We start from the raw sequence: 138902 nt of genomic DNA, 5'->3' as shown, positions 1-138902 counted from the left end.
CCACTGCATCTCACCCCTGCTCTGCAGGTCCCAGGAGTTTTTGCTGGTGTCACTTGTGATTCCTTCCTTTGCTCTTTTGTTCTGCCCCTCAATTCTCTACCCTTGCCTGTGGTTAAAGAAATCTTTCCCTTCCCACTGCAGGATATTCTCATAAAGACACAGCCATGCAAGGCACAAACTTGTTTGTGCTAAGTTCACCAAGAGTAAGATCTATGATAAAAATATGCCTTCTTTGATTAGCATCACTGACAGGTCTTACACCAAGCTGCTGAATCTGCCGCACCAGGCCCTGGTCCAGGAGATGCTCTGGGAGGAGTGGACAGGCAGCGGGAGAGGAGGTGGCTTGCTGTCCTCCTCCAGACAAGCCCATGAGGCTCAGCCATCACACTGGTGCCTTGGTGTAGCTCAGACACTTATGTGCCTTCTTGGCTTCCTTCCTCCACTGCTGGGGGTTGCATTCTTCCTGCCTGATCGTCTCAGTAGTTTGCATGAATGAGGATGTGATTCCCACTTTTATTGGCAATAAGGCCAGAAGACAATGCCCTGTGACCCCACTTGGACCCCCAGGTAAGTCACCTGCCCACCTGGAGCAGTACTTTACCCAAATTAGCACAAGTTTCCCATGTGAGGCTGCCTCCTGCTCGCCCCACCAGGATCAGGAGGTCTGAGGTGTACAAACCAGTTCACACTTTCCAGTTTCTTTCCCCCACTCCCAACATCTCCAGGATAGAGATCTTTCATATCAGGGAAGATGCAGTGAAGGGTTCCACCACAGCTGCTGAGCTGCACTAGGGCTGCTGAGGGTGCTGCACTAGAGAGGATGTTTCCAGAGTATCCCAAGTTTCCAGAGTATCCAAAGCAGAATGTGAGCAAGATACCACATATTCTGGCCAGTATTTTTTTTTTTTTTGACCCTCTTAGTCTCTTCAAGAGACCTTAATATACATTAACATATACACTTTAAGTAATTTCATTAACATATACATTTTAAGTACTTTTATTCCTTTACAGGAAGAGGCAATAAAGGGCCTAAAATGCAGCTGATTTTCCAGGGCTGCCTGGTGAGTTAGGAGAGCTGGGAGCCAAGCTGCAGCATCCAGCTCCAGCACACACCAGCCCCCAGGGCAGGAGCCCAGCTGGATGCAAACTGCCCTGGGGTGGAGGAACTGCAGCAGCAAAGCATGGTCTCATGGCAGGAGCCCCTTTCCTAGATCCTGTAAAATCACCAAGGGAAGCCTGGGCATACCCACAAAGTGTTCAAGGCCAGGTTGAGTGAGGCCTGGAACAACCTGGCCTAATAGAAGGTGTCCCTGCCCATGGCAGGGGGTTGGAATGAGACAAGCTTTAAGTTCCCTTCCAACCCAAAGCATTCAATGATTCTGGGGTTTTTGACTTGTGAGACACTGAAATGAAAATGTGAGGAGAGATGTGTTTGTGCCATGGGGGTGTGACTGATGGTACCACATCTGTGGTTCACAACCCTGTACACAGCTGCTTGGAGTCTTACTGGAACAGGATAGAGCTGGGGAAAACAACAGGAGGCTATTTGGAATTCTCTGCTTTGCAGGTGCTTTCTGAGAGGAGATGCACCCTCTCCCCATCAGGCAGCTTCCTGGGCCACAGCTGTGGACAGCTGAAGCACAAGAACAAAATTCCCTGGCTGCAGCAGCCCAAGCTGGACAATGTTGGATGAATGACAGCTGTGGGGCTCGTGGGACATGGTGCTGCCCCAGCCTCATGGCTCAGAATGTCCCACACACAGAGGCAACAGTTGCTGGACAGAAATCATTCTGTCACTGAGGCTGGTGGGGGATTTCAGCTGCCCAAATCACTGAAAGCAAAAGGCCAATGAGAAGGGAAGCACAGACCACCTCCCAGATCTGCAAACCACCTCTTCACCGGCTCTGGGATACTGTCTTGTGACAAAGAGAGTGACAAAGCCCTTTCCCAGCAGTGGGGTGAATGACAGCCCCCTTCCTGGCACTTAGGGAGACAGAGGGTTTGTTAGAGAGCTGCTGGGGCTGCTGGTAAATGCAAAATCCCTGGGACACAGGCTGCTGGAACTGAAGGCTGGCAACTCTTAACAGAAAATTATCAGAGTGAGATGGCTTGTGAAGGACATTAGAGGTGCAGGGTTTGTCCCACTTCTCAGGAGAGGATCAGAGTGGTTTCCAGCTGGGGTTAAATGATGTGCCAAGTGTACCCAAATATTCATGGAGCTGTTCCCAGACCATTAATCCAAGGGGAGTGCTGGAGTGTAATTCCCATAGCTCCTGAGGAGCTTTAAAAATACCCCTGTCCAAGAGCCCAGGCAGCAGAGCCAAACTTACTTTTTCTTAAAAAAAACCCCACCTTTTGTAATCAGGAACTTGGAGGTAAGGATACTGCTGGCTGGTCAAAGGAAATTTCTTGCAGGATTTGGCTGTATCCTTACTGGTTTACCCACAGAGAAGGCCTGGGCTTGGAAACCAGTGATCCCAGGCTGAAAGTCCAAAAAGGAATGGGCTAAAACTGGGCATTGGACTTGTGTTGAGACTTCACCTTCATCCATGTGAGAGAGATTGAGACCCTGCACACTGATCTTCCTGTGATTTTTTTTTTTAATTTTTATTTTTATTTTTTTGGTTAAAAACAAAGAGATTAATAATATGAGGCCACACTGTAGCTTTCCAGGACAGGGCTTTTATATTACATGGTTGAGGAATTTTTGTTACATGGGCTACAGCATGGTGTGAGGGTGGCTGACAGATTTGGGATGTAAATCCTGCTGAGCTCATGTTGGAGGTGTGTAGAGAGTATCTCTGGAGTGATAATGTCCATAGGACACAGTCCATGGAGGGAGGTATCACCTGAACTACTCCTGGGTTTCACCTCGGAGTAAACCAGCTGTGTCCTCCTACATGGGGTCACAGAAGAACCTTTGCCCTGAAGCAGTGTGGGCAGACAGCAAACTGACACCAGAGCAGGGAGCTGCAGCACAGCTGTGCCCTTCAAAACTAGAGAACATGCTTAATGAAAAATACACACCAGCGCTGCTGCTTTTGTGTACAGAACTGTTTCTGGCCTCTTTGCTGATGAGAACATTGCTTGGAGTGGCAGACAACGCTCACCAGTCCACAGGTTTGTCTTCTTCAGTCTAGAGCAGGGCAACACTCCCAGGGAGTGCACAAAAGCACTTAGGAAAACCCAAGGATACCAGAGTAGGCTGTACCTGCTCACTGACACTGTGCCAACTTCAAGTTTATGCACTTTAATCTTTTGAGTGCTCCTTGGCCCTGGCCCAAACCAGCACAAAATTCCCAGGGCAGGAGGCTGCCTAGGCACGGCAGTGCTTTGCTCCAAGGGGTGAGTTCCCCAGTGGAGAAAAGGAATTTGAGGTTTTGGCAGCCTTCCTAAGAAATATCATCTTGGCAGGCAACGTCATAGGGGCAGGCAATGCTGTTTGGGCAGCTGGGCTCAGTGCAGGGAATGTTAAGGATTGGGATGACAAGGGGTCTTCTGCAGGAGGTACAACCACAGGCAACTCCTGCTCTGAGACCAGACTCTTGGAATCACATTGGTCCTGGGAGACCCCAGCTCCAGCCTCCTGCTCCAATAGGCATGGCTATGCAGGGGTTTATCTTGTTGAATTTTGTCTAAGGACTGTGATGCTGCTCCTACTTTGGGCTCCTGTTCCAGCATTTGACTGCCTTCTTAGTGAAAAACAGTGAAAAAAATGCTCAATTTCTCACTACCTCAGGAGATCTGTACAAAGTTTTTGCAGGAGGAAGGTGCTCAGTGAACTGCCACAGCTCGCTGTGCAGACACAGCTCGGTGGAGGGGAAGTGGAGGGTCATGGATCCACACAAAAGTTGTTTTCTGCTGGGGGACAAGGCACACAGTGTGGCCATACCCGCTGGCCGGCACTGGGACAGGAGCTCACAGACAGTGCCCTGGGCTGCTCCCTGTGCCTGGCAAAGTGGCAGGGACTGGCACAGAGGGGACACAACTCCTGCTGGTGAGGGAGAGGTGGCTGACAGGGCAGGGCTGTTAAATGGTGACACTGCTGGCATGGGGGGACAGGGCTGATGGTGTAGGACAGGGGCCCGTGGACTGACACTGCACACTGATCTTCCTGTGATTTTTTTTTTTAATTTTTATTTTTATTTTTTTGGTTAAAAACAAAGAGATTAATAATATGAGGCCACACTGTAGCTTTCCAGGACAGGGCTTTTATATTACATGGTTGAGGAATTTTTGTTACATGGGCTACAGCATGTAGCCATGGCTGTCAGGGGGACAGCACTGACAGTGGGACATGGCTGTCAGGGGGACACCACTGACAAGGGACACCACTGACCGGGGACACTGCTGACAGGGGTCACCGCTGGTCGTGGGGACATGGCTGGCAGGGGGACACCAGTGACAGAAAGGCCACGACTGACAGTGGAACACCACTGGAGAGGGACACACTGGTGACAGGGGGGACACGGTGGGTAGGGTACGTAGCTGCAGGGTGACTTGTCGGATAGGGGGTCACCACTGACATAGGGGACACCACAAACACAGGGGACACGGCTGACAGGGAGTCACCACTGACACGAGACAGCACTGAAACGAGAACACGGCTGACAGGGGGACACCGCTGACAGAAAGGACAAGGCAAACAAGGGGACACCACCGACACAGGGACGCTGCTGGGAGGGTGACACCACTGACAGCGGCACACCAGAGCCGCGGTGACACCAGGACCAGGCTCTGGAACATGGCCGCCGCCCCGCTCCGCCGTGAGGGCGGGCCGTGCCCGCCGTGCCCGCCCCCGGCTCGGCGCGGCGGCGGAGCGGGGCTGGGCGGCCCCCGCCCGCGCACAGCCCCGGTGCCTCGCCATGGTGCTGCCGGGGGAGCAGGCCCGGCTCTACCGGCCGCGGCCCGAGCTGCTGCCCGCGGCCCACGTCCCCTCGCTGTCCCACTACCAGCGCCTGTACCAGCGCTCCGTGGAGGAGCCGCACGGTGAGCGGGGCCGGCGCGGCGGGGCGGCGGCTCCCCGGGCCCTCGGGGGCTGCCGCGGGGCTGTGGGGAGCGCGGGGAGCCCTCCGCGAACCCCCGCGTGTGGGGTGCTCGGGGTGCCCCTCGTGTCCCCACAGATGTTACCTGCCTCATCCCCGTTCCCTCATCCCTGTTTCCCGCTCACGGGCTCCGGTGCCCGTTGCCTTTGCAGAATTTTGGGGAGACATCGCTAAAGAGTTCTACTGGAAGCGTCAGCACACGGGACCCTTCCTGAAGTACAACTTCGATGTGACCAAGGGGAAGATCTTCATCGAGTGGATGAAAGGAGCGACCACCAACATCTGCTACAACCTCCTGGACAGAAATGTCAATGAGAAGAAGCTTGGGGACAAAGTTGCTTTTTACTGGTAAGTTTCTGTTTTTATTGTGGTGGAGAGGATGTGTAAATAGCACCTAAAGTGTACAAACAGTGTCAGTTTCTACTGAGGTGAATGAAAACATAAAACCTGAGAGGGGCTAATCCTTAGATGGGTTTAGCACGTGTTTGCTTGCAGTGTCCTTGGGAAGAGCTGTGCCGGGAAGCTTCTCTGCCCTTCCCGGGAAGCTTCTCTGCCCTTGGGATGCACTGAAGTGCCCGGCATGGCAGTGGGGAGCGCCTGGCTCCCAGCTCTGCCTCTGCAGCTGCACCTGCTGAGAGCTCCGAGCGGTCAGACTGGAGCGAGGCAGGTGCCACAACTGCCCGGTGAAGGAGGTAGATGTGGCTAGAGGCACGGGATGAGAACAGCCAACATCCGACAGCTAAAGGCTAATAAACCCCATTATCTCCCGTGTTTATGTTTTGTGGGCTGGCGAGTTTCCACTCCTGTGGCAGAAAGGTTCTCCTAATACCTGAGTTTATATGTGGATTCCTTGCACTAGAATGTGAGGTGCTTTCAGACAGACTGGCTTCTCTGCCTTTGGGAAGAAAAGTTACTTTCAACCCTATCTGAAGTATGTTTGTGTTTTTTTACCAGAGTAGTTACTAGTGTTAAAATCCATGTAAAATTTACTTTTCATATTGATGCAAAGTAGGTTTCACTTGTGATGTCCAGGCTCCAGAAGTAATGTGCTCCTGCTGAACTAGCTCAGCTGGCAGCACAGCTGTGTCCTCAGACAGAGCTGTGCCTGGCTCTCCTGTGCGTTTGGCTGTTTCCCTTGAGCTTGTGTTCATGTAACCTGGCTATGACTGTATGTGACAGGGCAGAGGCACAATTAGATGTACCCCATGGTAGGCATGCAGAAACTCGTTGGGATATGGTGAGTCCCTTGAGCAGAGCAGATGAAGAAATCTTACTGTCATTGCAATAAAAATATCAGATACTCTAAGTGATTTATTGTGCAGCTGAAGGTCTCCCTGAGTCACCTGGTGTAAAGTTGACTGGGGAGCCTCCCGGCTGCTGAAAGGAACATGGTTATAGCAGTGTGGCCCTGGCTGTGGCTGTAAAATTGGCTTCATAGAGTTTCTGCAGTTTCTATCCATAGCCCTTTTGCTTCAGTGAAAGAATTGCACACGCTGTCTAGTAGATAGTCATATTGACAAGGCACAGGTGAAATGCTGGAAAGTGTTTACTTCCCTGCTAGTTAAATAGATTCTATAGCTGACTCTGATATAAAATGACTGCAGCTTTTGAATGAAAACTCCTTTGTAAACTCCTGCAGGTAAAGGTGTAAAGCAAACAAAGCCATTTGGCAGCCAGTGCTGGCCCTGTGCTGGGGCTTGTTGAGGGACTGGGTTCTTTGTGCACATAAATCTTTGTGTGACAGTGAGGCAGCTGCTCTCAGTTTTAATTTGGGCTTGGTGAACATTTTTCTTGTTGGTTATTCTGGCAGTGTTTGTGGGGGTATTTGTGATGCTGAGAAAGCTTGGGGTGGATATGAAAATGGTGGGTGGCTGTCAGTTGTGGTTTTCACAGTGCTGAAAAATAAAGTCTCTCTTCCTCCTAAGCAGAGAGTTTCCCCTGGCTGTTTTGGGACAAACTCTTCTAGCATGGGTCTGTCACAGGTGACCAGGCAGTGTAGTGTGGAGCTGTCAGCTAGGAATGCTGGTTGGAGCAATGGAAGAGGCACACTGTGACAAACCTGTGGCACTGAGGACTTGGGAAAGTGGGGCTGAGGTTTACAGCTCATAAAATTACTCCTCTCTGGGCATGTGGTTTTCTTCAAAACTAAGCAATAATTAATTTCTCTCATCTTGTCCTCTCACATTTTGTGTTGTAACACTCTGGAATGAGCTTGGCTCCCTAAAACACTTGAGACTTATACTGTATGAAAGGTCAGAAAAAATACTAAAGCACCTGAGCACTAGATTGCATCTAAGAAAGTCTGTAGCCTGCTAGATGGGCAAGGTGCTGAACTTATACCAAGGTCTGATTGACTGCCCAGCCCTGAGAGCTCTGAAAAGATACAGGACCATGGTTTTTGCTTTCAGAGAGGAGGAGATTAGGGAAAAGTTGAACAATGTTTGGAGGCATTGCTAAGTGTCTCTGAGAAGCAACGTGTCCTTACAAAACTCAGAACTGCTGGCTATGGCTGTCTCCAGTCTTGCTTGGATGGGAAGGAGTGAGCAGCTCATCTGGGTTTGTTAGGGCCAAGCTGCACTAAAGGTTCCTGCACCACCAGCAGTCCAGGACTGCCCAAATTGGCTCCACTCAGAGGGTCTAATCCCAAGCCACATGGAATTGCGTTTTCAGCACAAAGAGCAGAACATGGGATTGCCTAATGCTGCAGAACTTGTACATAGGTGGTGTTTGCTGTGGTGGTGTCATCCTCACAGTGCTGTTAGGACTGTGTAGTTCCAAATGGCCATCCTGAGTTGGTAGGAAACATGGATTTTTCCCTATGGCCTGCTTCACTAGGATATCTTGGGCTGCTTGTGAACATTACAAATATTTCTGATTTCCCTGCTTCTCATTCCTTTTTCTCTGCTTGGTATTGCTGATGTGGCCTAAAAAAAGGAACAGAAGTTCCAGGAAATGCTTCTGATAAAGTGCTGCTCTCAAAAGTGAAATATCTTTCATAATGGTGTGTAAAGGCTGCGGCCAGTAACAGTGGTTGCTGTTGATATCTGTGGTGACTCTAGGGGACCTTGTAGGGGAAATGGACTGGACCACCTACTGGGACATTAAGAGGACTTGCAGCAGTGCTGAGGACTTTTTGAGGGATGGTTAATTAGGGCAGGAGCACAGTATTCCTTCACCCTGCTGTAGACATGCCAAAGTCACTTGGACAGTCCTTAGTTCTGTGCTGAAGTGTCTGTTAATAATCTCATACAAGCTTCAGCCTGGGCAGCCTGCAGAGGTAAAAATATAACCATGAGGGAGTTAAAAAAAACCACCACCTATTGCAAAACTCTCTAATTAGACCCTGGGGTGTGAAAGTATTTGGATGAGGCCTGTTTTATTTGTAACCTGTGCCTCTGTTTCTCAAACCAGTTACCCCAGCTGCAATGCTGGTAGTGCCTGGGAGGGACAGGGGCAGGAGGTAGAGCTGTGTTTTTAGAGTCCCTCTAGCCAAGGAGATGGAGCTTGGCCAGTGCTCCTGGCTTCTGCCATCTCTGAGAGAGTGTATTCATCTTCTGCTTTTTTTATATTGGCATATGACATTACACATCTAGAAAGGAGCAATAAAGATAGTAAAGGCTGCCAGAGATAATTGTAACTTTGTTTAACAAATAATAAGTACCCATGGTTCCTCCTTTGGGCCTAGAACAAACAGGACATGCAAATAGAAAATTAGGAGGTGTGGTTTGTTTGGTTTGGGTTTCTTTATATGATTTGACTTTAAAATGTAATCATGCATTTAGGGCCTTGTAGCCTTGAGGTTTCTTCCAATAAAACTTTCTATAAGAAAAAACCAAACAACTATGAGAGCATGTTTAAAAATATATATATAAAAGATGCAAACCAGCCTCACAAATGCTGTGGCAGAGGATGCTGGCTGTTAACATCCAGCCTTTCCAAGGGCTTCTACATGATGCAGTTGACTCTGCTGCTCCCACTGGCTTCAGGATTTTGGGTCATCCTGTGTCAAACTGACCATTCAATTGTTTGGTAAATTCCTGGGCGACTTGTTACCCTTCTAGTGATGCAGCCTCTTTCAATGTCACAGTTTGCTTAAAGAACAAAATTCACCCCTGGGAAGGTTCCTTTTACTGATCCACGTTTGCAGGTGTGTGCATGGTTTGGTTCATGTCCACAGCACTACCCATGCTCAGCACAGCTCCTTTCCTGAAGGGGATTCTCCATGGGAAAAGGGGTGGCCCCCCTCAATCCTTTCTGAGGTGCCTCCCCAGCAATCTGTGTCATTTCCCTGTTGTGTATGGAGAGGGATAGATTGTTGGTTTTGGCAGATATTAATTATTTTGAAAGCACTGCTAAACAGTACGATGCCCTGCTTCTGGAAATCAGGCACATTATGTGCACCTAAAATAGGTAATAAATTACATTGAATGTATTAGTATTTTATGAAGCTATAAATCTTGTACCTTCTTCAAGGGCAATGATAGTTGTAGATTCCATCGCAGAAAGTGTAGCTTTTTTCTGGTGGGCTTTGAAATCTGCCAGTGTGGGAGAGGGTGATAAAACTGGGAGTTTCAGACAGCATTTCTCATCCCTCCAAAAGGGAATATTCCTTCATCATCATGGGGATGACTGAGCTGTGTGGGTAGTGCAGGAGTGGGGGTGGGGGGAGCATCAATAGAAACATGGGATATTAAAATAGGGAGTACAGGGAGTAGTGTAGTAGCTCAGGCATGTCCAAGTCATGTGCTTTCCTGGCTTCTTTGAAATTTTTCCTCTCGCAGTTCTGGGCAGACACTGTATGTATATGAAGTACAGGCTGGGACAGGAGGGACTCACAGCTTCTCCCCAGGTGTAGCTCCCTGACCTTTCTCCATAGGTGGGTGGAGTCTCTAACTTTGGCTGTGGGCTGTTTGGAGCAAGGTCATGATGGGTTTAAAATTAACTGATTTCGTGTAACTGCTCCGAATTCCCTGCTGTAGGGTGCAGATGAGATACAAAGATGATGCTGCTCCAGGGCAGCATGGTGATGCCTGCTTAAGGGTTTGAGGTTGTCAGTTTGGCCTGAGGGGCAGGAAAACACAGAGATCATGGTCTAAAACTTGTTACCAAGGGCTCTGTGTGTGTGTGTGCTGAGACCCATTTTCCCCTGTCATATCTTGAGGTTCTTGTGTCCTGAGTGTTTCTGTTGTACTCATGTGCTTCATCCTCCATCCTGTTCATTACTAGTGAAATCTCCAAGGTAGTTCCCACGTGAGTGGTTGTGCCAAAGGGATGAAGTAAATATCTGAGAACAGCAAACTACCTCCTTCAGGCACGTGTGGGGTGTGCTTTCCTGGATGCTGTGAGTCAGCAGATTGAGCACTGTGGTGCTCAGGCACTTGACATGCTCAGAGTCAGTGGAAGTTGTTTTTCCATTGCAAGGACTGACTTGAAAGCAGAACTTGACTCATCCCTGTCAGGTGCACTTGCTGGTGTGCAGGGAAATGCAGGGAAGGGTGATTAGTTTGATGTTTTGGAGATCTCAAGCCCCATTCCTGCTTTGCAGAGCTTCTTCCATCGCAGGATGCCAGGCAGGGCAGGAGCAGGGAGCTGGCAAGTGCTCTCAGCCTCATGCTCTTCTGCAGTGTAAGGAAGGAAAGGGACAGATATTAAAGGTTGGTGACCACTTGTGATTGCCCAGTGCCTGTGGTCTCCTGTGGTTTTGCCCATTCAGAAGCACCCCTGGATGTGTGCCTCCATGGGAGGGCATTCCACATTATTGAAGATTTTCTCTGGAAGTAGTTTTTACTGAGCTCACATAACACATAATCCTGCTTCTGGAGACAGAGTGGGATTTTTCTTCTGTGTTAACTCAAATCTGTTAAGAGAAAAGGCACTCAGGTAGCACTTGGGTGGTTGCTCCATGGCAAAGCAGTGAGGACAGGGGTTGTTTAACCTCTCCTGCCTGGGAGAGCAGCTCAGCTGCCTTGAATCAGGGGAACAGCTTTCATTTGAATTTTGTTGGATCTGTTTGTTTCCAGCCTTTTGCTCAGAAACCTTTGGTAGCTGCTTCTGGCAGGGATACAGCATCCATCCATATAAATACAAGGGATTATCCAGGAAGTATTGGACCAGATAAACAAGTGGGATGTCCATAAGTGCCCAGGATTAGATGGCATGTGCCCCAGATAGGGGCAGGAACTTGAATGTGGAATTGCAGAGCTGCTGGCCAGGGTATACTGGTGGTATTTACAAAAGGCTGCAGTGCCAAGGGCTGGGAGGTTGCCAGTCCCTCTTTGCCCAGAAAGGGCAATGGAGAGGGTCCTGGGAACCAGTAAATGTGACTTGTATCCCTGGGGGTGCAGTGGAACAGTCACTGGGAGAGGTGGTGGAGCTGCTGGCAGACTGCTGGAGCATGAGGCCGGTGGCACTGAGCGCCAGAGATGGCTCTTTTCAGACCACCTTCGGGAGGTTTCCCACAAAATGTTGTTCAAGAAAAGAATTCAAGTGTCCCTGGAAGAAGGGTGTTTTTGTGGAGCTGCTTTAGCCTTGCTTCCTCACTTTCAGTGGACACTCTTCAGTATCAGCAGCAGGACTGCCAAGGGCAGTGTTGAAACAGAATTGCTGGTGGTGGCCAGGCTGACGTGCTCCAGAAACAGCATCTCCTGCTGCTGTTGCACCTGGAGGCTGAACATCAGCCATGGTTCTGACCCAGCATGGTACTTTAGTTTACTGTGAGAGGCTCTTGGCTGAGCTGCTGACAGCACAAGTGCAATACTGCTGTGTAAATTACACCAGTGGCAGTTTTTATGTTCTTATTTAGTACTTTTTCCTCATCCTTCTCATTGCTTTGACAGCTCTCAAGACTCAGCATGAAGGATTTAATAACTCACGCTGAATCTAGAGCCCTACCTGAAAATGTTGGTGTATACCCTGTGCAGTGCTGCCTTTCTGCATGGTTCTGGTTGTTACAATAACTACCTGAGGCAGTATGAGGGGTGGGTGTGCACAGACAATGGTGCCTGGATTTTCTCATGCCTGTGAAACTTTTGTTCTCCTAGCAGGTATTACAGACAGCTGGATATCTTTTGAGAATGCTTGGTTGTTTTAGGGAGGGGCACTGTGGTTGTGCAGTGATGGCACATTGCAAATATTGGCTGGAGATTTGAAACTTGCGGTGGATAAATGGAGTTAGTGGACAGAGAGGATGGTGAACTTCTGTATGGATTCAGGACACGGAAGATCAGAGCCTTCAGTTTGCTCATTGGACTAGAAAACCTGATTATTTTAGCTGTGTGAATGGCTTGTGTGTTCTCCCTTGGTGTGGATGGAGCAGCAGTGGACAAGGACTCCAGCTACACGTGGGTGAGACTTACTCCAAGTAGGGGACAAAAATGCTCAGGCTTTGCCAAAAGAGGTGTGAGTGGGTGCTCATTCAAAGCATGGCATTTTCTGGTGGGTTGCTGCACTTGCTGTGCTTGGGGGACTCTCTGTGCCCGGAGCTCCTGGGCTGAAGTGTCCATGGGCAGTGGTTTCACAAGAGCTCTCACCTCCCCCCTTTTGGAGCAGGGTTTCAGTTCTCTGTTTGCATTTCTGCACATCACTTGGAAATGTTGAAATGAGGTGAAGTAGGACATTGTGAGCCCTGGCAAGTTGCCATTAATACATTTTCATAGATGTCACCTCCCTTCTTCAGGGGAATCCCTCAAGGAAGTTGAGGGCCTTCCTGTTTGCTTTGTCACACCTGGCTACCTGATAGTGCCCAGAAAAACTGTGGCAGTCCCATTCCTGGAAGTGGTCAAGACCAGGTTGGACAGAGTTTGTAGCAACCTGGTCTAGTGGAAGGTGTCCATGCTCATGGAACCAGATTGTCTTTAAGGCTTCTTCCAACCCGGACCATTCATTTTATGATTCATTCAGTGATAGTGAAGCATGTTTTCCACTCCTGTTGCCACTGACCATTTTCTAAGAAATGTTCACTAAACAACATTCCAGCAGGTGACACCTGGCTTCCACCTCTGGAGTTTTATGATGCATAAAATTGACATGTCCACCAAAAATCGGATTAAAAGCTTAATTTCCTACCATCCCCTTCATGAATATGTTTGAACTTCCATTGAAATTGTCTTGCCTGGCTTTCTGTGTTTCTAGAAGCTCTTCAAAATTTGGCAGAATGTTCCCACCAGGGATGCATCTATTTCTCAAAGTGGGGCGTTTCCCAGTGGCAAGCAGCTTGTTGATTATTTTACTTACAGAAGCTTCATCCAGGGTCTGTTCAACAGCCCAACTGTAAATTGTTTAAACAAGCAATCAGCTGTTTTGTACTGAATACAAGCCCTACTCCCACTGGACTGGTAAAAATAGTCCATGCTCCTTTGAAAACCCAACTGATGGTAAACATCTAAAATGTTTCCTCTCATGTCAAACTCGCACATTCTTCTGCAGCATTCATTGGTTTTGGCTGATAGGGTTACAAGTGCTGGCTGAGGGCAGCCAAACTGTGACGTGCTGGATGAGTCTTGCACATGACCACTGTTGCAACGCTATATGCTTTTTTTGTTTTTTAAAAAGTAATTAAAATTTGCTTGAAAAAACCTCTCCCCTAAATAAAATAGGCAAAAAGCTGTTGCTTTTCTCCACTGGTTGTTCTTTCGTGTTTTAAAGTACTTCAGAAAGTAAGAGTTAGAGTTAGTGCTTTTCCTCCTGACTTGGTGGTTACTCAGTATCAAGGAAGTATGAAAATCATGAAGCCACAGAGAGCAAATTCTCCTTGCTGAGCCCATCAGCACAGAGTGGCTGCTGACACTGTCATCAGGGTATTTACATGTGGTCTGTATTACTTGTAAAATGACTTATCTTGTCAAATGAGTCAGGGTGAGAGTACATTTCCCTTGCAGAGGGATTTCCTGGCTGCTGTTGATCCTGTCTTCCCCAAAACTGTTCCCCTGGGGTGAACTGTTCCTCTGTGAGCGCAGAGTGTACAAATCCCATGGCACTGAGTTCACTTTCCCATGTTGGCTGATGAACCAGCAGCACTGGGAGGTGTTGATTCCTTTAGAGATGTTTGAGCATCCCACTGCCTAAAGAAAGGGGGTTGAAGTAGATTTTAGGGCATAGCCTAGTGTGAGTGGGACAACTGGAGGGAATTTTGGCAGGTTGATAAATAAAGAGTGGTTTTGGAGCAGTGTCCACCTCCAGCTGGGCTCTGTGGTGTAGGATCACTCAGGGTATGGCAGAGTGAACAGTGGTTGGGCTGCACAAGATAAATATTATTTCTTTAGATGCATCTGGTATTTGTTCAGCTTCTGAAAGGCTGCAGATTCAAAGAGCAGCTGGGAATGTATTTAATGAGAAGGAGGGACAGAAAGATGGATGTGGTTTTCCTATGAGGCAGTAACAACTATGCAGGGTGTTGGATGTTTGCTTTGTAGGCTGTGTGTCCATATAGCTGTTTTTAAAGGTGAGTAGAGGATTGATTCCTTGATCAAAGAGCAAATGGTGACCCAGTATCCCTGTAGAAATAAGGTCCATTTTGGCTGTTCTGTGAAATACATGGTGCCTGTTTTGGAGTCAGTTGGGCTGGAGGGGATGGGCCTGGGGCTGAACACAGAACATTGTTCCCTGCAGAGCACAGGGCTCCTGCTTTGACACAGGTGGTTTGGGTTCCTTAACAGCAATAGGAGCCCATTCATGCTAGATGCATGATCAACTTTAAGTTGGGATGGTTTGGCTCAGAGATGGATTTGAGAGCAGAGCTTTCTTAGGCCCTACCTAAGTGTATGGAGGACACTGGAGGGGAAAACTGATGGATGGTTCTAATGAAGTTGTCAGAGTCAACTGTATGGATTTAGGAAGTGATAGTATTGAACTGGTAAGGTTCTTCTTTTCCCTGGGCTTTCTGTTCCCAGGTTTTCTCAATGATGTTCTCTCAGTGCTGCCAAATATTTCTGAACACACTGGGAAAACCTTTTCACCAGCCCCTCCCAAGCTGAGCTCTGTCATTACGCAACTTCTTCTTTCTTGATCCGTGTTGTGATGCAAGAGGATTTAAGCATGGTGATGGTAGGGTTGAGCTTTCTGGTAAACCTGCTGCTCAAGAAACCTCAGGCTTCCCAGAACTCCTTTGGGAATTCTGCATTGCTGCAATGGGAGATGGTGACGTTAAGCATGGACAGGGCTGGGCAGTCTGCCCTGTTATTATGAAATGTTCTCATGGAGGTTTTTTGCAGACCTGCTGCAGACCCATCTGTTTGTGCAGTTAAGAGCATTTCCATATTGAACAATCCATGCAAATACCAGAATTCTTTTCTGAATGAAAGAAATGAAAGGGTATATTTTTCTGATTGTCTTGCACAGCTGCTCTCCCCAAACTTCATGTTTCAATGTAATTTATTTTCTCAAAAACAGCTGTCTTTACTTGAGTACCATTCCTCTCTCAAATGGCATAAGCAAGGCTGCGGCATAGGGAGGAATCCTATTTATTTTCAGTTTTGGCTGCTGTTGTTCCTGAGAAACCAAGATATGTCGAGGCAGACCCTTTTCAGGCAGCAGTTTTTGGGGCTGTCCTAAGAACAGCCGAGGCTAGGTCGTGGCAGGAGGTGTGTGAGCAGCTGACACCGCGGTGGCCGAGCACGCCGGAGGCTCTTGCTGCCCATGCGGCTCACACGTGAGCACATTCCCCACATGGCAGGGGCCTGGCTGGCCCAGCTCTGCCTGGCATTTTGGCTGCTCTAATTCTGGATGTGGAACGGATCAGGGAGCCCAAGAGCCCTCCTGGTTGCCCCTGGTGACCTTGCACGTGAAGGACTGTCACCACAGCAGGAAAATTCCTTCCTGTACCCTGCTCTGGGGACAGGCTGCTGGTGAAGCAGGAGCTGGAGATCTCTCATGCTGCATTGGTTCCGTGTTTAGAAGGGATTTTGGGCTCTGAGCATGTTTTAGTTTAGATGGCAACAGAGATGTTCTAAGGCGGACATTCCCACAGTCCCCATCTCTGCTCTGCTGGAGTCACAGAATCACACAATTGGAAAAGACCTTTGAGATCACTGAGTCTCTCTGTGGTTCCCCACTGTGGAAATTGCTCCTGTGACATGGCATCATCTGATAAAGGCTTCTTTCCCTCTTATAACACCTTTTCCAAAATGGGAATCAGTGTTTTCATAAGGGTGCTTTCCAGTTGGTAAAATGCAGAACCTTTGTCCTGCATTAAGAAAAATTGCTCTGTGAGCTGCCATCACATCTCTGCCAGTCAGAAAATGAGACCTGGTAGCTTTGAGATGGTTTGATGTGCTCTGAAAATTCACCTTTCAGGTGCCCCCCACCTGTGCTTGGTAACTTTGGGTTACTGCTTTTACTCAGTCACAGAATGGTTTGGGTTGAAAGGGACTTTAAAGCTCATCTTGTTCCACCCCTGCCATGGGCAGGGACACCTTCCACTGTCCCAAGGTGCTCCACACCCTGTCCAACCTGGCCTTGGACACTTCCAGGGATCCAGGGGCAGCCCCAGCTTCTCTGGCTATCCTGTGCCAGGGCCTCAGCACTCTCACAGGGAAGAATTTCTTCCTGATAGCCAATCTAAACCTATTCTCTTTCAGTTTAAAGCCGTTGCTGTTTGCAAAAAGGGAGTGAGTGATGTGTTCATGGGAGCTTAGAGGAGAAACTTAAATGATCTGCAGACCCTTTGGTCCTCAGTAGGAGCATTTCCAGGGATCAGGAAAGCTTTGACTTTGTCCTTAGGTTGGTTTGGTTGGTGGTCTTCTGTTTCTGACTGTGGATCTGCCGTGGTCTGGCAGATCTTGAACACTTCTAACACTTCACTTGCTTGGCTTCATTTCCTCCTTTTCTCCTGTACCTCACCTTCTCTGTGGTGCTGTAGCCCTTGTAAACCACAATTATCATCCTCAATTCCTTGGAAAACTGTAATTGCCACTGATGCAGCCTGTGCTTCCTGCTGCTCTATGCCAATGCCAGGGCAGCTTTGCCTAGGGAGTCGTAGTCATCTGTTACTCAAACAAGTGATGCAAATAACTTTTCTTTAGAAATGTGGTGAAAGAAAGAACCAAAGTGTTGGTGATTCATTTCCAGGTCAGCTTTGCTTGGTCTGTTTGCTCTGGGAAGTGTGTGTTCTCATGGCCATTGAATTCCTGCGCCTCCCTTGTGTTTGTCACCCTACAGCTGAGATGGGCTCAGCTCACTTGGTTAGGTGATGGGTGGTGGGTGAAGCAGACTGTGCTTTGGAAAGTCCTGTAGTCAGCCTTGGTGCTTGGTAGAGCACAGTAACTTCTTAACTTACTTTGGTGCAAATATCCAGGAGAGCATCTGGGCACAGCGTCCCTCTCCCACGCTGCTGCTCTGCATCCCTGACTGCTGCACAGGGTCAGTGCCTGAGCTAATGGGGCTCTGCAGAAATGCTTGCCTGCTCCTACAAACCACCTTGCTTGCTCCTACAAACCACCTTCCCTACTACACTGTGTGTGTACAGCAGTAAATCACTTGCTCACCTGCATGGTGGTTCTAACAGGGAAGCTTAACCTTGATTTACTACCTGGGCATCAGGTGAAACAGCTCTGGCTCTGCACCTCCAAGGTCAAACTCCCAGCTGAGCAGGCAGTCTGTGAGCCCCCTGTAAGTGTGGCAGTGCCACAGAGGTGACAAGTGTTCAGCTTTCCCACCTGGTGTTTTCTTCCTGCCCTGTCCCTGTGACTTCTCCATGCAGTCATTCCTTGCTCGGACGCTGGCAGAGTCTGTGCCATGGGACTTTGTGTGTGTCACAGCATCTGCTCTGAAGTGGGGAGCTCCTTGTTTGAACTGCTGGCAGAAGGGAGCAGGAGGGTAAGAGCTCTGCAGAGCCTGGGCTGCCTTTCATATGTTGACAGGGATCTGTTTGGAGCAGGGCTGGGCACTGCCATCCTGCACACTGCAGTGGTGGTGGTCCCCGATGCCCTTGGGATGTCTGGCAAGGATTGGCTGCAGGCAGATACAAAACTCTCCTTTTTGCAGGAAACCTGACTTCTTTAACAAATCACATTTTCTAGGAGAAGACCTGCCTCAGAGGGCCTCCAGTTGTGCATCTGTGTGTTTAGTTGAAGAACTTGCATTTACTGAGTCAGAGGGTGGTTCAGTGGAGATCTTAGAATCAGAATGGGTTGGGCTGGAAGGGACCTTAGAGGTCATCTAGTTCTACTCCCTGCCATGGGCAGGAACACCTTCCACCATCCCAGGTTGTCTCCAAGCTGTGTCCATCCTGGCCTGGGACACTTCCAGGGATCCAGGGACAGCCACAGCTACTCTGGACACCCTGTGCCAGGGCCTCAGCACCCTCACATGGAAGAATTTCTTACTTATGTATTCCATATGGCCAAACTTGCCTTTCTCCAGCTGAGCATTCACACAACATGCAATATGTAAAACACAGGCTTCTTGAGTGCTAAAAATCTCAAATGCATTCCTGCCATGAGCCAGATGATACTGTAAAATTTTGGATTACAGTTGCTAAATGTAGGACTTGGTTTGAAGATGAAAAAAATGTCAGACTCACTATGCTTCACCATGTATTTCATCTAATGATGTATCTGGGATGTTTGGGGAGCTTTGGATTGGATTTTCCTTTCAGAAGAAGCCTTGCTGTTAGAGCACAGATTGCACATGAACAATCACGGCAGCGCTGCTGCCACCTATTTTCACCAGTAGATCTTAAAAATATATGTATTTGAGGAGTGTTGGATTTGGTGGGGTTAGAACTGCGGAGGTGAGTTCTGTGGCGCTGTTTTCAGAAGAGTGAGGTTTATTTTTGCAGTTCTATTTCTTTTTCAGTTGAATTTGGACAGGGGAGCCCATGTGAGACACTTGGGGCTGACAGAAGGGCATTGTTGGGGAGCTGCTGCTGGCAGAAGTTGGATGCCATGAGTTTACAGGCTCGGTTTTGACGCAGAGTCCTCAATAGCATGCAAGTGGGCATTCCTTTAAATGCCCTGTCTAAAATCCATCATTCACTGGGCTTTTGTGCCAGAGTAGAGGCCCGAGCAGTCTGAGTGCTGCTGTAGCCCTCTGAGTACAGCTGTGGGCACTCCAGACTATTTTCAGAGGCATGGATATGTAAAGCAATTGCCTGCTCTTGGGAGACTGCTCGAGGCCTTGGCTGGAGATGCATTGAAAGGAGGCATCTTGTCCTGAAGAAACAAGGACATGATTTGTTTCCCGTTGAACAAAAGGTCTTCTTAAAATGTGAAGCCTGAGGTTTACCCTGCTGGTGGTAGGAGAGCTGTTTTGCAGTCACGCAAATGGATGGAAAGGACTTTGAAAAACCCCTGAAAATCGTTGTAAAAGTTTTAACTTCTTTTTGACTCTGCTCCATGCTTTTTCTGCCGTGCCTTATGCGAGAAGCCTTAGTTCCAGCCTTCAGGACGAGCCTGGGTACATTCCTTGGCCTGAATGTCCCTCCAAAGTCCTGCCAAGGAGGAGGACCTGGTGTGTTTGAGATGTGCCTCTCTTGTGCAGGAGAACAGGAATGTCGAGTGGTGCCTCGTGCCAGGTGGCTCGGGGCAGCCCTGTGTCCCTCATGGGCACCGTGTGCAGGGCTGCTCTCCTGAGAACCCACAGCTTGACCTGGCTGCCTCTCCCCTTGGCTGCTCAGTCCCCAAATAGCACACAGGGCCCTGGGCAGCCTTTGATAGTCTTTCCTCTTGATGTGTTCCTCTCTTAGTAAAGGCTGTAATTAGATCCTTTGCTGGGCCAGAGCACAGACAAAGGGACATCCTTCCTCCCTGGCCTGTTTGTTGAGCTGGGGGCTGGCTTGCATAGGGCTGCCTGTGGTGCCCAGCAGACCCCAATGACCTTCAGGTGAGGGATTAGTGGGCTGGGATGCTCCAGCTTGCATTTGGAAGCATTATAATTGCCTTTTAAGAGCTATTCCTTAGTAAGGTTCATGGCTGAGGGGAGAGCTGCATGCGCAATGATCCTGTACATCTGGGCACAAGCAGGTTTGCACAGCACCAGCCTTGATGTAGGTGCACAAAGGAAAACCTGGACGGTGAGGGAAGGTACTCAGTGTGCAGCCAGACAGCAGAAGCAGATGCTGTTCCTGTGAGCCACATCAGTTACAGCTTTCAGCCCAGCACTGGAATCAGCTCTTGCATCTTTGACCTCAAGTAACAGAATGAAAAAGGAAACTGATTTCCTGGTTTCCCTTTTCTAGCTGAGAGTCCTGCTGTAAGGGACCTTGACTAATAGTTTCACATGTCATTCAGCTCAAAGTGGTGCTCTGGCTGTGATGGGAAAAGGAGAGGAAAATGCTGGGATGTCAAGGCTGAGCTACCTGCCTTGGACCCTGGTTCACATTCCCATGCTTTGCTTTAGCTTTGTATTCTTGTGTCTCTCCCCTGTGCTTTTAGAAGGGGCCAAACCTGCATAAAATATCAAGCAGGGAATCACCCTTCCAGCAAGCCAGTGGTGGGAAGATTCCCTGTGCTGTGTCAATGCAGGTATCCATGGTCCCAATTGCTGCAGAGCACCGTGGAAGCCAGGAGTGTAACTGGGTATCAAGAGGGATAAGGCAGCTGTGTAAGCAGCAGGTCCACAAATGACAATCTAGGTGTAGCCACCAATTTTGGAACCCCTGTTCTACATGGGGCAGAAGCAGAGCTTGTATCAGTGAGGCTCTCCCAGCTCTTGTGGTTTCTCCACCAGGGCCATGTCTGCTATTGGAGCATGTGGTCACTGTTGTGCTGGCACTGAATGGCATGATTTGCAGCATTACTTGGGAAATTAGGGTGTTGCTTTATGCATTTCTGCATCCCAGAAGCCTTCCTGCTGTTTGTGTTGCTGGGAGAAGTGGTTGGTTTTTGCTAGAATTCCATACTTAGTTTTGGAGTGCTCTGTTTGATGTGTTGAAGAGGTGAAGTTTCTGTTTCAGGGCTAAGCAGAGCCTGGCTGCAATCCTGAGGGAGCACGTGGCATGGAGGTGCTTCCTGGCCTCTCCCCAGCACCAGTGATGCTTTTCATTTGGCTGCACACACTAAGGGGACACTTTTCCAGAAGCACTGGCAGCTGAGAGTGACGTGATCCCCCATTCATTTATGGATCGCTGAAGTTTCTGTGCTGGCTGCCTTGGAGAGACCTGGAAAAGTGTCTGTGTCCTTCCAGAGTGTAGGAGACTGCTGTTTCTCCTCTGTGAAGTCACGTCAAATTCTTTATTAACCTCCTGATACTTTGGGAGTGCCACCTGATTTGCATGGCTGAAGTGCTGAGTCACATTAAAATTAGCTGGTTTTTACTTCAGTAGCAAGTCATTTCCCTGGGGATGTGACATTCCTGTCCCTTGGCTCTTCTTCCCATCTGAGTCTGGGCTGCAGGAGCTTGGAGTTGGTTCACAGAGGAGCACAGGGAGAATAAGGAAGAGCAGGCATGACACTGGACAAACATACATGGGTGTATTTATATATGACCTTGGAAAACAAGACAGGCCTTGGCATCCCATCAGAGCCCATCAGATGTCAGGTATTTGGGGGCTGGCTGTTGCTGCACGTTGGGCCGTGTTTCATGCTGAGCTATCTGCAGGCATGAGCACCCAGGAGAGAGGGAACCATGCCATAAATTCCAGAGTGCTCCTCAGCCTGTGCACTCTTAGCTTTGGTTCGTTGTTGAGCTTTGGACTCTTCTTGCCTCTCTGAAAGTACCAGTATTTCTATTTCACACATTCAGTTGCTTTCAGTAGTGATCTACACAGGGCTGGTCACTTTGGACTTAATTTTCCTACTAATAGAGAACTTTAGTCCAGAATTGGATTTCTGGAGTTTGGTTACTCTATGCTTGGAAGGGCAGGTGAGGACATGTTTGTTGGCCAGAGCAGTTTTCAGTGTCACTCTTACCTTGTACTGCTGCACAGTAACAAAGATTATCTTGCTTTTCCAGGGAAGGGAATGAACCTGGGGATTCCACGAAGATCACCTACCGTGAGCTGCTGCACAAAGTTTGCCAGTTTGCCAATGTCCTCCGCAGCCAAGGTACACAGCTGGGGCAGCAGGAGCACTGGATGCTGGGGAGGCATTTGGCCAAGGGTTTGGAGATTGGGGTCACTGCTTGTGTGGTTGCCAGTCTGTTGAGTAATTCTCATCAATTTGTTCTGCAATGCACAGATTCATTCCTGGCTCTGTCTGTGAAAACTGATCAGTGCTGGTCATATCAGCTGTACAAGGAAGAAATCAGTGCTTAATGATGCTCTGGGGTTTTCCAACAAGCAGTGGGCTCTGGTTACTTTCCTGCTTCCTTCAGGGAGGCAGATGAGAACATGGATTGTTAGTCATCATCTCTCAAGAGCCATAGTGTTTGAAAGGCAAAACCCTTGGCTGCTTTGGCTCTAATTGCAGCTGAACCTTTATTGTGTGCATATAAATGTGGAACTAAAAGAATTGATTTATTTCTTTATCCTGTTCTTTTGGCATGTAACCTGTTCATTTTGATAAATGCTATGTTCACTTTCCCTCCACAGGGGTGAAGAAAGGAGACCGGGTTTCCATCTACCTGCCAATGATCCTGGAGCTGGTCGTAGCCATGCTTGCCTGTGCCAGGATTGGAGCTCTGCACTCTGTTGTGGTAGGAACAAGCTCTTTATGCTGCTCTTGGTGCTGAGCTCTGAGGGGGAGCAGCTCTTGGTTTTGGGAGAGGAGCTGGAAAGCTGAGTGCTGGCCATGAGATGGATGGAAGCTCAATTAAGATGCTGCTGTTTGCCTGCATTAACTGTGCAATGAGCTCCTTTAGCTCTCTCCATCAGTGCCTGGTGATGAATCATTTGCCTTGGGTGAACAGCACAGCAGCTGGGGGGTGTGGGGCTGGGTTTCTGTGTGTCCTTGCTGATTCTGCTGTGTGCTCTCTGGCAGTTTGCAGGCTTCTCTGCAGACTCCCTGTGCGAGCGGATCCTTGACTGCAGTTGCTCTCTCCTCATCACGGCAGGTAAGACACACATCTGAGCAACCCTCTTCCTGTTGTCTGGCTGAAAGGTCTGTATTTTAAAAACCTGGAAGTGGAAGAGAGAGGGTCAGTGCCTCAGCCAAGCCTCCCAAAGTGGGTGCAGTGCTGTAGCTGTGCCCAAATGCTGCTTCCCACTCCATACATGTGGTGAAGCCTCTGAGCAGCCCCTTAGTTTGTTCTGTAAAGCTGCTAATAGAATGTTTCCAAACACTTCTCATCCATGTTTCTCCTGAAAATCAGCCAGACGTTTGCAAGATGTGTCATGAAGGAGGCCTAATGTAAGAATTCCCACCCTTCCCAGTTTTAAGGACATTTCTGCTGCAGCTCCTGGCCTTGTAAAGCAAAGGATCAAGAGTGTGGCAGTAGTTGCATGTAAGCCCACTGCATCTCCCCAGCCATTTTTTCCAGAAGTGGAAGAAATAATGTTTTTATTAATTCCCATGGCATGAAAAGGACACACTAAACTGCAGTCTGTGTTCTGGATGCATTGGATTATTTTCCACAGAGTATTCCCAAGAGATTTGCCAGGTCAAACTGGGACCTCTCCCAGAGAAGGAATTTCACCGTGTCTTTTGGCATCTGTTTCTCTGGGCTAAAAGGGTGCATGAGGAGAGCTTTCCCATCAGCTGTTTGTCTGCTTCCCCTCACTCCAGTGCATGAGTCTGTTCTGCCCTCCTGAAACTGCATTGTTGCTCCAGCTGTCCCACGCTGCCTTGGCTGGGAAGCTCCTCTGATGTTTTCCTCACTGTTTTGCAGATGGCTTTTATCGAGGGGACAAACTGGTCAACTTGAAGCAGATTGCAGATGAAGCCATCCGGAAATGTATAGAGAAGTAAGTTTGGATTCCCTTCTAGAAAAGGGCATTGCTGCCAGAATCTGCTCCTGCACAAGTGAGAGTTGTCATAGGTGGGCAGACTCTGCAGCAGGTCTGACACAAACAGTCATCAGATGTTACAGAAGGGGAAATAATCCTGCTGAAATGGCTTTGCCAAGCTTACAGACACAGCATCTGTGTAGCTTGTGTGAGACTGAACGTGGGTTTGTGTGTTAGATCAAACATGGAAATTCAGGGCAGATAGTCTGCACATTAGAAATTCAAACTCTTTAAGAAAACATAAGTCTTTATGTCTAACAGAAGTGATCCTGAAGTTGGGAATTAACTGGTGGAGACTGTGTTGATACTCTGAAGGGAAATAAGATAATTCTGTCAGTGTTCTGTAGGCTGTCTTTTCCCTCATAAGGGGGCAAACACCTACACCTTTCCTTGATGTGTAATCAGGCTTTGGAAGCTTTTCCTCCCTCTGAGACAGTCAGTCCTGCCTAGGGGTTGGAGCAGCCACTAACATCTCCTCGTAGGAGGGCTTGTTCCTGGTCACAGGCAGGCAAATTTGGGATTTGTAAGGAATCTCCACAGCAGCGTCCTGGGAGAGAGACTTGTGGGACCCCCAGTTTGTCCCAGGAATCACACCTGATAAATCCCCAGTAAGCTGTGCACAGACTGTTCCTGCTCTCTGAGCTGCTCCTGTCGCTGGTGTCCTTGGAAGTACCTGGAGTTTGCATGGCAGCAAATGCTCCAGCTCAACTAAAGGAGCTCCAGGCCCCTGCCCTGCCTCCAGTGCTGCCTGTGAATCCCAGGAAGGGCTGGCTCAGCCCCTGAGCAGCCCAGTGTGACAGCTCCTGCCTTTTACAGGGGATCCTCTTTGAAAAAGTGCATCGTGGTGAAGCACCTGGGCAGGGAAGAGATGGCAGTGGACGGGACCTGCAGCAAGTCTCCTCCTCTGAAAAGGCTGTGCCAGGAAGTGCAGGTGTGTTCCTGGTGGGATGAGAAGGGGGTTTTATTACCACAGGCCAGAGACCAGCAAATTGATCAGTGCAAAACCACTGCAGTGATTCCTGAACACTCCTGTTGCTGTTTTCACCCCTCCTTGCTGACGTTGCCGTGTGAGTGTCTGACAAGTGGTTCCTTTTCCTTACCAAGATCCTCTCCCTGCTGCTTCCTTTAACACCCTCACAAGCTGCCAGCCCACAGGACCCCTGGGTACATCTTCCAAAGCCACTGGGGACAAGATGCCCATTTTCCTCTGCTTAGTACAAGGTTTTTCCTTCCTAACCCTTTGTCTCTCTCCCTTGTGTACGGAGACTGATGCTGTGCTGCACTGTAGCTGTGACAGTGGCAGCAGGAGAGGACACCCAGGAGATTTGTGCTCATGGTGTGAGCTCAGGGCAGCAATCCTCTGCTGAGAGCAGTGCAGGGTCTGTGCAGCTGCCACAGGGACTCTGTCAGCTCTCAGGCTGGGGTTTTCCTTTGCAACTAGAGATCAAAGGATGTGGGCCAGAGGCGTGTGGTGAGACAGGGGTGGAAGGAGGAGAAGGTGTCGTTGAGCTGTGGCTTCCTGCTGAGCTCCTGAGGCTGCTGAGCAGCCCTGCTGTGCCCAGCCCTTACCTGCTCTAGAGGTTACTTTCAGCTACCCCACAGCTCCAAGTCTTGCCACGTTGTCTTCTGTCCCTCTGTGTTGGGTGGTAATTTGCACTGAGTTGTCCCCAGGCTGCTTCTGGCTCAGAAATGGGTTGTGTTTGGGGAGTATGTGAGCTTTAGACTCTGCTTCCAGGAGGAGTGGTCTGTGCACATCCCTGGAACAAGAAGTCCAGCAGATTCTCTACCTTTGAGTTATTTTCCCTCTTTCAGCCATGTTAGTTTTATTGGGGTGTTGCTCTTTGTTTGACAGCCTGGCCATGTTCCTTGGCCTGCTGTGCCCTTTCTCTTGTGAGGGCAGGGTAGATGCAATGAATGAGAAAACTGGAGCAGACCAGCCTTTCTGTGTGAGGTTTCCCTGGCAGGGTGATTGCAGGGCAGCCTGTCCCTGTGCTGGTTGCAGTGGGTGAGGTGAAATTTTTGTGCAGAATGTCCTGGGGGGAAGGCTGGAGGGTGTCTCTTAGCTTTTGGCTCTCTTTACTCGTTTCCATACTTTATTAAGGATTCTTTCCCTTGTGAATGCATTTTTACTGTGCCATTGGCTTGTGTGAGGTTATTGGATGGTCTGTGGGCTGTGTGCTGCCTCTGTGTCTCTGTTCCCAGCCAGCCATGTGCAGGGGGTGGCCTTGGGGACCTACCCTGGGGGCAGCTGGTACCCTGAGAAGGTGATGGAAATGGGCAGGCTTCTGCTCAGGGGTCATTGCTTGGCCTGGCCTGGCCCTGGATCTGAGCATTTTCCAGCCTGCCAGGGTGATTTGCAGCATCCAGGCCTGTGGGCTTCCAGCTCCCTGCCTGCAAAGCCCAGTGTGGGTACTCCCCTTCCCAGATTTCACACCCTCTTTGTGGATTTTTAACAGGAAAAAAAGACTGAAAGCTCACAGAGACTCCATCCCAAGGTATTTACACACAGCACTGCCTTCTTTTTGGCACCTCCCTTCTGCTTCCCGTGCAGCTCTCCACCTCCCTTAACTGCTCTGGCTGCCCAGCCACACGTGCCCTCCTAACCGTGGTGCCAGCAGCTGCATGTCAGTGACAGACCCCACCCAGCTTGGCAGAGCTGCCCACGGCCTGGGGGTGAATGCAGTGCCACCAGTGCTTCCAGAAACAGACCCACATGGGTGAGCCCTGGGCACAGGGAGCTGCCCGGGGACTGCAGAGCCACTGGGATGCAGTGTCAGCATCCAGGCCAGGGTTTGGCTCTCTGCCTGTCAGAAGCAGCTCTCACAATGCGTTTCCCTTTGTGGGGAGGCTGGCAGGGGGCACCTGCAGCTTCCTGGCCACAGGTAGCAAACCTGGATCTCCAGACCCAGCATGTGGACTCTGCCTCATCCCAGGAGCTGTGGCCTCTAGACCCCCAGAGCAGGCAGGCAGAGACACACAGTGCCATGGGTCTGACCTCCTCCCTGGGTGCTAAATCAGGGATCCTTCAAGGAGGGATGCCAGAGAAATAGCCTTGGGCTTGTTTACCTGGTGCCTTGCTGGGAGCTTGCTGGTAGAACAGAATTGTGGAAACTGCTTTGCCAGGTAAAACCAGGAGCCTGAGGGTCCATGAAAGCTTTCCAAGTGGGCTGAGTTGTGCCAAGCTGTCAAGCAGCTGGTGTCCGCTGCACCACATGTGCAGGAGCTGTGTGCTGGGCTGTGGGGTCCCAGTGCCTCCAGATGTCTCATGAACATCTTTAGGGCTGCAGAGAGTCACCATGGGGCTTCTCTCTGTGCACCCCAGCTGAGGGAGCTGTGGTGAGCTTGGCTTTGTGAGGAGGAAATGCGCAGGACTCGGGGCTGGGTCCTGCACTCACAGAGATGTGAGAAGTGGAGGTCTGAGCTGAGGCTGGGCATGTTCCCTGCCCAGCTTCCTCCAGGCTTCTCTGAGGAAAGGTGAGAAGGTCAGGGGAAGTTGTCTTGTCCTGACCTGTGCCACCACCCTGGAGAGGTGGGCAGGCAGAACAACCCTCAGGGTGACCTCTGCTCATCAGCCACAGGCTTGGTGGCTCTGTCACAGTTCTGGCATCTTCAGTCAGCCAGTGCTGGAGGGCTCTGCATTGGTGCAGTCACTTCTTACCTGGGTAGTTACTACCCAAAAACCCAGAGAACAGATATTTTTGAGGGCCTGCAGGGCCAAGCAGTGTGAGCCCACAGTGCTGCTGTTCAACTTGGGTCGTGCTGCCATCAGGGTCCCCACAAGTTCTGTGGGACAGGTGGCTGTGGGACAGGTGGCTGTGCTTGCTGCTTGGCTGTGGGACTGCAGCTCGGGGCAGCCCCACAGGGCAGGAGGAGCCTGGCTGTGGGAACAGCCCAGAGCAGCTGCTGCCAGCCTCTCCTGGCTGCTGCTGCCACCCACGGGGACTCATCACCATTACCTGTGGTCTGGACACTGCTTTAGACACGGTCTTGCAACCAGACCATGTTTGAAGGTTTTCCTTGTGGCTGTGGGCTGTGAAAAGGAGCTTTGGGAGTGGGAGCTGCAGCTCTGGTGCATGGTTTGCAGCAGGCTGTGCTGTGAACATCCCCCTCAATGGCACATGATGGGGGCAAGGTTTGGGCTGTGCGCCTCATCCCCCCTCTCTTGTTTTTGGACAAGCCTGTTCCCAATCTTGTGCTTTCCTCAGACCCCCTGGAACCCAGCCATGGACACGTGGTGGCATGAGCTGATGCGTGGTGCCAGCACAGAGTGTGAGCCCGAGTGGTGCGACGCCGAGGACGAGCTCTTCATCCTCTACACGAGCGGCTCCACTGGAAAACCCAAGGTGTGCTCCCAGCTCCCTGCACGGCACAGGCTGAGCCCTGGGGACCCCTCAGCTGGGGGAACTGGTGAGGGGAGACTTGAGAGGCCCCAGCAGGAAGAGGAGTCACAGAGGTCTTAGAAAGGGGCTGTGCTTTCAGCTCAGCTGCTGTTGGAGCTCAGCAATGCTCAGCTGGGCCTGGCAGGGTGAGGCTGATGGTGGGAGCTCACCCTGACATTCCTGTGCCTTCTCTTGGCAGGGTGTGCTGCACACCGTGGGTGGGTACATGATTTTTGCTGCCACCTCCTTTAAATACGTGTTTGATTACCAAGCTGAGGATGTGTACTGGTGCACGGCCGACATCGGATGGATCACGGGCCATTCCTACCTCACCTACGGCCCCCTGGCCAACGGGGCCACCAGCGTGTTGGTGAGTGCTCTGTGCCAGGGGGTGCTTGCACTCCAGGAACGGGGAGATGGTGGTGCTGAGCTGCATCCCTGCATTGCTCTGTGATGGTGTGCAGGGCTCTGTGAGGAAGGGTGGTGCTCTCCAGGGAGGGCACGGTGACTTCTTGAGGGAGTAGTTTGTGTGTGGCTTTTTCAAACTCCAAAAATTTTTGTAGTTTTTCAAACTACAAATTTTTTTCAAATGCTCCCCTGTTTGTTTCCAATAAAAGTACGAGCCTTGTGTACCAGTGGAGCCAGGGCTGCTCTGACTTAATGCGAAAACTCAGTCAGGGAGTGATGCTTTCCCTGCTGATGCTGATCTGACAACTTGATGTTTAACTCCTGTGCCTGTATCTCTCTTGGCAGTGTAACAGATCAGGGAGACAGAGACCTGTGCCCAGGAATCCCCAGGGAAATGCAAGCAGGAAAATCACTGTTATGTTGTGGGAGGCCTTTTGGGAGTTCTTGGTACTTTGGGTTGTGATTCTGTCACAGTGTTTGGACCTCTTGCCTTTTGCCATGTGGGCAGGGTCAGTTGGGCTGGTGGGACTGTGTCACTGTGGTGGCCACCCAAGTGCCTGTGCTGCAAGGGAGTGTCAGGGGACATCTGCTAGGATGAGGGGGGATGACATCTGCCCAGTGAGGGGGTCCTTGACCCGGGCTGGTTTCACTGTGTGGTACCCCTAGAAGGATGTGCTGGGGTCCAGCTGCCGTTTGCTCCTCCTGCTTGGGCAGGTGCTGCAGGTGGGGAGCAGTGAGGAGCAGCTGTGTCACTGCTCTGTCTCCTGCTCAGTTTGAAGGCGTCCCCACCTACCCAGATGTTGGCAGAATGTGGAGCATCATTGACAAGTACAAGGTGACCAAGTTCTACACAGCACCCACGGCCATCCGGCTGCTGATGAAGTACGGCGAGGAGCCTGTCAAAAAGTGAGTGCCAGTGCCAGTGGAAGGAGGACGTTGGCTTTGCACAGCAGGGTTGAGTGGGAGATGCCAAAATGACCGAGGTCTCCTCTCTTCCCCTGTGGAAGAGTGCTGAGAAAGCTCTGACCTGTACCTGGAAGGTCCATTTTGGGTAGCCCAGGGGTTCCTACAGACACTGCTGTGCAGCAGGCTCACAACTCCATGGCCTGCTGAGCTCCTGCCAGCCCTGTCCTCTCTGCAGGCACAGCAGGAAGTCCCTGAAGGTGCTGGGGACCGTGGGTGAGCCCATCAACCCCGAGGCCTGGCTGTGGTACTACCGTGTGGTGGGAGAGGAGAGGTGTCCCATTGTGGACACCTTCTGGCAGACAGAGACGGTGAGTCCTTGCTGGGTGTCCCTGGCACCTCTCTGTCCCTTGTGCTCCCTGCAGGGCCTCTTTGCAGATTTCCCATAGTGGGGTTTGGGGTCTGGGGGGGGTCTTCTTGTTTGGCCTGCCCAGGAAACTCTGGTGTGCTCCTTCTCTTCCTGTCCTGGAACTCAGACTCCAAAAGAAGAAACCTTCCTCTCCAAAGGGTCTCTTCCTAACTCTGCTCTGGACACTGAGCAGAGTGTCTCCTTCCTCTCTTTCTCTCCCCCAGCTCCAAATCTGTGCCCAGATTCCCCATTGACTGCCATATCCTTCCCAGGGCCCATCTCCACACCTGTCCTGAGTAGCCCTGACTGGGATGTGCTGTTCCCAGAGCTGATGGCACAGCTGTGGGATGGGCTGGCACGGCCCAAACTCACTGGTTTTTGCCTCTCTGCAGGGAGGCCACATGCTGACGCCCCTTCCTGCTGCCACCCCCATGAAGCCAGGCTCTGCTGTGAGTACTTGTGTTCTCCTCCCCAGGAGCCTCAGTCAGGGCCCTGTCTATGCCATGGCTGGGTGGTTGCAACCTGCCAGGAGGTGGGGGGACAGTGGTGCACATGGGGAGGTGACCACCACCCAAAATCCCAGGCCCTATGTACAACAGCTCTCCAAAGCTGCCCTTGCCCTGCCTCCCACTCCCGCTGGTTAATGGGGGTCTAATGCAGGGATTCACCTCCATCTCTCCTTTCTCCCTGGTTCTCATGGCAGACATTCCCCTTTTTTGGTGTGGTCCCTGCCATCCTGAGCGAGTCGGGGGAAGAGCTGGAAGGAGAAGCAGAAGGTTACCTGGTAAGGAAGGGCTGATCTTCCCCACCCTCCCTTTGTCCATGCCCTGTGAGCACTGGGACATTCCTGGTAGAATACCCACATCTTTTGGCCCAGGGAAAGGGTAGAGTCACCATCCCTGGAAGTGTTCAAAAAATGTGTGGAGGTGGCACTTGAGGACATTGTTTAGTGGTGAAAGTGGGTGATGGTTGGACATTTCCAACCTTAAAAAATTTGTGATTCTACCTCCACTAAGTCCACACCCTTGGGTGGTGGGAACTCCCTCCAAGGCCATAATTTTATGGGAGCTTTTACAGCTGATCACTAAATGCACTTGCACAGGTGGGCAAGGCAGGAGGATGGGAACAACTGCTCAGCCAAGCTCCTTCCCCCTGGCCAAAGCTGGTGGGACTTCCCAGTGGATCAGCATTGGCAGCAGGTGTCTGAGTGCTGCTCATGGCTGTCTCTGACATCTCTGTCCCTGTGGTGCAGACCTGGGTTATTGCTTTGGCTCTCACTGCCCCAGCTGTGTGTGTCTCACCCGCAGGTGTTTAAGCAGCCCTGGCCAGGGATCATGCGCACGCTGTACGGAAAGCACCAGCAGTTTGAAACCATTTACTTCAAGAAGTTCCCTGGGTACTACGTGACAGGCGATGGTAAGGGGGTCCAGGCTGCTGTGGTCACAGGGGCCTGGGGACAGCAGTGGAAATCTTGCCCTGTCCTGCCCTCAGAATCCCTTATCAGTTGCTCCGAGGGCTGGCACTGCTGCCTCACACTCATTTCTGGCTATTTTTAGGTTGCAGAAGAGATAAAGATGGTTATTACTGGATCACAGGGAGAATTGATGACATGTTGAATGTTTCTGGTAAGAAGTTTTGTCTTCTGTGGGGACCAATGTGCTTTGTGACATTTCTACATCCATTTCAAAAGCCACCTGCTTTATGGGGATGGTTTTACACCTGTGATTCTGCTCAGCAACTTGTCCTCAATGTGGATCCAGTTTCTGGGTCAGGGTTATTTCAGGGACACACAAGCCCATGACTTGGTGACTTCCTGCACCATTTTCCCTGGAGACAAAGCCTTGGAGGGAAGGAACTTTCTGTAACCAGCCAGGGCATCTCTGGGCCACAGGGAATCAGGGAAGAGTTTGGGCAGGACCATGGTGTTGCTAGTCCAACCTGCTGCTCCATGGAGGGCTCACCTCAAAGCTGGATCAGGCTGCTCAGAGCTCTGAAGATTCTTTCACCTCTCTCAACCAAGTCTTTGAGATTCAGCTGCTTCTCAGCCCATCATTTTCCATGTACTCTATTTAATAGTTCCCTCCCTGCTTTCCTGGAGCTTGTATCCTCCAGGTGTGTCCTGCTGGTTCTGAGGTGCTGCTTTACTTGTCCCTGGGTCAGATTAGATCCTTTCACCTGACCAGCAGTGCCTGGTTCTCCACCAACTGATCATTCTGGGAGTTGACCACTTTCCTGTGGCTTTCTGTGACAGCAGTGCTGGGGTGGAATGTCAGAGCACAGGTACAGGAGCAGAGGTGTGCAGGACTGAGCTGTGCCTCTGCCCCAAGACATGGAGTGTCACTGCCCCTCCCCTCAGCACTGGGCTGGAGCCTGGACTCTGCAGATGCAGCCTCTTCCTCTGCACCTTCTGGCTGACCATGTGGGCAGGTCTCCTCTTGCCAAATCCAGCTCCTCCTCAGCCTGTGCCTTGGAAAGGCATCACTGTGAACTGTTCATCTGTTCCTGAAAGGAGGGAGGGGGAACAGCCAAGGGAGGTGGCTTCTGCAGGTGAGTGACACCTGGCAGCTTCCAAGAGCACTGCGGAAATGAGTTTCACTCTCCAGCTGTTGTCCTTTCCTAAGCACATCAAACTGATGCTCTCAAATCTGTATTTTAGGGCCTTTTACAGCCTGAGGCCTCTTCCTGCAGGTCTGTAAAGCTTTGTCTCCCCCTTGTTTGCAGGCCACTTGCTGAGCACGGCGGAGGTGGAGTCAGCCCTGGTGGAGCACCCGGCGGTGGCCGAGGCTGCCGTGGTCAGCCACCCCCACTCGCTGAAGGGCGAGTGCCTCTACTGCTTTGTGACCCTGAGAGAGGGCCACGAGTTCACCAAGAACCTCACAGATGAGCTCAAAAAACAAGGTAGCAACAGCCAAATATTGGGGAGCAGGCAGGGGGAGGACAGGTGCTGGAGGGGTTAAGGGCTTGGGTGTTTGCCTGTGGTCTGGGGAATGCAGCGTGGACAACTGCCACAAGGTGCCTCTTGATTACAGAGCACGGCTAACAAAGACTAAAATTAGTTCTCCCAGCCTTTGTCTGCTCATGTGATGCCATCTCTGCCTCTGGGAGCTGACAGCCCTGTGAGGGACTGGGATGCTCAGCAGGCTTTTGTTTGCAGCAGGGCTCTCCCTGGCAGACTGAGACATCCTGAGAGGATCATGGGGTTTCTTTAGGGACCTGCTCTGGGTGCTCTGCTCTCAAGGAGCTTTGTTTCATTGCAAACTGCAGTATTGAATACATGAAACAAACCTGTGGCAGCTTCTTCTCTGGAGGAACCCAAGAGTGAATTTGAATCAATCCTTGCTCTATCAAAATGGTCATGGTGCTGGTTGTAGCTGTTAGGGAGGTGTCTGGAAGATGGAGGGAGTGAAAAAACGAGTACTCTCACTGTTGGGGAGCTGTGCTTCTGGCCCTGCTGGCATTGCAGGTCTTGCTGTCCTCTTCCACTGTGTGGAGACTCAGGTGCAGCAGCCCCAGGCACTGCCCTGCCAGGTGTCCCAGGAGCTGGGCTGTGTCTTAACCTTCTGTTCTTCTATCATTGAAAGGATGTGTGGCTTCTCCTCATCCCTGCAATGAAAATCTCCTTTTTTGCAGTCAGAGAAAAAATTGGGCCCATAGCAACACCTGATTACATCCAGTATGCCCCCAGCCTGCCCAAAACCCGCTCAGGTGAGTTCCAGGGGTGGTGCTGGGGAGGACTGGATGGTTCCTGCCAGTGGAAGTTGATCAGCCCTGCTCTGCTTGTCCAGGGCTGCTCAGATTAGGGGAGGTACAAGCTCAGGGCGAGCAGGACTTGCAGGTCTGGTACTTCCCACTTCTGCTAAGGATGCTGGCGAGATCCTGACTCCTGGGGAGAGGGACTTTTTATATGGACAGATAATGAAGGACAAGGGGTGATGGTTTTAAACTGGTGGAAGGCAGGTGTAGATTAAATAGACTTAAGGAAGGAATTGTACCCTGTGAGGGTGGGAGGCCCTGGCACAGAGTGCCCAGAGAAGCTGGGGCTGCCCCTGAAGTGTCCAAGGCCAGGTTGGATGGGGCTTGTGGAGAGTGGAACCTGGGATAGTGGAAGCTGTTCCTGCCCATAGCAGGGGGTTGGAAGGAGATGATCTTTAAGGTCCCTTCCAACCCAGACCATTCTGGCATTCTGACTCCTGCTTCCCTTTCTTGGCTGTCATTACAGGAAAGATCACCAGACGGATATTGAGGAAGATTGCCAAAAATGACCACGATCTGGGGGACATCTCCACCTTGGCAGACCCGGGCATCATCACACACCTTTTCAACAGCAGATGTGACACTAAGCAGTAGCAGCAGGACCTGTCCCTGCTGAGCAGAACAGTGGCAGTGGCACCTGATGAGCAGGTCCCTGCAACAGCTGCTGCCTGCCCTGAAGGAAACCTTCACCTGTTGAATTGAATGTACCAATCGTAGGAACGAGGAGAGTCTGGCTCTGGAGAGGCCGTGCCCATGCCCTGGATGAGGTGTCTGTCGTGTTCCAGATGGATGTCACACATCTGAGGGTCAGCCTGGTGCACAGAGGGACTCGTCCTCCTCCCTTTTCAGCACCTCGTTCTTGATTTTAATTTAATTGGGGGGGTGGGGGAGAGGGTGTTAATTTACTTTATGTCTGGAGGGGCCCTGGCACCTTGTGCACAGTGGGAAGGAGCTTTGGGGGCTGGAGGGGAAGTGATGCTGGAGTTACTCAATGCAGGCAGGCCTGGGAGGGGCATCCACCACTGCCCACAGAGCAGCTGAGCTTCCTTTTGTGCTTGGAGTGCTGCAAGCTGCAGGAGCACTGCAGCAGCCACATCATCACTGCACAGCTGTGCTCACCCTGCATCCACTGGCCTGCTGCTAGTAGCACAGCTTCCTGGAGCCTCTAGGGGAGTGGGGCAGGGCTGCAGGGAGCTCTGGGCTTTAAACAGGTTTTTTGGGGCAATCTGATACCAAGATCTGCTGCTTCCTCACTGTGTTGTGCCAGCTGGTGCATTGTCCCCAGTCCAGGGTCCTTCACTGGCCATGGACACCACAGGGAGCCAGGAAGGGAAAAGCCTTGGTGTGACATGTTCCATGGAGCCCTGGTTCCTCCAGCCCTGCTGCACCAGCCCACAGCTGGAGCAGCTGGATGCTCCTTCTGTGTCCTGGGGGAGGACTGGGAGTTGTTACACCAACGGATGGAGAGGAAATGGAGCCAGGCAGAGGCACCTTTCTCATGGCACCATGAGCACTGCTACAGCAGAGAAACCAAGGCAGGCAGGGCTGGGAGAGTCCTACTCAATTCCTCATTAGGAAAAACTGGTGGGAGATATTTAAAGTCAGTGTTTGCTTAAGTCTGACATGGCTTAAGGATGATGAGAGCTAAAGGCCCACAAACCTTTTCCCCAAGAGCCTTGACCACCACCAGGGTCCTGCCAAAGCCATCCTTCCTCCAGTGAAGGACCTTTAGCTCCAGCCAGGGCTGAGCTGGGGCTCATACCTCCTTTGCAATGTCTCTGAAACCTGCATGTGAACTGTTTGATTTTGCACTTAAACCAAAGGAGAACTGGGCTTTAAAACTTGCTGCAACAGCTGTTTTGGGGAGTGCCAGTGGCCAGGGATTACCTGCGACCTGAGCTGACTTGGGGCTGGAAAGAAGGGGCAGCTGCCTCTGGGTCAGGGTGCTCAGGGCAGGTGTTGGGGTGCTCCGCTGGGCTGTTGGCCAAGTCCCAAATCTCACTTGTTACCTGCTGCTCTCACTGGCACAGCACCTGTGTCACCTGTAACCTTGGTGCCTGCCTGTGTCCCATGTGCCCCCACAGCTCTGTACCACTGGATTGTGCCACCTTGGTGACAAGGATTCCTACATCATCGTTCCTCCTGTTACTCTTTGTCAGCTATGTAATTTTGGCTGGAAAACAGCGAGAATTTAATGCAAAATGAAATAAAATTCAAGAAAACAAAATGGAAACAGGCTTGGAGTGTGTGGGGGTCATGGGTGCTTGTGTGCTGTTGAGTCCAGGGTGCTCAGTGCAGTTGGAGTGGCCTTGCCAGAAACCAGGACTGGCTTTTGGGATGAAGAGGGGCAGGTTCCTGCCAGCATGATGTTTTTCCATGGACTGGGATTTACTGTGGCTGGCTGTGCTGGCTCCAGGGCAGCAGCCTGTGCCTCAGTTTCTCCCTGGTCTCCAGCCAGTGCTGCTCCAAGGCTCATGGAAAGCACAAGACAGTGTGACACCCCCGTGTCACCAACCCCGTCATGCAGCACTGGTTCCAGGGAGCTGGGTGAGGAGGCTCAGGGCTGCCAGCACAGCTCAGGGCTGCCTCACCTCCACCCCAGGCCCAGTCCCCCTCCAGGCACAGCCATGGATCTTTGCACAGCTGGCCAGCTGTACCCCTGGGCTCAGACAAACCTGGCACAAACAGCAGTCAGATTGCACATTCCTTTTAATCTCTGGCTTGGGGTAATCAATCCCCCAACAAAACACCCAGGAAGCCCAGTTTCAGTCACACTTGGAGAATGGAGCAGTTTCCCAGGTGACCAATTGGTGATTGATGCCACAGCAGCAAAGAGCCAGCAGGGCTGTCAGCACACCCAGTCTGCAGGAATTCTGCCTTTGTGCTGCTTCTGTCACTCAGCACATCCACTCTGCAGGAATTCTGCCTCTGTGCTGGTTCTGTGTAACTGACAGGGCTGGGCTGAGGCTGCCCGGGCTCTTTGCTGCCAGAAAGGTGCAGCTTTTAGGGCTGAGGAGGGAAGGGGCTGGAGGAAGAGGCAGAAGACCTTGAGCAGGAGAGCCCACACCCCTCCACTGCTGTGCTGTTCCCACTGATCCATAAAACCTGGAGGGAGTCTCCCCCTCTGCTGGTGCTGGTCCCAGAGTAAGGTGCTGGGAGCTGGGGCTGTGCTGCCCAGCCTCCCCTGCAATTCCTTTGCTTCCTCACCACAGAGCTCTCAGTCTCAGCAGGAGCATTCCCAAGGCTGGGGCTCCCTGGCAGGAAGATGCTCAGGATTTGATTTGCAGTGGGATGCACTGGCACAAATCCAGAGTGCTTTGGGATTTATCAACACACACAAAGCTCCAATTCACTGCTGTCTTGAGAGCTGCCTCCATCTCTGAGGGATTCTTACACCAGCCTGTGGAGATCTGTTGGACAGGGCTGCAGGAGGCAGCAGGAGCCTGCCCTGGTCCCTGCATTGCTGCCTGCCCTGTGTGGCACAGAGACACCCAGTAAAATAAAACAGGAGTTGGGCAAAGCAAAAGCAAGAGGCCCTTGGGCAAATTACCCAGGGCAGCTGTGCCTGGTGCAGGAACCCTGAGGGTCCTCAGGCACAGGGGAAAACAGAAATCAGGATAGCAGCAGCATGGGAAGGAGGGGCCATGGTGCATGGAGCTGGGCTCTCCTCTTTAAGCTGGAGAGCACTGAGGCACTGGATGAAGATAAAGGCTGATACTTGCCCATCCACCTTTCTCCTCTCATTCCTTAGGCTGTGTATGTCTCCAGAAACCATGCAGCATAAGGAGCTCAGAGGTGGGAGCAGCACAAAGGCCTCTAGTGGCACCTTGACCCTTTGCTCCATATCGCCCTGCCCCCAGGCCAGGCCCCAAGGGAACATCCAGAACCCTGCAGTCCTGGGAGTCACAGCTGGGCTGTGCCCAGGGCAGGGCCCCCTGAGCAGGCAGAGCAAGGGAATCCTTCTTCCTGGAGGGGGAATCACCAGAAGAAGCTGGGGCTGGCACCCAGGACCTCTGAGCAGCTGCATCACACAGTCCCTCCTCACAGCCTCCAGCAGCCGGACCTCAGCAAGCAGCCTAAGGAGAAATCCCTGGGGCAGATCAGCTCTTGAGGCAGCAGAGAGGAGGGTGAGGCTGTGGCTCCTCACACCAGGAACGGCGTGTCCAGCACGGCCACCCCGGCTGCCACGCCGCCGTCCGCGTGCTCCGTGGCCTTGGTGCGCAGCAGGTGCCCGGCGGCCTGGTTCAGCACCAGCTCCCTGCCCTGCCTGCAAAGGAGGGACACTGAGCCCCTGCAGAGCACAGAGCTCCTGCCAGCTCTCTGGGGCAGCAGGATGCACCTTGCCTGTCAGCACACAGGGATAACGTGGCAGTTAAATGGGCAGTGCCAGGAGCTGAATGCTGCTAGAGCACCTTTGTTCCCAAAACTGTGTGAAAAGGACTTTCATTTATACCCTATGGAAATGTGGCCTATGAGGGTTTTAAACAAAAGCAGATCCTATTAGGGTTGAACAGGCATTAGGCCTTTCAGAGATCACCAGGGCTTCAGAAAAACCACACATGGGGCTGCACCCAGAACCCCAGAAGTGCTCCCCGAAATCAGGGATGAGACACACTGAGCCCAAGATCCCACTACACCAGTAACTGCCAGCACCAGCCCTGTGGTTTTCCAACAGCTCGTGTGGCAGCAGGTTCAGAGCAGCAGCTCAGCATGTGCACATGTGCTCAGAGCTGCTCCCAGGGGCACAGACTGAATGGCCACATCTGTCCCCTACTCATCCCCAGACATCTGTCCTATGGCTGTGCTTGGGCTGCACAGAGGGCAAAATGCTCCTGCTCCACATCAGGAGCAGGGAACTGCCCTGGAACACAAGCACACTCCTCACCTGACATAGACACCAAAGATCCCGAGCTCAGAGATGCACTCGGACACTCGGAGGGGACTGTGAGCCCTCAGCAGGTAATTCAGTGCTGGCTGGGGTTTGATCTTATCCATCAAGATGTAGGAGGTTCTCTCAGGGCTGTCTTTGATCTTCTGCAGAACCTCCCTGAGCTCTTCACCATAGAGGTTGTTCCCTGGCAAACAAAACCAGCACATCAAGCCCTTCCAGGCCAGCAGAAGCCCCTGGCCCCAGCCCTGTGGCCCTGGCAGCCCAAATAACCCAGCCTTTGTCTCCCCAGGTGCTGCCTGGGCTCTCCACACCCAGCACCAGGGCCTTGGGAGCTCCTCCAGGAGCAGGACTAGTCTCCATGGCTATGAGTAGCCACAAGCCACCCTTTATCCCTCAGCACAAGACCAGGAGCTGGCACAGAGCTCCTGCCTGTCGCAAATACAGCACAAACCACAATGGAAGCCCCCAGGGCTCACACCTCCACAGCCCAGCTCATACCTCCACCTTCACGCTGAGGCTTCAGCACGAAGCGGTCGGGGTGAGCGATGGCTGTGGCAGCTATTCTGTCACCCTCTTCACCCTGGCAGGAAAGGATGGAAACAGGGAATAATTTCTTCATGGACAGGGTGGTTTCACATGGGAATGAGCTGGATGGAGTCACCACCCCTGGAGGTGTTCAAGGAACGATGGAATGTGGCACTCAGTGCCATGGTCTAGTTGATAATGTGGTGTTTGGTCAAAGGTTGGACTCTGATCTTGGAGGGCTTTTCCAGCCTAAATGATTTTGTGAACAAAACACCAAGGAGCAGCAGGTGCTCCTCAGCAGATCCCTCTGAGCAGAGGCACCAACAAATTCCCCAAGGACCACTGCTTGAGAAGAAGAGAGGGCTTTGCTAAGAGCACAGGTGTGCATGTCCCTTCCTGCTCCAGCCCCGCTCCCACTCACCTCGTCCAGGGAGTAGAGTCCTGCAAAGGTGGCTCTGATCCGAGCGACGGCCTCGGGGTGGCCGGGCAGCAGCTTCTCCAGCGTCCCTGGCCTGCTGAGCTCCTGCTGCACCTTCTTGGTGCCTGCCAGCTGCGTGGCAATGTCAGGGCACTTCACTGCCCGGGACCTCTCCAGCAGCAGCCGCGCCTCCCAGTTCTGAGGCAGCGAAGGAGCAACCACGCCGTGAGGGAGAACAACACACAAAAGGTTTGCTTTGCTCTTTTCTGTGCAGTTAGCGACATATGGTTTGTCTCCTCCCTGCCTGCTGGCAGGGACAGGGGGTGGGAGTAGCACTCCAGAGAAAAGCAGACATGAATTTCCCGCCACCTCTGGGTGGCACAGTCAAATCTGTGTGCACCTTCCCCAGCTTGTCCAGTGCTGCCACCTCGAGACACCAGCAAGATCTGCTCTGTGCTATTACCTGCAGCCTGATCGTGCTAGGAGAGCACAGAGTGAGCTGTAGACTAAGTCTGAAACCTTTAAGCAGGTGGTCATACCTGTGTTAACCCCTATTTGTACAGAAACAATTCAGTGCTGCACTAAGGGATGACCCCCTGGAGAAGAAAGCCACCCATTTTTCTTACTGCAGGGTCACCCACCTGCTCCCTGGAACCACAGCCTCCCAATGCTCTCAGCCATACCAGGCAGAACTGACCCCATCCCAGACAGGACAGCTGCCCCTGGGATTATTTGGAGCTCCCTGGGCAGTGCCCAGCTGGTGGTTTCTGGGGCAGGAGGTGGGTACTGACCTGCTCGTCGTAGACCTGGGGCACATAGCCCTCTCTGTAATACACCACTGCGACCTCCTGGCCGTCCCTGGAATGGAAACCAGAAGTGCTCACAGAGCCAGGCCAGGCCCTGCCCCATCCCAGCACCAGGGGATCACAGCCCCCTGCCCCTTCTCCTTGGCCTCTGGCCTCTCTGCTCCTGCCTGGCTGTGCCAGAGCAAGCTGAACACTGCAAGCTCCCCTCCACTGAAGCACAGCTCAGCCTGTCCCAAGACACAGGGAGCTGACACCCAACCTCTAACCAAAGGCTCAATAATTCTGACACCCAGCTCTGCAGAGTGGTAAGCACCTCATTTTTAACAGCTTTTAACCCCATGCTGGCCTGGGGGACTCAGCCTGGAGAAAAGGAGGCTCAGGGGGGACCTTGTGGCTCTGCACAACTCCCTGACAGGAGGGGACAGCCACGGGGTGTCAAGCTCTGCTCCCAGGGAACAGGGACAGGAGGAGAGGAAATGCCCTCAAGTTGCACCATGGGAGGTTTAGACTGTAGAAAATCTCTTCACTGAAAAGGTGGTCAAGCACTAAGACATGTGGCCCAGGGCAGTGGAGGGACCAGAAGATGTGAGGCTGTGGCACTTGGGGACGTGTTCAGTGGTGCTGGGTTACAGGTTGGACTCCATCTCAGAGGTCTTTTCCAACCTTAACAGCTCTGTGATTCTCTGATTCTTGCAGCTGGAGGGAACAAGGTCCTGTGGCAATTCAAGGTAAGACATCAACTCAACAACCTGAGAGGCACCAAACCAGCCTGCCAGGGCAGCACAGCTGCAGCACCACACACCCAAGCTTTGGCCTCAAAACTGTGCACTTGGTCTGGGAGCTGCTGGCACGCAGACAGGAGGTATCCAGCAGGGACAGGGGAGGATGCTCAGGAGGAAGAACAAGGGATACACTTTCCCCTCAACTATCCAGCCATGACAGTATATTCATTAATTAAACACAGCACAGACCCCAAAGGTCAAAAATCAGCCTCACTACAGAAAAAACACTGTCATGAAACCACATCTTTTCTTAGGTTCATTCTCCATCTCACAGAAATCCCTCCCCTTAGGTTCTTACAGCTACCAGGATATTACCTGGAAATAGGACAAACGTCACACTTGGGACCAGCTGGGAGCCTGTGATCCTCCCGTCCTGGTCTCCACAGGGAGTGGGCAAGACACAGAGTTCAAACCCAAGAGATCCCCAAAGGACATGGAATGCTTCCTCCTCCTGCACTAACAAACCAGCCCAGCTCCCACTGGCAGAGCAGCACATGAACAGTAAACAGGAAATGGCTCTGTGGAAACCTCTCAAACAGCCAGGGCTGCTCAGAGCAGACCTTTGTGGAGGAGGTAAAGATCCCCCAGAGCAATGAAGGCTGAAGGCTGAAGGAGGGAGATTATGACTGCAGCTGTAAGGCACTGATGTGTCTGCAAAATCTCACCACCGTGAACACAAAGCCATCTCAGCTCCAAGAGGAAGCAGCAGCCTGGAGCATGGAAGAGAACTGCTTCCTCAGCCACTTCTTGCAGCCAGCCTTGGCTGCGGGCTCCCACTGCCAGCCCCGTGTGCCCGAGAGGCGGCAGGAGTGCGCACCTTGGCTCATACTCACATATACAGCCTCCTGCTGGCATCCAGGGAGCCCTGCTCAAACACATCCCGGAACCGCTTCCTCACCACACGGATATTCCTGCCAAGAGGAGCCAAGAGTCACCAGGCTGGGCACAGGGCTGCAGATCATGGGTGGAATTCGTGGCTGCAGCAAGGAGGATTTGTAGGTTCCTTCACATACAGCCTCAGGCTTTGTGCTATGGAGGCAGAGAAATCCTGCAGCCCAAAGAGCTCCCTGTTTAGGAACCCATCCTATGTTTCCTATGATCTGCCAGCTGTTTGCTCAGCTTTCCATATCAGAAACTGAACCATAACCTCCTTTCTTTCCCATCTCAGGAAAATTCAAACTTTACCTGTTCCAAAGCTCATTTTCTACACAACGCTGATCAAAAATATTCCTCTGGACTTCCTCCACCAGAAACATCACGACAGCTCTGGAAGAGATACCAAGGACATCATTAAACCCATAAACACTCCACATGCTCCTAGCTGGATCACCAGCTTTCCTGGATTTTTACATGAAACAAGGGACACTGGCAGTGTGTTTAGCATCTCTTCCCAGGCTCCCTCTTCCTCTCACTCTTTGAGATCACTCCACCTGAACTGGACAGCTCTCCATCTCTGTGATTCAGGCTCCCTGCACTGCTCCTTACCTTTGGGACCCATAGAGCTCCCAGGCTTTGGCAATTCCCAAGGCCAGCCCCTTCGCTGGGTTGTTGGCCAGCAGCTGTGATGCCTCCTCACTCTTCCCCAGCACTTTCAACACCAACCTATGGAAGAAAAATGCTGTAAATGCCATGTCCATGCCCAGCTGGATCAAGGGAGCAGCCTGGAGAGCACGGGGGCCACGCAGTGCAGCTGCTGCAGTGGGAGGTGCTCCTTACCTGTGGACGTCGGCGGTGCGGGAGGTGAGCCCCCCGAAGCTGGCAGCAATGGTGTTTATTTCTATCTGCCTCAGAGCTGCTGTGCCATCCAGCCCACAGTCAAACATGTAATCCGAGCGGTTGATGCCCATAAACACAGTCTGGAACACAGGGAGGGGAGCTGGGGTCTCCTGCTGCCTTTAACTGCAAATCCTCTGCTGACCTTGCTTCAAAATACTCCCAGGGCAGATCCGGTCAGAGAATCCCAGAGTGGTTTGGGTTGGAAGGGACTTTAAAGACCACGTCAGCCCAGCCCCTGCAGCTGGCAGGGACACCTTCCACTAGACCAAGTTGCTCCAACCTGGCCTTGAATATTTTCAGGGATGGGACAGCCACAGCTTCTCTGGGCAACCTGTGCCATCACCTTACCACCTGCACAGTAAATTTCCTAATATTTCACCTAAACCTATTCAGTGTCAGTTTGAAGCCATTCCCTCTTGTCCTGTCACCCTCAGTTTGATACAAACCACTGCAGGTCACACATCTGGGTGATGTGCCACCTGCCCAGGGCCCACAGCCCTCTCAGAGCTCCAGAGAAGTTCCCAACACTTCTGAGAGTAAAGGAGCTTCTGCAGGTCCCAGCAGGGATCTGCAGGGATGGCCTGGCCAGTGCAGGTCCCAACAAGACACACGTTCCTGCACACTCTGAGGCTCCCAGAGGACAAAGACAAAGCACACAAAACCCTCCCTCTCCAGGCCAGGCTGTTTCCAGCAGCACCAACCAAAGAGCTCAGCTGTTCTACAGGGCAAGGTCCTGAGCTCACCAGCTGAGACAAGACATTGCAGGGCAGGGAGTGACCAGCCTGGCACAGCTCAGAGTCCACAGTGCCAAAGCTTGCAGCCAGAGCCCAGGCAGCCCCACCACAATGCCAAGGGGCACAGACCACTGGGATCCCCTGCCCAGGTACCTGAGCCAAGCCTTCCTCCAAAACCTGCATGTAGATTCTGAAGAGTCGAGCTGTGAAGTCATCTACCTTGATGGTGCTAGAGAGAAACACAGACCACGTCAGCCCCCTGCTGCTGTCACAGACAAACAAGAAAACTAATTATTCTGCAGAAAAAGCCCTTAGTAGGGGCATTCTCCAGCAAAGAGCAGGGCTGGGGCTCAACCAAGTGCTGTAGCACTGTAAACATCTCCCCATGAATGCTCAGTCCAAAACCACAACACAAACCCAGCTTGCCAAGCACAGCTTCTCCACAAAAGGCCCTCCTGTGCAGAGGTGACTCACTGGCAGGGTAGAGATGGGACAAGTAAAGGCAAAGAAATGCAGCAGAATTCTGCAGGTTCAGGCAAGAAACCACAGGTCTCTCTGGGCCTGCACACACAGCTCAGAGAAGCTTCACAAGCTTAATCCAATCCTCCTGTCCTGTCAGGCTCCAAATCCCACACACTGTGGCCCTGCTAGAGCAGATCTGGCTTTTCCTCAGGGCCCCAAATCCTGAACAGCACCTCCAGTGAGCTGCCCTGGCACAGGGCAGGCACCTGAGCACACACAAGCCCCAGGTGCTGCATTCTTTAACCACAGGTACAAACATGTCCCCACAAGCTCTGGCTGCAGCCAGCTCTGGAACAGCTCCAAAGGGTGAGGATTTAACAGAACAAAAGGATGCTGGAAAACAGCCTCCTCTGCTCTGTCCCAGTGCCAGAGGCTGCAGCACGTGCACAGGCAGCACAGAAAAGGCAGTGGGAAGGGAAGAGGGATTTGTGGAAGCATCAGCCCCGCAATCACGAGCAACAAATGACCACTCCACCTCAGGCAATAGCCACAGATAAACTCAGCAGAACCCAGGAGCCAGAGCTGGACAGTCCTCCTGCAGCCAGAGCTCGTGGCTGGGAAAGAGGGCATGGAGGTGACTGATGGAGGGTGTGGAAACAGAACAGACACCTCCTTTTCATCACTGCTGCAGCAGAGCTGGTGGTTACTGGACAGACACAGGCAGATGCAGAATAAGACAAAAAGAGACTCCTAAATCCAGGACTCAAAGACTCCAGTGGTTTGCATTTAAGGCTCAGGGGCTAAAAAGCTCACAAGTATGAATTCACAAGCCTGAAAAAGTGACAAAGTTGAAGATGATAGCAGGGAATCAGGTCTTGGCCAGATGTGCCATTTTCTGGGGCCCAACTAGACCTCAGAAAGGCAGGGATGCCACAAGGGTGATAAAGGCTTTACATTTGAAAAATTTCATTAAAATGAAATATGCAAAAACATTACCTGGCCAGAGTTTGCTCCAGGAATTCTTTGTTTTGACTGACAGCATCCACCAGCAGGTTAAAATCCTGCTGGACAGCGTAGGCTTGCTCAAACAAGGCCCGTGGCACTGCGGACGGGAGCAGCGTGAAGGGGGCATAATTCACCACCTGCAGGCAGGGATGCAGCAGAGCAGTCAGGGCTGGGCAGCTCAAGAGGGGCTAAGGAGGTGCTTCCTCTGCCTGGCTGAAGGCTGAAGGCACCCCCAGCCCTGCAGGGCAGACACATGGCCTCAACCCTGCTGACTCCTCACTCCTGAGGGTTCTGCTTTATGAACCACCAGCAGGGCACTGCTGCTCCAGCGCCTGGGCTGGGCTGACTGCCTCCCCCTGTCTCCCCCTGAACTGCACAGCACTGTCTCCAGAACTTCTCAGGGGCAGAGAAAAAGTCAATTTGCCAGTCCTGGGTTGTCTGGTTCTTACTTTGATCCCTGTCTCTGCTCCAGAGCCCTGGCCCATCCCACATCTCAGGCACGAGGTCATACTCAAAGTCCATATATTACACCACAGAGAAATTTCCAATTCTCCTCAATTTTTACATGAAACAAGGGACACTGATTTGCCAGTCCTGGGTTGTCTGGTTCTTACTTTGATCCCTGTCTCTGCTCCAGAGCCCTGGCCCATCCCACATCTCAGGCACGAGGTCATACTCAAAGTCCATATATTACACCTCAGTGAAGTTTCCAATTCTCCTGGATTTTTACATGAAACAAGGGACACTGGCAGTGTGTTTTGCCTCTCCTCCCTCTTCCTCTCACCCTTTGAGACCACTCAGAGCCCTGACCTGACATCAGGGAGCAGTGCTGTGGTGAGCACCTCCCTCCTTGCCAGCTGCCTGCTTGCGCCCAGGCCCCTCAGGGACCCTTCCCCAATGGTGTCCCACCCCTCCCGCACAGGGGCACTTCTTGCTCTGAGACCCCCCATGGCATTCTGCTCCAACAGGCTGAGCCCTCCCACCCCAGCCATCCACCAGGGATTGCTCAGAGGCAAATCCCACACATGAGCCACCTCCACCCTTGTCACCTCACCCCAGTTATGGGACAAAGGCTGACTGCAGCTGGGAACATGCCAAAAGCAGAGGCCCCTCCATGAGACTCTCCTCTGGTTCAAAGGTTCATATGGGTGGTGAGAGGCTGGGAAAAGGATTAACTCCCAGCACTACAACAGGCAGCTTGCTAAACCTTTCCAGATCTATCCCTCTGCTTGGAAAAGGAAATTTGTATGGCAGGGCTGTCCCTTGGGGAGCTGTGCTCATCATCGGGATGTGCTGTGAGCTGCACCCCAGTGAAGGCTGTCCCTTGGGGGGCCGCTCCTTGCCAAGGGCTCAGGGACCCCGGGCACGGCGGCGGCTCCTCCCCGCGCTGCGCACTCACATCCGAGGCGTTGGGCTGCTCGCCGGTCCGCATCAGCACCCCCGCCAGCAGCGCCGCGTCCACCGCCACCGCCGCCGCCTCCCGCACGGCCGCCGCGTCCCGCACCACGTCCTGCCAGGCCGCGGCCATGGCAGCGCTGCGGGCACGGCACGGCGTCAGCGCCCGGCCCGCAGCCCGAGCCCGGCCCCGCCTGTCCCCGGCCCCTGCACCCTGAGCCCCGGCCACTGTGTCCTGAGCCCCGGCTGTCCCCAGCCCCTGTGCCCTGAGCCCCGGCTCCTGTGCCCGGCCCCCGGCTGTCCCCAGCCCTTGTGCCCTGAGCCCCGACTGTCCCCGGTCCCTGTGCCCTGACCCCCGGCTGTCCCCAGCCCCTGTGCCCTGAGCCCCGGCTGTCCCCAGCCCCTGTGCTCTCACCCTCGCTCCCTGTCTCCTCGCCCGGTCCCCAGACCGTCAGTGCGCCCTGACCCCGGACCCTGGTCCGCGACCCCCGGCCCCTTCCTGGTTCCCGTTCCCTGAGCCCCAGCCCTCGGCACACCGCTGTCCCCTGTCCCCCCAGCCCTCTGTCCCTCCCAGCCCCTCACTGACCCCCGGACCGTCCCGACGCCCCCGATTCCGCCGCCCGGACCCGCTCCGGCCGCTCGGTGCGGGCTCTGCGGACCGCCCCGTGATTGGACGGGCCGCGCCCCTCGCTCCGCCCCTCAGGCAGATTGGTAGCTCAATGAACCAATCAGCGTGGGGAAAGCGCCCCTCGTGTGCGATGCCGCGCAGCGGGGGCGGGAGGAGGAGGAGCCGCGTCAGGAGCGCGTAGCGCGCACGCGCCGGGCTGTGTCACGGCGGCGTGACGTCATGTCGCGACATCATGAGGGCGACAAGGGCGGTGGGGCTGCAGCTCGTGAAATCCGACTGCTGCGTGCGGGGGCTGCTCGGGGCCAGAGCTGCTGGGGGCCCAGGGCCGTGGAAATGGTTGGTGCAGTGTTCGTAGAGGCCCTTTCCAACGTCAGCGACCCTGTAATTCCGTGCGAACACCTTCACCGCCATTGCTGCCCTGAGGACAGGAACTGCAGAGCTCCTGAGGAAGTGAAAGGAACTTGGGATATCGCTATCTTTCCCGTTTCTTGCCCTGTTCCTCACCCACGTGCCTGTGCTGCGCTGCCTGCAGGGCCTGGCGAGGGCTGCCGAGGGTTCGCGGTGCGGCCCCACGGCTGATGGCCCCGGAGTTCCCGCGGCGCTGTCCCGTGCTCCCGGTGTCCCCAGGGGATGTCCCGGCCGTGTGCCGGGCAGGGAGGTGCTCCCAGGTTCTCAGCAGTGTTCTGGGTGCCCTCAGGGCAAGCTGAGGTTTTTCTGGCCCTGTGACTGCGGGTTTGTGCTCCCTGTGCTGTGGTTCCTCAGCGGACAGCGTTGCTCTCTGCCCTCGTGGCACACAGAGCCAAGGCCGGGGATCTTCTGGGCCTCTTTACCTGGGAAAGAGCAGGTCTCAGAATCCTTTCATGTACTTACAGAACACTCATTTCCCAGGAACAGGGCTTGAAATGACAGTGTGGGAAATGGAGAGGGTTAATTTTCTATTAGGAACAAGCAAAAGATAGATGTAAATAAATCAAACCCAAGCAGGTCCTTTTGAATTCTTTATTTCAATGTGCAGAGGAACTGTCAGTCCTGACTTTGTCTGCCCTCTGAGTAAGTGTAATGAAATGGAACAACCCTATGTTGGTACCTTCAACACAACAGTGTAAAAAAAACACAATTTGTTGTCATCACAAGGAAAAAAATTGTGTATCCACTGAAATAGCAGAATGACTTGAGCATTTCCACAGCTCATTTAGGACAGAACTGTGGGGCTCCAACCAAAGCAGCAGGGCTGGAGTTGGTTGTGACCTGTGCTGGGAGCATGTGAAGCCATGGATGGCTGGATGGGGTGTGATGCTCATGTGCAGCCAAGAGAGCAAGAGCTGGACACCAGTCTCACATCTGCATCCCAACAGGAGCCAGCCCTGTGCCCTGGCAGCCAGAGCCCCCGTGTGCCAGGCTCACCCACACGTGGGCAGCGAGGGGACCCTGCCCCTCTGCTCCCCTCTCAGCACAGCCCACCTGTGGGGGGCTGCCTGCAGCTCTGGGGGCTCCCACGGGAGAAGGACATGGAACTGCTGGAGCTCCAGGAGGCCACGGAGTTCCTGAGGGGAACTTCCCTATGGGGAAAGGCTGAGAGGCTGGGGCTGTTGAGGCTAGTTAAATGGAAATAAGTCAAACCCAAGCAGGTCCTTTTGAATTCTGTATTTCAATGTGCAGAGGAACTGTCAGTCCTGACTTTGTCTGCCCTCTGAGTAAGTGTAATGAAATGGAACAACCCTATGTTGGTACCTTCAACACAGCAGTGTAAAAAAAACCACAATTTGTTGTCATCACAAGGAAAAAAATTGTGTATCCACTGAAATAGCAGAATGACTTGAGCATTTCCACAGCTCATTTAGGACAGAACTGTGGGGCTCCAACCAAAGCAGCAGGGCTGGAGTTGGTTGTGAGCTGTGCTGGGAGCATGTGGAGCCATGGATGGCTGGATGGGGTGTGATGCTCATGTGCAGCCAAGAGAGCAAGAGCTGGACACCAGTCTCACATCTGCATCCCAACAGGAGCCAGCCCTGTGCCCTGGCAGCCAGAGCCCCCGTGTGCCAGGCTCACCCACACGTGGGCAGCGAGGGGACCCTGCCCCTCTGCTCCCCTCTCAGCACAGCCCACCTGTGGGGGGCTGCCTGCAGCTCTGGGGGCTCCCACGGGAGAAGGACATGGAACTGCTGGAGCTCCAGGAGGCCACGGAGTTCCTGAGGGGAACTTCCCTATGGGGAAAGGCTGAGAGGCTGGGGCTGTTGAGGCTGGAGAAAAGAAGGTTGTGAGGAGACCTGCCAGCACCTTCCCAGGGTGTGAAGGGGCTACAGGGAAACGGGAGAGGACTCTTCCTCAGGAACTGTGGTGACAGGACAAGGGGAACGGGATCAAACTGAAAGAGAGTAGATTTAGATTTGATGATGGGAGGAAATTGTTTATTGTGAGGGTGTTGGGCCCTGGCACAGGCTGTGCAGAGAGGCTGTGGCTGTCCCATCCCTGGGAACGTTCAAGGCCAGGTTCACTGGGCCCTGAGCAACCTGGTCTGGTGGGAGGTTGCTCAGGTTGGAATGAGATGATTTTTTAGGGTACTTCCAATTCAAGGATTTCATTATTCTATGATCCCTATCCAGCAGTGTGGAGCAGCCCTGGAATTCTGTTGATATCACAGTTCCCAGAGTGTTCCAGATGGCACTGCCAGCCAGGAGCTGGAAACGAGCACAGCACAGCCTTCACCTGCTACCAGAGGTCACTTGTCACCTGTGCCCCGGTATGTCCATCAGTTCTGAGCTGTTCGTGCTGTCTGGATTGTCCCTGCTGTCTGGACTGAAGCACCAATCCCAGCAGGATGTGCACTCCTGTCCCAGTGGAGATCCAGTGCCATGTCAGGGAGGGGGCACCCCCTGACTGCCCGGGCAGGCTGGAGCAAAGTGGTGATGGTGTGGAACAGAGACCCCACTGTGAGGTTTGGCTTCCTGCTGCAGCCTGACAGATGAAGGAGATGGAAGTAGATATGGTGATGGATAATGAAGAAACGATGGAGGTGGATGTTGAAGAGTTTGTTGAGGAGCTGGAGGCTGATATGGAGGAAGAAATGGAGGACATGGAGGTCGATGAGGAAGATGAGGAGGAGCCCATGACCCTGGGATGAAGATGGAGGCCCAGCAGCAGCACAGGCAGGTGCTGGCCGTGCCCTGCCCACAGGCAGGCTGGGTCTCCTGCTGCCAGGCTGGGGCTGGGCTGGGTGGCCCCGCTCAGGGACACGGTGCCCAGGGGGCTCTGGGCTGTGGTGGCACAAACACCACCCCGGCCCTGTGCTTGCTTTGGGCCACGCCAGCCCCGTCCCAGTGCCTGGGGCCCAGCTCCCAGCCCAGCTGGGCTCAGTGCTGGTGGCAGAGCCCCACTGTGCCAGCGTGTGCCAGCCTGGGGGCACAGGGAACAGCTCCCAGGGCTGGGCTGGAATGGCCTCGAGCTGCTTCCCTCTCTTCCAGAACTGACAGAGGTGCTGGCTGTGGAAATCTTCACTTTGTACATATGTTTTATAGGCTGTTTGATAATTTCCTGTAAATACGTTATGCATATTATTATTTCATAGAGCCTCCTGCAAATATGTTTCGAAGGTTGTTATTTCATTGGGCCTTATGTAAATACATTTTGAAGATTGTTATTTCTTAGACCCTTCTGTAAATATGTTCTATAGATTGTTGTTATAATGATTCTTATCATGTAAATAAGTTTATTGTTTTTACTGCTCTTCTGTAAATACATTGTCCTTGTTTGTCACAGCCAATTCTCTTTGCATTTGCATTGGGCATAAGCAGTGTTTGCAGAGTTGTGGTTTCCATTTTCTCTGGATTCCTGGGGCTGGAGGTCCCTGGGGGTGCTGGCACGGGTACCCCGGGGCTGGGGGTCCCTGTGCACAGGGGATCCCACTGAGGCTGCTCCCAGAACTGTGCACTGCTCGTGTTCCTGGGCTGCTGCAGAGAGGTGTCCCCAAGAGCAAAGCTGTCACCAGCAGAGAGGGGGCTCTGACAGCAGCGACCCCTGCAGCAATGCCACCAAAGCAGGCAGGAAACCTTCGGCCACCCTTCCTGCTGGAGCCACAGGGACTCCTGGGCCGAGCCGGCGTCAGGCCACAGGGATACGAAATCCACATTCACGCTCTGAAGGTCATGACAGCCTCGAGAGTTGCTGGAGCCAGGATCTGGGGGGCAGCTTTTGCAGCTGCAGGGGCCTGTTAAAGGCTTGGACCCCCCAGAGGCTCTGGCCTTTGCTTCTCCCCCCTGCTTTGCACTGCCCCCAGATTGTTCAAGAGAAAAAAGCCAAGCGAGGGGATCCTTGCCCTGCCCGCAGTGGTCACTGGCCCCTGTGCCCCACTCGGGTGAGGCCTGGAGGGCTCAGCGCTGGCAGCGCGGGGCCGGGGCCGGGGGCTTTGGGCCCCGCGGGTGCCGGTGCCCGCAGTGGCTGCAGGGTCGCTGTGGGAGCGCTGGGTGCTGGCACCGAGCCCCGGCGGGGTGCGATGTGGCAGGCCAGGGCTGCGGGCTCCCCCGGCAGCCAAGGCCACTCCGCAGCGAGCCCGTGGCCCAGCAGGTGCCCGAACCCGGCCCCTTCCCAGGCGGCTCCCCCGGGCCCCGCGCTCCCCCCCGGGGCAGGCAGGAGCTCCGCGGCAGCCCCTGCCCAGAGCAGCGGGGCGGGCAGCACCGGGGCAGCCCCGGGGGCTCGGCCCGGCCGGCGCTGGAGGCTCCGGGGGCAGCACCGGGGCAGCCCCGGGGGCTCGGCCCGGCCGGCGCTGGAGGCTCCGGGGGCAGCACCGGGGCAGCCCCGGGGGCTCGGCCCGGCCGGCGCTGGAGGCCCCGGGCTGTGGCAGCCCTGCCGGCCCTGCCCTGGCTGCGCTGCCGCTGCCCTCCCCGCAGCCCCGCTCGGCCTTCGCTGCCGGGAGCAGAGCCCGGGCCGCGCACCCGGCGCCCTCCTGCCTTGGCTGCTCCGCTCCACGGCCCCTGCCCGGCCCGTCCTGCCCGCTCCGCTGCGCACCCACAGCCGGGCCAGCCCCGCACCTCCGGCTGCTGCAGCACCAAAACCCCGCTGCTGCCGCTGCTCCGCTCCCACCCCGCCGGGGCACTCGGCCCGCAGCTTCCACAGGGTTTGCAGTTTCCTTAGTAAGACTTTACAAACACCCTGTGCCCCACAGTGAGAGAGAGAGTAAAGGAGGACCCTCAGTGACTTTGCTCAGCCCGTGACAGCCTTTGGAATTGTGTTACAAAAGTTTGAAACCATTGATGGCTGGAGAGGAGACGCATGTGTGATGCTTTGAGTGTCGCCAACAGACCCAGCCTGGCATGTGCATCTTTGGACTTCACTTTTTACCAGTGCATCTTTGGGAGTGGGAGGAGTAAATTGACGTATGATGCTCAGATCCTGCAGTGACAAAACTGAGAGATTTTAGATTATTTAATTGACTCTAGAGTGCTGCCATTGGATACTTTTTTTTTTTTTTTTCTGTCTGCTCTACCAGCAGGGATTAGTTCAGACATTTCCTGCTGTCAGGGAGGTGTCTGGTCTCTAATCCAACCTCCTGCTCCAGTGGGAGCATCCCTAGAACAAGAATTGAGCAGCATGGCTTTATTTAGCCACACCTTGAGAATCTCCCAGGATAGAGACCTCCGCATCCCCTGGGTGACCCTGTCCCAGAGCTATAGAATGTGTCACTTGCCTGCCTATGAGTCCTTTCTTCACATGACCACTGGCTTTCTGGTGACCTTGGGCCAGTGGCTTTAACCTTTGCATCAGCTGTCCTAAGAGGTGCTGTTAGGCAGCTGGAAAAGCAGCACCAAGCCTGTCACTGCACTAGTGCTAAACCCCACCAAAAGCCCTTTGCCCCAAACCTGTCTGTACAGGAGGGTTCCTGACCCACCTAACCTGCAGAGAGGCTGTGGTGGATTAAGGACAACACCCTGGGGCAGGAAGGGAAAATCCCAGGAGGGCACTTTGGAGTGGGATGCACTAAGAGGAGGATGAGAAGGCAGCCCTGAGCCTGGGATGTGCCTCCAGCAAGCTGGACAGTGCCTGTTCCATTTGCCTTTGGTCACCCTCCATGGAGAGTTCATCACTGTTGGACAGGCTGGGACATGAGTGGCTCTTTATCCTGCTACCTGGGCCAGGAGTTGTCCAGGTCATTTTAAGCATTTTAGCTCTGTTCTTTGGGAATCTGTCACCAAAATGAAGCTCTGTAGTTACAGCTCTCTTGGGAGGTTGGAGCAGAGCCATGAAGATGCTCCAGGGGCTGGAACCACTTTGCTCGGGAGTCAGGCTGGGAGAGCTGGGGGTGTTCAGACTGGAGAGGAGAAGGCTCTGGAGAGACCTCAGCGCCCCTTCCAGTGCCTAAAGGGGCTCCAAGAGCGCTGGAGAGGGACTTTGGACAAGGGATGGAGTGACAAAACCAGAGGAATGGGCTTCGCACTGCGAGGGAGCAGGGTTAGATGGGAAATTGGGAAGAAATTCTACTCTGTGAGGGTGGTGAGGCCCTGGCACAGGGTGCCCCTTCCCTGGAAGTGTTCCAGGCCAGACTGGACAGGGCTTGGAGCAACCTGGTCTAGTGGAAGGGACATGAACATGGATATGGAAGTGACAGGGACATGGAATGAGGTGAACTTTAAGGTCCCTCCCAATCCAAACTGTTCTGTGATTCTACAAACACCCACCCTGTTTGTTTTCTGGGCACAGAATCCTACTCTTTCTTTTTCCTCTCTGCTGTCCCATCCATCAGTAACTGTGGATTCACACATTAATTAATACAGATCCAGGCTGTGAATTTGGCAGCTGGAAATAGTCTTATCTCACTTGAAAACAATCCTGGGCCAGGATCCAGCTCAGACCCCACCAGAAGTGAGGAACAAATTTTAGTAAGGGTGCAGAAGGCCAAAGTTTTCTCAAACAGAAGCATTTCCCTTCTCAATCCTCAGTTCAGGGTCCTGTGTCTCCTCTACCTGATGTTTGCCCTGAGAAAGGGCATAAAAAGCTTCAGTTTCTAAGCAAAACATTGCAAAAATAGTCCCAAGTTCATTGCAAAAAACTGGGGGAAAAAGCTCTGCCCTTTCCTTGGGAGTTCCTGGAATGAATGTACCCTACTCAGGAAAGGAGAAGTATTTTACAGAGAGCTGTGACTTGCCTTGTCTGTCTGTTTTCCCAATTGATTCTGCAGAATGAGATTTTTTTCAGAGTAATCCAGTAGCCTGGGGAGGATTTGTAAATGCAGATTGCTCATAATCTCTGCTACAGGGTCAGAGAGCTGCAATGCAGCTCAGAGGAGGTTGAATCATTAAAAAATATGGCAGACATGGTAAGTATTTGGCATGTTCCATGCAACAAAAGATGAACAACAGCAACTGGGCCATTATCTTTATTTGCTAAAAATAGAGTCCCGCAAAGTTTAAAGAAAAGCATTTTATATTTGTAAACCTCTCCTCTCCCTGTTAAAGAGCCTTCAAAGATGGGCTTTGTGGCTTTGGGCTGTCGCATCCCCTTTCAAAGGCCGCCCTGCGCTCAGACAATTGAAACTCGAGACAGCCTCAGCCACAGCGGGGTGGGGGGAATGAATAGCTGTGCCTTGACCCCGCTGTCCTCCCTGAGCCCAGCCTGACACGAGAACGGCAGCTCTGCAGCAGGTACATCCCCCGGGCAGCCGCATCCCGCCCCGCGGTGCCCCTGGCACATCGCAGCTCCCCCGGCCGTGCCCGAGGGCACCGCCAGAGCCACCAGAGAGGCAGCAGCTCGCCTGCCCACTGCAGTGCCGAGCTCTGCACGGCATTTGATACCCTGCAGCTGCCGGTGGGTGCAAGCTGGGCTCTGGCTGCCCCTCCACGCCTCCAAGGAGCTGCTCATCCCTCGCACACCCGCTTCCCTGGTACCCTGTAATGAGGAAAAATACCCAAAGCCCCTTTGGGCTCTCCTTTGCATTTCCAGCTGCAGAGAAACCAATTTAGCCCAGTCTGAGGTTTTGGGCAGCTCTGTTTTACCTGGGGATATTTGGGCATCAATGCAGAAACCAGTGCTTGCAATAGAGCAGCCCCGAAGGCACGATAGGAGGAGATGATGTGATGCCCAGCACCAGACCCTAAAGACAGAACAACAGGGCTCTTTTCACGCAAGACAGTTCAAAGATCTCCTCGGGGAGCCAAACCTCTTGCTGGCCCATCATCTACAAGAAAAACAAGACACTCTGGAACCCTGGCTTCCCTGCGGTATAAGCACCAGCTTCAGCCAGGGCGTGACAGCAGTCTGGTGTCTCTGAGGCTGTATTTCGATGCAAAACGCTGTGGTAAAGCCAGCAATCCTCCTCTCCCCCACGTGGGACTATTGTTTGAAGTGCAGAACAATTGAAGGGTGCTCTCATGGGCTAAAGATAGAACGGCAGCTGGTGCTGTCCCTTTCCCTGTAACTGAGAATAAAACAATGCCCGAGTATTGTCTGCATTGCTGGAGCGGTGACATTGGACTCTCTGCCAAGGGAGCATCTAAAAGATCAATGAAACCCGCGTTTATTTATAAGTGGCTAGTGTCATTTCTTCCCCAAAGTAATTTCACTTCCTTGGCTTTTCCACCAGACCCTTCTGTGCCATGAAGTGGCCATGGGGTGAGGTATAAATAGGCTGAGCCTGGCTGCCAGAGGGGCAGCAGGACCAGGGGCTGCAAACAGACCTGCCGTGCCAGGCTGCACCTTTGCTCCCCTGAGCTGTGCCCAAGCCTCCACTGCACCGGGGGGGACCAGCCACGGGTGAGGAGCCCCTTCTGCCGGCAGGGAGCAGGTCCCTGCAGGGACAGCCCAGTGCAGGGACCCAGCAGCTGGTGCTGGGCTCAGATCCCCACCAACACCAGCCCTTACTGCCTCAGGGAGCTTTTGGAATATCCCGAGCTGGAAGGGACACACCGGGTTCATCAAAGCCCAGCCCAGCCCTGCCCAGACCCCCCAACAACCCCAGCCTGGGCACCCCTGGCAGCGCTGTCCCAGCGCTCCTGGAGCTCTGGCAGCCTCGGGGCCGTGCCCATTCCCTGGGGAGCCTGGGCAGTGCCAGCACCTCTGGGGAAGAACCTTTCCTTGATTTCCAGCCTGACCCTCCTTGGCACAGCTCCAGCCATTCCCTGGGTCCTGTCACTGTCACAGAGAGCAGAGATCAGAGCCTGTACCTCCACTGTCCCTCAGGAGGGACTTAAAGACTTCTAAGGAGGGTTATTTCACTTACCAGCTGCTGGATTATGATTTTTTCTGATTATGTTTTTTTTTCTGGATGTTGGATTATGGGTTTTTTTCCCCTAATCCAACAACCAGCCACCAAGCGTGTGGGAGCATGGACTCTGTGTGTGTGTCTGTGTGTGTCCAGCTCAGCTGCTGTGCTGGGGTGCTCTGGAAAACCCTGAGCCCAAAAGCTATGGGACAGAGCCTTGTTTAGGGGCAGGGGCTGGGTTATAGGGGAAAGCTGCTGTCTGCAGTCCAGACTAGAGACTGGATACCTGGAACCAGAAATTCACTGCAGTTTTGACACAGAAAAACCCATCTTGGCTGATGTGCGATAGTGAGGTGAGAAGTTCTCCTGCCATGATGTGAGGACATGCAGGAATATTCCTTCCTCCTGAGTCTTGAGAAAGGTCCAAGCTGACCATAAAGAGCTCCCATGCCTGTTGCCACTCCACTTTGAACAGTTGTCCCCTGTCATGAGATGGACTGAGCTCAATCTTGTGTGAGGGTTGATGACCCAGAGCAGTGGGGAGGCTTCCCATGAGAGAGGGAGAAGGTGCAAGAGATAGCAGGGGGCTGGGATGGGATCATCCCAGGAACTGGTTGTGTGGGTTTGGTGTGTATGTGCAGGACAACACCCACCAACCTCCAAAAATCTTCCAAATCTGCTCCAGATCTCACAGCAGATGAAAACTGGTGCAAAGCAGAGCAGCTGGGGCACTGCAGAGCCAGACCATGCCCAGAGAGTGTCAGAACTGCAGCCCAGCTCTGGTTCTGGTCAGCCTCTGCCCCACCCCTGCAGCCTCCAAGACAGCTGCTGGTCATGATTTCCAAAGGCTGCCGTGTTCCAGGGTCTGTCCTGGCAGGCCAGCTGCAATTGAGGTGCAATTAAGATGAACAGGGCAAGATTCTCTTTACTCTCATTGTTTTGAAGTGCATTGCCAAACCCTCACCGATGGCTCACACATTCCTGTAATTTTGCAGTGTTCAGTACAACCTTCATTCCAACACAGATGCTTTATCGTGGCAATCCCCAAACAAAAACCCTCAGAACCTCAAAGCTGGAAAATTCAAGGCCAACAAACAAAACCTCTCCAAATTTTCCCAGTCTCCAGTGACCTCACTCTCTCCATGCCTGGTTGTGACCTTGCTTGCTAACTCTATAAAATAATTCCTCATGCCATGTCTCTTCCAGGTACTTTCTCATTCCTGATACTCATTTTGAAGGCTCCCCATGTGGAGGGTCAGCCACCAACATGCCTGTGCTGCCCAGGGCAAGGTGGGAACCACTGCAGGAGGGTGCTCATGGCAGCAGCAGCTTTGTGTGTGTGTTCATGGAGGGCTAGAGAGGCAGCACTGCCAGCCAAAGGACAGCCAGCTCAGGATGGGTCCAGCACTGTCCCCAGGGAGGGACATCCAGGCAGTACCATGGTGGGAAGAGCTGTGAGATGGGGGGATCCAGTGCTAACCCATCCTAAACCCCACAGGAGCACCTTACCTTTGGGATGCCAGCAGCAGCATTGCTGCTGCCCCATCTCCTGCTCACTTCGAGGGGGCTGTGCTGGGCTGGTGGCTGCTGTCTCTGTCACCCTGGTGGGACAGGGCTGGGGGGCTCAGGGATTTGCTTTGGAGGGGGTCTTGCACAGGCAGGCTGAGCTGGAGGGATGTGACTGCTCTGGCAGCACTGGCCTGTCACCTCCTGCAAGCAGACATTCCCACTCCATGGAAATATGCCTGAAATAGCCCCTCTGCAGATTGTCTTTATCTAATCAGCTGCCTTTGCACCCCCCTCCAGTGCATTTCAGGGAGCTGATAGTGGGGATATGTTAAGTGTGGAAACCTCTAGCGAGCTGCCCGACACGGAGAATAATTCTCCTTCCTGCCACTTATCAGAGCCTGCTAATGGGAAACATTCCTCCTGGGGGTCAGGGAGCAGCCAGGGGATTTCTCTGGAGAGGGTGGCTGAGCTCCTGGCACCCTCCTGGCTCTCCAGGGCTGGGTAGGAGCTGGTCTGACCACAAAACATTCACTGAAGGGGCAGCTTGCTGTCTGGTGCTGGTGGTGTCCTGTCCCATGGGAGAGGCTTGTCCAGCCCTCGGGGGCTTGGCTGAGGAGCCCCCTCCTTTTCCATCATATCATGGGGCACCAACACCAAGCACAGAGCCCAGGGGGAAGAGCAGAGGTGTCTCAGTGGTCAGGGGAGAAGATCTCACTGCTGAAGATGGGCGAGCATGGCTGGGGAATCATTTGGGCACACTGTTCACTCTGGGCAAGAGCCACCTAGAGAAAACTCCCCTCTGCTCAGGCTGAAGCCATGAGCTCCTCGGTGTGCCCATGGGATTTTCTGGGAGCTCCATAGGATCCTACTGCCCTGTCCCACCTGCCTGAGCATGGCACAGCTCAGGCCTTGCCAGCCATGCAAGGATGAACTTCCCACCATTCCAGAAAAACCACATCACAAACACCAGTGCCAAAATCATCCAAACCTGGTGGAAGAACCCTTCAGCAGCTGCTGGAGTGACCAATTCACATTTCCCCTTCTGCAGATCTGCTTGGCCTTTGATGGACCCTGCTGGAACCTCTTCAAAGAGGAAGAGGAACCAGGGCGAACAGAAGGAACTGCAGGAGGAATCTCCGAAAATAAAATCGCTTTAAAGATAAGGCAGGGGAGGGGGTGAGCAGAGTGTGGGGCGAGTACATGCCCTGAGAAGAATGTGTGAGGCTGGGCCAGCTGGTGGGTCTGGGCCAAGGGCTCATCCCACTGCCGGGGCGCTTGTGGCAAAGGTACTTGGCACAGGACCCACCGAAGCCTCGGGTCCCTCCAGGGCGTGGGTGGAAACCTGACTCTGAGCCCAGGACAGAGGCAGAAGACCACCAGGGTAACCTCAGAGGGCTCTGTGGTCCCCCAGAGCCTGTGGCTCTTCAGGACACTGGAACTCTGCCATCTTGGTAAGACTGAGCATGCCGTGGTCAAGAGGGACCTCAGGACTGGTGTCCCCATGGTCTCCCCTGGGGGGCTGCAGCAGATGCGTTGGTGGAGTCCAGCTCTGCACCAGCTGCCCACAAATCCAGATGAGGACCTGCACTCCTGACCATTAACCTGCTGAGGAGTGCCCACATGGGACATGGGGATGGGGCCCTGCACCCTTTTATGCTGCTGTACCCAAAGTCCTTGTTTGTGCTACAGATTCCCCTCCATGGGAGCATTTCAGTTCTTGGGGCAGTCTGGCACCTTGCAAAGCACTGACATTGCTGCCAGCGAAGGCAACATCAACCATCCCTGAGCCCTGGGGCTCAGCCCACGGGGGATGGCTCTGCAGTCCTCCTCTGTGTTTGGAGGTTTCCTCAAACTGTTGTTTCATGTCCTTACTTGCTACATTATTGTAGCTTTTTCTACCCTCAGACTTTACAGCTGTAGCTGATTCTCCGTTCTTTCTGTTTCTAAAGCCTGCTTTTCCAGCTTTCTGAAAATCTTACCTTTACTATTTCCCACACTCCTCTACCCCATGAATCTCCCAGACTTCTCTCCAAAGCAGGGTGGGAGGGCAGGGACATTCCTGTTGGGAGTGCAGAGAGGATGGCACTGGGAACCCAGACTGGGGGGTGTAGCAGCAAACTTTTGTGCTGGATGGAAAGATTGACTATGGCTGGGGCTCGGATTCAGGGCACGTGCTGGGGCTGCAAAAATCTCTCTGCAGCCTCAGCTGTGTGCCCAGGCTGAAGCCACACACCCAAAGCAGCCTCTGGTGCTGCTATTCTGGCTGTGACAGAGCCTGTGCCACATCCAGCCTGGGCACAGCACTGCACAGCTGATCCTTAACCACTCCCTGCCTCAGTTTCCCCCACTGTCAGAGGCTACAGCAGCCCTAAGTTACTCTGGGGTGTGAGAGGTGCTGAATGGGGAATATCAAACCCTGCAGCCACAGGCCCTGGTTCCCCAGGGTAGAAACATCATTGCACTTTTTGGATACCAGCAGCTAAGTGGCTTTTCCTTGAGCTGGCATGGCCTCAGGGTGTCCTGTTCCCATCTTGAGCAGCCCATGGTGGTGCTGCCAGGATGGAGCTGTGCTCACCATGTTGTATGCAGCACTTTTGGGTGGTGTCTGGGTAAAATGGTGTGCAGGAAACCCAGCAACCTCTCTGTCGAGAGATTATGAACTTGGCCTAGCCACAAAACAAGCTCCCATGCCAAGGTGAGGAGTTCAGGGAGCAGAACCTGGAGGATCAAGCCCCAGGGTCCTTCCCCTTCCAGACAGTCTGTCTGGGAGAAGCTAAACAAGAGCTGAGTGAGAAGTTGGGATGTTCCAGCTGGAAGATCCAGCGGCCACGTGCATCCCACCAAGCAGCAGCTCTCCTGGCATGGTGGAGGCAGGAGCAACGGGCTCGAGTGCTCAGGTGCAGGAGGAACTGGCAGAGCTCTCATTGCTCAGCTCCCCACTGGAGCAGGCAGAGCAGGCTGGGAGAGCTGTGCTGCCTTCCCAAGCTGCAGTCCCTCACTCTGCCTTTGTACTCGCCTGACAATACAGGAATAAAAATAACCAGGCTGCATTTGCAGAGAGATAAAAGTGAAGTTTGCCTTTTGTGTCTGTCCGGGCAGTGGGACAGCAGCACCAATGGAGCTGTGTGGACATGACACATGGGAATTTCTGACATATCTTTTCCCACTCTGACCTTGACAGACACAATAAAAAGGGGCTTTGCAGCATGCACAGAGCCACTCAGTCCTAGCACCAAGGTCAGTAATACAGAGCATGTCTGTGTGCACGCGTGTCCCCTGTACTAACCCGCTTCCCCCCTGCAGGGTGGCTGATCCCAGAGGACAGGGGCTGGCTCTGCTGGCACAGGGGAGGGTGGGACAGACCTGGATCATGAGCATTTTTGCTGAGGACTGTGTGTTTTGCCAAGTTGTGGCTCCATCCGTGATGGCTGCGGCGTTCCGGAGCTCTGCAGGGTGGCACTGCATTAGATGGATATTAAGAAGCTCAGTCATAAAAGTGCTTTTCCAAGCAGCTGCCACACCAGCCTTCTAGAAGGGTCTTCCCAGGGATAACACATCCAGCCTTGCTTTTATCTTGCTGCAGTATCACTCAGCAGGACAGCCCTGGGTCTTTGTGCGGGGCACCAGGGCTCCAGCGGGTCTGTAGAGCTGGGATGGGTTTTAGCTGAGCTTATCAAGGAAAGGGGTGTTATTGACAATCTCACCTAAAGTGGGAATGTGGGTTTTGACACCAAAGTGATTCTGGCTCACCCAGCTTGGACTTACAGTGGGGGGATGACAGCATCAGAAGGGAAAGTATCAGTAATTGTCTCATTAATATAATTTTTATCAGCTAGCATTGTCGCTGTCTTCTCTCACTCCCTAAAATCAAAGCTTGTTTGGTGACCATGTCACTCGTGGTTCTCAATCCAGTGGCAGGCGCTTTCCCCATGCACTGACCCCTTGTCCTTCCCTCCTTTCAGCACTCAGGTGTCTTCCACTCTTCCTTTGCTGCTGCCAAGTCTCTCTCAGATAGACGAGATGTCTCTGCTGGACATGAGCGAGTTTGGGGAGGCTGCCCCGTACCTGCGCAAAAGCTACACGGAGCAGCTGAAGCTTCAGACCATCCCGTTCGATGGTAAGAGCCCCGGGCTGCTGGGCACACCCAGGTGTGTCCCCGAGCCCAGCACAGCCCGGGTGTGTCCCCCAGCCTGCCCCTCTGCCCCTCTGGATTTCTCAGCGCTCCTCCCTGCTCCTCTCCCTGTGCATCCTCAGGGCATCACAGGCACTGCAGAACTCCCCCAGCACCCTGGAGGGCAGGAAGATCTCACAAGGGAGAAAAGCAGGTTTTTGACTTTCCGTGGAGGTGATCCTTCATCTCCCCTGACCCTGAGGGACAGGAGGGCTGGGGGACTGGTGTAAAAGCCTTTTGCAGCTCTTTCATTTTGGAGGTGTCCCCTCTGTCCCAGCCACCCTGCTCTTCCTTGGCTTGCCACACTCAGGATGCAGGGCCCAACTTGCTCCTTGCAGTTTGGCAGTAGAGAAGTTTTGCTTCCTCACACTGTCCTCCTCTCATGATGTTCTGAGTGCAGGCACACATGAAGCAGCAGATTTCTGTCAGCCTAGAAGCTGACCCCACCAAAGTAAAAGGCTGCCAAACATGAAGAAGGCAAAGAAATCCCAGCTGCTATGACCAAGAACATGGGAAGGAATAATCACTGTCCTTCCACATAATCAAACTGCATTTATGTGGCTTTCAATTGACAATTTCACATGGTCTCCTACATTGCAACCTGCATTATGTCTCCTTTCCTTTCCTTTCATTTCCTTTCCTTTTCCTTTTCCTTTCCTTTCCCCATGTCTCCTGCAGGAAAGAAGCGAGCTTGGATCCCTGATGAGAAAGAAGCCTATATTGAAGTGGAAATAAAAGAAAGCTCTGGTGGCAAAGTCACTGTGGAAACCAAAGATAAGGAAGTAAGCAAATACCTTTCCTTTTCCAAGGGAGAGCAAGTGTGTGTGGAGGGGGGATCCGTGTGACAGGATCACGTCCGAAGCCGTGATCTCTTGCTGATAACCCTGTCCCGCTGATCAGTCGTGCCCCGGGGGGACACACACGGCAGTGTCAGCACACGTAGGCCAGTTCCTTGCCAAGAGTGGCACCAGTTCAGCATCTCCCACCGAGGGGCTGCTGTCACAGCCCTGTGGGTGTCCTGCGGGACACACCGAGGGCACGGTGCGGCTGGCCCAGCACAGCTCCTGGATGGGGGAGCACCCCCAGCACAGCCCTTTGTGATGCTGAACCAGTGGCCGGCTCATCCCGGAGCCTGAAACAACAGGTAAGGGGCCAGTTGGCCAATTCCTGCTCCTTTTAGCCCAGATCTGCAGTGGGGTGAGCTGTTGGGAGAACAGGCTATGACGGGCGGAGAGGCGCCAGCTTTCCGCGGCAAAGCAAGCAAGGACCAGCTGGTATTTGTCAAGATAATATCCAGTGCAATTAGCTGCAAATGAGCTTAATTAATATTCCTTTCTTCACTATGGAAGTTTCATGACCCTGCAACTTCACTGCAGAGCACACTGGTATGAAACCGGGGAAAAGAACAAGGACCTCACCCAGCAGTAGATTATAGACTTTGTTATTTCTATTTCTTCTCTAGTCAGAATAGCACTAAGAATGGTTTGTGCTGCTAAATGTGAAAAAGGAGATATGTAATTGTCTTTGAAAAGTGTCAAGGCTTTGAGAATATTTTTGTCTGAATTTTGGAAAGCAAGTAAAGAGATTTGCCCTCTCCATAGTAAAATTTGTCACAGAGGAGTTACAAATTTTAGAAGTTTCTTCTGATATTTAGAACAGCTTCCAATTCTGAGAACAGAGCAATTTCCAAACCCTATTTGCTGTTTCCTCTTGAAACTGTCTTTTTAATGATTTGTCATGGATTTACAAAATCAGAAAACTATATCAGCTTTCCCTGGATAAGCATTTCCAGCAGAAAGTTTCGAGACATAAAGCCCTCCCTTATCCTTCTGTGTACCCTCCTGCTTTTAACACCTGGCATCTTTTAACACCACGCACTTCATCTTCACCCATAAAAAGGATAAACCTCTGAAAGATGTCATTTAGTCTTTATTAACAAGACCATTTGCTAAATCCAGCTTCTCCATCCAGGCCAGATACGTAATGTGATATTTTCCCCGTGCTTGGTCTCGTAGGATTAAATAAATCCAGTTTTAAGTGATGGGGTACAGGCTTCAGCTGTTTGCCCAAATAACCAGGGATGTCTTTGGAGCAAAAGACAGGACTGGCATGAGCTTTTAGGCTGGGAAGGAGAACACAGGATGGGGGTGCCAAGCACATTTTGGGGAAATAACGTGGACTCCTCTGTCAGGCTCAGCAACAATCTGAGCTCAGGCTCAACCCGCTCCCTGAGGAAGGAACAAGCTGGGTGTGCTTGTCCCAGCTGGGCTTTGGGCTGGGTGCTGCTGGGGCTGCCCTGGGCCTGTCACCCCAGAACGCTGGGCAGCCCTGCCGGGAGGACAGCAGGCACATGGCCAAGGCTGTCCCCAGCACGGGACTGTCAGGGTGTCCTCCCACCTGGCAGGTTTTGGGGCAGAAGGTGCTCAGTGAGGACTGGGGTCCCTCTGACGTGTCCCCTCCTCTGACAGACACGGGTGGTGAAGGAGGACGAGGTGCAGCCCATGAACCCCCCCAAGTTTGACATGATTGAGGACATGGCCATGCTGACACACCTCAACGAGGCCTCTGTGCTCTACAACCTGAAGCGCCGCTACTCCCACTGGATGATCTACGTAAGCCCACGGCACCCGTGGGGTGGGGTGGGGAGCTGAGGGGGCATTGGGACATCCCCATCCCTCATCTACCCGTTTTCCCCCTGCAGACCTACTCGGGGCTCTTCTGTGTCACCATCAACCCCTACAAGTGGCTGCCAGTGTACACGGCGCCCGTGGTGGCAGCCTACAAGGGCAAGCGGCGCTCGGAGGCACCCCCGCACATCTACTCCATCGCCGACAACGCCTACAACGACATGCTCCGCAGTAAGCCCGGCCCGGGGGACCCATCCCGAGGAGCCCGGGCTCCTGGGGCCCGGGTGCGGTGGGCAGCGCTGCCCTAACGCCGGCTCCTTCTCTTGCAGACCGTGAAAACCAGTCCATGCTCATCACGTAAGTGCCCCTCCATCCCCTCGCCCTGCCCAGCCCCGCCGTGAGCAGGGACCCCCCGTGCTGTGCTCCCTGCATGGGCACCCTGTGCCCGGAGCAGCCCCCCCGGCAGTGTCCCCTCCCCATCCCGGCAGCTGTCACCCTTCCCGCCCGGCCTGCCGCCGCCACCGTGCCAGGTGACAAAGCCCCGCGCGGGCCGGGCTCCCCCGCACCCCGACAGCTGCGGGAGCTGCCGCGGGGCGCCCCGAGCACCGGCACCCTCCGGGGAGCGGGGAAAGCAGAGATGGAGGCCAAGGCCGGAGGGAGATGGTGGCCGGAGGGGCGGCGGCGGGGGAGAAGGGTGATGTGGGAGGGTGGAGGCCAGGTTGATTTCAAGTGACATATAGATAAGGGCTATATAAAGGACTCTAAAGGACCCTTCGCCGCTGCCAGGAGCCACGGACATTTTTAGCCTCGGCCATGGCCTAATTAGGAAAGGCAGGGGCTGCGGAGAGATGCTTGGCGCGTGTCCGGTGGCGGCCCCGCTGCTCCCCCCGGCTCTTTGTGCTCTGGGATTACAATGGCACAGCGGCACTAACTATAGGCATGAGCTCAGCGGGGCCGCAGCCCCCCGCGGCGGGCACCCTCCGCCCGGCACCGTGCCCTGCCAGCCCGAGGTGCCCCAGCGGGGCCGGGCGTGCCGAAAGCTCCGGGCCGGGCCCGGACAGCTGCAGCCCCCGGGCACGGCCCGGCCCGGCCCGGCACGGCACAGCACGGCCGGCAGCGGGGCACACGGCCAGCCCGGAGCTGGGGTCGCTCCGAGGGCAAGCCCCGAGCTCGAGCACGATCCCCCGGGGGCTGGGGGTGAGTGAGAGCTGCAGCCCCCATCCTGCGAGGCTTTGCTTTTCTGGGATGGTTGTGCCTGTTGTTTGCCTCATGCCCTTATCTGTGTATTTCTGTTACTCTAAGCGGAGAATCTGGTGCTGGTAAGACTGTAAACACCAAGCGGGTCATTCAGTACTTTGCCATTGTCGCAGCCTTGGGCGACACACCGGGCAAGAAATTAGTAAGAGCTTCTTTTCAAACAAGTTCTTGTTTTCTTCCTTTCATTTTTTTTCTTTTTTTTTTTTTTTTTTTTTTTTTTTTTTCCCCGCCTTCCCCTTTCTTCTTACTTTTTCTTCCCCAACTTTTTTGTGTTTGGAAACGTGTTTTGGTCTGACCCACCCAGGGCTTGGCTTTTCCCTGACTTTTGAACAAGCAAGGCTTGAAACTATTCTGCTCAAGGGGAAATGGAATTTTTTTTAATTTTTTTTTTTTTTTTTAATGTGGCTGCTCAATCCATGTGGCCTGGAAGAAGTTCTTTAGTTATTCTCTTTCTCTTCTCTTCCTCTTTCAATACCCCAGTGATCCTCTTAAGGAACATTAAAGGGATGAAGTAAACCTTCCATTTCCCACCTTGCTTCTTTTAAGCCTTGCTTTTCAGCATTTTCTCCTTTTTGTTCCCTCCTTTTGTTGATTTTGACCCTTTTCTACCTTGTGCTTTTCTTGCTCTTGTTTTGAATCTTGCTTTTCTTTGGTGCTGGTTATTTTTGAGCTGGCCTTGCAATTGCTTATTTCTTCTGGATACTTTGAGGCTCCAGCCTGCTTTCCCCTCGAGGAAGCAAACTGGCTGCTTTAGGTATCAGACAAGCAATACTTCGGCATTATTTTCTTTCCTCTTCTTCAAGTTTGAATTTAACTGTTCTTGCTTTTTGACGCATTTCTTTATTTTCTTGAGCTAATCTATTTAACAACTTTTTTGCCTCTCCTATAAAGTTTAATCCTCCAAGTTTTTTTTTCTCTTGGACTTTTTTTTGGCACTAAATGGTCATGCCCTGCTTTTCTGACCATGCTTCTTGTGGTTCTTGCCTGGTTTCCTGGATTTCTAAAGATAATTTTCTCTCCTTTCTCTAGGCAGCTCTTGCCACTAAAACTGGGGTAAGTGTTGTGGGCTCTTTGATGCTGAGGACAGAGTTCTGCTGCACCACAGATCTATGATGGGGTGACATGTGAGGCCTCCTCCTTAAGTCTGGGAGCAGCACCTGGGCAGTGTTTAGTTCTCCTCTTGGCTCTGTGTCCCACAGCTGGAAGCTTTGCTGTTTCCTCTCTTTCTGCCTTTCTGACTCCAGCCTCTCCTTCAAGGGATAATTACTCTGGGTAGAAACATTAATTTCTCTCCAGTGTTTGCCTAGGAGTGGTGTGGGCTCCTCCAAAGGTGAGGTGAAGCCTTCACACCCTGAAGATCCTCCTCAGGCTCAAAGCCCAGCTGAGGGTGGTTGGTGCTGAGGGGCAGGAGCAGACCCTCTGCCACAGGCAGCCCTGTGCTCTGGCTGCAGCCTGTTGGTGCCCAGCCTTGCCACCCTCTGCCAAGCCCTGGACTGGCACTGCCCAGCACTGCAGGCAGCTGATGTCCTTGCCTGGGGGACATTTCTGAGGTGTTTGCTCCAAGGAAACCCAGCAAAGGTTCAGCCCCTGGGGCTCCCAGCGCCCCAAGGGCTCAGTCACACATCCTCGGTTTCTCCGAGCCTTTAGGTGGTGCACAGCCTCGGCTGGGGATGTTTGTCATCACACAGTGGCCACTTGGACAAACAGGGTGAGACAGCTCAGGGGCTGAACCTGTGGGTCTTGGGGCTGCCCAGGCCAGGTGTTTTTAGGCCAGGCTGAATGTAGAGATAAGAGCTCAAGTAAGCTCACTACTCAGGTGATAGTGTGTTGGTAACTGTGTGATCCACAGCTGCTCCCCATCTCTTTTGCCCCTCACACAGCTGGAAGGTGGGGAGCAGTTGTGGTTCCAGCATTGGAAAGAGAGGGTGGCTCTGGGTGGGCAGAGCCCAGAGCTGGTGTTCCCCACCTGAGGAAAACCCTGTGGATTGAAATGTGTCAGAACATGGGCAAAGCTCTCATGAAAAGTCCTGCAGGTGTCTGTGCCACCAAACTCTGTAGCAGGTGTCAAACCCCACCATCCTTCATGTGGTGTAGCACCAGTCTCTTGCTCCTCTCCTCAAATCCTTGTCCTGCCTTACCTGCATTAGACAGAGGCTGTCTCTTTATCTTTGAACAGAGAAACACACATGGGACAACAAGGTTAGGAGAGGATTCATCTTAGGGCTTGCTCAGGAGAGCCCCAGTATTCCCAGCAGTATTCCCAGCAGATCATGCCAGCTGGGACTTGTGGTGTATTCCCATCACACTGGGACCCTGCAATGCATGTTGTTGGTGTAGGGACCTCTTGTTTCACAGTGTGCTGTTGATGTGAGCTGTCCTAGACTTTGGTTTGTGGAAGGGGAAATGCCTGATGTCAGAGAGCCTGAAATGATTCAGCCTGTTGTGACAACACAAGCTTGCTCTTGGTTTGCATGGTGTAAGCTCCTGAGAAAGGGGGCCAGGACTGCTGTATGCAGAGGGGACAGCAGCCTGGGGCTCCACTTTAGGTGAGGAGAAGGCCACAGAGGGCACTGCTGCAGCCCCCATCTGTGCTGATAAACGATCTGCATGGCCTGGGCACACGGAGATGCCTCGGGAGCAGCAGGTCCAGCTGAGGAGTGCAGCAAGCAGCCCTGGCACTGCTCCTGCTCTTGGTGACAGATCCCCTCTGGCTGTGTGACACACCTTTGGTTTTGTTCTCCAGGGCACCCTCGAGGATCAAATCATCGAGGCTAACCCAGCCATGGAGGCTTTTGGCAATGCCAAAACCATAAGAAACGACAACTCCTCTCGTTTTGTGAGTGCCTCGGCGGGACAGGGAGCTGTGGCTGCTTCTGTGGGCTGCGTGCACAGTGGGTGGCACTGTGGGCTTGTGCACTGCGAGCAGGGAGATGGATCTGCTTCCCAGTGGCACTGGACTGCCAGAGCCACGCTTTTCTGGTTACATCAGTGCAGCAAACGTGGCCAGCGTGAATGGCCCTGGTGTCACAGCCTGTGGCTGGAGAGACATCCCTGGCAGGGCCAAAGCTGAGAGGGACAGTGAGCACAGCCTGGAGTGCTCTGGGACAGACAAGTGTGTCCCTTCCAGGGAGCAGCACTTGGTAGTTTCTGGGGTCCCCAGGACAAAGGAGGAATGATGAATCTGACTCCATGTTCTTAGAAGGATAATTTATTATATATGATATTATATTATATTAAAGAATGCTATACTAAAACTATATTAGAGAATAGAGAACAGAAGGCTTAACCAGAATGGTAATGAAAACCCATTACTCCTTCCAGAGTCCTGACACAGCTGGATGGTGATTGGCCACTAAGTAAAAACAATTAACATGAAACCAATCAAACAATGACCAGCTGCTAAACAATCTCCAGACCATATTCCAAAGCAGCAAAAACATGAGAAGCAATCAGATAATTACTGTTTTCATTCTTCTCTGAGGCTTCTCAGCTTCCCAGGAGAAGAAATCCTGGTGAAGGGATTTTTCAGAAGACGTGACAGTGACACAGCACCGGTTTTGCTAAGCCCAGGCTGGCTGTGCTGTGGCTGCAGGGAATTGGTCACTAAGTAAAAACAATTCACATGAAACCGATCAAACAATGACCAGTTGCTAAACAATCTCCAGACCATATTCCAAAGCAGCAAAAACATGAGAAGCAATCAGATAATTATTGTTTTCATTCTTCTCTGAGGCTTCTCAGCTTCCCAGGAGAAGAAATCCTGGTGAAGGGATTTTTCAGAAGACGTGACAGTGACACAGCACCGGTTTTGCTAAGCCCAGGCTGGCTGTGCTGTGGCTGCAGGGAAGGGAGGCACTGCTGGGGGAGACCCCGAGCCCAGCACAGAGCAGGGGCCGCAGGCAGGCTCCGTGTCACAGCGCCCTGCAGAAATGGGCAGTGGTAAGAATAGACCTGAGGACAGGGGTTTATCTGCTGTCAGTGAAATTTCTGCCTGCCTGGTATTCAAGCCCTTGGGCAACGCTCTTTGAGCTTCTTCACATTACAAACCAGAGAACTTCACCCCTTTACAGAGTTCAGTAAGTTGCCTGGCATCAGCAGAAGCTCAAGAAGTGGGAAATTAATTCAGTTTCTAGGGGCTGTTCTGAGCTGCAGCTCTGTAGGCAAGCCCAGCACTTACCTCCTGTGGGTGTTTTCAGGGCAAGTTCATCCGGATCCACTTTGGCCCCTCAGGGAAACTGGCCTCTGCAGACATTGACATCTGTGAGTAGCTGCCCTGGGGAGGGAATTCATCCCGCATTTGTGCTCAGCTCTGGGAAGGGACAAGCCCTGCTCTGACCCCTCTGCCCTACTTCATTCTAGATCTTCTGGAAAAATCCAGAGTGATTTTCCAGCAACCCAAAGAGCGAAGCTACCACATCTTCTACCAGATCCTGTCTGGGAAGAAACCAGAGCTGCAAGGTAAGGCAGCCAAAGATGCAGCACAGCCCTTAGAGCAGGATGGCCTGAAAACAACCCCAGAGATCTCTGTTGGGAGCTTTGGGGTCCTCAGGAATGAGCAGAGCCAGCTCACCATTCAGGTCCTGCCTTTGAATGCTTTGCTAGCTGTGCAGGATCATGGGATTGGTGGAATTCAGGGTGGAAGGGATTTCAAGAGGTCATTAGCCCAGCCTGCATTATCCTCACAGGCTGAGAAGCCAGACTGAAGCCCTTTGTGCCACTGTGTGGGAGCAGAGCTCACGCAGGGTCTGTCTGCAAGGTGGGAATGTGCTTTGCAAAGCTGCCTTGCACAGAGTCCTCGTGGGGTGGTGGGTACAGCCCTGACCTCAGCGTGTGCAGGCTGCAGATTTACTCATTTTGGGATAGAGGGAAGTGTTTTGCAGCCTCCTCAGCAAGTGAGATGACCTGTCTCAGATGAGCTTGGGCACTGCTGTAGATGTGAGCCCCAGGACAGTCCCACCTGATCTGAGTTAGTGCTGGGGCAGCTCTGAGCAGCCTCCTGGTGCCACATCACACTCAGGAAGCCTTTCCCCACGCAGAAGGATGGCTGGCACAGCCCCTGGGGTGGTCAGCTCTTGGCTGAGGGCTCCTGAGCTTGGTGCTGAGCAGCACCTTATTAGGCAGGTCTGAGGGAGCAGTAATCTTATCTGGAGTCACAAGGGCATGGTGGCTACTTCTAAATCAGTCTGCAGCCAGGCCATATCCCAAGATAGCAAGCAGGAGGCAAGCACAGAAGAGGTGGACCCGTGTGTGGACCTGCCTGTGCTGGAAGAGGCTGTTCCTCCCCCAGCTGGTGAGGCTGGGGAAGCCTTCCTGCTCCATCTGTGTGCAGGGCTGTCCCTCTGCCCAGAGATGTCCCTGCCAGGCTGGCCTCACCCCCTGCATGTCATCCTCCTGCAGATATGCTGCTGCTGTCCCTCAACCCCTACGACTACCACTTCTGCTCCCAGGGGGTGACAACGGTGGACAACCTGGATGACGGCGAGGAGCTGATGGCCACAGATGTACGTGCACAGCCCTGGGCCTGGGGAGGGCACAGCCTTCCTCTGGGCAGCTCTGGGGATGGGCCCTGGCTTCCTTGTGTCCCTCTTTGAATCAGTTGGGAATTCCCTCTGGTTCTTGGTGGCTGTTGTGAGCCTAGAAGAAGGGGCAGAGTGACTGATCTGCACCAACAGCCTCATCCAGCCAGAGAAGGGAGAGTCATTCCCTGCATCAGGAAGGGCCTGAAGCACATGAGCACTTCCCATAGTGCCCATGAGAAAGAAGATTACAGAATCATTAAATTTGGAAAAGACCCCCAAGATGGTTGAGTCCAACCTGTGATTTATCCTCATCCTGACACCCAGTCCAGAGCACTGAGTGCCATGTGCAGCCCTTCCTTGGACACCTCCAGGGATGGGGACTCCAAACCTCCCTGGGCAGCCCCTGCCAATGCCTGACAACTCTTTCTGTGAAGAAATTCCTCCTGATGTCCAGCCTGAACCTCCCCTGGCACAGCTTGAGGTTGTTCCCTCTCCTCCTGTCCCTGTTCCCAGGAGCAGAGCCTGACACCCCTGGCTGCTCCCTCCTGTCAGGGAGCTGCAGAGATCAGTCAGGTCTCCTCCTGAGCCCTCAGCTTGGAGAACCTCCTCCTTGTGGATGCTAGGCCAGTCCTTTTGCTTTCAAATGGGTCTTGTGGGAGCTGGAGTCACATTCAAACCCCATGGACAGGATTCCTTGGTTAGGTGCCCACCAGAGAGGGCAGCCTGCCCAGCCCCAGGGAGAGTACCTTAGGAGACAGTGAGAGAAGGAACCAACCCTTACCTCAGCATGGTGAATTTGTTCTATCTCTACTGCTTTGTGTCTCCTCAGCACGCCATGGACATCCTGGGCTTCAGCAGCGATGAGAAATACGGCTCCTATAAAATAGTGGGGGCCATCATGCACTTTGGGAACATGAAATTCAAGCAGAAGCAGCGGGAAGAGCAGGCAGAGGCTGATGGCACTGAAAGTGAGTGGAGCTCTGTGCTCCAGACCTGCCCAGGCTGGGATAACTCCCCCTGCCTGGCCTGTGGGGGTCCCCTGATCCCTCACTGACCTAGGCCCTGCTGGGGTGTACCACGGGCTTGGCCTTGAGCAGGAATATTTGGGATGGTCCCTCTGCAAGGTGGTCTCATCTGCATCAGACTTGTCTCAGCAGCATCACAGGGTGTCACACCCCTGCTGGGCTTCATCTTGTGCAGTCTCCTCCTGCTCTTCACCTCCTGCACTTCCCTGGACAGCATTCCAGGCAGGGCATCCACAGAGGATGAGCCAGGCTGGGAGCAGGACCTGCTCAGCTCACAGCCTCCTGAAGAGCTGTTAGAGTAGGACACAATCACTGTCTAATACTTCTCCTAGTTTGTTGCTCAGCAAAATCCAATGCAATTCATAAATCTAACAGTAGTCAGGCTGCAGAGCAAACCTGAAGGGAGAGGGTGACTTTCCAGCACGTGGGAGTGTGAGAAGGGGGAGCTCTGGCACATACTTGGAAGGTTTCAGCAGGGATCCAGCAGAAATGACTTCCTGGATCAATCTTTGTCATGTTAACATTCATGAAAGAAAAGTTCTCTGTGCCTCAGGAGTGACAACACAGGCTTTAGCTGCTACCTGGTAATTCATGAAGGTTTTGATATGGCAATGATTGTCCTACAGAGGTGATTTGCTAGCTACAATCTGCAATCAGGAGTTTTTGAAAGACAATCACCTCTTTTCCGTTCACTTCAAATTCACTGCACGGAAGTTCAAACCTCCACTGGAAAATGCATAGAGAATCCCAGATCAATAAAGCAGGCTGTGATAAGCACCTGATAAGCACCTGATAAGGTGCAGCAGGCCTCCAAACAGTAACGTCTCAGTCAGGAGGTTCAAACTTTAAAGCATCATAGACTATCCAAGATGGAAAATCACATTAGACACTGGAAGAGGTGGGAAAAACAGTGTGGTTAGCACTGATCGTCATAGGAGCAGGTCACTTTTTATTTTGGTTATTTTTCTCTTCCCAGACCCTCCTTGCAGGGTCCTCATGCCTTTGTGCTGCCTTCCAGGTGCTGACAAAGCTGCCTATCTCATGGGAATCAGCTCAGCTGACCTCATCAAGGGGCTGCTCCATCCTCGTGTGAAAGTGGGCAATGAGTACGTGACCAAAGGTCAGAACGTGGAGCAGGTGAGTGACAGGACATCAGGGCACGTGTCCCGTGCTCACACTGCGCTGCCACTGGTGCTTCAGTTCACTGTCTTGGGTGTAGGAGGAGACTCCAGAGTAGCAGGAGAAGGTGTATCCACAGTTGTTGGCTTTTGGGAGCAGGGGATATGGGTGGCAGAGCTGGCTGATAGCTTTGCACATTAAGCAAGGCTGGAGATTCAAAGAGTGTCTTTGAAATGTGGTTTGGACCCCAGCCAGAGCAGGTCCAGGTTCTGTGGATCTGCTTCAGAGACAGTCACACTCCTGTGAAGAGTTCAGCCCTGAAAATTAGAAAACTCTGGATATCTAAACACTCATCTGAGTTGATCTTGTAGAAGACTGAAATGCACCAAACATGTGTCCTGTCAGATTCCAGCCACACCCAGCTGGGAACCCAGACCTGGCCTGAATAGTGCAAGCCAGTCCTTGAGCACAATTCAGGAGCTGGTGTCCTATCCAAAGTGGGCTGTAGGCTCTGGCCGGGCACAAGGCTTCTGAAAATGTCACTTTAAACTGAATTTATATCCTAAGACCTTGGAGGCAAGGTAGGCCAGGTAGGCAGGAGCACACTTGTGAGGAATGCAAAACTAATTTTGGAGCTTGTGCTGTAACCACGAACCCCTTGGATGTGTCTGTCCATCCTTTGTGTGCCAGGAGGAGCTCTCTCTCAGCCTGTGGCTCCTGCAGGAGCCGGGAGAAGCTCAGTGTGTGCTCTGGGCTTTGCCTTGGCAGGTGCTCTACGCCGTGGGGGCCCTGGCTAAAGCCACCTACGACCGCATGTTCAAGTGGCTGGTGACCCGCATCAACAAGACCCTGGACACCAAGCTGGCCAGGCAGTTCTTCATCGGGGTGCTGGACATTGCAGGCTTCGAGATCTTTGATGTGAGTTCTGCAGGCCCCTGCAGTGGGTTCAGAGAGTGTGGTAGGGGCAGCTGAGTCCCCTGGGGTTTGAGAGCTCTAGCTCCTCTAAGAAGCTGCTGGCCTTGATGAGGAGCTCTTGTCTGAATTGGTGTATCTGGAGCAAGCAGGCAGCTCTCAAGGCATGATTTAACATTGCTGTGGGCACATCTCTAGTGACTGCTGGCTACCTGCTGTGCTAGCCACACAGCTGAGCCTGGCAGGGATCACCCTTCACAGCCAGGCAAAGCACAAGAGTGAATCCCTTCCCTTCTGGAGCTCCTCCTTCTGACTTGGATCTGTTTTGTTCTTGCAGTTCAACAGCTTCGAGCAGCTGTGCATCAACTTCACCAACGAGAAACTGCAACAGTTCTTCAACCACCACATGTTTGTCCTGGAGCAGGAGGAATACAAGAAGGAAGGCATCGAATGGGTCTTCATTGACTTTGGCCTGGACCTGCAGGCCTGCATTGACCTGATTGAGAAGGTAGAGTGTGAGGCAGGGCATGGAAATGGTACTGCTGGGGGATGGTGTGTGCAAGGGCTGCAACAGAGAGGTGCTCTGCTACCAAAATTAAAATATTCCTTCCCTCATCAGTGGCAAGTACCCAACTTTTTTTCCCCCACACTTACAGCTCAGAGCCTCCAGGCCTTTGAGACCTTTTCCACACAAATTTTGACTTTATGAAAACGTGCAAATTCTGTTTCTACCCACTGTGGTGTGCAACCTTTTCCTCCAGACAGCAATTATCTCTTCCCCTTTTTTCCTACCCACTTGCAGCCCATCAGTGCCTCTTGAGCATTCAGAGCAGCTTGTAGAAAATATTTCCACCATTCTGTTGGACCTGGGCAAACTCCCACGTCTTGCAGGCCTGGCCAGTCCCACAAGGAGGTCAGGTGCAGCCTGGAATATGCCAGTGACAGCTTGGCCCTGTGGCCAGTGTCTTGCACCTGGATGAGGATGGGATCCCCCAGGTCAAGCCCACGCTCAGTGGCACACAGCATCCCTGTTTTGGGATGGGATGTGGCAACACTGAGCTCAGTCCTCTTCATCCCTTCTCTCCCTGCAGCCCATGGGAATCCTGTCCATCCTGGAAGAGGAGTGCATGTTCCCCAAAGCCTCTGACATGACCTTCAAGTCCAAGCTCTACGACAACCACATCGGGAAGTCGCCCAACTTCCAGAAGCCGCGTCCGGACAAGAAGCGCAAGTACGAGGCGCACTTCGAGGTGGTGCACTACGCTGGTGTGGTACGTCCCTGGCAGCTCTTCCCAGCCCCCACACCTTCCCCGGGCAGGGACAGGGCTGGCCTGACCTTGCTGTCCTGGGACAGGTGCCGTACAACATCGTGGGGTGGCTGGACAAGAACAAGGACCCCCTGAACGAGACAGTGGTGTCCGTCTTCCAGAAATCCCAGAACAAGCTCCTGGCCTCCCTCTATGAGAACTATGTGGGCTCTGCTTCAGGTGAGGAACCCCCTCACCCCCTTTTTTACCTCAGTCTCTCCCCTCCTCTCCTCTGTGGCCAGCTGTTGGTGCAGCATCCCTGTCCCTGGCAGCCCGGGCAGAGGGAAAATCCACATTGATCCCTAAAATCCTAGTAGATGGGTGCTGGTTTAAGGGCTTGTGTGGGGTTGTAGGGTTGTTGTGGTGGCCCTGTAAATTTAGGAGTGTGAATGGGTGTCTTCCTACCAGGAGCTGAGGAACAACACCCAGAGCTGAGAGCTGTGGGAGATGGCTGCTGGGTGTTTTTGGTGGTCAGTGCCTTCATTTTGCAGCAGGGCACAACCACCTCTGCTTTAGAGATAGCAAGGGTTGTGGGAATTTTAGGGGTGTTTGGGAGTGCCCCTGAGTCCTTCAAGGCAGGCAGATGTTTTGCTGATGTAAGTAATCAATATTTCAACCCAACAGAGGAACCTCACAAGCCAGGGACCAAGGAGAAACGTAAGAAGGCAGCTTCTTTCCAAACAGTGTCGCAGCTGCACAAGGTGAGAGCCAGCCTTTCATCCAGGGCCATGAGGGAAACGTGCTGAGGGTCCCACTGGCAGTCCCACTTCCCTGCCAAGACTCTTGGCTTCTTGCACCTCCTGGGGCCTGAGGGACCACCAGAGCTCCTGAGGGGCCACCACTAGAGCAAAGCCCCGAGCTCCCTCCATCCCTGGCCAAGGGGGCTGTGCCTGGCAGAGTGCCAGCCCTGTCCCCGTGCTCTTGGGCAGGACACGAGGCTCCAGGCTGGCAGAGCTCCCTTCCCTCGGAGCTGGGCTGGTGCTGCTCCTGCCCCGTGACGCTTGCGGCAGCTCCTTCGCCTCTGAGAGAGCGGCAGTTAAGACTTGTAGTGATGTTTAGATAATTAATTACATGAACATCACTTTAAGTCTGTGCTACTTCTCTCCTCGTTCCTGTCAGCGGGAAGGACAGCCTTTGGGCAGAAGACAATGGAGGAGGATCTTGCAGGTCTCTGAGCAGGGAGCTCCCTGTCCTGGGGGTGACCTGGCCCATTTTACAGCTCAGGGTGTCACACAGCTCCATGCCATGCTCACCACTGGACTTACTTGTCCAACCCAGAGCTCAACCAACTGGAAGCAGCACAGAGGGGTGTGTCCTGCCATTAGCCTTGTGGTGACAGGGCAAAGCTCACAGCCCCAAGCCTGCCAGAGCTCCAGGAGCGTTTGGACAGCACTCCCAGGCACAGGGTGGGGTTGTTGGGGTGTCTGTGCAGGGCCAGGAGCTGGGCTGGGTGATCCTTGTGGGTTCCTTCCAACTCAGGATATTCTGTGATTCTTTGCCAAGGTGCTTGCAGAAGGCAGCTCTGTGGCAGAGCCCCTGTTGAGGGAAAAGTGTGACTTTCTTCCTTCTGGACAAGTCACAGGCCTTGGGGAGAGGTGTCTGTGGTGAGGAGTTGCCCCATGGTGATGGGGAGCTGTGGGAAGGTGTTCTCTTCCCTGAGCTGATCCTGGACAGGCTGAGCCTGTACAAGCAGGGGAAGGCAGCTGGAAAGATCAAGGGTAGAGCTGCCTTGGAGAGAAAAGGAGGAGCATTCTGGCACAGCAGGGCCCTCTGTCACAGCCAAAGGGAGTGAAGCACTGTGGAGGAGCAGGGAAATCCTGCATACCCTAACATTCTGTGTCTGCAGCCAGTGTGTGGACACCAGCACTGGAGCTGCAGGGTGCTGAGCACAGAGCTCTGTACCAGGAATTTGCTCAGTCCCGTGTCCCTGGTTCTCCCCTGCAGCAAAACTTTACCTAAAAAAACTTGAGAAGCATCTGGCACAGCAAAGTTCTGTAGCACAGCAAAACCTGGCAGTGCCATTTGGCCTGTCTGCCCAGCCCCCTGTGCCATGGGGACAGTCTCCTACCCTGGCAGGAGGCACTGACCCTGCCCCAGGCAGGGATGTCTGCTGCCAGGATAGCAGGAGGAAATTCCTCCTTTCTCCTGCCATAAGTGGCTCTCAGGGTCTGCTCCCTCCCTGCCTGTGGGGGAAAGGGGCTGGAGAGAAAGAGAAGCATTGCAGGGCAGCAGAGCTGTCCCCTCATCCCGTGTCTGCCCTGCAGGAGAATCTCAACAAGCTGATGACCAACCTGCGCTCCACCCAGCCCCACTTCGTCCGCTGCATCATCCCCAACGAGACAAAGACCCCAGGTATGGGACAGCAGAGGCAGTGCCCTGGGGACAGCCACATGTGGGAACTGGCAGGGATTCTTACACCCACCCTCTCCCCAGCCCTTTCATGCTGCCACTGAGCCATGACCCCATCTCAGTGTTGAAATTCCTGTGACCCAGGTCAGTCTCCTCTGCTGGGGAGAATGAGCTTTGCCAGGCTCCCATTTTGGCTGTGCAGCCTGGCACTTGGATAACAGCAGGCATGGATGAGCCTTCCAGGCTGAGTTCCACCATGCAAGGCGCAGGCTGCAGCACTGGTGCTCAGCACACACCTGCAGGACAGCCTGACACCCGTGTTCAAACCACGGGATGTTCCCAGGGCTCAGGCCCGGGCTGCAGCTGCATTTCCTCTGTCTTCTTGGGCTGAGCATTGCTCCTTGTGTGTCCTGCCCCACAGGAGCCATGGATTCCTTCCTGGTGCTGCACCAGCTGCGCTGTAACGGGGTCCTGGAAGGGATCCGCATCTGCCGCAAGGGCTTCCCCAACAGGATCCTCTATGCAGACTTCAAGCAGCGGTAACCCGCTCTTCTTCCTCACCCAGCACGTGTTTTGAGGGCAGACAGACTTGTCCTGGCTCCAGCCTGCTCCCCAACTTGTGCAGAGCTGCTCTGAAGCCCCACATGCTTCCAGTGCCTGTCTAGTTTGGGATGGCTCTGCTGCTGGCTCTGGGGTGCCAGACATGGAGGGTTTGGGATGGGATCTGGGTGTTTGAGATGCTGGTGCAGGGGAAGGTGGCAAGGCTTAGGCATCTCTGATCCTGGCTCAGATTTCTCTCTGCCCTTGGGATGGATCCTTAGGGTTCTCACCTCAGGGTCCCATCCATGCTGCTTAGTCCAGGCCTAGTGAGGCCAGTGGCCTCCTGGCACAGTCTCCCTGATGTTCAGGGACTAAAGTCTGCCTGGTGCCTGCAATCCCATGCCCTGGAGCAGCTGGTTCACACACAGCTGTGGTGCAGCCCCGTGGCTCCAGTGGGCACTGCCATGCCTGGGGTCTGGGGTGATGCTGGTGCTGCAGTCCTCTTGCATGGCCTCCCTCTGCTTTGCCCCACAGCTACCGTATCCTCAATCCAGCAGCCATTCCAGAAGACAAGTTTGTGGACAGCAGGAAGGCCACAGAGAAGCTGCTGAGCTCCCTGGAACTGGACCGTGCACAGTACAAGTTTGGTCACACCAAGGTGAGAGGGGGCAGCTGATCCTTGGGAGGGAGAAATGTCCCCTGATGTTACTCTCCGTGCCTGTCTCTGCCTGGCCCCAGCCCTGCTGTAGCCCTGCACTCTGCAGGGTCTGTGTGGCCCTTGAAGGGACTCAGAAGGGCAGAGGAAGGTGCAGGCTGGGAAGAGAAAGAGCAGCTCTGAGCAGGTCACTGCTGCCTGACCTCATCCCACCCTAATATCTTCTTGTCTCTGCTGGGGAGCATGACGTGCTGAGGGCAGGTCTGGTCCCTGTACCATGTGTGGGGGCACCTCCATGTTTCCCTGGCAGGCTGTGTTACTCCTGAGCCCTCTGTCCTTCTGCTTGTGACTCCACTCTTGCCCACAGGTGTTTTTCAAGGCTGGTTTGCTGGGCTTGCTGGAGGAGATGCGAGATGAACGTCTGGCCAAGATCCTGACAATGCTCCAGGCCAGGATCCGTGGGTACCTCATGCGTGTGGAGTATCAGAAGATCATCAGCAGGAGGTAGAGCTGTGGGGGGAAGAGGCAGAACTTTGTGTCTCCTTGTCTCTTCTGCACGTGGGTTTGACCTGTGGGGTTTGCCTGTGTCTGGTAGTGATTGTCCTGAGGGATGGAGGCAAACCTGGAAGAGGTCTGGCATGGCCCAGGTAGGGAAGATCAGGGTGTGGGGAGCTTCTGGTTTCCACTGCAAGATTCAGAGGGAGGCAGAGTGAGGAGAGCTGAGATCCAGGCCACCCCACCCATCCCAGCTGGGCCAGTACAGTGTGCAGACACTGTCCCAATTCATTCACCATTCTGCCATTTGTCCAGCTGGTGGAGAATGGAGCCATATCCAGGCCTGCAGAAGCCTGTATGGGACATAGGGAATGTCCACCCCTGATGATGCTGTGCTTGTATTCCCCCAGGGAAGCCCTCTACACCATCCAGTGGAACATCCGTGCCTTCAACGCTGTCAAGAACTGGTCCTGGATGAAGCTGTTCTTCAAGATCAAGCCTTTACTCAAGTCTGCTCAGACTGAGAAGGAAATGTCCAACCTGAAGGAGGAATTCCAGAAGCTGAAGGAGGCTCTGGAGAAGTCTGAGGCTAAGAGGAAGGAGCTGGAAGAGAAGCAAGTCTCCATGATCCAGGAGAAGAACGACCTGGCTCTCCAGCTGCAGGCAGTGAGTGCCTCACCCTCTCTCTGGGGGTGTTAAGACAGTGCAGGGTCCATGGGTAGAAGAAGGAGCAGAATATCCTAGAACCCTCCTTCAGCCTCTTGCAGTTCTGAAGCTCCATCATTGTCACAATCTGTCTGAAACACAATCTAAGACTGCAGACCTGAAGTACCATCACATCCTGGTACTGTCACAGGGATTTGTGATCCCCTGGCTCTAGGAAGGGTGCTCTCCTCACAGGGGAGTGGGAGGGGATGGCAACATTTGCTTTCCATATTTTGTGCTGTTTTCATCCCAGTGTGTCCTCCCTCTGGAAAGATTGAGCTGCTCTTTGGCCCTGGTTGGTGTGAGTGGTTGAACCTTGGTGATGGGCAGTGACTGGAGCTGTATTTTTTGTACACCTGAGCACCTCGGGCTTGCTCTGCCCCTTCCACAAGGAGAAGGCCAGGACAGCAGGGCTGAGAGCAGAGTCCTGGGGCAGAGGGTGAGCACTGCTCTCCTGTGCCTCTCCCAGGAGCAAGACAACCTGGCAGATGCAGAGGAACGCTGCGACCTGCTCATCAAGTCCAAGATCCAGCTGGAGGCCAAGGTGAAGGAGCTGATGGAGCGTGTGGAGGATGAGGAGGAGATGAGCTCGGAGCTCACCGCCAAGAAACGCAAGCTGGAGGATGAGTGTGCAGAGCTGAAGAAGGACATTGATGACCTGGAGATCACGCTGGCCAAGGTGGAGAAGGAGAAACACGCCACAGAGAACAAGGTAACCAACCTCCCTGCAGTGCCTGCCTCAATGCCTGTGGGGACACCAGAGAAACATCTGGGATAAGGCTGCTGGTGTGGGGAAACTGGGGCAGGGCAGAGGGAAAAGGGGAGTGTGAGAGGGAAAAACCCTCTGTGTCCTGCCTCATTGCCCAGAGGGCTGTGGGCAAATGGTTCTGTGCTGTGGCAAGTGATCTGAGGCATGGAAACCCACCTGGTGGGGCCAGCCTGGCCAAGGGGACAGGGGCTGGCTGCTGGTGGGGAGCAGAGCTGCTGTTGCCCATGGATGGACTCCTGCCTTGCAGGGGTCAGGCTGCTGGAGTAGCTTTGTACCCCCTCCCTCTGAGATGCTCTCTACTTTTCTCCTCACTGATGCAGGTTAAAAACCTGATTGAGGAGATGGCTGGTCTGGATGAGATCATTGCCAAGCTGACCAAGGAGAAGAAAGCCCTGCAAGAGGCCCACCAGCAGGCCCTGGATGACCTGCAGGCTGAGGAAGACAAGGTCAACACACTGACCAAAGCCAAGGTCAAACTGGAGCAGCAAGTGGATGATGTGAGTCACAGGCCAGTGAGACTAAAGCAAGAGAGGTTTGAGTCACATCTCCAGGAGAGCCCAAAGGCTGTCCCTGAGTGGGATCTGGAGTGTGGGATGTTACCAGATCCCCCTTTAATATGGCCAGTTGATCAATAATCCCATTGACAAACTACCCCTGAAACAAGAGGTGGTGTGGAGCACCTCATGGAGAGCAGTCCTGGGCTGAGGGAGTGGGACTGGAGACTGGCTGGGAAACACCTCTGGCCCCCAGGGGATTGGTGAAGTTCCCACAGCAGTGGACATGGGTAAGGGTGGGGCTACAGAAGGTCCTTTCCCTCCCTATCCCACCTCCCTTTGTTCTCCAGCTGGAAAGCTCTCTTGAGCAAGAAAAGAAGGTCCGCATGGACCTGGAGAGAGCAAAGAGAAAGCTTGAAGGAGACCTGAAGCTGTCACAAGAGTCTGTAATGGATCTGGAGAATGACAAGCAGCAGCTGGATGAGAAGCTCAAGAAGTGAGTGTGTGACACATGCCTGGGCTCTGGGCACCTCTAAATCCAGATGTGTGGTCTCTGCAGGGGCAGCTGGGCTGTGGCTCTGGGCACTGCTGTGTGACCATCCCAGGCAGTGGGGGCTTGGTTTTCCTGGGCACTTTGCAGAGAGGCTGAGCAGCTTGTGACAGGCTCATAGGCCAGGGCTCATAGACCTTCCTTTGTCCTTGGGGCTGGAGAGGAGGGACCTGCCTGGCAGATCCAACACTGCTGGGGCCTCAGCTGCAAGTACAGACTTCAGTTATGTCCCATTCTCACTGGGGAACTGGAGAACACCTTGGGACCTCAGAGGGAAACCCTCAGAGCCAGCTGTCCGCCACTTTGGCTACTTGAGCCCTTCCTGTGAGCCTTCCATGGGCTGCTGCTTATCCCTGCAGTCCCTTTCCATTGTGGGCTTGTTCATCCTCTGGTCTGGGTGTAAGAGTGCAGGGAAATTTAGGAGCCAGAAGGACCTGTCAGGACAGTGTTCGTCTGATCAGAGGCTCTGTCTTCTGTCTGTACAGGAAAGACTTTGAGATGAGTCAGCTGAACTCAAGGATTGAAGATGGGCAAGTGATGGAGGCCCAGCTGCAGAAGAAGATCAAGGAGGTCCAGGTATGGTGAGAAGAACTGTTCTTACATCCTGGGAGTCCAAAATTTCCATTAGATGTGATGTGCAGGGGAATCTGCATGAGCCAGTCCCTCTCTGAGCACAGGGACATCTCCCTGGAAAAAGCTGGCATGAGTAGCAGGAGCCAAGCCCTCTGCCAGAACATGGGTTGAAAATTAAAGAATGAGCTATTGAGGTGAGCGCTGTCACCAGCCTGAGGAACAGCTTCCAGATGTAGTTCTCTGTCTGAAATAAAACCTTTAGTCCAGTAACCAAACTCTGAAAATCCAAATCTAGAACACTGGGCTGCTTCCTATCAGAGGCAGGTCCCCAGAATCATGAAAATTCCCGTGAAAAGGAGCTAATGCCAGCTGGATCCTGATGGCAGGGATGGAGGGGAGCAGGAGCTCCAAGCATGCTACCAAGGAGCACCTGCCTCCCAAAACAGCCCAAGACTGGTGGTTTTTTGCCTCCCATCATCATCAGAGATGCTGCTCCTCTGTGGAGAGCAGAGATGCTGGAGCTTCACCCAGAGCTTGGAGCATCTGCCCTTTTGTTTGTGTCCAGGCACGCGTTGAGGAGCTGGAGGAGGAGCTGGAGGCCGAGCGAGCTGCCAGGGCCAAGGTGGAGAAGCAGCGGGCGGAGGTGTCGCGGGAGCTGGAGGAGCTGAGCGAGCGGCTGGAGGAGGCGGGCGGCAGCACGGCCACGCAGCTGGAGCTGAACAAGAAGAGGGAGGCGGAGTTCCTGAAGCTGCGGCGGGACCTGGAGGAGGCCACGCTGCAGCACGAGGCCACGGCGGCCGCCCTGCGCAAGAAGCACGCGGACAGCGTGGCCGAGCTGGGCGAGCGCCTCGACAGCCTGCAGCGCGTCAAGCAGAAGCTGGAGAAGGAGAAGAGCGAGATGAAGATGGAGATTGATGACCTCTCCTCCAATGTTGAGTACGTCACCAAGAACAAGGTGGGTCCTGGTTCTCCATGGGGCTGGTTGGTCTCTCCTGTGGGCATCAGTGGGTGCAGCGTGAGCAGCACAGCCACGTCCATGGGGTGGTGTCTCGATTAGCTCTTTGCCGTGGCCAAGTCCCTCTTTGACCTGCAGCTTGTCCCTATGTCACTACAAGATGTTTTACTTGTCCCAGTCAAGTCTGGAGGCTCTGGGAAGACATTTCTTGGGAAGCTTGACTGCAGAGAGCCACTATTAGCTTAGCAGCGAGCTCTGGCAGGCTCCTGCTCTCTGCCTTGTGTGCCCATAGGATCCACCGAGCAGGGCAGGGTATCCCAGCATGGGAGACGAGTGCTCTGTGGCCAGAGCTGAGCTCAGCAGGCTGTGCTTGGTGCCTGCAGGCCAACGCTGAGAAGCTGTGCCGCACCTACGAGGACCAGCTGAACGAGGCCAGGGCCAAAGTGGACGAGCTGCAGCGACAGCTGACGGACGTGAACGCCCAGCGGGGCCGGCTGCAGACCGAGAACGGTGCGTGGGGCACAAGCCAGGGGCACCTGCTGCCTCAGGAGTGCTGGCTCTGGGTGTCTGGCTGGGGAGTGGGGTTCAGCCAGGCAGGCTGTTCTCCTCCTTATGTGGAGGGAAAAACTAGTTGTGCCTCAGGAGGGATTCCTCAATGGCATCCTTTGCCTTTAACTGGTTGCACCTCTGCTCACGGCCCAGCTTGCCCTGGTGGGGGGACAGCTGGAGGCCACAGGCTCTGGGGGAGTGTGGGCTAGTGCAGTTTGCAGCCCTACAGCCCTGAAGTAGCAGTTTTGGCTGTGTTTGAACCCAGGGGAGCTTAGCCGGCTGCTGGAGGAGAAGGAGTCCTTCATCAACCAGCTGAGCCGTGGCAAGGTCTCGTTCTCACAGAACATTGAGGAACTCAAGAGGCAGCTGGAGGAAGAGACCAAGGTGAGGTTTCAGGGCATGGCTGGTCTCTGAGTGACACAGTGGCACTGCCCCACACCCTTTGACTGGGGAGGTGGGACATACCCTGCACACAGGGCAGCTCTTCACCTGGGAGGAACAGAAGTTCCCTGCTGCTGCTCCCAGTCATGGTGCCATGGCCTGTGTCCTGGAGCCTGGAGTCAGCTGCTGCTCTCTCTTCCTCAGGGCAAGAATGCCCTGGCCCATGCCCTGCAAGCCTCCCGGCACGACTGTGACCTGCTGCGGGAGCAGTACGAGGAGGAGGTGGAGGCCAAGAGTGAGCTCCAGAGGAACTTGTCCAAAGCCAATGCTGAGGTGGCCCAGTGGAGAACCAAGTACGAGACTGATGCCATCCAGAGGACTGAGGAGCTGGAGGAAGCCAAGTAAGTCCCATGGCACAAGTCAGTTCCTTGTAGGTGGTAACTTTGTTCAGCAGTGGGGCTCTCCCGGACCTGGGGTGACACAGCACGCTCCTGCCTGGATCAGAGGCTGTGGGGCGGGATGGCACCGGGGCAGGGAGCGCTCACCCCGGTGCCATGGGCAGGAAGAAGTTGGCCACCCGGCTGCAGGAGGCAGAGGAGGCCGTGGAGGCCGCGCACGCCAAGTGCTCCTCGCTGGAGAAGACCAAGCACCGTCTGCAGACCGAGATCGAGGACCTCTCGGTGGACCTGGAGCGCGCCAACGCGGCCTGCGCTGCCCTGGACAAGAAACAGCGCAACTTCGACAGGATCCTGGCCGAGTGGAAGCAGAAGTACGAGGAGACCCAGGTGGAGCTGGAGGCGTCGCAGAAGGAGTCGCGCAGCCTGAGCACGGAGCTCTTCAAGCTCAAGAACGCCTACGAGGAGTCCCTGGACAACCTGGAGACCCTTAAGAGGGAGAACAAGAACCTGCAGGGTAGGACTGGGCTCAGGCACTCCCCTGGGGCTCTGCCCAGCTCCTGCTCCTGCCCTGTCCTCAGGCATGTGGGATTGGTCCCTTGTTGGCCAGGAGTGGCCTTGCTGCTCAGCCCATCCACTGGAGGGATGCAGCAGCCCTGCTGGGATGCCAGCGTGTGTCCTGCCCTCATGCTGGGCACACTCTGGGAGGACTGGCAGACCCACTTGGCTCCTGTCCCCAGAGGACTCCTGTTCCCAAATGGTGCTGCCAAGTGCCATGACACTGCCTTGGGGGTGTTGCTGTTGGACAAACATGTCTCCCCAGGTCCTTAATGCTTCTTCTATGCTCTCTCCCAGACTGCAGAAATGTTCCCAAGCACAGCCTTGGCTGCTCTTTGAGGGTCTGGGGGACATCAGCTGAGCCTGGGCAGGGGGATGGGGACGTCACTTGCACAGGGCTGGTCCCACAAACTCCTTCCTGACCAAACTCCTTCTGTCCCTGGCAGAGGAAATTGCTGATTTGACTGACCAGATCAGTCTGGGCGGCAAAACCATCCACGAACTGGAAAAGGTGAAGAAAGTGCTAGAGAGCGAGAAGAGCGATATCCAGGCAGCTCTGGAGGAGGCTGAGGTGAGTCCTGCTGCCCCCAGGAGCCACTGGCCCACCCTGCAGCTCTCGTTGTATGCTGCTGGGGGTGACAGCCCTGAGCAGGCTGTGACCCCTGGGAATCCCATTCATCGGGATCCCACAACCACTGCAGGCACTGGAGTGGCTCCACCTGCTCTGCCCCTCATAACAATGGGCTGGGGGACAAGGCCAGGGTGAGATGGGTGGCTGGGGGGAGCTCCCTTCCCAGGAACCACCTTCCCATGGCTGAGCTGTCTCTAGGGAGCCCTGGAGCACGAGGAGAGCAAGACCCTGCGCATCCAGCTGGAGCTGAACCAGATCAAGGCTGAGATGGACAGGAAGCTGGTGGAGAAGGAGGAGGAGTTCGAGAACCTGAGGTGTGTGGGGTGAGGGGACAGGCTGGGACGTCGGTGCAGGGGCAGGGCTGGCACCGTGGCCCTGGCAGGGCTGCCCCAGGCTGGGTGTCCCCAGGGGACGTGGCTGATGCTGGCCTGTCCTGCAGGCGGAACCACCAGCGCGCCATGGACTCCATGCAGGCCTCGCTCGACGCAGAGGCCCGGGCCAAGAACGAGGCCGTGCGGCTGAGGAAGAAGATGGAGGGGGACCTGAACGAGATGGAGATCCAGCTGAACCACGCCAACCGCCAGGCTGCCGAGTTCCAGAAGCTGGGCCGCCAGCTCCAGGCCCAGATCAAGGTTGGGACAGACTCGGTGCTGTCCCTGCTGCCAGCCCGGCTCCCGGCTGTCCCCACTGACCCCACGCTGCCCCACAGGACCTGCAGATCGAGCTGGATGACACCCAGCGCCAAAACGACGACCTGAAGGAGCAGGCAGGTGCCCTGGAGCGCCGCAACAACCTGCTGCTGGCAGAGGTGGAGGAGCTGCGGGCAGCGCTGGAGCAGGCCGAGAGGAGCAGGAAGCTGGCAGAGCAGGAGCTGCTGGAGGCCACCGAGAGGGTCACCCTGCTCCACTCCCAGGTGAGGCACTGCCAAGTCCTGTGTCTGCACAGGTGGGAGAGCCAGGAGTCTGTCAGCCGTGGTGAGTGACTAGCCCTGGTCACACTGAACCTGCTCTGTGTGCAGAACATGGGTCTGATCAACCAGAAGAAGAAGCTGGAGGCAGATGTCTCCCAGCTGAGCAGTGAGGTGGAGGATGCGGTGCAGGAGTGTCGCAACGCCGAGGAGAAGGCAAAGAAGGCCATCACGGATGTAAGAGAGCGGTGGGGACTGCTGCGTGGGCCTCGCATCTCCACTGAGCCCCTGGTGTGGCAGGGCAGCCTGGCCTTGAGCTGATGTCCCCCTGCTCTTGGCCTGGCAGGCTGCCATGATGGCAGAGGAGCTGAAGAAGGAGCAGGACACGAGCGCGCACCTGGAGCGCATGAAGAAGAACATGGAGCAGACCATCAAGGACCTGCAGCTGCGCCTGGACGAGGCAGAGCAGATTGCTCTCAAGGGCGGCAAGAAGCAGATCCAGAAGCTGGAGGCCAGGGTGAGACAGTAGGGGCAGATCCCTGGCTGTGCTCTTCGGGAGCCAACTCCTGGGGCTGCCCCAGTCCCTGAGGCAGCAGACTCTGCCCCATCCCTCTGAGGACAGGTGGTGCCTCTGGGGGACCAGGGGACAGTCCCCAAGGCCCTGCCAGGCTGGGCCCTGCTCAGGTTGGTTTTAGCCTCTACTGTGGCTTCTCTGAGCTGGGAAAGTGGCTTGGCTTTAGCTGGGCTGGTGCTTGGGAGCCAAGTGCTGAGCCAGTGTGTGCCCCTGCAGGTGCGGGAGCTGGAGGGAGAGCTGGATGGGGAGCAGAAGAAGATGGCAGAGGCCCAGAAGGGCATTCGCAAGTACGAGCGCAGGATCAAGGAGCTGAGCTACCAGGTACAGCAGCATAGGACACAGGTCCAGCCCCGGTCCACCAGCACCTGGCACAATCCTCTTTGTTTGGCCTCATTTTACCCAAGAACCCATCCACAAAGCCCAGCCCAGCCTGGGCTGCTTCTGGGCTCCATGTGGGGAATGACAGCAACTGCACAAGCTTTTCCCTGTCACAACATCCTCTCCCTGCTCTGGGTCCTTCTGCCCATTTCCCAGCACCTCCTGAGCTGCGTGATGGGACACAAGGGGGGGGACCAAGGGACGGGTGCTGTGACACCAGGCTGGGTTGGTGGGGCAGGTTGGTGCTGTGTTTGTGACCTGGTACCACTGGGACTCTCATAAAGGTGGAGGTGAGGGGATGCTGGGGTCTGGCTAAGGGAGCTGGGGCACTTTCAGGCTGAGGAAGACCGGAAGAACCTGGCTCGCATGCAGGACCTGATTGACAAGCTGCAGAGCAAGGTCAAGAGCTACAAGCGCCAGTTTGAGGAGGCAGTAAGTGCCCATCACCGCTCTGGGACAGGGGACAGGGCTGTGCCTCCCTGGGATGGCCTGCCACGGCTGTCAGGGGCCACGACAGCAATGTGGGGAGCTCAGAGGTGTCCCCTATGCCCCATGCACCCTCCCCTCCTCTCTCCTTCCCCAGGAGCAGCAGGCCAACTCCAACCTGGTGAAGTACCGCAAGGTGCAGCACGAGCTGGATGACGCCGAGGAGCGCGCCGACATCGCCGAGACCCAGGTCAACAAACTGCGCGCCCGCACCAGGGACGTCGTCGTCTCCAAGGTGGGCACTCCCGGATGGGAGCGTGGCGAGGTGGGCACAGCTCCTGCCAGCCCTGGAGCCAGGGGAGTGACCCCAGGCACTGTCACACCCGGCTGTGGCACTGCTGCCTCACCTCCCACTGATGCTGGGGCTGAAGGGTGGCAGAGTGCCCCGTGCCTCTGGATCCCTCCTCTCATCACAGCCCTTTGGGGATTTTTTCCAGCATTAGGAGCCCGGCTGCCCGGCCCTGCCCTGTCCCAGCTGCTGCTGTAGGTTGGAGGCAAATGGCTGCAACAGTCACTGTCAGCTTTGCACTGCATGAATAAATGTAGATCTGCAGGACTGGCTCTGTTGTGTGTCACAGCGTAACCAGGGCCTTGGCCTCTGCCCCTGGGGTCTGGGGGAGCATCTTCACAGGGAGACACAGGCAGGAGAGAAGCTCAGTCCCCTCTTTCCCAGCTCTATGGCCCTGACTTGGGATGGGCTTTGGGAAAAGCCCTTTCCTCATACCTCCCCACCAGAACACAGCTCTAACTGCAGGGGCATGAGGCACAACAGACCTCAACCACTACTGCTGCGAACATGAAGTCCCCTCATACAGCCCTGGAGGGGGTTATGGCTTTGGCAAAGGCACTGGAAAGAAAGACACCTCCACTCATTTCTTTAAAATAGATTTCTTTAATAGTTTCCATTTAATATGTTTATTTGCAGTTAGCAAATCGGCATTAATCAGGGCAGCACGAACCTCAGCCATCCATGGGGACAGTGCACACTTCCAGAGGTATTTGTTAGTGCTAGGGGTCCCACCTCCCTCCCATCCCCACCCAGAGCCCGTTGGCACCTCCATGGGTCTGGTCCCTCTCACCATGAGATCTTTGTGGCATCTGGCATGGACAGACATCCCAAAGGAATGTGGCCCCAGTTGGGATTTGCCTGTGACCCTCTGTGCACTGGGGCAGAGCCTTCTCCCTGGAGCCCAGCACGCTCCACCCCTGGAGGAGCTGCCAGGGGTTTCTTCCCTGTGCCCTTCTCTGCCCCATCAGCCCCAAAAGCAAAGCCCAGCCTGTGCTCCCAGGCCTGGGAAGACCCCCAGAGATGGTGTGGGCTCAGCTCAGCTTCCCCCAGGCCCATGGGCAAGGCCAGAGGCAGCTGGGCCCCAAACTGTCTTTAAAACACAGAGGGGAGTGAGACTGCAGGGTTACAGCAGCAATCAGTGGATGCACCAATTAACTACACTGTGGAAAAGGCATCCCTTAACTGAAAAGCCTTTTAATTTGAAGCATTTATTTTAAGTGTACATCTATTACAGTTAAGAAGCAAAGATACACCAAAAACACAAATACCCAAGAACAAAAAAAGTACAGATGAGAAAGAAATGAGCTGAGAGGGAGGAGCAGGGTGGGGGTGACCTGGTGAGGAACAGAGGTGAAATTGCCATGGCAAGAAGCTCCCCAGGGTACCCTCACCAGAGCAGGATGCAGCTCCCAGGGAGGGACACCAGGATCCTCAGGAGCTCCTGCAAGGCTCCAGCTTCATGCACAAGCTCAGCAGCTCTGACCACCCTGTGAGCCCACAGCAGGACACTGAGGTGTGGGAGAAGAGAAAGGAGAAGGGACATGCTCAGAGACAAGTCCTACTCCTGGGGCTGGAGCCTCCTTCACTCCTCTAGCCCCAGCACAGGGAGCCTCAGGGGGGGTTTCATGCTGCTGGCAACGAGACAAAAGGCTGCAGCTCTGGGACATCTCACCCCTCTGGAGCCTGGACAGAGCTGAAGTCATCTCATCAAATAAATTAGAAAATGTTAAAAAAATTCAGATGTGTGTTTCAAAACAGGTTTCTTTTAGCTGTAGCTGCAAGACATGTTTTTGACTTAAATGTAGTGGCTTAAGTGTAGTGTATCTTGTTCCTGGGTATTGGAATGTGTTGGAGCAACATGGCGTTGGTGAGCACGCAGGGCACATGCAGGTTTGGCAATCAAGACTGCCAAAACCCCATTCCCCTTTCCAACACATCCTACAAAGTTACTTTCAACCAGGAGTGTTTATTCCCAGCATTTAACACTTTCTGATTAAAACAGATCCAGGAAAAAATGGACATCTCCAGTAATATTGCACTTTCAAGATTAATGTGTGTGTTGATATTAAGGGCTGAAAGCAGAGACTGACATTAAGACTTCCAGGCATAGCAGGTTAACATCAAGAGCAATGGTCCTGAAAAGGATTGTAAAACCAGATTAGTTACCCAAGAAGGGACAAGTTTAAAAAATTAGTACATTTTAATGCTAGTGCTCCGTGAAAAAGCCAACCCCTGTTGCAATTCCACCACTGCTGAAATGTCTGTTCTCCAGCACTGCGAAACGCCTCCGGATAGGAAGGATCTGCAGGAAGGACAGCAGGAGCAGAGGTTCTCTCCTAATGCACAGATAGATTTAGTACCAAATGATCCAAAAGGCGATGGTGAAGAGGTGACTGGAGCTGGGGCTCTCAGGAATTAAAAGCACACACACGCACACACACTCATGCTCTAACCAACCCCAAAGCCCTGATTCCAAAGCCCAGCGGAAGAGTTAACACCTGCAGGGAGTCCAGGGAGTCCTCGTGGTGGCTTTGCACATGGCTGGTGGTGGGGTCCTGCTCAGATGGGCTCCTTGGACCTCACACTTGGAGGGCAATTGCTGTGCTTTTTGACTTGCTCATCCTGGCAGCCCCGAGAGAGCCACACCTCAACTGGCACACACGGAAAAGAGAACCCTCACGTCAGCAAAACCCCTTCTGCCAGCCCTGCTGGACCGGCAGAGAGGAAAAAAAATAATACAGGCTGGTTTGTGCAGGTGATTATTTTTATCCCAGAACAACTGGAAGATACATCCCTGAATGTGTTGCCCAGAGAGCTGTCCGAGTCTCAGAGTCAGAGCTGGGGGCCGGCAGGGGCGGGGGTGGGACGACGCTCCGCAGCTCCGAGCTGCACACACACACTACACAGCGTATCCCTGAAAATCCCCGGGCTGCGAGGGACCCTCCGAGCTGTCCATCAGAAGCTGGAGGCGGGAATTACTCCTCGGAGAAGTCTCTGTCAATGTCCATGTACGCCTCGTCGATGTAGCTGACTATGGCACAGGGGGACGTCCGGTCCGGACTGAGCAGTATCGAAACAGTCTCTTTCCAGTAGGTAAAACTAATACAGGAGCTCTGTGGGCACAGACAACACGGGGGTCAGTGGAGGCCACAGCAGGGAACACCTCCCAAAGCTGAAAATCACTTCCTGTTCAGCCCGAGCTGCCCAGCCCCACAGTGTGACCAACACTTTGGGTTCCCCAGTCTGCCCTCCCTCCCTGGCTGTTGAACAACTACACCCTCTACAACCAGCTGCTCACTCTCCAGATGCAGACAAGGACTCCCAGTGCCTCTGGCAGCTGCTAAGAGCAGCACAGGGTGACCCCAGCCTGCCTGGACCAGTATACCCATAATCCAAACTTGTCCTCTGCTGCCCTGTCCAAACACAAACTGGGACCCTGTGGTGCTGCAGATAAGCCAATGCTGGATGTAGCTCCCACTCCAGAGATGACACAAAAACCAACACACTCCCTGCTCACACCCCTCCTGCATTATTGCCTCAAAGGGCCACCCCAGCAGCCCAACACCAGACCATGAGTCCCCCACATAACTGGATAGTTGGTTATTTCTACCCACCAGTGACCCAGGACAAACCAGCTCTGGCAAAGAAACCTGCAGGCTGCTCCCTTAGCTTCGAACTGCATTCTGTCCTGCCTCCCCCTCCCTGGCCATCCTGCCAGCGCTGCCCCTCCACCACACTCAGCACTAGCAAGTCTCACTTCTGTGTGCCAGAGCCAGGACCTCAGGCTGTTTCCAGGGAAGCCCAGCACCTGCCTTGTGGCAGCCTGACTGAGGTGTGGAAAGCACCACAGAGCTACACTGGGGGCAGGCCTTCCTCCCTTCTTTCCCATCCCAATCTCCCATTTTTTGCCAGGGGACTGGCAGACAGGTGTTGCTGTGACTGACTCCTGCCATGCCAAGAGGGTCACATACATTTTCTAAGCAGGTGCTGTCTTTATCCTTGTTGAGGTAATGCTGCTGCCAGAATCGCAGGAGACTGTGGAAGTTGTTCAGGATGAAGCCAGGGTATTTTTCCGTGTATTCCATTTGTTGCAAGGTGCGCAGATAAAAAGGGAGCTTTTCTTTCCTTCGGGCCAGCATTAGGATAACTAAACTTGTGTTCAAACAACTGACATTTTCCTGGAAGTAAAAATGACACAGCAAAAAAAATCTAAATACCGAGATACCTGTTGTATACATGTCCCTATAAAACAAGCCTGTGGAAAGCACACAGTGGAAGTGTTCCTGCACACAATAAGGAAAAAGGGACATGGGTGTTCTCCAGGGAAAGCAGGCTCCTCTCTGCTCCCAGCCCTGCTCACCACTCCAGTCCCAGTAAGGTGAGTGCAAGGTCCCTGGCAGCTCTTTACCTGTGTAAGTGTCTGTACATGGATAATATTGATGAGACGGAAGAGGAAGGACATTCTCATGGACATCTGGGACATGTAGGACAACAGGCGGCACTCGGACAGGACCTCTGCAACTGCAGCAAGAGGAGAAACACAATCACCAGGTGCAGGAGGCTCAGACACACTGATCCAAGCACTGGGCAGTAAGAACTGGTGCTCAAACTTTCAGGGTGGCACTTACTTGTCTAACCCCCAAACTACGGAAGCCCAGATTTAAATGAACCATTATCAGCACTGAACACCCCCCAGTCCCACCCCACTGCTTCCTGTTCACCTTTAGCATCAGACTGATTCTCAAACCGGTCCAGGGACAGCGTGATGCAGCGAACGAGCATGTTTGAGTCCACCAGAGAGCTGTTGATCTGATTTAAAAATATCTGGAACTGAACAGAAACACTTTTCAGTGTTGAATTTAAAAGATTGAAATATATTTATATTGAGGGTCATTACCTTTTTGTTAACTCTAACAAGGTTAAGAGGAGACATCACTCTCAGCCCTGCCTCACCCTGCCCAAATCAACACTGGCACTGAGGGCTGACCAAAGGATCACTTAAAAACACTATGGAATGGAAAATGTCATCCTGGCATCCCTAAAATCTCTTTTGAAGCTATGTTAGTCCATTGAAAGTGAGATTTCATACAGCATTTGTTTTCAAAGAGTGGGAATTCCTGCAGCTCCATGTTTTCCTACACTGATTTTGTACAACCAGACAGCACTAGGGAGAAATACAGAGAGGGAGTCACACAGAATGAGAACTAAACCCAGTCAGAGATCAATAAACAGGAAGCACAGACAAAATATAAAGACATTCTCTAGAATGTTTAAGTTCATTTACTAGAGAAAAACTCCAAAAATAAATACAGCTTTCTTTTAAATACATTTATACATCCCTTTGCCAAGGTCTACCAGACCTAACAGCAATGAGAAAAAAATGACAGTAACAAAATCAAGAGTGTAAGGCCACTCAGAACCTACCCACCAGCTGATGTTAAATGTCCAAAGTGCAGAAGAGCATGAAACCACTTTGCATAGAGCTGTCCACTGATGTGCAGCTCAATTTTATAGTCAATTACATAAGCCATGGCTTCTTAAAACATCTCCAAGTTCAAATAACATCAAATATCTACTGTCTGTGTGCAGTATCAAGTATTTTAAGCCTTATTCATGAAGGAATTCCCACTGCAAGCTCCAGTAGAACATTTTTTGGAGCTGTCTCACTGTCCACAACTATTACTTAACCACAAATCTGGCGACTGCACAGGAAATGTTCTGCTACCCTTGAGCCTGACCCTAGGCCTCCCTGATCGTGGAACAGGGTAATGTTTGCTGACCAGCTCAGCACTCACTGTCTCAGGACAGCTGGAGCACTGCTGAAAATACTGAGGGACTTTGGCAACTCACCCCTTAATGTTTATTGTGCTCCAAGCTCTGAAACCACACCAAACCCAAATGAATCTGAGTTTTAGCGCTGTGCTTGGTTATAAAAGGGTGTAATTTGAGCCACAGGGGACAGCTTTTACAAATATTTACCTTCTCATCTGTGTTGATGTATTTGTTGAACCTCTTGAATGCATCAATATTGAATTTCATCAGCTCTCCCAGAAGGTCAAAGTAACTCTGAAGCACGTCCCGTGACTTGCACTCACTATCAACAATGCAGTAGAGAATATGCTGGCAGGGGAGGAAAACATGTTATTGCCACAGCTTAGTCCAAGCCAGCAGCACAACACAGACTCTGATTTAATCAGTATTTAAAGCATTTATCTTCAAGTTCTTGGGTGACTGAATGTCACAACACCAAACTTAAAGACAACAATTCAGATGAGTCTCCTGTTAAAATGAGTTCCCAGTGATGCAGGTTATACAAATGGTCACATCTGGCTGCCACAAGCAGAATTCATAGGTATTTTTGTGTTCCCAGTATTTGTCATAGTTACACAGGAATAAGGGGTAGTTGTTCATTTATTATTACTGTTGCATCTATTGTGATTTCTCCAGTAAACTATGATCCTGACTTATCTCCCTGAGTGTTTATTCCCCACTACTGCAAGGGGGCAGCTTGAGTGGCCTTCATTTCCCTGCTGAGTTTTAAAGCCAGCACAGTATTTAACACTACGTTTTTATCCACTTTTGGTTCACTGCAGATAAATCCTTCTTGATTGCTATGGAGGATGCCTGACATAATTTACTTACCTCCAGGAGTCCTCTCTTGAGGAGGAACATCTGGTCTGCATAGGAGGTGGTGCCACGCAGAAAACTTTCAACCGCCCTTGCTTGCCAAAACCTGAGAAAAAGAAGAAAGGAGGTGTTGGTTTTGGGACAAGGGAAATACTTGATCACAACTGCAATTTAAATCCAGTTTCCTGATCTGTTTCAATCCCCTCTGAAGCTTGAGTCAGACCTGTTGATCCTGCAGAAAATCACTGGCTGTGATTTTTTGCACCTGCACTGCCACCACAGCACAACAAAGCCAGACTTTCCACAGCTGATTCTCCAACATTGTCAGCAGCTCGAAGCTGGACAAAACCAAAGCTACATCCCAGGGATCTCAAACAGCTCATCAGAGGCAAAGTGAACCCACCTGAAGGAGGATTCTGCTGGCTCCTTCTTCATGACCTGAAGCAGTCTGGTCAGCAAACCTCTCTTCCCATCACAGACAAGGCTCCTGCAGCAGGTGAGAAATGACAGCTGAGTGGAAGGGCTGGGCAAGCGCTGAATCCAGTCACTGCTCCAGAGCTTTTGATGATCAAAATCTCAGTATTGAAGTACACAGCACAAATATTGTGCTAGTTCTATCAGCAGAGGAGTTCTCCTCACTGCCCTTAGTAAATATCTGTAATACCTGCAACATGACTTCCAAGTAAGTTCAAAGTAAAAACTTTCTCTCCAAATTTTAATAATTTCAGAAATATCAATTCATGCCTTGTGCGAATCAAGCAAAAAAAAAAAAATACTACATTCAAATTTAGGAATGAAAGAAACCCCTTTTTTTTCCCCTCAAAAAATGTAAAGGAAAGTCTAAATTCCATTTAGGAGGCAGAGCAGAGTACGAAAGCTGGATGCAACATGAGGCTGTAGTAAAAGCATAGACGAATCAAGCATGCAATTCTACTTGTAGCAATTCTACTTGTATTCAAGAGCACCTTCAGTGGAGTATCCACCTGCATTGAACTCATACAGAAATAATGCCTTGATCTCATATATCAAGAAAAACAACATGAAAACTAAATGCTAAGGGTGAAAAAAAACCCAAGTTCTTCCCAATTAGACACAGTACTACGATAATAACTGTAATCTAGAAATCCTCTTAGAAATTCCCTTTTGGAGTGAGATAAAGCTGCTCTGTGCAGACCAAGTCCCTGCTGATGCCCTGGGAGCATTATGACAAAATAAATTCTGCAAACAATCTTCCATCTGCTGAGCTTTATACACCAGAATCATGTATTAAAGTGATTATTAGATCAAAACAGTCCATCTAACAGATACTCAAATGCAACAGAAGAGATTTTATAAGTGGTTTAACATGTTAATCTAATTTTGCTTATTCTGGTTATTAGCTGCTCTTAAAATACTCTGAGCAGACACTTGGATGCGCTCATGCAGCCTGGAAATGGACATTTATGTGTGCACACGCTGCTCCTGAATGCCAGAACTAAGATTTAATAGCAATTAAATGATGTGAGGGATCTTTCCAGGTCTGTCTGCAATGCCCAGCCTAAGGAAGGCCAGACAGGCAGACCCAGCATATCATAGTGAAGTCTAAGCCATGAACTCAAACCCCTCTTTTTAGGGGTTTTAAAGTTCCTTTTATTTTTAAAACACCTTACTCTGAGCATGAGCACACCTGAGATTTGCTAATGACCATCAACATCCCACAAGCTTGGAGACCTCCCCCTGAAAGGAGTCACTGAAATAAAGTGTGGTGGACAGAGAGAGGTCAAACAGAACAGCCGATGTCAAACTTCCAGTCTAAGTGCTCCCAAAACTCTTAAATTGCTGACCAACACCCTCAGTCCCCTCTCACCTGTCAGTGTTGACCACTGCATCCACTTCAGGGATGTTGGCTTTATGGGAGATTGCACTCAGCTCATTCAGCTCTTGGCTGTTCAAAAGGAGATACTTGTTCCTACAGCAAGACAGTGGGGGAGGAGGGGAGAAAAGCAGGATGAATTCAACAGGCAAAAATGCAGTTTCATGAATAGCAGAGGCACAGGACTACAAGGGCTGCAGGACTGGGCAAGCTGATTTCTCCTGGTTGCTCTTCACAGCATTCCCACTCTGCTCCCTGTACCAGGCCAGCCAGCTGCAGCTTGGGAAAACCTCAAAAATGTACCAAATGCCACTTCCAACACTGACCAGCTTTGAGATGATGGTTCTTTGCTGACTTGTTTGGGATCTTACAGTTTGTAAATATTTTCTTCTGGATAATGCTCATTAAACAAAAAAAAAATCTAAGCAATATTTTGCTGAATTTCAGACCAAAGTAAGTATGAAATAGCAAACTTTTCCACAGCTTCCTGAAGTTTTTCTCCACCCTATAGTGATTGCTCTTTTTAAGTAATAAATCTTTTCTAAGTAAGAAAGCAGAAACTGCAAGAAAGGACTCAGTCGTCCTGGTATTTGATTATCTGAACAAACTTTACCCTGGAAATATTAAAAAACTTCATGAAAAGTAAAGATCCAAATAAAAATGGATATAAATCCCAGGAATGCACATAAATTCTTTATCAAATACTGAACTTTTCATAATAAAAATAAATTATTTTGTATGAAAAGTGAACTAACTGCAGAATAAATCTGACAGTAGAAATGTAGTCCAGGGGGCTCCCTTTGCCCAACGGCAGTGTGTTCCCTGACACTCTGCTTCCAAGTGTTCAAAATCAGACAGCAAAGACTCCTTTTCAGGAAAGCTCAGGGGCCAGAGGATGCAGTGATGAGTGTGAGGTTCCTCCTTGCTTCCAACACTCATCAGGTTAGTGCTCACTGAGGCTCCTGTGCAAAGCTCCCTTTGATGGGGACTTAACAGGCTTCTGCAATGAGAACAGAGCCCTTCTCTCCCTGCAATAAACAGCTCTGCAAGTCTGGTTTGGACACAATTTCACTGAATGAATATCAGCACACAAGTACTTTGCTCTCATCTTGTCCTCAGTTAACTCAGCTTATCTGTGATTTCATAGAAAGTTCATGTAATTATTTAAACCCCCCAAACAGATTCCACACATTCCACTTGCTCAAGTGTTACAGCTGGGAGCTGTTTTCTGCTCAAACAAGCCTGAGATCTTTGCAGCAGCCACTTAAGTAGTAACATCACCTGTAGAGATTTTATTGGAAAACCTGGAGTGATTCCCAGGCAAACAATGTATTGCATGAAGGATTTAAAACAGGTCAGCACTCCCTCCCTGACTATGTCCAGCAGCTCTGCATTCTCAAAGCTAATATTCCACAATCAAAAAGGCTGATATTTGAAATCTATCCAACAGGACTAAAATCCTGCACAAAACCAGCAGCCTGGCTCTAGGAATGAGCAGCACCTCAAATGCAACATGGCTCTAACATAGGAGTTTCTAAGGAAGGGACACCATCTCCCAGGACTGAATGAGAGCAACACTGATGGAATGCAGGATGCAATTCCACAAGTCTCAAACACCTCTGAACAAGCAGCACAGCATTAAATATTAAATAACCCCAAGCAAACTGCACCACCCCTCCAATTATTCCAGCACACCCAAGTTTTCCTAAGGATTTATTCTGAAGGCAGACAGGAGATTTCTTTGTATTTCCCTGGCTCACTGTCACCTCTCAGTAGAAGGCAAAAAGAAGAAAGCTGCCTCTTTATTCCTTCAGCCAGAAAGTGTTAACTCATCCTGTACATGTTTCAGCTCATCTCAACACAAGATAAAATGAGCTGGGTTTAACCACACCAGACATATTCAGACATGCCCACCACAGAGCAAATTCTTAGGCTGTTACAGCAAGAGCTGAAAGGAACATGAAGTTTAGGGACAGCACATCATTCCCTTCATGTGGAGCCTGCCTCGTGCCCAGGACACCTGGAACCACAGCCAGGCAAACAGCACCAAGCCACATCCCACCACAGCTTCTCATACTCACTCATGGTGGTCACTGAAGCTCTGAAGAAGCCTCAAGAATTGTATCTTTAGAGTAATGTCCTAAAAGGAGACAAGAAAGGTAAAAAAAAATAAAATCATTGCTTTAGTACTTTTGGTTATCATTAGTTACCAAGCAGGCATGAAACAGCTGAAAGGAAAACCTTTCCAAATCAAACCCCTTTGGACAGCAGAGCAAGTGACTTGCACAAATGGAGAGGTTGCACTTCCCAAAATAGAAATGGAGATTGCCTCAAGCCTATGCACATAACAGGTAATAGTTCCTTCTCACTGCAAAGGCACAAAAGCTTAGAATTGTACTGGTCAATTCAGAATGTCCAGGTTTGGAAAGAAAAAAAATATAAAGAGTCCAACAGAAAACCCAACCCCCCTAAACCTGACTGTGGCACAATTTGTACTCTGTGCCTCTCCTAGGTATCTTTACTTTGAATTTTACTTGTCTTCTACCTCTGGCCTCCAGGGTCCAGGAATTTACTCCTTTCTCAGTTCCCAAAATGGACATGTTCCTTAAAATGAACAAACAAACTAGGAGAGAAGGGAGAGGTTAAACTTGCCCTGCTAAATTGCTAGCATGAGCTAAGGATAGACTTCAATGAAATCAATAATCCCACAAAATCTGAATGCTACCACATCTCGAGTCACTGATGATACAAACACCCAGTTACTCAGCACAGCTCCTCAGAATTGTGTGCCAGGATGAAAATCCACTGCAGAGGTTCCTCACCGGGCTGCAGTCACAGTTCTGGTTGTGTCCATGCAGAACCAGGGCTGAGGCTGAGTGCTTCCTCCAGATGAGTTTGTCAAACAGGTTATTGAGGCCAGGAATGAGTCTGAACTCTGCTATCATTTTATGAACCTGGGGAAAAAGAGAGGTACAAACATGTCTGCTCCAGCCTAAACCACAGATTTAATGTAGTCTGCAAACAGATAGGCACAGTGATGTCATTCTCTGACAAAAGGATGTGAATTCTTGTCTCAAAGAGCAAGTGTTTGTGCTAACCACAGTGCAGCAGTTTCCATTTGGAGGATGTGGATAGAAAACAGACTTTATTTTGGGATAAAGTTCTTCTCCAGCGCTTCAATTAACCATGTGTCTCTGGAAGCAGCTCTGGGCATCAGGATGTCACTTCCAGCACACTGAAAATGCATCTACACCAAACAGCTGAGCCGGGGATACTCTGCAGCCACTCAATCCCCTGAGAGTCCTTTCCCTTTGCAGACACACAGATGCAGCTCAGGCAGGCCTCTGATGACAACAAAACCCATCAATATTGGTTTTGTTCACCAAAACACCTTAGCAGGATTCCTGAGCAGAGTCCAGCAGTAACACAACCACACCACACTGCTCCTTCAGGTTAAAGAGAAGCTGAACTTAAAAGAGAAAAAAATGTCAAATTGCTCAGGTTCATTTATTGGTCTGCCTGGTACATCTTTTTTATTCATACAAAAAAGCTAATAATTTTGGTATGAACAGCTCTTTAATACCTTCAGTCCAAGCTGGGATACTTTTGATGTAAGGAATTTAGAAGATGAGGAGTAAGGGAAATAGAAAGGGGGATTCTTATTAGCTTGGGCCTAGTACAAGCATTATTCCTTGAGATGTGGTTACAAATGAAAACCACGTGACTGGAATGTACAATGTTCTGCAAAAATTAAATGCCCAAGTAATGGACATGTTCCTTAAAACCAACAAACAAAATTACTAAAAAATACCCCATGTTGTCCCAAGATCCAGAACTGTAACCAGCAGCATTTCAAGCAGATCAATCTACTTTGTTTTATTTACTCAAACACCTGAATGAATCAAAATATCTGAAGCTGATGCTGTTTTACAGGTTTTGGTTCTAGTTTGCAGCACAGCTGATAGCTTTTTGCACTCCTCTTGGCTGTAGCCACCAGCTGTCCCACCTTGATGGAAATCACATTCCTGTTGCTGGACACCTCAAATACACGTCTGAGGAGCATCCAGCTCCTTCCCACCCACCCACACTGCCCTGACAGACTGCTGAGCTTGGAGTCCTCTGGTGCTCCATTATTTTGAAACACTCTTGGACATTTTGGTTTAGTCACAGAAGCAGCTCTGAGGAATCTCTCTGAACAAAGTGCTCCCGGTAGTGCCCCTGTCCCTCCATGGCACAGGCACAACAGGAGGAAGCCAAGAGCCTGGGCTGCCTGCAAGAGCCTCAACCCTCACTAACGGAGCAGGTCTCTACACCCAGTTTTAACTCCTCAATCTGCTCCTCTCCAAATGACTCAGAATTCAGATCTGTGCAGTTTAGTTTGCTCAGCTCTGTATTCTCACCTGACTGAGCTCCTCAGTTACATCACTGCCTCTGCACCACTCTCTCCCAGAGCCCAAACTCATTACAATTACTCTCCCTGAGGATGCCAAGATAATCCCTGCTCTATATTCAACCCTCAAAATACTTTGGCTTTTTCCTGCTGCCATCCAGTTTCACAGGAATTGCTCTGCTCTTTCTCAACACTAAAACTGTCTCTGCTAAGCTGAGTTTCTGTGTGTGCAGTGTGGCTCCCTACAGCAGGAGCAAGGAAATCAACTGATGGCTCTTCACCACAACACAGACATGCAGGACAGCCTAGAAAAATATGTAAGGAGAGTAATTTAGGGTGTGACCATAATGAGAAGGCAGCAAAGGCCCAGATCTGCAGAGAAACACCACTTACTCCCAAGGGTGAGATCATCCCCAACATGGCAACAGAAGCAGCTAAGTCACTGCTACCACAGTTATCAATTTATGCAAATTAGCCAGCAATCAAGTTTAAACCAAGCATTCAGAGATTCATCTGGGGACAGGTTGAGTTTGGGAGGTTGCACCTTGCTTCAAGCAAATGTCAAACCATTATGTCGATTATTGCAGCAGACTGAAGCAGGTTTGTGATGCCCTTAATAAAATTTCTATGCAAAATTAATCCAATCTAAAACCAGCAGGTCTTTTGGCTGCTCAGACTGGTACCACAGATCTTGTGCTTTTATTCTTTCACAGAAAAGAAAGACCAAAAAGCAGCTGAAATGCTTGTCTGAGGGTGCTGCTGCACACTGCTGTGCCTGCATTCCAGAGCTTCCCATGGAGAAGAGCTCAGCTCCAGTCCTTCCTGTGCCTGCCTCTCAGGAAGGGCAGGGGATTCACATCTGCCACACAAGTCTTATTCAGATTAAGGAATGAAGGATGTAGCATGTGTTTTAAAGGCAGAGGATTTCACAAAGCAAAACAAAAAAAAAAGACACCCCCCAACTCCCCCAAAAACAAACAAAAAACAAATAAAAACAAAATCCTAAAACAAAGAAAGAAACCCCTGGCTCTGGACAAGAAGTGTTTGGGAATCCAGTAACTCAAATCCTTCAAGAATTCAATCCAGTCCTGAATCAGTCCTGGGAAGAAGTGAACTTCTGGCCACCTTTATCCTGAGTTTCCCCATCTACATGGGAGCAGAAATAGCAGATGAAGGATAAGAATTGTGTTCCCAGGAAATTAAAAGATAAATTCATCTTCAAAGCTAGCTGCTTCAGCAGCAGATTTTTTGCCTTGTCACATTTGACAGGAACACACCAGAAGTGACCCAGGGAGGGAACGAATCCAGCACCTCCAGCAGCAGCAGGATGAGTGCAGGCTGCAAGCAGTTTCTGCAGAATCTATAAACCTGTGTTCTTGTGGGGAACTCAGGCAGGGATGAATTATCTGCCTTGATACAATGGAAAAGAAAAAGTCCTTCTAGTAGATCCATGTTCTGCTAGTTTCAGTTATGTTTTGGGCTTTGTTTACATTTTATTCATGCCTAAGAGAAACAGCACTTCTAGAAGGAATGACAACATGATTAGGAGTTGTTTGTGGTAGTGACTGTGGTTTCTGCAAGAATTACTGGTTCTCTCTGCTTCCTCTTATGCACAATCTGCTTCTTTTAATGCCAAGTGTCTGCTTAGAGTCACAAAATCCAGGATGGTTTGGGATGGAAGGGATGTTAAATCCCTGCCATGGGCAGGGACACCTACCACCAGACCAGGCTGCTCCAAGCCCCAGCCTTGAACACTTCCAGGGATGGGAGGTCCACAAGCTCTGCTGTAGGTTCAGGAAGAACAGGTGAATTATGTTTGGGACTGAGCTACAACTGCACCTGTATTCATATTAAGAGATTTAGGAGATTGCCCTGGGGGGTGTTTGTGACTGATACCTGGGAGGTTACTATCACAGAACAAAATACTCCAGATAAATGTGCCCCAATCCCTGCCCACAACACAGCCTCTCCTGCCTAACGCAACAGCCTTTCAATAACCCACACCAGCTTGGCTCTCCCATGTCCAGGACATCTGAATGCCCCTGCTATGCCAAGCTCTGCTGAGCTGAGCAGACTGCCGAAGCTGAAAACGTGCCAAAACCTCACCAAGGATTGCTTTGCTTTTCCCTTCCCAACCTGCTTTTGACCCATTTAAATCAAACCACAGCTGAGCTGCAGTGACTGGTTCTTCATAAGCCTGTGTGAGGCAGGGAACAATTTTTTTTTCCTCATTTCAAAAGGAAGAAAGGTAAAGGAACAAATGAGTGGGATTTGCAGGCAGTGACCAGTGCAGACAGCACTGAAGTGCACCCTCCCAGCTGGGAGTTTGACAGCATGCTCACACTTTGCCAAGTGATGGCAATATGCTGCAAAAATCATCCAGAGCATTTCCAAAAGTGAAAGCAGCCAAAGAAAGGTTAAGGCCTGAAGGGGCTCCATCCAAAGTGGGCACCAGGAGTGGGGAGAACACCTGACAGCAGCTTCTGCAGCATCCAGGCACCCACACACTTCCTGCATTCCTCCTGCCCCAGCGCAGTGTGTGAGCAGCCCTGCCCCAGCTGCTCGCAGTGAAGTGCTGCCTGCTTTCTGGGCAGGGCTGCCAGGATGGACTGCCCAGCTCTGTACCTTGAGCTTTGCCCTGGCATTTCTGTGTCCATGACCTCACTCATGAGCACTCAGGTTTAAAGAGACACCAACTGTGGGTGTGAGCATCTATTGGGGCTCACCTGATTCCTCTGCCTGCCCATGAGCAGCACACAGAGAACATACAGCACCTCCAGCTTGTACATGATCTCGTGCATGATCTTCATGGACTGGGGCAGCTGTGTCCTTGTGGAGGTGTTGGCCAGTCCACTCTCATCTGAAGATTCTGAAAAAAGATGGCAAAGATGTGAGAGGCAGCTTGAACACGAAAGGATTTGTTACAGTTGTTACTTTTACAGTGAACGCTGCAGATGCAGGAGCAGCACGCACGTGCTGGAATTTTCTTCTTAACTAAAAATAGTAATGTACAGCACATAACCAATTTGAATTACATGCTAGAGAAAAAATATAGCTGAAAATTTAGAAGAGAAAATCAGATTTTAAAATTCTTTTTCAATAATGAACTAAATGGCAGCATCTCCTTAAAATAAGTCTGCTCACCTATATGAATTAAGAGACTACTGCACCAGGGCATGGCAGAAAGGTAATAAAAGTAGATGGGAGATTATCAGAGCACTTACTATTAAATCTACTTTCACTTCATACCTCAGTACCAGTATTCACAGGCCACAGTTAAATAAATTTCATAACCTTAGAGAGAATTACCCTGCTAAGAGCAGAAACAGGAATATGAAGTACTTTGAGTTCTACCAGGCATACACTGCATTTTTGTCATACAAAAGGGTGAAGAAACAAAGCACACAGATGCTCCAAAGCATTTTCCTAAATGCTGTTAAGGTTGTATTAACACTTCCACTGGAACAATTATTTTTTTCCCAATTAACTTCTTTAATTTAGCTGGAACTATTTTTCCTTTTTAAAGAAGAGGCCACTTGCTTGGTATGAAGCATTCAAATCCAAAGTCATGAGCCAAAGTTTTAGAGTAAAATGCTGGTGAAGTCACTTATCTCAGGAGGGTTATTTTAATCACTCCAGAGGAGGTTAGGCTGAGGATGCACAGCACTTCAATGTTAGCTAGGCATGCAAAAGGCACACACTGCTGGAGGGGCTCTCCTTTGGCTAATTTTAATTCAGTAAAAAAATCAGTGCTACATGAGAACAAAACAGCAGTCAGACCTAAATGCTGATATGTGAGTCCTCCGTGTATGAAAAGGGGAATCAGAACCAGATGACAGGAAAAGCAACACGTGGCAAACCCTGAGCAAGGTTAAGACAAGCCTCAGCAGCTGGTGGGTGGAGGGATGCAAGCCAGGTACCTGTACTGCTCTGCTCTGCCTCTTCATTTGCCACTCTCATCAGTGCATCCAGCACCAGGGCATTGTCCAGCCAGGTGTACCACTCCTCCAGCTCCTGCAGGAAGCTGGAAGTCCCTGTTGTTTCAGACACTTTCCGTGTGGCCAGTTTGCACAACCGCTCGATGAAGCCTGGAATATTCAGAAGTGTAGCTGAAAAAAACAAAGAGAAAGAATTTTATTACAGTGTAAGATCACCACAAGGTACCAGCACATCTACTTCAGGAATACAGAAGTGCATGGTTAAAAAGAACTGGTTAGAGAGGTCTGAAGATGGAAGAACTCAGCACACTCTTCAGTTAAGGACTGCAAGAGAGCATCCATACCCCAGCAATAATTCAATGCTGCTCTCCAGTTTTATCAAGGAATTCATCTGGCTGAAAACAAAGCTGGCAGAAATAAAGCTCCTTTTAGAAGAGGCAGCTCTGCCTCCCCATTCCTCCTTCATTTTCCCTCCCCTGGTGTTGGTCTGTAGTGACTGAACTGGATCCCTACAGCAGTGGGGAGGAAATCTGACAGCGTTTCAAGTAAGAGGTTCCTGAATGGCTCCTGATGGAGCAAAACAGGTGGAGAACACACCACAGCAGCCCCAGGTGTGAGGGTTTTAACTGTGGAGCTGCACCCTCAGAAAGAGCAGTGCAAGGACAGAAGTCACTGCTCTGCAAAATGTTTGGGGAGGTGCAGCTTGCCCTCAAGAACAACTTAATTACAGGACCTGTTTATTAAAGATACATGGCTAAAGCTTCACTTCCCACTTGCAGGGGCAAGGAGAAAAGGACACAGAATTTGGCCATGAACATAACATGAAAGAGTTGCATCTCTGAAAGAATAAGCTCCCTGATAAATTTTTTTAAAATAGAATATACTGTACAGCCTTAGAATCAGTCTCTGATTGTGCCCATTAAAAAAGATTAGCTAAACATTTGCTTGGCAGGGGCCTATGCAAATATGTGCTTCAGAAGCCCAAAAGCTTTTCAGCACAGCAAGAGCTGAAAACAGCAGATTCTACATCTGATGGTACTTTAACTTCTTCAATTCCTACTCATCCTTATACGCAAGACTTCTGCACCTGAGAAGTACTCAGCACAATAAGGAAAGCTGCACTGTGCCCAAAGTTAAGGCTGAGATCAGCCCCACTGACTTCCAAGGCTGGTTTGGGAACACTGGGCAACATAATTAATATTAAAGACACTTCTCTTTTTGATAAAGACAAGACATCCTGTTCAGGACAACATCAGATAAAATCAGAGAAGGAACTGCTCCAACAGCAACCACACTGCAGGCAGCATTAGCTCAGGAATTCATATTTTATGGAGGACACAGAATTATTGAGAGCTTCTAATGGGAAGTCCATGGATGTGGCTAAGGCATAGAAAACAAATCCAATTATTTTAAGCTACTCAGAGAATGCTGTAATGACAGAAATTAACCCACCTGCTTAGCAACACCACATGAAACCAGATGCTACACGGTTTCACTAACAGGAAACATTATTTTCAGGAAACAATCTGAGGGGAGTGAATCAAGAAAAATGCTTTGGAAGACACAACACTTCCTGTATCTTTCAGAAACATAATACTGCGTGACACTGAGAAGAGGAAAGCTTTATACATTGCCGAGATTATTCTGATTTGTTACAACACAACCATTACCTTGATTAATTTCAGCTCGGGAAGGGCCCAAGTTTTTTTTCTGCTGGGCATTTTTGGCCAGAAGTGTGTGCTTGTCATCACTGCCCGTGTCAAGCTCCGAGATGGTGACAGCCAGGATCCTGCAGAAGTTGGCCAGCTGCTGCTGGTCAAAGCTGGACACCAGGCTGGCCAGGTTGGGAATATCATCCAGCTGGATCATTTCCTGGAAGAGACAACACCAGCTCAGTCACAGGGGATGGGCAGTAAGTGAACACAGGCAGATCCTCCCTGGAGAGCTTTCTGGGTTATTCCAGTGTAGCAAAGGAGAAGCAGCTGGGATTTACAACAAATGTCAGACTTAGCAATTCCAAAAATACAGATATCCATATTTTAAATACTATTTTTATATTTACAAAAAAAAAATGTGGGGGCCTTTTTTTAACTAAAACCCCACAAAACCACAACCTGATGTAATACGTAAATTATGTTTAGGTATTAGACGTTTCAATTTTGTTTTCCAATCCTGTCTTTTCTTTGAAACTCACAGATAAGAACTTCTAAATTATTTCTCAGTCTTTTTATCAGAAGTTCTTTTTAATAAAAAGATGTTGAAAACAGCTTTCAGAAAAAAAAAAATTGTTCAGATAAACTAAGCTTGTTTCCTATTTCAGGAAGTACATCAACCTCAATCTTACTCTAAATAATAAAGTATTAGGTTACAGACTCCTGGCCTTCTCCATAAAATGTACACACACTTTCCAATTAAGATTTTCCCAAGGTTACACCTCGAGTATTTCACTTGCATCACATCAGGGCACTGAGCTGCAACTGATGCTGGTAAGTAAGTTCAATAACCAGGTTTGTGCAGAAGATTTAAGTGCTCTGTGTCCCCAGCCTACAACTTCTCAGAGAGGTGACAAACACCCAGGAACACACAGGAAACCTCCCAGATGTGAGGAACACAAGTGAAGTATGTCAAATACAATCAGCAGGCAAGGATGAAAACTGATTCTTTATTTGTAATATGGGCTATTCTTTAATGGCTCAGACCATGGGGACACAGCTGCCCCCATTCTCTGAACTGGGTAAAAGCACTACAAGTATGACACCACAGGAATAGTTTGGCTTCTTTATGAGAAGTGATTGAAGTTAATTACCACTGTGAACAGGCAGGTTTCAAATAACCTACAAGAACTGAGAATGGCAACTTTGAGGACTATCCTCAGCAACTCCTCAAAGAAACAGCTCTCTTTCCTCCACTGGGCTAAAAAGCCATACAAATGATATTAAGAAAGCAGTAACTAACCTTTTTAACTCCCAGGATATCTTCAATGAGCGTTGCAGTTTGTAGGAATGTCTTTTTGTTTGTCATCAGTGTAAACAGGAACAACACGAAGTCGTTTCTCTCTGCCAGCCGCCTTGTGACTCCTTCCGTCTGGAAATGAGCACACACAGGCCCAGTGAGAGCCCACCCTGAGCAGCCACATGGCACAGCACGCGCAGGACAGCCCTACAGAGGATGCGGTGCTGAGCCAGCTGCTCCTGAAACCAGGGAATGTCGTGTTCGCGGCAACCACAACCATCTCCAGTCCTGGTTTGGAGTCAGCGTGGTGCTGGCAACAACACGGGAATGAGAGGCTTCACCTCCAGGCAGCTGTTTCCTTGTCGAATCTACAGCCAAGCCTGCCTGCCTGGGCACACACACAGGGGCTGGGCTCTGCTTTGTATACACACTGTGACCAGCTCCATGCCATGGTCTGCACACACAGCAGCTCCTAAACCCTCAGCACTGCTGTATGAGTAACCTGGATAGAGCACTGGCCTAAAAGAACGGGGTGATGAACCCCAAAGTTAGACTCAGGCATGGAAACCCAAGTTTAAGGCTGCCTTTCATGCTCTGAGCTCTGCTGAGAGCACAGCCAGGCTTTCCTGGAACTCACAGTTACATCCTCACTGCTTAGAAAGCTGTGTCTTATCCATGAGACACATTTTCAGTGCTCACCACCACACCAGAACCAGACTGGCACAGATAATTCCCCAATATTTACAGATAAGTATAAAAACAGCTAATATTGTCCACAGACCATTTCTGTGATCCTGGACACTTCTCCTCCAAACCCTGCAGTAATACCAAAGTGAATTAAAACAGAGCAGCTAGTCTAGAAATTATAAACTTGTTTTTTTAGCATATCATGCTATTCTCAGTTGCAAAAGTTGCATTACCTGCAGTTAAAAAAATAAATCATCCAAGCCAAGGAAAAAAGTGTTCCCTCTCTTCCCTCTCCCATGTGTACACAGATCCTTATCAGTGAGACATGATCTAGTATGACTCAAACTCTGGAGATTAGACCGATGTTTTGGAACAGCTCCAAGCACTAACTGGCTCTTTTTAACATTTTTGTTAAAACAATGTTCCCTAGGCTCTGGCATAATGAAGTGTGCGATGAAGTAAACAATCCTGAGGATGTTCCCTGCATGCATAATCTGAGGCCTTTGCTTTTAGCTTCAGGATTTGAATGACAAGGTATTTCCAGAGGCCTTTAACCCAGCACCTCCCTTTGCACTGATCTGCCACTACTGCACTGAACTACAATCCAGCACATGGAGTTGCAGGATCAAATTTAAAACCCTTTGCCAGCCCCGATTCTGAACAAGACTAGCTGTAGCTTGACAGGCATCCATTCCCAGCTTCAGATTTTAAGCTGTAACATAATAAAGGCTGGCACAGCTTTCCTATGGAAACAGAGACAGAAAGGGAACTTAAGTTTGACAATGCAGGTCAGAAAACAAATTATTTGATCAACACATCAAAATACAGAGTGATGCTGTATTTAACTGAAGGAATTTTAATGTAAAGCTTCAGAGTAAGTTTAAATTACACTTAAAAGTCTGTTTATTGTCTTATCAAGTAGCACATGTAAGAAGTGACCAGAAGAGTTGTACTTACACATATACAGGTGTTGTACAGTATGCTTAAACAGTCCTTGATGAGGTCATCACTTACTGCAAAGAGAGAGCAGACAGTCAGCAGCCATTCCCTGCCAAGGAGCACCCCTGGCCTGGGAGGGACACAGAGAGCTAGGGGATGGGTGACAACTTCAGGCTGCCAGCTCAGAGCACACATGCAAATGCATTATGGGATAGAAGCCACAAGAAACACTCTACACCCAACCTGTTCACATGTTAAATTATTTTTGTATGGGGGAAAAAATGTCAGTTCATGCAGTTTTCTCCACTGGAAACTCATGCGTGTTCTCTCAGCACCTGGACTTCACAGAAAAACTTCCAATCTGCTTTGCCACAGCACTTTAGTATTTAAAATATGTTTTCAGTACAGACCTTCAATTGCCTAAAGCTCCAGTTCAAGTCACTTCACCTTTGAAGTTCCCTGGCTAGCTGGCACAGGGTGCACCACGACATTCCCTTCCCTTTGCAGGGCTCAGGGAACCAGCAGAATCCCAAACAGGGGAAATGAAAACACTGCAGCCAAGCTGCTCCAGCAGGGAAGTGGAGCTGAAGTCACTGCACCCCCTGTCCTTACAGCAATGTGGAAATGAGCAGTCATATAACAAAAAGCATGCTGTTTTCCTGAGCTACTCATACAATCTCTGTAGCTTCCATTACATAAACAATGTTTTGTGGCTTATTATTAATAATTTTTCACTGTAGCTGTAGCCACAGGAACAAGGAGAGTTTCCACTGATTGCAGATTTAGTGCTTTGAGTCAAGTGTTTTGTGCTGAGTGCGTGAAGCTCCAGAACTGTGCCAGAAACAGGTGACTCTCCCAAATCCCAGCACGAATCAGTACCAGGGAGAACAAAGAAACCAGTGATTCACTCCTAAATGAATCAACAGGAAATTGCTGGGATCGAAAGAGAATAACAGAAAAATAGAACAATTTCTGTCTGAAGCAGAACACCAGGCAAAAGTGGGGAAAAGAAAGTGATAAATCACCTATTTACTTACTTTTCTGCTTCTTTTTCTGTGTAATAAGGGTTGGTCTCATGAGAATTTCTACTAAAAGCTGTAAAAATAAGACAAGGAATTAAGGGAATGATCACTGAGATACAAATAACAATTAATTAATTTGTCAGTGACAAACCCAAATCTGTTTCTGATGAAGTCACAGAGGTGAATAATGAAGGCTCTACAATCAAACCCCCATGGGTGTCAAAATCATATTGATAAATTATAGTTGCATTTACCCTGAAGAAACAATAAAAGCTGTACAAAATAATCTCCCACTGGCAAGTTTCAAAGAATTTGAGCTTGCAAGGAATGTAATTTCACATGCCTCCAGATAACATCAAGGATGGTGATCACACATCTCTTAAAATAAGGAATCTTTAGCAATAATCTGCAAAGAGATGCAAATTTTGCAAAGGCTTTCCCTAAGTCTTGCTGGGCTTCAAAAACATGTCAGGTCCAGACAGAATTTAGCAGCTCCAGATTTTATCTCAGCACCAAAAAGCCACTGCTTGTGTACAGGACCCTGTATGTATATTTACATTTATATTTCTATTTAAGGAATGTAACAATCAGCTTTCCAAGACCAGGACTGTGGTTCTGACTGATGTAGAACTCATCTTTAGTTGCTTTAGTCTGTACCACTGATTTAACTTAAAACATTTGAAAAAACAGCACTTTACTTGAAAATGAAAGTTGGCAAACAGAAGGAGCCGACGACTTCTGCAAGAACTACTGCAAATGCTGCTGGTTTTAAAATTCAGTTTAAAATTGTTGACAGCAGTGCAGGCATCACCCAGTCTGTGCCAACTCACAAGATATTTAGGAGTTTACAACTCGATCTATTTGTCCCATCTTCTTTTAATGAACTATTGATCCAGACACACAGGAAACCACCTTGACATCACTGGAGGCTACATTAAAAGCACCAATAAATAAATAAATAAATAGGCAGCTCTTAAGAGGAATATAAATTTTTAGCAATATTTGTAGTAGTAGCTGTAGCATTAATAGGGTAGAGAAAAATGACTGCAGTAATACAGATCTCATATTAATGCCTTGTGTTTTAGGAGGAGAATGCACATCTCAAAGCTTGGGGTTTATGCTTTAATTCATGGGTTTTCTGCCTCTCAGCAGAGGCAGAAGGAGCAGAAAGGGAATGATGAGATCGTATTTCTTGGGATGGGGTATACAATCCATGAGGTTGGTGTATTTGCACTCTCAGGTCTTGTTTTACATGGATTCATATAAAGGGAGGAGCCACCGAGCTGGTTTTGTTCTTCCTCAATGTAAAGGCTGTCAGAATCCAAAAATATTATAAGTCTCACACATTGTAGCCTAGAGAGTACACTGCAAACTGAGTGTCCTTCAAAGTCACTCATGTTCCACAGCTCAAAATATTGCAATATGAATCAGCACGTGGCACACACAGCACCAGCAGATCAAACTTCCTCCCTTTCAAATCCTGGAGCAGGATTTTTGAAAACACACAGCACTGGCTTCCATCTGCCTTTAATCACATTAAACCCACCTCTATCAGCCAAATCTCTGACCATAGCAACAGGTAATTACAGTGCATCTGATATTTACCATCTCCAGCCCAAGGGGAAAAAAAAAAACAAACAACCAAGCCCAAACCAACCAAAAAATTTGGCCCCAATACACACAGATTCTGTGCACTATGTTAAAATCATTTACACAGAAGTACCACTACTTCCCTTTAAAAACAAGGGAAATTTAAAACATTTTCATTGTGTTCTCCTTTGCTTGGGTAGCTGAAGGCTTTTGCCCTCAACTGACAGCAGCAACTAAACCAATGCTCATTTCAAAACAACACAAAGAGCAGCTTTAAGTAAAAGCAAGCTTTTACTTGTGAAAAAAATAAAATAACAAAAATGTTATTTCTGTTACAAAGACAAAATAACAAAAAATAAATAGCAAAATCTGTTTAGTTAAACTAAATAAAGAGTCTGTCAATTAGTTCACTGGAAAATACAAATAATACATTTCTACTGAAAGCCAAGCCAGAGTTGGGCACCAAAAAACAGAGCAAATGGGTATTTGTGCAATGTAGAATTAGAGCAAATAAACAAAATGATAAATTGCCAGCATGTCCACAGAAACCTTCCAGTTCTGCTTAAAAACTTTGCCAGAGATGAAGCAATAAACACAGACAACTTGGTTAAGACAGAGCCCTGGTGTGCTTAAACTGCCACAGATCCCGCAGCGTTAAGTGAAATTCGCACTGCTCCAATGCCAATTTCTTATTTTACCTCACAACCAGGAATCATTTGAAACTGTCTTCATGCAAAACTAAAGGTCTAATCTTTTTTAAGGTAAAAAAAGACTGACTAAAGAAACAGTCAGGTATTCTATATCATATAAGAACTAAACACCTCACTGTGGATGTAACACCTTGAAAAAGACACCCTTTTCCTACTTTGATTAACAGAAAGTGGCACAATTCTAATGCTTAACATTAAATTGGTCAAGTCATTCTGTAGTTTGCTTTTAGAAGCTTCAAAGACCTCACTGAAGAGATTTTTCAGTGGGATGATTATCATGCAGATCTTTTGATACTGAATAAACACACTTACATCAACTCCTCCAAACAAATCAAATGTGTATGTGTTTGGGAAACTGGACTCTTGAGCAGCTTTTCTGTCTTCTGTGACATAAACCATGGCTTCCATCGAGAGAAGTGGAGAAATTTCCTGCATGTAGGAGAAAAATAAAGAGATGGTTCAAAAAGAAAACTGTTCATCACTATAAATACAATTATCTTCCACTATCTGTGTGATCCCACTGACTAATCATCACCTGCACCCCCAGCTCTTACTTACCAGCCAGTTTTTGACAGATACCATCATGCAGACAGCTTAAAAAATTAATACAGTACGATCACAGTAGACTTTAAAGAAAGCCACAAGAGAATTATCTCAAGCTTTAGGAAGAAGGGTGCAGCCAGTACCTTTAGGATGCTTTGGCACTGGGAGAAGTCGCTGTTTGGGTGGCTGTGCTCGTACAGCTTCTGCAACAGCAAGGGGATCCCATTCCATTTTGCCTGTTTATCTCTCTCCTTCAACAAGGCCTCTGTGATCTGCAACGAAGGAAGAATGTGATTCCCATGTGTCCAGTGCTTCATAACCAGGAGAATAACCTTATCACCTTCCTGGAAAAAGAGCTCACAAAATCCAGTACCTCCTTCCATGCAGCAATTTATCCAGGACAGGTAGCTTTTTACAGATGCAAAGTATCTTAAGCAGCACAGAGCTTAAAGCAGATGCCATTTAGAGTACATAATCTCATTCTGTATTTTTATATTGATTGTGTATTTTAAATTGGCAACACATTAGTCTTTAAACAATTCCATTAGCAGAACTCCAACTGACAGGTCAGTGAAGGAGGAAATAGGTGCCCTGACACTATCTCAAATTACACTGGTCTAAGGTGCAGGATGCTGAGGATGGGAAGGCTTCATTACTTGATGCATTCAGCTAGAAAGGAGTATTTCCTCAGCCAAGTCCCTGAAGTCACCGGTCACAGCAATGACCCAAATCACAAAGGTTTACAAGCAGGAACATATCAAAGAGAGAAAATTCCCTTTTTAGTCTTGGGCTGGTTGCAAATGGAGATCACCAACTAAATCAGCAGAACAACAATGCTGACATTATCCTGAGAAACAGTCTGAAACTACAAAAAAAGAACACTTGGCATTTGCTACTATAGCTGTCCAAACTTTCTTCAATGTTCCTCCTTTTTCCCTAAAGTAAAAAAAAAAAAAAACAACCAAAAAAAACACCAACAAAAAACAACAAAAAAACCCCCCCAAAAAAACCAACAACTTAATATTCATCGCTGCATTTAACACCTAAAAAAAAAAAAAAAGTAACAGCACAAGACTAAAATATTCTGCTTAAAATCCACAGAAGATGCTTTGAAGTGTGAATACTTCCAGGTTAATGCCAGGAGATCTGTCAAGGAGGAGCTTAGGATGTTCAATGAAAATCCACCAATGCTGACAAACCTTTAACTCCTTTCCCCTCTGATACTTCAGAGGTGCCTACACCAACCCCAATACAGGGACTTATTTCTATACACAGGAGAGGGTAAAGCAGACAACAATTCCAGCAGGACTTTTGCCTGGGTTTACCAATGTTTTATGCGCCCTCCAAATAAAAACAACTAAATAAAGAAAACCCCAATCCTCTTGTCAGCACCTCAAGGCAAACCTTAGAAAACAGAATGTCCTGAGCTGGGAGGGACCCCCAGGATCACCAGCCCAGCCCCAGCCCTGCCCAGACCCCCCAACAACCCCAGCCTGGGCACCCCTGGCAGCGCTGTCCCAGCGCTCCTGGAGCTCTGGCAGCCTCGGGGCCGTGCCCATTCCCTGGGGAGCCTGGGCAGTGCCAGCACCTCTGGGGAAGAACCTTTCCCTGATCTCCAGCCTGACCCTCCCCTGACACATTTGTGGGTTTGCTCTTACTCCCAGGCCTAAACCCCTAAGCTGCTCTTATTCTGCACCTTTTTGTGGTTAAGTGACATTTCCCTCCCAGCTGCTTAAATCTCACTTATTCCTTCAGCCAAGACATCCTTCTCAGACACAGCTCAGTGCACAATTCCAAAGGGCCATTCAATTCCTGATTAGACAATTATATGCAAATATACTCCAAATCCTGGCAGAATTTAACCCTTTGGTCTCTTGTTATACAGGAAGACCAGAAAACTGATTCAAGCTGAGAACTCAGCCCGGCAATGTAGTGAATATGGGTCCCCACCCTCTTTGTAAGATTCCCAAGTACTCAGGACTCTTTTCCTGATGAAATGCCTCAATTTTCAGGTAAATAAGAACTTCAAGGGTCTTGAAGTACCAGGTTTTCTTGCTACAAGCAGTGATTGAAGCACCACGAGCACACCTGGGACATAAAATTCTCTCCAGTTTTTAACTTTTCCCTGCTTTCTGAATCAGAGGAATCAACCAGCACTGCTGCAGAATGACACAGTTTCCTTCTGAGCAGGAGAAATAGCAGAGGACCAAACCAGAAAGCCAAAATCACTTCTCATCATCTGGGCTCTGGGTCAGCTCCTTGGAAGTCACAGATTCCATTTCCCCTTGAGAAACCAAGCACAGAGCCCCATGCCAGGTGTGGGAGGAGGACAAACCCACAGGCAGTGGGAGGAATGGGATTTATTGCTGGGCAAAGTGCACAGAACACACAGCAAAACGCCAGGGAAAGAGTCCAACTCTCCAGTTCCAGCTGATGTGGAAGATACCACAGGCAAGGATGACGTGCACAGGCTGCCATCACAGGTTCCAGCAACACAGAGCAGAATTCAGCACTTAAATGCTGTCAGGAAAGGCCAAAAGCCTTTAATTAACATTAAAACCTTGTGCTTGGTTTAACACCACACTGTTAATCACATGTATGCTTCTTGGTTTGGGGCAGGATCCATCTGAGCCATCTCCACTCCCATTTCTGTACCAGCAGGGCTTCCTCTCCCTGCCCCAGGCTCTGAGAGGCAGCCACAGGAAACTTTCAGAACTGAAATTATGAAAGAGTGAAGCAAATGTTTCCTTGCCCTCATCATCTTTTATCTGCTTTCAAAAGAAAAAAAAAAATAAAAAAAGTTTTTCTTGCTCTTGATTTAACACATCTTTGGTTTCACTGCAAGCTCTGGCTTGTGGTCCCTGCTCTGTATTTGAGGCTACCCTGGCTCTGGATATTTCCATTGTGGCCGGGTGGTATTTGCCAATGCAAAGATTTTTGGATTCTGGGAAGGGATTAAAATTCAATCAGACTTTGTGGAGCTGTCTTTCTTCACAGCCATTTTGGTTAAAAACTGCATCTCCTGTTTTCCATAACAGCAGTTAGTCAATGCTTTTCATTTATATATATAAAAAAAAAAAGGTTTTCTTTTTGGGGAAATTTTACTGAATAGTCATCAAAATCAGCACTGGGTCTTTTGAGGCTCCTTTCCTCTGTCGAATTTTTTGGTCTCATTCAAGCACAAAAAATGCAATCCAACAGATTTTCTTCATTCACTGAAAAGCTCTGGATAAAATACCTGAAATCTTGCAACAAAACTTGAGAAGTTAGGTATAATCTAGCAAGAAGTAGAGGCTGCAGCAGCCCAGCTGGAAGAGGTATCCATGAAAAGCCAGGATCTCCCCAAGTGCTGGCAGCTGGGTTTGGAATTGTCACACCTTACTGGTGTTAGGACACAACAGAATAAGGATCACTTCTGGGAAAACAAGAGCAGCAGCATACAAACTGTAAGAGCCAGGTGCAGCAAACCAAAGTGGTACAAACACCAGGACTGCACAGAGTCACCTCCCAGATTGCTGCAACACATCCCAGGTCTGGCTCACAGAGAAACCCGAGGACAGCACACTGGGGCTCTCCAGAGTGGTTCTGTTCCAGGCTGATCCCTGAAAACACAGTGGCACACACCAGCTCATCCAGAGCTCCCAGGCTATGTCCCAGACCAAAGCTGTCTGCACAATCCTGGTTTTACACCTGTGGTTCCCTGAATGCTGCTCCCCAGCCAGGTGATCACCACCTCACCAGGACCATCCACATCCCCCTGCTCCAGCTGTGCCACGAAGCCATGGCATTTGCTGGAAGGGCAATCAGAGACCTTGGAGAGGATTTAAATTCAGAGATAAAAATGTGTCACCAGCCCACCCATGCCTGCAAGGCAGAACAGACTGAGTGGTTTTCTCTTTAAAGACTCCTAAGGAACTGGAGCTCAGGATTTCCCAGGAGATTACTCCAAAGACTGATAACTACCACAGGAACACTTCGCGACTACACAGTTTAAATAACTTCTGTGCATAATTTTGCTTGACAGTACACAAAGGGCTGAAAAAAGACACTGCACACAACTGTAAGTATTTAAGTTTCTTTCTAATCCTACTGTCTTTTAAATCCAATTTAATTTAAATTTGATTTAAATTGAATTAAAATCCAATTTTAATTCAAAAATGACAGAATAAGAAGCACACAATGTCTCATCTTGGAAGGGACACACAAGGACTGTCAAACCAAGCTTCTGGCCCTGCCCAGACCCCCCAACAACCCCAACCTGGGCACCCCTGGCAGCGCTGTCCCAGCGCTCCTGGAGCTCTGGCAGCCTCGGGGCCGTGCCCATTCCCGGGGGAGCCTGGGCACCCTCTGGAGGAAGAACCTTTTCCCAATATCCAGCCTAAACCTCCCTGATGGCACTGATTTGCATGATAGCCAATAAATAATTATGAATAATACCTGCATCTTCATGAAGTTCTACATTAATATTTGATCAGTCTAGTCTCCCTCTTACTTGTCCCCTGCACTTTGCTCATCCTCCAAGCACAGCAGTTCCAGCAGCACAGGAACAGCTCTTCCCCCCTGCTCTATGTCCATGCCCTGGCAAGTGCTCAGCATTGCCAAAACATTTCTTACTGCCCTGAGATCTCTTGGAGCTAAAGTTGCTCCCAAATCCTTCCCCTTCCAGAGAGGATTTTCCTTCCCACCTCTGTTCCCACATTGTGACAATTTTCCTTGCCCTACAAAGCAAACCTCTGATTTTCCTAAGTTTGCCTCCACCCCTGTGCTGAGCTGTGGTCAGTGACACCTCTCTGTGTCTTCCCAAAACTGCTGACCACCAGCAGTGGTGACTGCAGCAGAAACACCAGGAGCTAATCCTCCCTTTGCTCTCCAGGGCAGGGCAGTTGGTTTCCTGATAAAATAGTGTCTCTATTTCACATTTTCCCCTTGAAACTTTACACTGTCTTGCTGAGTGCTCGCTACAGGAGGGCGTTTGCTGTCATCTTTCAGAAAGCAAAACCAGTGACTCAGGTGTCCAGGCATCCTTCACAGCACTGAAGGGTTCCTGCTGTGACAGACTTCACAGCTATGACACATCACTTAGAAGGTTTTTTTTTTAAATTCAATTTCTCATTGCAACCATACATTAACACTGGAAGTGCTTTTTAAAAAAGCAGAATTTCCATTCTTGGGATTTTCCATGACCACTTCTGAAGTACATATTTAAATGTCTTGAAAGTTTAAAAGGAAACAGGCACAAGATTATGGATCTCGACAAAGAGATGCAAGCACATGATCTCTATGTATTCTTAATAAAATTGAAGCCTTTGCATATCCTTTCCTTCAAGCCTTTAAAGCTGTACCTTTAAAAAAAAACTCAGGAAACTAATATTTGTGCAATTAAATGTTTAATTTTCCTCTGAACAGTAATAATTTAGGAAGTAATCTCTGACAGACTGCCCGGAGAATGATTATTCAGGATTTTGGGGAGTGCCCCACCATTCCAGCTCTTTATTGCATTTTCCTTTCCAGCTGCTAACAACCATCCATCAGCCTGGTTAAGCTGTCTCCTTCCTCACACAACTGCTCCCACAAAAGCCTGTAACCAAGGCAAATGACCCTGCAAGTTTTGGTTTTAACACAACAGCTTTGCAGGAACACAGCTGCTGGCCCATGGAGCAATTCTGGAAAGCATTCCAAGGGACAAGCTGAGCACTGCAGCCCTGCAGCTCCAGGGCAGAACTCACTGTGGTCACTCACCAGCTGAGCTCTGATCAGACACAGGGCAGAGCCCCACAAATACTAATCCTGAAAGGAAACTCTGCTGGGAGAAGTCTGTGTAAGAGCACTTATGTCCAGCCTCTTTCCAGCTCCTTGATTCTTCAAGTGCAGATCAAGATCCCCCTAGCTAGATTCCCTGTTTCTCCATCCTCCCCAGCCCTGCATAGGGCCCCCCATTCCTTCTCTTGCCAACCCAAAAGCCAGGCATAAACCCAGGGACACACTGTCCTAGGATAAAGCATGCCAGAGCTTCCAGCCAGGCCTAACCATTCCCACAGCTCCCAGACTACTGCTCTGCTCACCAGAACTGGAAGAGCTGCTCTACCAAGACAAGGAGCAGGTCTCCTGAATCTCCAATCCCCACAGCACATCCCAGAGCAGGACAATTCCAACACAGACCTTTGACACCAGCAGCTCTCCAAACCCACTACAGGATCTACCAGATCAGAACAGAGCTACTAATATTTGCTTTGCTGACCTTACTCTCAGAGAAAAATAGATCAACTAATATCTATAATTATATTAAAATTATATTAACTTCTCAGTTACTACTTTTCCTTAGAACTTCCTAAGTTTCTTCTTTAAATCATTTTGAAAGAAAACAAAATCTGTGGGGATATATAAGAAAAAGCAGAGGGATAAGGAGTATCACATCTACATTTTTATTCTCACTCATCTTCAGCCACACAAAAAAAGTCAGACACCAACACAGCTTAAGTCCAACACAGCCCCTTTTTGAGCATTTCTAGTGCACGACAGAGCTCTGGTCCTGTTACATAACAAAAGCATGTCCAGGCTTTCCAACACTCCCTCACTGTCCTCCCCTGAAGAGGCCTAAGCCTGCTAACACCCACACAATTAGAGCTACTCAAGTGGATTATATTCACGTGAATGTTGTTATGTTGGTGCTCTTGTAAGGAGGAAACAAAAAGCTGACTCAAAACCAAAATCTTTTCTCAGGGTTAGGAAGGTACTCCTGCTGATAACCTGTAACGGCAGGAGGTGAAATCTGGATGTCTGAGGAAGAAAATGTTTTCCTCCCACAGAGCTTTTTTAGAGTGGATAGGGACTATCCTGCTAAGGGAAGTGTCTGCTCCTAGGGATAGCAAAGCATGAAATACAGCTGGAAAAATGAACTCCTTTTTTCCATTCTGACTGTTTCAGCTAAGCCCTGGCAATCCTATGAGGGTGAGAGCAGTGCTGACACTCAGCTCTTGGGACTGCAGCAGGAGCAAATCCCTGGTTAGTCCATTATTACACTGCTCTGTCCACAGGGATTCCAGAGCTGCACCTAAATATCTTGTGGTTTCATGCCATATCCGTGTTGCTCACAGCTGCCTTGCAGCAGATGAAGCATGTACCTTCTTGCTAAGCAGATTTGAGCTTGATCAGCTGAGCCAGTGTTCTTGGCTTTCAAGGAACAGCAGCACAAACTTGTCCCAGAGCCTGTGATCCATGGCACAGCTGCGCCCCAAGGACAACACACCAGGCCCCTCACAAGCAATATTCTTTCTTATTAGGAATGTGTCACTTCTGGAAAGCTCTTCTGCCACTGGTTCACCAGCATCTGCAAAGCCCCTCGCACGGGCTGTGTGCTCAGGGCAGGGCAAATCCTGATCCAAGGTTATGCAATCGGATACCAACACTGAGGCTTGTGTGCAGGGCAGCAGCTGATGCCAGCAATATGGGTAAAATGGATATAGGAACAAATAATGGCAGTATCTACTGAAATCTGCTTTAGCTAATCAACTTCTTATCACAGAGTCATTTAGACTGGAAAAGACCTCCAAGACCAAGAGTCCTGTGACTGATCCCCACCCTATCACCCAGCCCAGAGCACTGAATGCCATGTCCATTGTTTCTTGGAATCTCCAGGGATGGGGACTCCACCATCTCCCTGGGCAGTCCCTGACAATGCCTGAACCATCCTTTCCAGGAAGAAATTCCTCTTGTTGCCCAACCTGACCCTCCCCTGGCACAGCCTGGGGCTGTTTCCTCTCCTCCTGTCCCTGTTCCCAGGAGCAGAGCCTGACCCCCCTGGCTGTCCCCTCCTGTCAGGGAGTTGTGGAGAGCCAGAATTTCCCTCTGAGCCTCCTTTTCTCCAGGCTGAGCCCCTTTCCCAGTTCCCTCAGCCACTCCTCATATGACTGACTCTCCAGCTCTGTTGCCCTTCTCTGAATAATTTATTATTAATAATAAAGCAAGACACCAACTGGCAAGGAAGCCAAGGGCTCTGGGTAGGTGAGCACAGCAGGAACATGCAGGGATCCAGACTTCAGAGCCTCAGCTGACCTCAAAACTGCCAGATATTCAGGGGGCTGTTGCTGTCAAAAACGCTTCTATGTCCTTGTAAGATCCAAGTGATGAACTTTTAGATGCAGGCCTATCAATAATGATCCTTCCCAGCTCACAGCTAAGCCCCTACTTTCCTCATACAAAAATGGCCCTTGAGATCACCTAAGAATAGTACACAAAGCTTTGTTCAGGGCTAAATGCCACTGCTGCCCATGGCAGGCACCCCAGCACGGAACTGTGCTCCCCAGTCTCCCTGAATTAACATCTTGAGAAGGGCTTCCCCTCCCTACAGGACACCAGCAGTGCAGTCCAGGCAGCACATGACCCAAAACACAGCTAGGAAGTGCTTCAAGGACACTCATGACTTGCTCTACACCCCAAAACAGCAACCCGACCCGCTCTCAGGCTCTGCAGGAGCAAATCAGTTGAGAAATGTAAGCAAGGGCTCCCACGCTGCCACTGAGGAGTCAACTGGGCATGTTTTGATAAAAAACAGGACTTAAAAAAAAAAAAGAGAGCAGCAAAAACTGCCTTGTGCTTCTCTAAAAGTAACATCAAAGTGTTTTATACTTAGATCTTCTACAAACAAAAAACTGATTCAAGGTAAAAGTAAAGAGACAGGAAATTCATAAAGTCCAAAATGATTCAGGAAGTTGTTATCCCCCCTGCCTTAGCTTAAGTGTACCACAGAATGGTTTGGATTGGGGGGGACCCTAAAGCCCATCCCATCCCACCTCCCTGCCATGTGCAGAGACACCTATCCACCATTCCCCAAGCCCTGTCCAACCTGGCATGGGACATTTCCAGGGATCCAGGGGCAGCCACAGCTTCTCTGGGCACCCTGTGCCAGGGCCTGAGCACCCTCACAGGGAAGAATTTCTTCCCAATATCCCATCTAACCCTGCCCTCTGTCAATTTGAAACCATTACCCCTTGTCCTGTCACTCCATGCTCTTACACAAAATGATTTAAAATACCCTCCTATAGCATTTATGAAATTGTGGGAGCTCTGTGTGACCAAGCTTTAACCCTCGGGCAGCACATGGATGCCAAAATTTTTCAAGCAAAACCAACCCAAACCCCAGAAACAAAAACCCCACCTCAATTTTGGGCATTATAAGGAGCATGCAACCAGCAGAGGTTTCCCTTATTGCTATAAAACCTTAAAAGCCCAAAATGAAAACAGTAGCACTGCATTCTTCAAGCAAATCAAAGCCCAGAGGTGGAAGCACCATTCTACAGACAACAGAGGTGCATAAGGTTGGTACAGGTTTACCTGACTGAAACTGCAGTGGCTGAGGAGGTGCATGAAAGAAAGAGTGCAGAGGTGGACAGGTAAGGCAGTGAGACAGTTTGTCCACCTGCTGTAGAAAATGCACTCCTAAAACAATCCCAAGGAGAAGAGTCAATACAGGTTTATCTTGATGCAAACTACTGGCTCTGCTTAAGGATTAACCAAACTAGCACCTGAGGAAGCAGCAAAATAAAGACAGAAGAGCTGTAAAAAAATACCTGCTCTTTTACCTCTCTGCTACAGAACGAGGCACGGGCATTCATGATGAACATGATGCCTTAGGATTTTAGCTTGTATATTTTCCATATATTTGTAACCCTGCAGTTCTTTAGTGTATAGCTCTAAACCCCACACACAGTGTGAGCTGCTGCTTTCCCAGTTTGGGCAGACACAACAATTCCTCCCCAGGCTGGCAGTCAAGGACACCTCACTGCCTCAGGGCCCAGAGATGGAAACAAAAGTGAGTTGGGGGGGAGCAAATTTGGGGTAAATTACTTCATTACCTGAAGCTGTAATTGGAAGATGAACCCCCAATATGCAAATAGACCAAACTTATAAAAGTGTGAAAACCAGTGACCTGTGGTCCATTTTTGGGGGGACCTGGGGGGCTCTGTCTGCCCAAAATGTACCTGAAGGCCCTTCAATAAATAGAACTGCCTTTTATTCCCTAATTTTGTCTGGCCTCTGTTTTTAGGTAGCCCTGAAAAGGCATCAAATAAATCTTCTCTTAATAATTGCTCAGAATCCTTGTTTATCAAGAAAAATACTGTTGTCTGCACTGGTAAATAAGAGAAATGCCATTTTTTTATTCCATGTGACCTCTCTTATGATATTTCAGCTCAATAAACCAGCACCTGAATGCAAGTTCTGTACCTCATGTTTCATTTTCCAAGTCTTTGCAGCATTCTGCATTTAATCTGCAAGAAAAATGCCAATTATTCTCCACAAAAATAAATTAATAGTCTGTTATCCTTGAGCAGCTTTTGCAAAAAAAATCAGTATCAGCACACCACAGGCACAGGCCCGGGGTAAGGAACTGATTTCATTCCTTGGTATTTCCCAGCATCATCAACTGGAAAAGATGACAAATAAGAAACAGACCTAGAGCAGTTTCTCATAAAACCACCTGCGTTACAGAGCTAAAATGTCTCCTAAGCCCTAATACCACGAGGCTGCCTTTGTCCAGGAAATACGTTTAAATTTCGATGCTGCATTGTTACAGTCCCAGGCAGAGCTTCCTTTCTTTGCAGGGAAGGCCACACCGACCGAAGAGGCGGAGAACGGCTGGGCAAACGCCTGTGCTGCTCCTCGGCGCTCCCCGAGCCCGGCTGAGGCCGGCGAGGCGGCGCACGGAGCCCGAAGGCACCGGGGCACCCTTGTGCCGCCCCTCCGGCACCGGGGCAAAGCCCGGGGAGCTCCGGAGCGCCGAGCCCGGGCTGGGAGCGGCCGTTCTCCCCGAGCAGGCCCCGCTAGGCCAGCCGGGCAGCGCTGCCCCGCCGGAGGCCCGGGCAGGAGGCGCTGCACCCCCGGCCCCAAACCCCACGGTCCCACAGGCCCCGCGGCCTCCCCGCGTCGCCCGCCCGGCCCAGGTCCCACGGGCGGCCCGCAGCGCGTTACCTGCGCCCCGCGGGTCAGCCCGCGGCCGCTGAGCTGCCCGTGCCGCAGCTGTGCCAGGATGTTGGTGGTGGCGGCGCGGGCCCTGCCGGAGCCGCAGCCGGGCCCCGTGCCGGCCCCCGCCACGGCCGCCATGGCCTCCGCGCTGGGGACACAAACAGGCAGCCCTCCGCTCGGCCCGCTCCGCCGTGCGCAGCCGCGGGACGCGCCAACATGGCGGCCGGAAGGGGCGCCCCCGGGTGGGAGGGAGCGGCGGGAGCCGCGGCCTGTCCGCGCCGTGCCGCCCGCGGCTCTGCCGCCCGCCCGTTTCCAGCCCCGTGCCTCCGTGTCCACTAGGGTACCTGTATTTCCCTCAGCGAGGCACAGCCACGCCGTTTTGCGTTTAAGGAAAAGCTCACCAAGAACTCAGATCACAGCTCGTTTTTGTTAAAGGCTTTGTGAGATGGAACAGCACTGGAACAAGGAACAGTTGAGGCTGGTTGTGGTGTTCTGAGTCACCCAGCCCAGAGCCCTAATCCGAGATTAGCTCAGTTGGTCATAATATCAAAGTTTCAGTTCCTGTCTGGGCCGTTGACTTGGAGCTGGACTCGGTCATCTGTGTGGGTGCCTTCCTACTCAGACAAATCTGGGAATCTAATCAAGATCCAGCTAATTACTCACGGTAGCCATGCACAAATGAGTTCTCTCAGCTCCAACCCTGCTGAGGAGTAACCTCATCTCCCCAGCCTACAGCTCCTTGGTTCTGCTGCTGGAAGTTCCTGGATGAGGGTACCAAAATGCCCTGGTCAGGAGGGATCGTAGGAGTTGGAGACCGGCCCTGTCCCTTTATTTTCCTCTGCCTCACAGCTGGGACAGTGCTGCGATTCAGGCCCTGACCCAGCACTGAGCAAAGCTGTTGGAGAAGGCCTGGGGTTTGTTTTCTGCAGATTAAACAATAAAGAGTGTGTGAAATGTGAACAGCTGGAAAATAAAAAGACAACCTATGGTGACAACAAGGAGCCACTAACAAGAGCTTCATCGTTGTCCAACAATGCCTGGTTTTGGGTGCTCCGGTCTCAGAAGGGCTGCAAGGGCTGTGTCAATGCAGAATTCCTGCACTGTCCCAGCTGCCATGGGAAAGGACACAACCAAAAGCTCTGTAGCTTACCAGTCCTTTCAATATGCCTGTCCAACACTGAAAGTGTCTCTTACCATAGCTCATTCACAACAGCAACAGGATTTCTACCCCGAAGGATAAAATGCAAATTTTATTTAACTTTACAGCACTAGTACAGGTCAAAACAACAACAAAAATTACTTTCTCAAGACAACCACACAGCAGCACAGAGTGGGCACTGGTCCAGCTGTATTTAAGTATTTCCCTGCTCACAGGGATTTATTTATCCTGTACCTCTCAAATAACTCAGATTACTGTAGCTTGTGTGTAGCTTGCTCCAGACTCTTCACTTTCCAGCAGGCTTGAAGAAACTCCATCACTTTTCTGGCCTGCTTTTGGTTTTTCCTTTAGAAAGAAAACCTTGGCCACACTGATTCCTCCTTTCCTGGTCACTGCACACAGCTGTTGCAAAGACACTAACAATACATTTAAAGGTTTGGATGTACCAAGTGAGCTGAACACTGAGAGGTTCATGAACATCTGTTCAGCTGCAATTTGAGGCTGGGCTCAGCCCCCTTCCACCCAAGCCTTGTGCATGGCTGGTGTCCAGCTCAGCTGGGGCACCCTGGGGGTGGCTGCGCCGACTGAGGTACAGTGAAATACGTGGGGACCAAAGGCAAGTTAGAAACAGGAAGGAAATGGGGAAATAAGAGAGAAGCATTCTTTAAAAGGAAAGCAAGCTACACTGTGGAATCAAACATTTCCTAGTCCACCCTCCAGTTCAGTTTTTTGTCCAGACATTACCTGGACATTTACAAAAGTGGTTTTCAGGCAGGAGGTACTGACCCACACTGATCTGAAACAAGGACATGTTCCAAGTGCTCCTCTCCTACCACGCCATCCTTCATGCCCAGCAGAACAGCCAGAGCTACAAATCTGAGCCTTCAGCTCAAAATAAATAGGTTTCCTCCACTGGGCAGCAATTTTTCAATATGAACTAGACATTATAAAGTGGCCAGAAGTAAAAGATGGAGCACACGGAGTTGTAGTAAAGCTACAGCAATTCCTGCTTTTCCCCTTATGACAAGAAACTCAGGCTCATTTTTGCAGAACAAAGTAAGCTAGCATCTTTCTGTACGCCTGTAAAACTCACAAAATGCAATAAAATGGTACATTTAACATGCAAACCTTTCTTTTTCTGGACAGCTGTTTGATATTCAGGCAACCAACTGCTTTGAGATCAGCAGCTCAACAGCATTAACAGCTGGTATCTGAGTCATGGTTTAGAAAGGAGCAGTAGCAGTATTGAATGGGAAGTTGTTTCACTTCATGATAGAATTCACATTGTGAGGTACCACACTTTCCATTATGAAACTATAAAAATATATTCCCAGAATCTGAAATGAGTTCAATAATTTAAACTGATGATGCAAAGAGGATCAGGTGTTATCCAGGAAGACCTGTCCCAGTACTGCAAGCTTTGAGTTAAAAGATTGACTGGGGCAGCTCAGGAGGGAGTGTGAGCTTTTCTTAGAGTTTCTCTTCTCTCCAGCTGTCTCTGATGAGGCATCTTCGGTGTCTTTTGCATGTTCCCCTTCACCACGGTCAGGAGCTCTTTTTAAAGTGAATTTCTTAGTTTTCTTCCGTGAGTAGAATTCCCTCATCAAGTCTTCCACCTCCCACTGCTCTTCTTTGCGCTTCCTACAGCAGTGCAGGGCTGCAGGGTCGATGGGATGAGCCTCGGTGTTGAAGATGTACCCTCCAGCATTCAGGACACATTCCCCAAACGGTGTGACCACCACATCAAAGTCTGAGCCATCATTGTGGATGAAGTTGTCTGGGTCAAACAGCAGGTACAGGTATTTGATTGTTTCAGCCAAGAAGAAGGATTCCATGCGGTTATCCAGCCTGTGGTCCCTCAAGTCTTTGATCTACAAGAGAACAAACAGAGTGGGTTACAGTTACATTGAATTCAGGAAGTTATGAATTTAGGGAGAAAAATAAAACCAATTCATTTCAGTTAAGCAGCACAGTACGACACCAACTCACCCTGTATCTTATCATAGAATGGCTTGGGTTGGAAAAGATCTTAAAGCTCATCCCACTCCACCCCTGCCATGGCAGGGACACCTTCCACTGTCCCAGGCTGCTCCCAGCCCTGTCCAGCCTGGCCTTGGACACTTCCAGGGATCCAGGGGCAGCCACAGCTCCTCTGGGCACCCTGTGCCAGGGCCTCAGCATCCCCACAGGGAAAAGTTTCTTCCTAACATTTAAACTCACCCTCAGTTCAGTCTGGGCAAGGGGAAGAGATTCCCATCATTTCTCCACTAAAGAAAAAAAATCATAAGGCTTTTACCTACTTACTCCCACTATTTTTAAGGAGTTTCTTGTAAAATAGAGCTTGATAGCACGTTTGAAATCCTCTATTAAATTACTTTATATAAATCACTCACTGCACTTCTTGTGTGCTTGACCACATTTTCAAGGCATAGTGGGAAGGCAGAATCACACACCTGGCAGGAACAGCCTGCACAAGAGCCTTCCTGCTCAGCTGCAACACCTACTAGAAATGCAGGAGAAGCTTCTGGTGCTTTCCCATGTTTTGGGCCCATGATAGAATTTGGCCCACTGTGAGGAAGCTACAACCAGAAACAAGACCAGCAATTACCAGAGCAGCTTCACAGAGAAATACAAGGGGTTTGTTGGAAGAAAGTAATGTTTTGCCCAAAATGATTGCTTGAATCAATGACAAAACATCACTCATGAGAACACCTTCTGAAAGCTGATTTTTAGCAGCCTTTCAGTTGCCATGGCAGATAATTTAGTACTCACAGTTGCAAAGCCACAGTCCACCTTGCTGATTTTCTCTATGGACTCCACGGCGTCTCTCCCCAGCTCCAGCAGCGTGGGGTCTCTCGTGGCACGGTACAGGTACATCGCGCTCTCAATCAGCTCTGCAAAACACCCAAACATTGCCAGCACAAAGATTATCAAACCATCCACACAGAGAAGATGAGCTATTCCTTGAACTAATTTAAAAATACTTCAGCATAATCAGGTGAACAGCCTGGCTTGCCTGACTCCAAGCACAGATTCTCCTTTTCCTAAGGATGTGCTACAAAGAAATTCCCTCTAAGCAGCCTGCAGCAGCTCAGGTGAGAGTGACTAATGCTCCCTCCCACATTCAGCGAGTGGGAGAGAAGCAAGAGAAAAAGATTAATACTCAGTTGTCAAAGTTAAAAAAAAAAATGTTTCTGGAAAGGATTACAAACTAGAAATTCAATCCTCACAACAGAGTTTTTAAACTCTGAGTGGAAATACTCTATAAAGACAACATAAGCACCATCTGTGTTTACTTACTGAAGGAACAGGTCTTTCTGCTTAAACACCTTTGATAGTTAGGGCTGATGGGCATTTTTGGTAGGTTTGTCCAGTGTGGATGTCACCTGAACACTCAGACCAAAAGGAAGTTAATTATTCTCATTTACCTTTATGGGCCCACTAATCAGGTTAATTTTTTTTTTGCGGTCACAGTTGTAAAAAATGAGAAAAAAAAGAGAGATAATTTCCTTACAGTATCACAGATAACACAGAATCCCTCCTAGATGCAGAACTGGAACAGCCTATTCATGCTCACTTTCACTTCCTAAATGTAAAGGACACAAGCAGTCCCTCTAACATTTCACATGACTGAAACACCCCATGCCAGACAATCTAACACTTAAACATGTCAAATCCCACACTGTGAACACAATTCATTAGCAGGCCACATGTCTATATTAACACTATGGTTTGCTTCCTGTTTCCTTCCTGTCTTTGTGAGTGGGGGAAAACAAAATGTGCAGCTTTAACTCTGGAAATCCCAGCTTAAATCCCTGCAGGAACCGAGTCAGAGCAAAACTGGGCAGGAAACTGTGGTGTTGCTAATATTTGATCTTCCAACCAGAGCTAAAGCAGGAGTTCATGTCCCTTTTAATTTCAATTCTGTTTACCAGGCCTGAGTGGATATCCTTCCCTCTTGTCCACTGTGTATCCCTGGGGAATGTTGTAGAACTCAGGCAGGCCCCCAAACTGCTTCCAGACCGTGTAATAGTTGAGGAAGGTGCGCATGGCATTATCCACATCCCCAATGAGGCTCTGAGAGACAGAAACAGCAAAGAAACATGGGAGTGAAGAAAAACCAGCACAGGAATTGATGCAATAGCACTGCTCTAGGCAAAGAAATACCCAGCGACAGAAATGGGTATTTCAGCAGGTCTGAGTGGTGTAACTGATATTGGGCACAATGCCTTAAGAACAGGTAAGACTGAAAATGCTGCTTTTCTGGTGGATCCCATTCCCACACCTGAAATAATATGAAGACTCTGATTTTTTTTTAAAGGCTGTGTTTCTTCAGTCAAATGTTTAGTCAATCACAGCATCTAATCTCTTAGTTAGGGAAACAAAGTCTCGGTCCAAACAAGAAGACTGATGAGAAAGCAAAGCTCTTGATGGGAAAATATTCACAGAAATGAAACTTTTGTGAGGTGATAGAAAAAGAGGTGTGAATTTCTTGTTCCTCACATTCTCATTTGGATTATGGGACCACTGTCAGTGGAGTTTGCTACCACAGAAGTGCCCTCCCATCATGCTGAATGGGAGACTGTAGATAAAATCAACATTTTCTTCAACATCACCTTCTATAGGCTCAGGCTACTGCAGATTTCACCAGAGATCAAACCAAACTTTTAAACCTGCACAGATGAGGGTTATATTTGTAACTTTTTTCTTGAAGAACAGCCCCTGACAGATGAACAGAATCACCAGATGCTGCTGGTATGACAGCTCTTACCTGCAGGCCTGGCCAATAGGCCTCTAGGGACTGGAACACAGGCATGGACACTGTTCCTTTGTACATCTGAACCCACAGGTACCAGTCATCAAACTTGGTGTAATTCTTGATAGCTTTGTTATATTCTGTAAAGAAACAGATGGGTAGGTAAGCCATCTGTAACAGAAAGAAAAAAAAAAGGCAAAAAAAGCGCTTATTTTTAAGAATGAGAGAAGCCACTTGTTCACATGAGCCACAGTCAATGACTTCTCAGGGTGCTCACTTTGGTAACTCTGTTATCACAGACAGTTCAAAAGAATTACAGCAAAGCCTTCAGAACAGTCTTGAATGTTCCCCATTAGATCCTTCATCTCCTCCTGCCACAGGTGCTGGGCCTCTTTCCACAGAAAACAAACACTCACCTAGAAACATGGACATCAGCTCCTTGTCCTGCAGGAGGATGGCTCCTTTAACCAGGTACTCAAAGTAGGAGTCCACCCCTGCCCCAATCCCAGCATCCTGGGCCACCCACTTGGCAGTGATCACATCAATGTGGTTCCCCACCTGGAAGGAGTGAAGGACAAGGAGAGAGGGGCTTAAGGTGACACAAGAAATCCTGGTCCTTTTTTCAGACCATCAGTTTCACAGATACACAATGTCCCTTCTAACCAGCATTTTCTCCATTACAGGACACATAAATCAGCATCAGAGAAATACAAACTGTAGAAAATGCAACTGTTATGCTTACGTGCAAACTGTAGAAAATACAATTTTCATGCTGATAACATATTTTATATATCTAATAAACATTTTACGCTTCCAATATCAACGCTTCACTGGCCAAAACACATTATAAAGCTACTGTACAAATGCACAATTTCAACATGAAGTGTCTGGTCCTAATTCTGATCTTAGAAATAAGTAGAGAAGGATGGAGAGGTGCAGATACAGAGCCAGAGGCCAAGAATGTCAAAGGCACAAGAGCTGCCATGTTAATATTTAAATAGATTCTGGCACTCCTCAGCCTGTGAAGAAACCCAGCTGATGGAGAATGAAATACACAATCATGTCTTTCTTAGCAAACATGAAAAAAAGCCAGCAATGATCGAGGATTTGGGGTATAAATCAAAAATAAACAAATCCTAAATCAAACAAAGGGAAACATTTCTTCATACAGCCTGTGGATAATTTGTGGCAATAAACACAGAGTATAAATAAATATGTTTCAGTTCACATATGCAACACCAACACTTCACAGAGGTTGAAAAAGCAGCAACAGAAAAGAGCAGGAGACAGTGAACACAGAGATAATCCTCCCAGCTCTGGGTATTCCTGGACCCCAGAGCTGCACAGGCTGGTAATATCTCAGTGCAGTTTACTCCTGTTCTGTTCCCTAGGCCTTTGTCCCACCAGGCATCAGACAGACCTTTCATTTAATCTGCTACAGCTGCTGCCACAAGAGCTGCAGCACCCAGCAGGAGGCATTTGTCTCCCTGCCACATCTGGTGTGGGCCAGAACAATGGGATAATGTTGGGCTGCTGCAGTAAGGCAGAGATGTGGATGCTGCAGGTGTTCAGCAACAATGTCAAACACGAGCCTTCTGTCCAGTTAGGAGCACTGTGGTTATTTATCCAACTCTGTCTCCTCTCTGTTGATGCTTTTTCATGCCTAGAACTGCATCCACAAAGCTACAGAAAAGCAGCCCAGCACATCCCAAGTCCATTCCTCACTCACCAGCCCAATATCCGAGCGATTTTTCCACAGTGCCTTCAAAGCCTTCCTGGCAACGTCCTCGAACACTGGGTCACCAGTGAGGTGGCTTAAGGTGGCAAACTCCACTATAAAGGTGCCAATTCCAGCAGTACAGGTGACTGGGGTCTCCCCAGGGTTGACTCCATGCAGCAGGTTCACTGTGCCATAGGGCATCCCAGTTGGGGTCTGGAAAGCTGAAACACAGGATTTTGGGGTCACAGAAGTGCTCAGTGTTGTGTTTAACAGACTCTCAGGCAAACATGTGCCTCACATCCCACTGCACATGGGCAGGAAGGGGCGCTGGAGTAACTGCAGAGAACAAAATGAGAACGTGAGTGTGATCCTGGGAGGGTCAGAGAGGGTACGCCAAGGTACACACAGTCCTGGGAAGGGCCTGGGGATCTCTTCCACCTTGCCAGAGCAGCAGATTGCATCCCCACATTTTTTTACAGCACAAGCAAGGTGGTCACTAAACACACTGGCCAGCAAAGTGCAAACAGTGAGGCTGTGATCACCCCATGGGTGCACACAAGGGAACCCAGCCCAGCTGTAGCCCACAATGAGCACATGAGGGAGCATCTTCTTGTCTTTACAAACTGCTGTCTCTCAGCCTTTATTTATTATTTATATTAAATATATTTCCCCTCAGCAAGTAGCCTGATGTGTTAAGCACACACAGCACTTGGCATGCACACATAAAAAAACATCTTCCCTACCAATTAAACCTGGAGCACTGAGCTTGGAGCCCAGGGACCACAGGACTGGCTTTTGAGCTGGCTCATCCAGCAGTGCATCTCCCATCACAGGCAGCAGGCAGCTCCTGATCCCCAGCACAGTGACACAGAGCAGACAGGGGCTCACCTGGCAGCAGTTTGCGAGCTGCTTCCTCAGCCATCCTCAGGAGAGGTCCCGAGCACGGCCAACCTGCTTCCACTTCAACCCCAGCCTTCCTGGAGAGCAGGTGAGCAGAGAGGAGCCCTCCCACCACTGCAAGGACACATCAGAATCCATTACACCATGTGGGGAGGAATGAGTTCAGAGAAGAGAAGAATGATTTGTTTCTTGCTGCTTGTTTGCAGGGCAGCAGAAACGTGTGGAGTGACAGGACAAGGGGTGATGGCTTTAAACTGCCAGAGCGCATGCTTAGATGGGCTATGGGGAAGGAATTCTCCCTAGGAGGGTGCCCAGAGCAGCTGAGGCTGCCCCTGGATCTCTGTCCAGCCAAGGCCAGGCTGGACAGGGCTTGGAGCAGCCTGGGACAGTGGAAGGTGTCCCTGCCATGGCAGGGGTGGAATGGATGATCTTTAAGGTCCTTTCCCACCCAAACCATTCTCAGATTCTATGATATATTTCTTTTTTCAAGGAAGAGTCAAGAATTTCCATGTGACAGCAGCTGTGAGCTATTACTTACATAGCTAATACAGCTATATTAGCTAATATTAGTTATTGCACAGGCTTGTCTGTGGTCACATAACAACCACAGAGAAATTACACTGCTGCAAAAATTGGCACAGCAATATCTGGCAGGACAAACAACGAAAGCATAACTAACAGTTTTGCATAACTAACAGTTTTTAAAAACACTATATTTGAAAAAACACAGTGTTTTTTAGCTAGATGGCACTGAAGCAGTCAGGCATTCAAGGTGCAAGACTCCAAAGGCCTTTGTGATTTTGAAGGAAAAAAAAAAAGAATAATTCAAGAAATTGATAATCTCTACTTCAAAACAGCACACAAAAGATGACAGGATAAAATCTGTATGCTTGCAGTGAAAAATATATTTATTCCAAAGCTAAAAACCTCACACAAAAATACTGAAAGTGCCACATCTACTTCTGCTTGTGTTGAGACAGGAAGCAAAAAGGCATGTGCAAAGACTGAAAGGAAGTGACGTTTGTTTGTGGCTTTTCTCTCTGTTTATGGGTCCTCTTACTCTGCATCCCAAATTCCTCCAACCACCTGCTCACCACCACCTCTGAGACTTGTACAGGAAGGAAACCCAACACAGACCCCCCCAGAAAACCCCAGCTCACCTCGAATGTTTGTTTCAAAGACAGATGCATTGACATCAATATCGAAGTCCACCCCCTCCTGCAGCACGTTGACAACTCGCTGGAACTCAGAAACATTTCCCAAGATCTGCAGGGAAACAGAGAATCAGGCTTAGACTTCATGGAAAAACAAAGAGCAGCTCAATATTTGGGGCTGATTTTAGTTGGTTTTGCTATTTTGTGAAATTATTAACTACAGATATTACTAAAAAATTGACGGTTCCATTTTGTTTCAAAAAGCTTTTTTTACACAATAGATCTTTGCTCCAGAGACTGTCAGGAAAGGGGCGCTCTGCCACCCCTCCCAGGGGTGATGCAAAGGGAAATGGAAAATTCTCAGGTCAATGAACAACTGACTTTTGGCACAACCACATAAAATCCAGGTGTACAGGTGGCACACAGGGGCCTTGAGCAGGCTGCGGGCACTCAGGGCTGGCTCCTACTCACCAGCAGCGTGTCCAGGGCGTCGATCAGGGTCAGGGAGAAGCTGCGGAGCAGAGAAGCGAGGTGAGACCTGGCGGAGGGGGGCAGCCCATCCCCACCCCGCCCCGGGAGCAGCCCCTACCTGCCCCAGGTGTCCTGCCCGTCGCACGTCAGCGGCCGCAGCTCGTCGTAAGGGAAGGCGCTCTCCAGGTAGTGCTCGTAGGCGTGGTAGAACATGGCACGCACCCGCTCCCTGCGGCACAAGCAGGCGCGCTCAGCCCCGGCCCGGGTGGGCCCCGCACCGCCCGCTCCGTACTCACCGGTAGGAAGCCACGTCCAGCCCGCGGGCGGCCGCGCCGCTGCCCGCCGGGAGCCGCAGCGCCAAGAGGCACAGCAGCGGGCCGAGGAAGCGCCGCATGGCCGCGCCGGGGCCCCGCACGGCCACGTCCTTCACCGGGACCCGGGACCTGCGTCCCTCGCCGAGCCCCTCACCGGGACGCGGCTCCCGCTCCCCCTGCCCCGAGCGCCCTCACAGCCGCCTCAGCCCTGGCCACGCCCCTCCTCCCTCTCCAGCCAATGGAAGATTCTCCGCTTCTTCCGGCCCTGCCCCGCCGCCCCCTCCAGCCAATGGGAGCGGCGAGCGCTCGGCGCACGCGCCGGCGGAAGCGCTCCGGCCGGTGGTGCCGCGTCCGGGGCGTGCGGGACGCGCAGGGGGAACGGTGATGCTCTGGTGGGTTTTGGGGTGTTGCTGCCGCCTCGGCCGGGCTGTGGGGCCCTCACTGCGGGAATTGCCTCCGGGACTGCTCGCAGAGAAGTGGAAGGTTCCTGCGGTACCTCTCCGGAGGCTGCAACTCGCTGTCGTGATGGCAAGAAGGAGCTGAGCGGGCAGGGCAGGGCAGGGCAGGGCAGCGCTTTAGGTGCTGCTTCAAGGCCCAAAATAAAGATGACGAGTGCTGTGACGCTCCCATCGAAATGAGGTCCCGGGAAGGGGCCGTGGTGCCGTGCGGTTCCTGTCGGAAGCCCAGCATGTGTGTGAGGCAGCTGGGGCACTGCCGGCCTGTCAGCATCTCCTGACAAACCTTCCTCACCTGTTTCTGCCCGTGTTCAAACCCAGCTCCTCGTCACGTTTGTGTGAGGGAGCAGGACCTGCTTTGGAAACCTGAGACCTTGGGTTTTAACTTTTTCTGTTCTGTTTTGGTGTGCAACTTTTAGCTTTATATTAAGTGTTACTGGGATCTTTTCACAGGGTGGTGAATACAAAATAATCCTGTAGGAATGGGATGGGGATAAGCTGATAACTTTGGTTTTAAGTTTTTCTGTTCTGTTTTGGTGTGCAGCTTTTAGCTTTATATTACTGTTACTAGGATCTTTTCACAAAACAATCCTATTCTAGCTGGAGACTCAAGGACAAGCTCTTCAAACTTCAGGCCCAAAGCATCAACGATGTGAGGAGGGCAGGCAAGCAAGCAAAGGGGATGAAACTTCATCATTTGAAGCTATTAACTGGACAGTTGACTCCTGTATGCAAATGGACTGTGTGGGAATTAGTAAAGGTAAAAAGACTTTTAGAAAGCTGGGAAAGCAGGCCTTAGAAACAGAAAGAGCAAACAAACATAGAGCTAGCTGCAGCTGCAGAGTTACAATGTAGAAAAAGTTACAACAGTACAGCAAGCAAGAACATTAAAGAATAGCTTGAGTTTTAGGCTTGGCTAAGATAGATTTTAGGCAAAGTTACAACAGTACAGCAAGCAAGAACATTAAAGAATAGCTTGAGTTTTAGGCTTGGCTAAGATAGATCTTAGGCTGCAGGAAAATATGCTTAGCAAGATAGTAGAGGGTTTTAAGCTTAATGAAGTATTGTGTATTGTTAATAGAAGGCAAACAAGCCAGCATTGTGTGCAGCAGGTGTAGGTGTGCTTTTAGTGATTGCCTAGAACAATTGTCTGTGAGCTTTAGCCATGTGCTATTGGCTAGAAAGTTTTTAAAATGCTCTGTAACAAAGAAATCTTTGGCTGCTGCTGGTTGTACATGAGCTTTGCCATTTTCGTATTGTCTCAAGCATGTAATGAGATTGCTAATAAAGTTTAAGTAACATATCTTAGTGGTCTTGTCTTGTTGAGAAATGTTAGTAATTTTTGTAGGGGTACCTGTATAATAGAAGTTTTTTAAAAGGCATATTAATTTTGAGGTTGTTAATTTAAGCTTTTCTCTTGGGGGTAGTGAACTGGAACTAATTGACGGATGGGTGGTTGAGGTACAAATAACATTTGATTTGGTAACTGGGGTGCTGCTACTTGTGTCACTACGTGGTGTCACCAGCACAGACTAAAACTTACAAAAAAGGTGAGATCTTGTGGCCAAGCTCTCTTTTGCTTCCATCTTGGAGCCATCTGGGCTGAGCCACGACTGTTGCTCGGTACTGCCAGGGCGTGGCCTTTGAAGGCACTTCAATAAATGTCCACTTTATTCCTCTGAGCTCCATCCAGCCTCTGTTCCAGCTCAAGGCATCAAACCAGTGCCTGAATCCGTGCATGGAGTCCTGCAGTGCTGCCACCCTCCTGCACTGGAACTGGGCTTCCAGTGTGCTGCTCCCCAGTCTCGGTCAGAGCTGCATCCAAGACACGGGGGCTGAAGCAGCCTGGTTCCCTGGGAGGGCTGAGTCCCCTGGGGCTGTCCATTACCTCCCAGAGAAGCCATGGATACTGGATGCCTCTTCCCTGGAAGTGTCCAAGGCCAGGCTGGACCGGGCTTGGAGCAGCCTGGGACAGTGGAAGGTGTCCCTGCCGTGGCAGGGGGTGGGATGGGATGGGATGGGCTTTAATGTCCCTTCCAGCCCACCCTGTTCTGGGATTCCATGGTGAGCTGTGGCTCACACCAGGAAAGGTTTCTCAGCCTGCACTCCCAGCACACTCCAGCTGATTTTGGCACCCTGCAGTGTAACCAGCACAGTGATTTTCAACATCACAGCGATTGGCTGAGCTCTGCCTACACCTGCATCTCTAGACTTGCATTGATCCACACCAAATCCCTGCTGTTCTTCCCACCTATGCCCATAAACGAGGAGGGGGTGACCCAGGCAGGGAGAGCAGAAACAGGAGAAGTGATAAATTAACCCTTTAGATGGCAGAGGTGTGACATTTAGAAATCAAAACTAAATCACTTTGCTTGCAGAAGAAGGGGCACAAATAACCCAACACTGTCATCTCACAGCAGCTACAGACTCAGAATAATTTGCATTGGGAAAGATCCCGGAGATCACTCAGTTCCAACCACCCCAGCATGGACACAGCGCTTCAGCATCAAGAGTGATGCCTCGAGGAGCTGGGACAGAGGCTGGATGGAGTTCAGAGGAACAAAGTGGAGATTTATTGAAGTGCCTTCAAAGGCCACACCCTGGCAGTACCTGGATGGCTCCAAGATCCAGCAAAAGAGGGTTTGGCCACAAGATCTCACATTTTTATAAGTTTTAGTCCATTTGCATACAGGAGTCAACTGTCCAGTTAATAGCTTCAAATGATGAAGTTTCATCCCCCTTGCTTGCTTGCCCGCCCTCCT

At 50.9% G+C, this 138902-nt stretch overlaps 5 protein-coding genes across 6 annotated transcripts; 2 read left to right on the top strand and 3 right to left on the bottom strand.

The window, feature by feature from the left end:
- The first annotated feature begins 4814 nt into the window (after positions 1-4814).
- On the top strand, positions 4815-35941 carry ACSS2 (acyl-CoA synthetase short chain family member 2). Of its 2 annotated transcripts, XM_041478629.1 has the most exons (19): positions 4815-4989; positions 5198-5393; positions 21933-22024; positions 22510-22613; positions 22898-22970; positions 23745-23820; positions 24679-24793; positions 26319-26357; positions 28068-28205; positions 28441-28611; positions 29422-29555; positions 29791-29923; positions 30354-30410; positions 30665-30745; positions 31269-31377; positions 31518-31586; positions 32683-32859; positions 33592-33666; positions 34181-35941. In XM_041478629.1, exons 1-19 carry the CDS (start codon positions 4866-4868, stop codon positions 34306-34308), a joined length of 2091 nt encoding a protein of 696 aa, XP_041334563.1. In that variant the 5' UTR covers positions 4815-4865; the 3' UTR covers positions 34309-35941. The 2 variants fall into 2 exon arrangements, with proteins under 2 accessions (XP_041334563.1, XP_041334564.1); XM_041478630.1 differs by lacking the exon at positions 26319-26357.
- A 464-nt stretch (positions 35942-36405) lies between these two features.
- GSS (glutathione synthetase) lies at positions 36406-47166 on the bottom strand. The gene is made up of 13 exons (XM_041478631.1): positions 47095-47166; positions 46513-46648; positions 45105-45250; positions 43800-43875; positions 42853-42992; positions 42622-42738; positions 42322-42402; positions 41970-42047; positions 40340-40406; positions 39552-39746; positions 39104-39185; positions 38600-38789; positions 36406-37981 (listed from the first exon to the last, which is right to left on the bottom strand). Exons 2-13 carry the CDS (start codon positions 46639-46641, stop codon positions 37858-37860), a joined length of 1425 nt encoding a protein of 474 aa, XP_041334565.1. The 5' UTR covers positions 46642-46648; positions 47095-47166; the 3' UTR covers positions 36406-37857.
- A 14669-nt stretch (positions 47167-61835) lies between these two features.
- On the top strand, positions 61836-89269 carry MYH7B (myosin heavy chain 7B). The gene is made up of 42 exons (XM_041478714.1): positions 61836-61949; positions 62682-62785; positions 64472-64615; positions 64705-64861; positions 64960-64987; positions 65933-66029; positions 66917-66940; positions 68631-68723; positions 70084-70147; positions 70247-70345; positions 71285-71388; positions 72236-72374; positions 73450-73568; positions 74319-74468; positions 74800-74970; positions 75554-75733; positions 75817-75949; positions 76394-76470; positions 78034-78121; positions 78540-78657; positions 79193-79316; positions 79681-79817; positions 80219-80474; positions 80983-81225; positions 81603-81779; positions 82127-82272; positions 82812-82902; positions 83465-83854; positions 84238-84364; positions 84669-84787; positions 84989-85185; positions 85347-85696; positions 86184-86308; positions 86567-86682; positions 86808-87000; positions 87078-87281; positions 87387-87512; positions 87622-87792; positions 88066-88170; positions 88564-88659; positions 88811-88948; positions 89151-89269. The coding sequence occupies exons 1-42, from the start codon at positions 61853-61855 to the stop codon at positions 89154-89156; spliced, it is 5823 nt and encodes a 1940-aa protein (XP_041334648.1). The 5' UTR covers positions 61836-61852; the 3' UTR covers positions 89157-89269.
- A 925-nt stretch (positions 89270-90194) lies between these two features.
- On the bottom strand, positions 90195-125421 carry LOC121359629 (transient receptor potential cation channel subfamily C member 4 associated protein). Its single transcript, XM_041478707.1, has 19 exons — positions 125218-125421; positions 114396-114524; positions 114022-114138; positions 111425-111482; positions 110406-110461; positions 108765-108893; positions 107480-107681; positions 105792-105980; positions 104598-104740; positions 100304-100435; positions 99563-99621; positions 97476-97577; positions 96033-96116; positions 95645-95735; positions 94982-95122; positions 93724-93832; positions 93411-93523; positions 92974-93180; positions 90195-92115 (listed from the first exon to the last, which is right to left on the bottom strand). Exons 1-19 carry the CDS (start codon positions 125347-125349, stop codon positions 91978-91980), a joined length of 2331 nt encoding a protein of 776 aa, XP_041334641.1. The 5' UTR covers positions 125350-125421; the 3' UTR covers positions 90195-91977.
- A 1023-nt stretch (positions 125422-126444) lies between these two features.
- Positions 126445-135891, bottom strand: LOC121359631 (ER degradation-enhancing alpha-mannosidase-like protein 2). The gene is made up of 11 exons (XM_041478709.1): positions 135668-135891; positions 135490-135600; positions 135372-135411; positions 134907-135012; positions 133735-133860; positions 132856-133067; positions 131543-131684; positions 131142-131266; positions 130303-130447; positions 129143-129264; positions 126445-128241 (listed from the first exon to the last, which is right to left on the bottom strand). Exons 1-11 carry the CDS (start codon positions 135763-135765, stop codon positions 127750-127752), a joined length of 1719 nt encoding a protein of 572 aa, XP_041334643.1. The 5' UTR covers positions 135766-135891; the 3' UTR covers positions 126445-127749.
- Between the last annotated feature and the right edge of the window lie 3011 nt (positions 135892-138902).

This window comes from Pyrgilauda ruficollis, unplaced genomic scaffold, assembly GCF_017590135.1.
Source record: "Pyrgilauda ruficollis isolate IOZ18807 unplaced genomic scaffold, ASM1759013v1 scaffold46, whole genome shotgun sequence".
Classification (NCBI taxonomy): Eukaryota; Metazoa; Chordata; class Aves; order Passeriformes; family Passeridae; genus Pyrgilauda; species Pyrgilauda ruficollis.
This window is presented reverse-complemented; position numbering and strand designations above follow the sequence as displayed.

Coding starts and splice junctions, on each gene's coding strand:
- ACSS2 (XM_041478629.1), top strand. CDS start 4,866: ATGGTGCTGCCGGGGGAGCAGGCCCGGCTCTACCGGCCGCGGCCCGAG. Junction 28,612..29,421: donor ACGGGGCCACCAGCGTGTTG/GTGAGTGCTCTG, acceptor TCTCCTGCTCAG/TTTGAAGGCGTCCCCACCTA. Junction 31,587..32,682: donor TGACATGTTGAATGTTTCTG/GTAAGAAGTTTT, acceptor CCTTGTTTGCAG/GCCACTTGCTGAGCACGGCG.
- GSS (XM_041478631.1), bottom strand. CDS start 46,641: ATGGCCGCGGCCTGGCAGGACGTGGTGCGGGACGCGGCGGCCGTGCGG. Junction 40,407..41,969: donor GCCAGCAGGAGGCTGTATAT/GTGAGTATGAGC, acceptor TTTCCATTCCAG/GGACGGCCAGGAGGTCGCAG. Junction 39,186..39,551: donor GACTCTACTCCCTGGACGAG/GTGAGTGGGAGC, acceptor CTTTCCTGCCAG/GGTGAAGAGGGTGACAGAAT.
- MYH7B (XM_041478714.1), top strand. CDS start 61,853: ATGTCTCTGCTGGACATGAGCGAGTTTGGGGAGGCTGCCCCGTACCTG. Junction 76,471..78,033: donor CAGTGTCGCAGCTGCACAAG/GTGAGAGCCAGC, acceptor TCTGCCCTGCAG/GAGAATCTCAACAAGCTGAT. Junction 87,282..87,386: donor TCACCCTGCTCCACTCCCAG/GTGAGGCACTGC, acceptor CTCTGTGTGCAG/AACATGGGTCTGATCAACCA.
- LOC121359629 (XM_041478707.1), bottom strand. CDS start 125,349: ATGGCGGCCGTGGCGGGGGCCGGCACGGGGCCCGGCTGCGGCTCCGGC. Junction 111,483..114,021: donor ATTTGTTTGGAGGAGTTGAT/GTAAGTGTGTTT, acceptor TTATTTTTACAG/CTTTTAGTAGAAATTCTCAT. Junction 95,123..95,644: donor TCAAGAGAGGACTCCTGGAG/GTAAGTAAATTA, acceptor CTCCCCTGCCAG/CATATTCTCTACTGCATTGT.
- LOC121359631 (XM_041478709.1), bottom strand. CDS start 135,765: ATGCGGCGCTTCCTCGGCCCGCTGCTGTGCCTCTTGGCGCTGCGGCTC. Junction 135,601..135,667: donor CTGGACGTGGCTTCCTACCG/GTGAGTACGGAG, acceptor CTTGTGCCGCAG/GGAGCGGGTGCGTGCCATGT. Junction 131,267..131,542: donor GCTGATGTCCATGTTTCTAG/GTGAGTGTTTGT, acceptor GTTTCTTTACAG/AATATAACAAAGCTATCAAG.